The sequence below is a fragment of the Hesperophylax consimilis genome, chromosome 20, assembly GCF_061612785.1.
Source record: "Hesperophylax consimilis isolate HC1 chromosome 20, BYU_Hcon_1.0, whole genome shotgun sequence".
Taxonomy (NCBI): Eukaryota; Metazoa; Arthropoda; class Insecta; order Trichoptera; family Limnephilidae; genus Hesperophylax; species Hesperophylax consimilis.
Window position 1 is genome coordinate 17,505,371 of NC_142855.1, and position 130,788 is coordinate 17,636,158.

Here is a 130,788-nt window from a genome sequence, read left to right on the forward strand (position 1 = left end):
GGTTGAAACAAATTCCCACCTAACAGAAGCCCGCCTCTAGAATATAAATATTATCTATTTGGTTGTGTATGGACGCCACTTTCAAATGTATACCTGTAATAGGTGCTTTATTGCATATGTCCCTATTTTCCTTTACATTCTGTTTTAGCCATAATGCTCTTTTTTACAAGTCTTATTTATATACATTTCTTCCCATTGGTTCCGATAACGTCTTTACAAATGTCGTAAAACCTGACTCACAACTCTTCAAGTCATTATTTATTAATCAAATATTATTGAACACCATTGACATTTTCCATGTGTTTTTTAAACTTTCCACTGCGTATAAATGAATTGATTATTTACACCTATGCAATAGATTATGTCCTCAAACTGGATTTGAGTAATTAAAACTGTAAAGGTTTTCCAAATGGCATTCTTTTGCTTTGGTGAACTATTTCATTTGCTTTAATAAGCTTTATTCGGCTTCATTAAGTTTAACATTTGTAACGTTGTTGCCTTCCGTCCGTATTCGAATACTAATATTATTAATTCCGTTATGCTGTTATAAAATATATGTGGAATCAATTTATTATATTGTCTCTTCGTGTTTTAAAAATTCTGTTTTGAATTCATTACTTTTCCTTTCGTTTATATTTTCCAACAAGAACGATCATCGTTGACAGATCTCGCATATACCACAAACATTTTTTTATCCTTAAAAAGTCCCTCTAGACAGCATACTCAAAGAAGACAGGGAAATTAATTCCTTAAATAATTTCAAATTGCTTTCTGTTTGCGAAAAAATAACTGGCGTTACGATAAGAATAATTCGTTGTCTCTATCATACTCTGAGTGTACAGATAAAAAACTTTATAAATATGACTGCTTGGCTGTTTCCATTCATTGTAGATGTAACATCGTAGAGTGCGGTACATTATAGAGTACGGTTTTAAAAATAACTTCACTTCAAAGTATTTTTCAAAATGAGTTTCTTATCAGAAATCGCGTTCACTGTGTTAGTAATTACATCTTTAGTTTCGGGACAGCGGCAAGGTAAGAATTATAATAATATTTTTTTACTTTATAAACATACCCACTTTAAATTTTCAATTTGAATTCTGAATAATTGTTTTTTTTCTAGTTTTTCTTTTATATATTCAAACTGATTGATAATGCCTTTGAAAGGCAAAACATCTGTCACGCTGATTAATAATTACACAGAACATTTATAAATAAGCATTTTTTAAAATGAATTAAATAATACTATTGTTTATTGAGTAGATTAAATAAAAACTTTAAAATTAAAATAGAGTTCTGAAAATTAAACTTGATAACGATAAAAAGAATATAATGTGTTTTCTATTCTTCTGTGTTACATATAAATTGGAAACAAGTTATATACCTAACAACTATCCAATTTGTTGGCCATTAAAACTAAATTAGCTGGCATTGATTGTAATATACCCATTTTTACTGAAACCCGTGATTATTTAAGAGGTTTATTAATACATTTTTTACAAAAAATCAATTCGGCACAAATAATTACAACACTAAACAATAGATCTACTACATTTATTGAATACTAATTTTTCTTTCTAAAATCTGTCATTTCGACAAATTTAATGCTGTTTGTTAAATAAAAAGTCTTTAGTATTTTTTTTAATCAATACGTTTTAATTTAAAAAAAGTTTTTTTGTGTATATTTTTAACTCAATTTACTTCACAAATATTGTTCCGTAAATCCAATCTGGTAGGATTTATAATATTATGTAATAAGTATTGGATGATAGGTGACTGGAACTTTGTTATTTTGTGGAGTTGTCTGCAATGGTCACTTCCTAATTCAACAGTCAATTGTAAAATGTAAATCAATTTTTGTGTTAATTTTCCTACAATCACGCACACAGGATTTTATCTTGTTGCGGCCAAGTTTATAGAATCGAAATATGCGATGTATAATTATTGTTTAAAAATTTTAAATTCTCTGTAGGTATGAGTGAAAACCAATTTCAAAAAATTGGTTACTTAATTAGTGACCTCAATATATCGTTATTTTTTTAATACCGCACAATAGTCCCAACTGATAATCATCGTTTTTCAGTTTTCTTGAAAAATGTCGACATTTTGATTTTAGTTTATTAGGGAAAAAAACGAACACATATTTTATCAAAATAATGACATAATGTATTATTTGTATGTATTAACCATGTATGGTTGCATGAACCAATAAAGCTTCCGCATAAAATACAAAAAAAAACATAAATCCACGCGACATCAAAAATAAAATTTCGAATTAACGAATTCCCACGTAATTACGAATTTCTCGGCCGCCTCTTCAAATCTGGGTGGTATTTTAGGAGTAAATTCGTATTAATACCGTATTCGTATTCGTATTCTTTATTTTCGCGGCCGATTACCGTAGCGGCCGGTCCTTTAAATTCAGATATTCTCAATAAATTCGTAAAAATACGATATATTTCCGTATAAATCGAGAATGCAATTTCCGTCGCAGCCGACCCTTAAAATCCAGATATTTGATGTAAATTCGTAAAAATATGAAATATTTCCGCGTAAATCTAATTTTTTCGGCAGTTTTTCGTCGCAGCCGGCCTTTTAAGTTCAGATATTTGAAGTAAATTCGTAAAAATATGTCATATTTCGGCGTGCATCGGTGAAAAATATTAGCACGAATGAATTATTTTAATCCTATCAAGAAGCTGTCCGTTTCCTATTGTTTTTCCTTTGTGAGGTGCAATCTAATGACTTGTGATACACTTAAATATTTAACACACTTCTTTGTTCCTCGCGAGGCGTAGTCCGTTTCTGTACTGTTCCTGCCGCGAGGTGCAGTCCTTAATATTTGTGAGAGGAAGGTTTGTCATGATTTACTCATTAACTCTTATAATGTAGAGTGCTTGAGGCAGTACCAGTAGAGTCACCAGTTGAAGTAATTACATACCATTACACAATGCTTCTCTTTGTCTTCTTGGAAACTCTTCTATAAATGTATATTTTTGTGGTGCGCCACTGGTCTCTATACAAAATCCATGCATTGATATCTGCTAAATCCTAAATGTTACAAACTGTTGCCAGCGAGATTCTGCTTTCCCGATATATGTTTTCTCCCTCTGACCAACCAAATAAGATTACCTCTAATATGAATAACCAGGTCTCCTTTTTCTGTCACAAATTGACATATTAAATGACCGTCATCTTTTCTTAATTTTAATACATACAAATGTATTACCAAGAGAACCTCATCCGTGTGAAAATAATCTTTTAACAAAACACTAATTATCCAATAAATAAATTAGTACAGCGCCCTTGAGGTAATTTTTCACGAAAATGACGCTATATAAATTAGCCAAATATTAGAATATAAAGTGATAAATTATTTTGGGTCATTCTACCGAATGTATTAGAGCGTTTTTTCATGTTAATTATTTTTTGTATTATTAGATTAAGTGACTTTCTAAATAACTAACCAAAGTTTAAAAACTAAAGTTTAAGTTTTCATTTGCAAATCTTCAATTTTTTCCGAAATAATATATATTTTGTGGTTCGCTGGAGTCTTTTTTGTAATCAGTGATTTTTGAACCACAAAATATTGATTATTTTGGAAATTTTGAACTCAGTTATTTAGTAATGCCACAACTTAAAGCTACTTGTGCTAATAATATTTGAACGTGTTCTCTTAGACCAAGTCGGACCCCAATTGAAAACGAAAGACAATCAGATGGGTTTCAAAACAGAATGCTCCACGGACTCAGCCATATTCTGCGTAAAACGGACGCTGGAATACTACAGGAAAAGAAAAACAACAACTTACGCATGCTTTTTGGATCTTAGTAAGGCATTCGACAGAGTTTCCCACCCCCTACTATGGAAAAAACTAAAGGAAAGAGGGATACCATGGAAAGTGGTAAAAATTCTCGAATCATGGCATAGTCAACAGGAAAACCTTGTAAAGTGGAAAGACGGATTCTCAGAACCCTATTTCTTGAAAAGCGGGGTCAGACAGGGTGGATGTATGTCCCCAGTACTGTTCAACTTATACATGGACGAATTAACCCACAGATTAAACAATGCTGGAGTGGGCTGCCACATCGGAGGTCTATGTGTTCACAATATGAGCTACGCAGATGATATGGTTCTGATGGCACCGTCAATACGGGGATTAAGAATTCTCCTGAAAATCTGTGAGGAATTTGCTTACGAAACCAACATGATCTATAATGCGAAAAAAACAGCACTGTTGGTCATAAAACACGGGGAAGGCCCAAAAAACATTCCCCCAGTCTTTTTGAACGGTGAGATTCTGAAAACAGTAGAAACCACAAAATATCTAGGACATGTCATCAACAACAAGTTAACGGATGATGAAGATATTGACGGGCAGAGGCGTGTACTTAGTATAAAATGTATCATGCTCAGTAGAAGATTTCGGCTCTGTAGTCCACGAGTGAAAAGGACGCTCTTCTTAGCCTTTTGCACCACCCTGTACACATGCGAGCTCTGGGCTAATTTCAAGAAAAGAACAATGGAAAGGCTTCGGGTGCAATATAACAACGCTTACCGATTGATGTTCGGACTCCCCAGGCACTGCAGCGCCTCCTCAATGTTTACAGAAGGGCGAGTTCCAGGATTTACAGCTCTGTTAAGAACCAGGATTGCAGGACTGAGGGAAAAGATAAACCATTCCAGAAACACTATTATCATAGAATCCCGTCTGACTTCAGGATCGAGCATTGAAGACCATTGGAGAAAGATACTTGCTCCCACAATCTTAGATCCGATGGATTTCCGTGCTTCTCTGCTTTAACTTAATTTCATTTTCTATTTAATTTTTAATATTTTTTAATCTCTTTTTATTTATTTTACTTTATGTAAATATTATTTGTACTTATATCCTCTATGGGATGTGTGGGATTGCACTAACCTCCCCACATCCTGGAATAAAGAATTTATTATTATTATTATTAATAATACAGTTAATATTTAACATGAAAATCACTTTTTGACCTGCTCAGGGGAATGATTCTTTTATGAAAAACATTCGACCAATTTTCCAAATCAAAATTTTTCGATATACCAATTTTTCCAAAATAATTTTTTTCACAAAAAATAAAAAATTTCCAAGCTTCACATAATATCAAAAAAAAGATTTTCGATAATACAATTTTCCGAGATTTTTTTTCCGAAAAATAACAATTTCCCAACATGGAAAATTTGTACACATAATATCAAAAGATAAATATATTTAAAAGAATATCCCGAAATTAAATTTTCAGATTTTCCTACGAATAATTGATCTTTTAATTATTTTTTTTTCAAACTTCATACATAAATTATAATAATTCTTTTTAAAAAAATTTCCCCACCTTTTTACTGACAAATTTTTCCCGAGGAAATTTTTTCAGCAAAATAAAGGACCCAGAATCAAAAATTAAACAGAAAAAAAAGTATTCCAAGATTAAAAATTTCCAAACTTCGAATAACAAAATCAAAAAGAAAACTAAAAATAGCGTTTTCCAAAATTAAAAATAATAATTGTTCTGAAAAAACTAACTTATGAACCCAACATCATATATGTTTATTTTCCCGGTGACTTTGCTGCAAGTCATTTGAACAAGTCATCAAATTTCAATGTTTATTTTCAAGTTCTGTTATTATATCATTATTGTTACACAAAACCGAAATAATAACAGAACATTCAAAGAACTTGAAAAACGACTTTGAAATTTGATGAATCGTTTAAATTCCAAGAAACAACCCGTCCTAAGATTTGTACCAAAAACTTCAATGCCCTGACTTGAGTTGACAAGTCTGGCAAATTATGGTTATGGATTTTATTTCAAAATAAACAATTTTGGCGTAATTCTTTGATTTCTCAAGTCTTTTGGTAGTAAATTTCTTAGTTAATTGAAACTCATATGTTAGTATTTATCCGTCCAGTGGATTTAAAATGAACCAATTAACACGCATATATATTTCGTAGGCATTCACAAATGGTTTTTATTTGGTATCTATGTGATAAGTCACTTTTTGATGTTTGAAAAAAAAATTTACAAAATCATTTATGCTTCCTAGAAAATCGGAAAATTTTTCGGTAATTTAAAAAAAATGTTTTTATCTTTTTTCAATTTCAATTTTCCATGTTGTGAAATTTGTTATTTTTACAGAAAAAAATCCTGGAAAATTGTATAATCAAAAATTTTGTGAGGAAATCTTAATAAAAATGTTTATTTTTTGATATTATGTGAAGTTTTGAAATTTTACATGTTGAAATTTTTTACTTTTTGTGAAAAAATTCTTTCGGGAAAATTGGCAAATCGAAAAATTTTAATTTGGAAAATTGGTGGAAATTTTTCATAAAAGAATCATTCCCAGAGCAGGTCAAAAAGTGATTTACATTTTAAATATTTACTGTATTATCAGCAAAAGTATCTTTAAGTTGTAGCATTAGTCTGTGTAACTTACACATCGATGAAACTACAAACGATGCTAAGAGAATGCTCGCTTTTATTTTGAGAATGGGGGCAAAGTTTAAAAATGTGTTAACATTAAAACATCTATATTGCTCATTAGTACCAAGTAAATTAGAATATAATTCAACAGTATGGTCACTGTTCTACAAAGTTCATTCTCAAGACTTAGAAAAGGTACACAATAAATTCCTTCAGTACATCTATTTTAAAATGAATATTTCCATCGAATTTATAAATTATAATAACTTATGTACCGAAACCAAACTTCTCAAACTATCAGATAGAAGATTTTTAACTGGTATATTATTTTTATTCAAAATTATCAAATCTCTAATTGACAGCCTTGAATTATTGGAATTAATTTATATGAATGTACCTGCCAGAAAAAACTCAAAGCAAAGACAAGTAATGAAAAATGAAGACTCGTAAAGAAAGCTCAAATAAAAAGCTCATGTAGTGACTCCACATGCGATGTAGATTTACTGGTTTTTCTACAAGTTTCCGGGCACCGTGTACATTCATAAATATCATTATACCGACACACTTAATAATGTTATTACAGTAAAAAAAACATTTGTTTTATTCTGTATTTTTTAATCTTAATAGTTGAACCTGTGAAATTGACGGTTTCCGAAAATCTTGTATTAAGGTGAAATGCAACGTACGTTATAATATACGTATCCACAGATGGCGTTAATTTAATTATTGTATTTAAATTCACTCAAAACTCTTTCAAGAAATTCATTCAAATACAATATTGTATTTGTATGCCTCTCTTGAAAGAATTGAGAAAACAATTTATTCATATTGCGTATGTACGGGCGCAAACAAATAATTTGTTTTAATATTTAAAAGCATAACTTTCCAAAAGTGTTTTTTAATTATTTTATGAAAATACCCTTTTTGTTAGTATGTGCATTACATATTATTATTAATGTATTTTCAAAATTGGAACTGATTTGTCAAGAATTCAGACTATCCTATGATTTTTCACTGGTCTGCGCTAGTTCTGTACTATTTAGATTAATGCCTAACTAATTCATAGAATGCCTATAAGACAAGTTTGGTTTGACACTATATTGACTACAGAGATAGACAGATAGTTTATAATATGTTATTTTGCCGTGGACAGAATCTACATGTAAGTAAAAATGTTAATGTTTGTTCGAAATGTTAAATCACTGAAAGTGCTTTACCGATTGCTTTGAAATGTTAACAAAACGTTGCATTCGAATATGCGTGTTTTAATATATCTATATTATAAAGATGTCTCCTGTGACAGCTTTCTCTATCTGCACAGACAGGCTGAGCGACAGCAACGCGTGGCGGGGTACAGCGAGTAATCAAATAAAATTTGATACAAATGAGCATTATTTGCGCTCGAACCCTTCATTTAATATTCTTAGGAACTTGAGGAAAAGACAAATGGGATCCACCTCTGGTCTGGAGCCCCAAAATGCTAAAATAAACCTTGTCTTTGCGCAAAAAGGGCGGTTTCGTTTGACAGATTCTCCTATCTTAATAAACGGATTGCAATTGAGCACAGGCGTTAGGTGAGAATGCTATCCTTGTTCTACCGGTATTTCAATGGAAGATGCTCCGAATAACTAGTAGGGTGGATCGCCATTGTGTGGAATTTTTTTATTAAATAAATCAGTTTTCGCCGGGTGCGGAATAGATGCTCTAGGTACATACAATTAAGCATACAAAATATCAATTTAAAATTTTGATAACAAGTACTACTCCAAAGCAGTTGAATTATTTAAAATCTGGTAAAAAAATGTCCCTTTATAAAACAGTTTTGTGTCAATATTAATACTTTATTTTTTACTTTTACATTTTATAATGAATAAAAATTGCCGCGCCTTAAATAATAATATTAAAAAAATTTGATAATATTTTTTTTCCCGCGAAAATTTGACAAATTGCTGAGTCCACTTTCGCGCCTGGCTCGCGCACCGCGCATCTTTAGATCAACCGTCCACATCTCGTAGTACAGTTTCAAGTTTAATAGCGTTGATCTTCCAACTGACCAACAATACTTTGCTTCATCTACTTCTTCTTATGTAATAAATCCAACAGATAGTAGACTATTTGTTGTATCCAGAACATTGGATCGATACAGTATTTCTGATCTGCCATCGTCTGCGCTACATTGCAAGATATTGGATTAGTGACAACAGATAATCTAACAAACGTGATTGATCGTAATAAGATAGTGCTCGTACCAAAACTAGGACCAAGGATGGACGCAGAAAAGTTGTGATAGAAGAACATATCAGTCTTTTGAAAGAACCTGGCTCACAATACATTGGCCACATAGGCGCTAAGTTCGGTGATGCTAAAACAATAGCTCACAAATTGTTTGCATATTTTGTGGCAAAATCCATTGATTTAGCGTGTATCGTGTCTATCAGATGTGACGGAACAGCAGTTAATACTGGAACTAAGTATGGCATTATTCGACTTCTTGAAGGAAAGCTCCATCGTCCACTTCAGTGGTTGGTCTGTCAGTTACATGCTAACGAGTTAAGTTTGAGATACCTTTTCGGATACCTTGGTGGAACGACAACAGGTCCTAGAAGCTTTAACGGCCAACTAGGAAAGTTACTCAAGAACTGTGAACATCTTCCTGTGATAGAATTTCAAGCAATAAAATGCAACTTACCGGACATTACAAAATCCCGTGACGATCTTAGCACAGACCAGCTTTATTTATTGGAAATAAGCCGAGCAATCGCCGAAGGACAATGTAACGAAAACTTTGCGAAAAGAAACCCGGGTAAAATCTGTCATTCGCGTTGGTTACCAACAGCCAATACTATTCTTTGACTTTACATTTCAACCAAGAATCCGACAGAAAATATGGTGATATTGACTGAATTTGTGCTAAGAGTGTATGCTCCGATGTGGTTTAAAATAAAAACACAACCTTCGTGTGTTTAGAAACCTCCACGAAACCATAAAATTGTCTCGTTACCTTTCAGAGCATTTGAAAAAGGTGGTAGATTCTGAAATTCAACGCAATGGGTATTTTGGCCACAGCGAAAAATACTTATTAGTATTAAAATAGAAAATAAAACATTTTTTAACTTATTTCCACTTTTTTATTTTACCACTACCGGTTTCATCCTATTACTTATTAGTATGTTAAACGACGAACGAAGACAAATTAGAAGGTTGGCTCTGAGACGGATTCTAAGTATCCGAGAACGTACGTCAGGGTTCTCTCCAATAAGAGTATTTAAGCTACCTACTTTTAATTTCAACGCAGCAGACTATATTGACTTGATCTACTGGAAAAAACCATCAGAACCACCTCTTACAAAACTGATATCTAGCGACACAATATTTGATGCCATTGCAGACCACGAAATTATCGAATCCAACATTTTGTGTAAGTTCCGATTGATACCCTGTCACATGCAAGCCACAGAAAGATGCATCAAAGTGGTAACGTCATCATGCTCTGCTGTTTGCGGCCCTGAAAGACGTGAAGGGTGGATACAAAAAGAAGCTAGAATCTTGTCGTACAATGCCAGTATTCAATTCGAAGAAGGACTATAAAACACAATAACTCTTATGATTTTTGACTTTATTTTTTTAACATTGTTTGTGATTTTTTGTGTAGCAATGGTACTTTTATTGTTTCTTGATTAGTAGATAATATTATTAGTAAATGAAAAGTTATTTTTTTTAAATATTTTGTCTACTTTTATTGGGCAAAGATTAAACCCTTCTTTTTCTAGTTTCTTGCGGTTTTTTTAAATTTGAATTGACTTGGGGCAGTACTTGCACTCGAAATATCTTAATGCTGTCATAATGACTTTTAAAAGTATCCCCATAGAGCATCCATTCCACCCCGCTGCTAAGAAAAACAAAAATACACAAAATCGATCCACCCTAATAACTAGCGTTCCGACCTCGCTTCCAACATTTGTCATATGAAAACAGGTAGTTTTTACGACTCGTTGCTGAGTTTAACTGCTTAGCTGTGAATGATTTCCTACTACAAAGTTTTGTTCAAGACCCAGGTTCATTCATTCAAAGATGACATATTACCCCAGGGAAATTATTTTGTGAAATTGTCCTGTGTGGAGTTAATGTAAAAGAAAGAATTATTCGCAAAGAGATGGCCAAATAAAAAACCACCTGTAATCGTGAACTAATTATTAATGAGGGGTTATGTCCTCAACTACAAATCCAGAGGTCACGGGTTCTTCTCTTTTCTGTCACTTGTTCTCACTTGGTTCTGATATAATGTTGCAGGAGACCTGTGTGTCGTGGCTGAAACCGTTCAGCCTGGCGTCTGCACACATCTCTACAAGTGCCCCGTGGTTCTGGAAGCGGCCATTCAAGGAAAAGCAGCACAGGTGAGGTCACATGGATAGTCTTGTATAGTCCCTCTATGCTTGTCAACTTAATCCGTAAATAAAATTATCTATCAAAGTTATTATTATAGGTTTGGTATTCTTATGTAGATATTTTACAATCAAAAACACAACAGTAGGTACAAGGTCAAAATTAATGCTATGCATAAATCCTTGTCTTATAAACATTAGTAAAGGTACGGGTTCAATTCCCGTTGGCGGCATTTATTTTTACTCGGGAGATATTTTCAATTTGTATTGATATTTCAGGCGACTAATGATTGCTCAAAATTATTTGTTATCCTTTATGCTATGCATAAAATCTTCACAAAACCACAACACAGAACAATGAATATAGTAGCGAAACTATTGACAGTTATTAAAGATAAATATTTTTTAAAACTTACATTAGCAATAATCTCACAAGGAGTGATGAATAAAAATGAAAGAAAAACCTCACAAAACTCTGGAACAAAATTCCTTAAATTGGACTAACCAATAATGATAAATGTATAAAAGCATTCAATTATTGTAATTATTTGAGTAAAATCTTTATTAAAATTAAGACAAGAGAGAAAAACTGTAAAACTCTGGCTTTTATCAAGTTAACCGTTCTAATTGTTCGTCACATTACATCGTGCAAACTGGTAGAGCGTCCAAAAGCTGCTTACGAGAATACATCACCAATTATTGGGTGATGATAAAGGTGAACTGTCCAATGTTACGTCACACCTACTAGACAACAAACACTCGTTTGACAAAGACAGAGGCGAAAGTTCTCCATACCTGTAATAAAGGACAAATCATTACAAATATCCCGCCTAACTTTAAAGTGGACCCTAACTTTGTAATGAACAAACAATTAGAAGCTTATACCAAGTCTCAGCTCCTAACTCCAATGTAATACTATCACCTATATGCCAACTGGGACTTTAGACCCCTTACTAATAATGTGTTAATAAACTGTAATTGCAATAAAATCCAAATAGTATTTCCAAACTGTTTTTGAAAAGTGATGAAATACTCTATCTATTTTTTATGAGAAAAAAATTAAGTTATTACTAATAATTATATTATTTATGAATATAAAATTTGTAAATGCAAACATAAAATAAGTTTTAAAAATGGCTCACATTACGTTTTTTCTAACTAAAATTGCTGTTCACGAAATAAATTATAAAAACACGCATTTTATTAGAAAAAATAAAAATAAATTTACAGACGTTACTGTTACCTCAATTTTTTGTCATTCCATATAAAAAGTTAATGAATTTTAATTTTAAAAAAAAATAATTGCGTTCAGAACATTTCATACAGAGCGATATCCGTTAGAGCAGGTATGCTGTCAAGGCGTTTTCATTTTTGCAGTACAAATGTGAAAAATATACTTTTCAACGCATTTTTACACGTCAGAACTGTGGGTGGATTACACTTCATCCCAATGGCATAAGCTAAAAGTTGCTTACAATAGTGAATATCGCCAAGTATTCCGCCTACCGAGATACTGCAGCGCCACGGAAACGTTCCTGGAGGGACGAGTACACTCTTTCAGAGCGCTTCTCCGCCATCACATGGGAAGCTTATGGCGCAGACTACATCAATCAAGTAACAAAATCATCACTGCCATGGTTGCCTGGATGGAATCCCCTCTAATGGCCTTCTGGAGACGGGAAATGTCCAAATATCCTCCATAAATGGCTGCTTACACTCAGTTTTATGTTTATTATATAATAAAGGTGCACATTTTAATTCTTCTTTGACTAACTTCTATATTTGAATATAAAGCATGGTGTTTTCTCTTTCTAACACCGTTTAGATAATACTTGCTGACGTTGGGTTGCTCGGAGACTTTACTCTGGTTTATATATTTGCATTTATTATATGTATAAACCTTCCCGATGAAATTCTCTAAATGATAATGTAAACCATATCAAAATCCGTTGCGTAGTTTAGAAGAACAGATATATCTGGATAATAATAATAGTAATAATAATAATACTAATTAGTGAAAAAATAAGAAAATACACAGATTTAGGAAATGAAATAAAAAGAATTTGGCATTCTCAGACTATAAAAATATTACCATTCGTTATTTCGGCTACTGGCATTATACCTAGCTCTCTAATTAAAAATTTAGGCGTATTAGATCTATCAAAAAAATTATATATAAAGATGCAAAAGTCGGTCATTTTGAATACATGTAGGATAACAAAAGATTTTTTAAATATTTATGTTGAGGGATCAGTAGGATTTATAGGCCCTGTTAGAAGTTCTACCGAGCCGAACCCTCTGATATGAAAATATCTGGAGACGGTGAATTATTTTCCCATTTGAACTCTGGTGATTTGACGTGTTGTTCTTGTATTGTTTTGTATTTATTTTGCTTATATAATGCACTTACATAATGTTGATTGACTAGATGATCATTTGTGGAAAAGTGAGTGGAAGGGTTAAGTTTTTCCTTTGGGGAAGACTTAACCCGGACAACTAAATCGGAAGTTTAAAAAAAAATAAAAAATATTTATTAATATATTATTATTAATAGAAGGATTTATGCTTGCCATTCAGGATAGAGTCATTAATACTAAAAATTATAGAAAGCATATAATCAAAGATACAAATCAAATTGATGATTTATGTAGAAAATGTTTGGCTTTTCCGGAAACTATAGAACATATTATATCTGGATGTTCTATATTAGCACCGTCCGAGTATACATTTAGGCACAATCAAGTTTTAAAAATAATTCACCAAAATTTGGTAATTAAACATAACTTGATTGACTGCCGTAATATAGTACCATACTATGAATACGAACCAAATTCATTTTTAGAAAACGAATTTTATAAAATATATTATGATAAAACTATACTAACAGACCGAGCGATTAGTCATAATAGACCCGATATAGTTTTACATGACAAAATTAAAAAAATAACTTATATCATTGATGTCGCTATTCCAAATTCCTGTAACATTCAAAAATCTGTTAATGAAAAAATTAGAAAATACACAGATTTAGGAAACGAAATAAAAAGAATTTGGCATTCTCAGACTATAAAAATATTACCATTCGTTATTTCGGCTACTGGCATTATACCTATCTCTCTCATTAAAAATTTAGGCGTATTAGATCTATCAAAAAATTTATATATAAAGATGCAAAAGTCGGTCATTTTGAATACATGTAGGATAACGAAAGATTTTTTAAATATTTATGTTGAGGGATCAGTAGGATTTATAGGCCCTGTTAGAAGTACTACCGAGCCGAACCCTCTGATATGAAAATATCTGGAGACGGTGAATTTTTTTTTCCCATTTGATCTCTGGTGAGTTGACGTGTTGTTGTTCTTGTATTGTTTTGTATTTATTTTGCTTATATAATGCACTTACATAATGTTGATTGACTAGATGATCATTTGTGGAAAAGTGAGTGGAAGGGTTAAGTTTTTCCTTTGGGGAAGATTTAACCCGGACAACTAAATCGGAAGTTTAAAAAAAATATATAATATATTATTATAATATATATATATATATATATATATATATATATATATATAATATATTATTATAATAATATATTCCTAGACAGCGTATGAAATGGACGAACGATGTCAATATGTTCATTGATCGTTCATATTTTTATGTAACCAAACTAGAAACAGATATGTTGTTATATAGGAAAAAATTACATTCACTTTTCTCACAAAATTATCCGATTGCCCAAGTAAACGAACAAAGATTAGCAGACCAAAAGCGAGCAATTTTCAAAAATAATTTAATTCCTGTAGTCACATTAGAACAGATTAAAAGAGAAGTAGCAGATAGATTGCAAATGGGAAATAATTTAGAACAAATTAACACAAGTAATGTCATATCAGATACATTGAATGTAGATTGTTTGGATAATATTCTAGTCGAAATGTCCAATGATATTACAGTAGATTCAAATAACTTAGACGTTATTTATAATCTTAGGGAAATCAACATTGCAAATTTAAACTTTGTTGATGATAATGTAATAGAATTAGCTAACTTACTTCATAATAATATAAACAGATATATAGATGTAGAACCAACAGTTAGACCAAAATTACCAAAATTGCATACGTCAAAGAAATTATCTAAATTAATTTTTGAATTAAATAACATAATTTTACCAAAAATCATTTTTGACGAAATTAGTTTTTTAGATCTTCATACAATAGTATATGCTAGTGCTGTTACTGTTTGTAATAAGTTAGGAATCAAATTATCATCCTCTGATGATAGATCATATAGTTATAGTAAACCAGAATGGCAGATAAGATTAGAAAATGATGTAGTATTTTTAAGAAGTAACATAGCTAGAGTAATAGAATATAAAAATGGTAATAGAAGTAGGAAAATTTTGAGACATGTAGATGAAATAGGGAGAAAATTTGGCTATAACATAGATAGTCATAATAATGAAAATATAATCAATGATTTATTGGATTTATTAAAACAAAAATTAGGCGTAAAAGCTAGTAGATTAAAAAGATATAATTATACATATAATAAAAAAAATTATAACAGATTATTCCAGAAAAATGAAAAAATATTTTATTCCAAACTTGACGATAAACAAAATATTATTTCGAATAATAATATTCCGTTACCATCTGAATCAGATATGCGCGATTTTTTGACTAAAATTTGGAGTAAAGATATAAAACATAACGAATCAAGTCCCTGGATAGAAAATGAAGAACTCAATTTTTCACGCATTGAACAAATGAGTTTTTCTAATATATCGGTTGAATTGTTAACCGAAATTATTAAAAATACTCATAATTGGAAAGCCACGGGTTGCGATTGGATACATAATTTTTGGTACAAACGTCTAACTACTTTACATCCTCTTTTGGCAAAAAATCTTTCAAAATTTGTCAGTCAACCACAAAATTTTCCAAATTTTCTAACTAAAGGCATTAGTTATATGTTGGCCAAAAGCGAAAATATTAATAATCCCTCTCAGTACAGACCCATTACATGTTTACCGACAATATACAAAATTTTAACATCTTGCTTGACAGATTTAATATATACTCATTTAGATGAAAAAAATATTTTATCTGAACAACAAAAAGGTTGTCGCAGAAAACATATGGGATGTAAAGAACAATTAGTTATTGATTCTGTAATTCTAAAACAGATTCAAACTCGAAAACGTAATTTACATACTTGCTATATAGACTACCAAAAGGCTTTCGATAGTGTCCCGCACTCCTGGCTGATCAAAGTATTAAATATATATAAAATTAACCCCATTATTATTAGCTTTTTGGAAAATATTATGTCCTTTTGGAATACCAATTTACTTATCAATTTAAAAGGTAAGAAAATAGTAATACCGGGCATTTCAATTAAAAGAGGAATTTTTCAAGGAGACTCATTGAGTCCTCTTTGGTTTTGCTTAGCATTGAATCCTCTATCTAAAATGTTAATTAAAAGCAAGTTTGGAATAAAGATTAAGGGTAATACAAGGGAGAGTAGTACAATTTCGCATTTATTATATATGGATGACATAAAATTATTTTCGAATTCTGAACAAAATTTAGAGAAAATGATCGAGGTAGTTAAAAACTTTTCAGATGATATCAAAATGACTTTTGGTTTAGATAAATGTAGAACGATCCATATAGAGAAAGGCAAAATTGTAGATGGGGACGAGAGTATATTTAGAAATTTCCAAATTACTAGTATGAAAAGGGATGAGGTTTATAAATATTTAGGATACCCACAATCAAATAGATTAGACCATACTAGTATTAAAAATGATATTAGGATTAAATTTCAAACTAGGATCAGGAAAATTTTAAAATGCAATCTATCTGCTAAAAATTTAGTAAAAGCAATAAATACTTGGGCAATACCTCTATTAACGTACTCATTTGGCATAATTAAATGGTCTAATACAGATTTAGAAAACTTAGAAAGATTAATTAGAACTACGCTAACAAAGTTTAATTGCCATCATCCAAATTCAGCTATAGAACGAGTTAATTTACCTAGAAATTTAGGAGGTAGAGGTATAGTCAAAATAACTTCTTTGAAACATAATCAGGTAGAAATGCTAAGAACTTTTTTCGATAGGAAAGCTCATAGCTCAGAAATGCACAAAATAATTTGCAAGGCAGATAGAAATATTACACCTTTAAATTTATACGACGAGAATGCCAACATTTTTATAAATCCCAACCAGGAATTATTAGATTCCTGGACAAATAAAATTTTACACGCAAAACACTTCAATTATCTCAACCAAACGTATGTTGACAAATTTTCGTCAAACAAATGGTTGAGTATTGGAGAGTTGAGCGCAGAAATAGAAGGATTTATGCTTGCCATTCAGGATAGAGTCATTAATACTAAAAATTATAGAAAGCGTATAATCAAAGATACAAATCAAATTTATGATTTATGTAGAAAATGTTTGGCTTTTCCGGAAACTATAGAACATATTATATCGGGATGTTCTATATTAACACCGTCCGAGTATACATTTAGGCACAATCAAGTTTTAAAAATAATTCACCAAAATTTGGTAATTAAACATAACTTGATTGACTGCCGTAATATAGTACCATATTATGAATACGAACCAAATTCATTTTTAGAAAACGAGTTTTATAAAATATATTATGATAAAACTATACTAACAGACCGAGCGATTAGTCATAATAGACCCGATATAGTTTTACATGACAAAATTTAAAAAAAAAAATTATATCATTGATGTCGCTATACCAAATTCCTGTAATATTCAAAAATCTGTTAGCGAAAAAATAAGAAAATACACAGATTTAGGAAATGAAATAAAAAGAATTTGGCATTCTCAGACTATAAAAATATTACCATTCGTTATTTCGGCTACTGGCATTATACCTAGCTCTCTAATTAAAAATTTAGGCGTATTAGATCTATCAAAAAATTTATATATAAAGATGCAAAAGTCAGTCATTTTGAATACATGTAGGTTAACAAAAGATTTTTTAAATATTTATGTTGAGGGATCAGTAGGATTTATAGGCCCTGTTAGAAGTACTACCGAGCCGAACCCTCTGATATGAAAATATCTGGAGACGGTGAATTTTTTTTCCCATTTGATATCTGGTGAGTTGACGTGTTGTTGTTCTTGTATTGTTTTGTATTTATTTTACTTATATAATGCACTTACATAGTGTTGATTGACTAGCTGATCATTTGTGGAAAAGTGAGTGGAAGGGTTTAGTTTTTCCTATGGGGAAGATTTAACCCGGACAACAAAATCGGAAGCATAAAAAAAATTGAAAGTTTACACATTACAACTATACATACATTATTATGGTTTACATTGATTTGTAACTTTTATATTTAAGGTTATAAAATTAACAAAAATGAAGAACTATTTACACACATAATAATGTGAAGGTAAAAAGAAAATAAAAGTACAGTTGAGGATTCTCAAATACCACCTCACTAGGCTAGCCTGTGTTGAGGCAGAATTTTTCATGTTAGTTCCTAATACCTTAGAACATACCTATACTTGTAAAGATGTATTTGCTCAATAATATGGTGGCTTCAATAACTGCGAATTTGGGTGAATGCACCGGTGAAGGCCCTATTCTTATTTTTGATCCAAATTTTTACATTATCTTTGAAATTTTTTTGTGAATCACATTCTTTTATGCTGTCTGGAAGAATGTTGTAGAGTCTTGTCGCAAAGTATTTAAAGTTTCGGTGACCAAACGTAGTATGTGTTATCGGTATTTGTAGTAAGTTTTTGTTGTATAGCGACTTTATTTTAGCATAATAGAGATTTCTCACCTTGACAGTAAGGGAAATAAAAGAGACAAGACTGGAAGCCAGATGCCAAGCTAATACAACTACTAAAGTACAATGTGATTTGTTTTCAGATGTGCACCTCCCCGGAGAACAAGTTGATAGTGTGCTGTCCCTGGGTACCGGGGCAAGAGACGGGACTAGAAGCCAGATGCCAGACAAACACAACTAGCCCTGCAGAAGGTACCTCACTTTCATTTCATACACTTTATTCACCTTCACCTGTTGTGTTGTGTAACCCTGTGTGTCTGTTTGTTTGTAGGTGATAACTGCACGATGGTGGACACGGGGAGGGAGGGAGTGTGCAGTCGATTCGCCAACTGCCAGACAGCCAAGGAGGCCGCCAGTAAAGGCATTTTGCCACAGGTACTGTTCCCCCCTGTATCTTCCAGAATGCGACGTTTACATATTGCTCAATAAAATTTAGCCTTCAGGAGGCCCGTTCCCATAGTTCGTATTTTCAAAGTTAATGTAGCTTCCCACATTTGCAGATTCGACCCTACAATAAAACAATTCATTGGCCTGGTATTTTTATAAACATATTGCCTTGTTTGTATCATTTATGATTTAAGAATTAGTGACATTTTACTGCAAGCGGCGGCAGCTTTCAAATAGAGCTGTTCGCCTTCGATTTTATGATGACCCTAGTTAAACCATTATGCCTAAAAATATTTGCCAATACCTTTCCCACCCCTGTCCCATAGTAATAAAAACCCCAAATAAAGTTTCATCTCCCTCAAAATAATTCCTTTAAAATATTTCTATTGTTTAAATCACGTCTGTATCATTAAAAATAGTTGATTGCATTTTATTTTATGTTAAGAATGTTGTTTGCCAACGAGCGGGTGGAACATCTTTATTTTGGTAAAATGTCCTTCAGAATTTAGTTTAAATACAGATACCTCCCAGAAAAAGGACAGTATTAGAGTGTTGCTATAACTGGTAGGTACAGACGTACCTACGCAGGGGCGAGTGTTAGAGTATTCATATAACTGGTAGGTACAGACGTACCTACGCAGGAGACAGTATTAGAGTGTTGCTATAACTGGTAGGTACAGACGTACCTACGCAGGGGCGAGTGTTAGAGTATTCATATAACTGGTAGGTACAGACGTACCTACGCAGGAGACAGTATTGCAGTGTTGCTATGACGGGTAGGTACAGACGTACCTACGCAGTCAGTCGTGAGATAATTACTAGGTTTATGTAAACCTAGGGAAAACTGAAGAATAGAGGAAACTAGACCTTTATTTCTTTCAGTTTAAGTTTTAGCAGAGGAAAATAAGATCCTCTGCAATTATATTGTGAATTAATAAATTTATATGTCAAGAAGAAGTGTTTTCCTGCATTCCATCTGACGGCGTGTTCTCGTACCACGATAGCAGAAATATATGGTCCTTCGAGCCGGATCGGGAACAGCAGCATCATGGAAGCGGGACAGCACTCAAAGACGTCATCTGTCTGCGGCAGCAAGGCGGGAACCAGCAGCAGCTGGATGGAGGCTCAAATAAAAGCTTCAGCAACCAAGGTGCACATCACGAGACAAAAGGCCCGCCTACTTACGGAGATGGCTGAAGCAAAGGCTGCCGAAGCAAAGATGGCTGCAGCAATGTCAGTCTTGGAAGCAGAGGAGCAACATGCGGCGCTCGTTTTAGAAGCTGCATCAAGGACTTCGCAACGGACTCTCGAGGATAGAGTCAATGACTGGGTGGACCAGTCACATCACAGTTCATCATCAGAACTTGGAAATCACGATGAACAGCCTCTTCGAGATCAAATGGAGCAGCAACAGGAACTGCTCCATGATGGGCGGTCATCACTACAACCGCCCACAAGAACTGCACAGCAACAGCCCTTGGCAGGGCAGACTCTCCCGTCGCAAATGGAGTCTCGGGTAGAACAAGCTCATCCGCTGCAATTGGAACAGCGGTTGGAGCAGAACAAGGGTGGGCGGTACACATCACTCCCACCAAAAGGATCCTCAGAGCAGCAGCCCTTGGCAGGGCAGACTCTCCCATCGCAATTGGAGCCTCGGGCAGAGCAGACTCTTCCGCTGCACTTGGGACAGCGGTTGGAGCAGCAGCAGCAGGGCGGGCGGTACGAGCTACTCCCACCCAGAGGAACATCGCATCAGCAGCCCTCGGTAGGGCAATCTCTTCAGCTGCAGTCGACGCAGCCTCAGCAGCCAAGCAGTAGCTACTGGGAGCTGCCTACATCAGAGCAGCCATTCAACTTAGCAGAGCAACGCGACGGGCAACAGTGGCCAGAGTCGCAGGGCCGATTCCAGGGACCAACACCTGCTATAACTGAAGACCGTCTCGCGGAATCAATTGGTAAGGCAATGTCTTTATATAATACCAGGCCCAAAGTTAATGATCTTCCCACATTTAACGGCAATCCAATTGAATGGATTGCGTTCAAATCAATATACCATCATACCACAGACTTCTTAAAAGTATCTGACAGCGAAAATTTATATAGATTACAAAAAGCGTTAAAAGGAGAGGCGCGTGACGCGGTTTCTTCCCTTCTATTATCTCCTTGCAATGTCAAGGAAATAATAAATACGTTAGAAAATATTTTTGGCAACACGGATCACATCATACAAAAAACTATTGGTGAGATCCGAAATTTAAGTAAATTAGATGAGAATACCAGTTCAGACGCCATAATTCGATTTTCTTGTAAAGTAAAAAATTTAATTTCTATGTTAAAATCATTTAAAAATATCGGACATTTGCACAATCCAGATTTGTTGTCGACATTAATCGGTAAACTGCCTAGTACACTACGAACGTTGTGGCTTACAGACAAAGATAGGCGGAACACAACACAGCCAATACTCTGCTATTTATCACTTTGGCTGGAAGAAATCGTCATTAATTCACGTGACTCAGGAATAAGTTTTAATTCTAAAATCAGTAACGAAACTAAATTCGCTTCCAATAACCATTTCAAGCAGTATAGTAATAATTATCATCCACGGCAAGCTAATCAACATCAAAATAAACAAAATTTTAATAGGCCTTATGCATCCAAAAATAATCATTTCGAACGTTCGTACGATACGTCAAAAAAATTCCTTTATCACACCACTAATAATGGAAAACCACCGTGCTGTGTTTGCAAAGGAGAACACCAGATTTGGCAATGTGAGAAATTTAAAAATGTCCCAATAACGCAAAGATGGGAAATTGCTAAATATAATAATGTTTGTTATAAGTGCTTAGGGTACGGACATTCCCGTTTTAATTGTAAAGTAAATTTAAAATCACCAAACAAAAAATTTCATGATTTATTGGTTAATCACAATCGGGTGGAAACCGATGAAGTTGTCACAAACACGTGGGAAAGTAATCAAGTACTTTTAAAAATTATTCCGATTACGGTATACGGGCCACTCGGAAGCCGAGATATTCATGCGCTATTAGACGATGGGTCAACCGTCACATTGTTAGACCAAGAAGTAGCCAAACAAATCGGTTTGTCTGGACCAGTTAGTGACCTCTCATTGCATGGAGTCAATGAAATGAGCTCCAACAACGCGGATTCTATGTCAATAAATGTAAAAATAAAAGGTAAAAACGAAGTAGAATCGTACATAGCTAGTGCTCGAACCGTTCGGGATTTAAAGATACCAGCTCAAATGGCGCTATCTAATTCTTACATTGCGAGTAATAAACACTTAAAGAACGCTCCTCGCTTTGATAGGAATGTAAAACCCCAAATGTTAATTGGGCAAAACAACTGGGAATTAATTATTTCCAGAAAAATAGTTCAGGGAGATAAAAATAAAGTATCATTATCTTATACAAAGCTTGGTTGGGTCGCGCTCGGCCATATTTCAAATAAAACGGGAAATAGTGTGGAATTCAATTTTCATGTTCAGGAAAACGAAAATAGCGAATTGCATGAAATTATCAAAGAGAGTTTTAAGATAGACGAGATGGGAGTAGTGAGCCCGAAAATATGCAAAGATGATAAACGTGCATATTCCCTGTTAGAAAGTACCACAAAACGCGCTAGTCAGGGGTGTCATTGGGAGACGGGTTTGCTGTGGAAGGAAGAAGAAAGATATTTTCCTGATAGTCTTCAGGTTGCGGAAAATAGATTAAAAACTTTAGAAAAGAGAATGGACAAAGACCCTGAATTTGCGGAAGCCTACTGCAACAAAATACAACATTATTTAGATAAAAGATATGCAAAAAAATTCAATTTCAGTGGTAGGTATCCGGATAGCTCGGATAAATTTTATTTACCACATTTTGCTGTTTACAACCCAAATAAGCCAGGAAAGCTTAGGGTTGTATTTGATGCGGCGGCAAAATCAAAGGGAATTTCTTTGAATGATAGGCTTTTAACCGGGCCCGATCTATATAATTCTCTGCTAGGAATGCTTTTTAAATTTAGGCAAAATAAAATTGCATTCACCGCCGATATCCAAGAAATGTTTTTACAAATTAAAATTATTGATGAAGATACACCGTTTCAGTTGTTTTTATGGAGAGGAAAAGATCGTAAGGTAGCCCCGTCTGTATACGCTATAAATTCAATGATTTTTGGCGCAAAATCATCACCTTGTTCGGCGCAATTCGTAAAAAATAAAAACGCGGATCAATTTGTATCTCAGTTTCCCCAGGCCGTCGAAGCAATAAAAACAAAACATTACATGGACGACTATTTAGATAGTGTAAATTCAGTAGAAAGTGCGAAGAAATTAATACAAGATATTACATACATACATGCTCAAGGCGGGTTTAAAGGGGGAGGTGAATGCGAAATTACCTACTACAACTATTTAGTCATAAGATATACATTTTTACGGGATTTCTAGTTTTAATACATTACCTACTACACAATTTTTAGTCATAAGATTTACATTTTTTACGGAATTTCTAGTTTTAAGACATTACCTACTACACAATTTTTAGTCATAAGATTTACATATTTCACGGAATTTCGAGTTTTAAGAGTAGCATAAATATTTGTATTTTAGACATTTGATAAATTTAACCGGTAATTTTCGTAGACAAGCAGTAGGTACCTAATAAAGATAACAGTCGCATTCTTTGCCTATTTTGTGAAGTACCTTCACGGGAGGAGGTATGTATCTTCCAGAATGCGACGTTTACATATTGCTCAATAAAATTTAGCCTTCAGGAGGCCCGTTCCCATAGTTCGTATTTTCAAAGTTAATGTAGCTTCCCACATTTGCAGATTCGACCCTACAATAAAACAATTCATTGGCCTGGTATTTTTATAAACATATTGCCTTGTTTGTATCATTTATGATTTAAGAATTAGTGACATTTTACTGCAAGCGGCGGCAGCTTTCAAATAGAGCTGTTCGCCTTCGATTTTATGATGACCCTAGTTAAACCATTATGCCTAAAAATATTTGCCAATACCTTTCCCACCCCTGTCCCATAGTAATAAAAACCCCAAATAAAGTTTCATCTCCCTCAAAATAATTCCTTTAAAATATTTCTATTGTTTAAATCACGTCTGTATCATTAAAAATAGTTGTTTGCATTTTATTTTATGTTAAGAATGTTGTTTGCCAACGAGCGGGTGGAACATCTTTATTTTGGTAAAATGTCCTTCAGAATTTAGTTTAAATACAGATACCTCCCAGAAAAAGGACAGTATTAGAGTGTTGCTATAACTGGTAGGTACAGACGTACCTACGCAGGGGCGAGTGTTAGAGTATTCATATAACTGGTAGGTACAGACGTACCTACGCAGGAGACAGTATTAGAGTGTTGCTATAACTGGTAGGTACAGACGTACCTACGCAGGGGCGAGTGTTAGAGTATTCATATAACTGGTAGGTACAGACGTACCTACGCAGGAGACAGTATTGCAGTGTTGCTATGACGGGTAGGTACAGACGTACCTACGCAGTCAGTCGTGAGATAATTACTAGGTTTATGTAAACCTAGGGAAAACTGAAGAATAGAGGAAACTAGACCTTTATTTCTTTCAGTTTAAGTTTTAGCAGAGGAAAATAAGATCCTCTGCAATTATATTGTGAATTAATAAATTTATATGTCAAGAAGAAGTGTTTTCCTGCATTCCATCTGACGGCGTGTTCTCGTACCACGATAGCAGAAACACCCCCTTTAAGTGAATCAGACAATTACAAGTTTTTAAACTTACGGCAATTTGATTTCCTGCTATAATAAAAAATTAAACCACCAATGAACAAATTATTGTTAAAAAATTCTCTTTCTGGCCGTTTTTCCTAAAACACTTCCATAAAAACAAGGAGTGTCCGGAGACAACAACAAAAAAAATTTAATTTAAATATTGTTCCTTCAATAAACAATGGTATGATAACATATACCCAATGCAACAATTCTTAGGGTTGTAACGCTATTGATGTAGAAATCCGAAGCGATTCGGCGAGTTAGTCCCAAAGGACGGGAGATAAAACTGTCTAAAGAAAAAATATCCATCAGAAACATAGAAGTTAATTCAATAATTAATGCGAGTGGAGACTTATAATTCATAACATTATTAGTCACTGCAGCAAACCAAAATCGCTTAAATGCTGTTTTGCCTCAAATCCGAATTTGAGGGTTAAAAAAAAATATCCGAGCACCTGTTTCTTGATGCATTCCTCTCGGAGCGAGGACAGGTCCCGAGTTCGATTCTGGTACGTGAGATAATCTTTTATTTTCTGTGCCCTTTTCTCCCTCACATCTAAACAACAATATCACAAAGAAGATTAATTTTAAAAAGGTAATTTAATATAATAACAAAACTATTTTATTTTCAGACATGCGACGTAGAGGGCAACATTCAGATTATCTGCTGCCCTCTGGTGACAGCAGTTGAAGGTATAGTACCCAGAACTTAATCATCATTCATTATAAATCCAATAGGCGATGCGATGGCTCTTTGATTCCCTTGGCTCACTCATCAACACATTACCATCATTGCAAAAGGCAGCCAGTCTTCTGTATTTTTGATGACACATCTTACCGTAGACCAGAAAACATTAATCGGAATCTCGATTGCGGGTAGAATATTCATCGTCATGTTGTGTTGTATTGTTTAACCCTGGTGTATCTGTTTGTTTGAAGGGATGAATTGCACTATGAAGCACACGGAGACTGCGGGAGTGTGCAGACCATTCGCCAACTGCCAGACAGCGAAGGAGGCCGCCTTTGAAGGCATTTTTCCACAGGTACTTTTCCTCCCTTTATGTGTCTGACAATAACAACATATTTGACTTTGCGCCCCTAACATGACCTTCGTTTGCTACAGAAATGTGACTTGACTGATGACGAGTCGGAGTTGGTGTGCTGCGTGGAGGCTGCCTGTCTGCCGCTGCCGCAGAGACTTGTCTCTCAGCTACCGATTGGCTACAAGGCTGCAGAATGTGAGTTTTGTTAAACCTGACCAGAAATATTCTAAAACTATGTTGCATATCTGAAAATCTGTTAGTTTACAGTAGAGAATTATAAAATAAAATTCTCACAGTTTTGTCGTAAATACACCTAATACATAGTTTGAAATTTAACAATTAGTACTTATTGTATTTTCTCAAATTTCAAACTATGCAATAGGATGATTTACGACAAAACTGTGACATTTTTTGGTTTTTCAAAGTTTTCTTTTTATTTTATTTTATATTATAGAAACAAACACCTACATGATTTACAGAGATGAAACAATATACAGGAATAAGATATGTACATGTTGTGTACCTGTGATATGTTTCCTTGTAATGTCTGCTAAGTGGTTCTTTAAATTAATAGATTTTCAGACTAAATAATAGAGTTACTCTCAACTTTAAGTAGGGCACGTCAATTTATTATTTTGAGACCTCCTACTAAACCACACATCAGCAAAAATAATTTTATGTTTTTCCTTTAGCGCAAGTGTAAAACATAACATTCTTAATTTTTAAAATTTACTTGACTGAGGTAATGACACAAGAGGCACTATATTAATATACACATCTGCAAAATTTTTTGTTTCCTCTACAGATTGCATAGAGTTGTCGGAAACTTGGGGAGACCTGTGTCCTCTGCACACACCAGACTCCAACATAGAATATCACCTGACTCCCATGAGGACTGTCGCCGAGGCCCCGTACTCTGTAAGTTTCATAAATTAGTTAGCTTTATTTATTATATATTAATTAATTTCTTGAAATAACTAACTAGCCATCACTGCGTTTCCTGGCAGGAGTAGGCAGAGAGAATACACCGTTACAATACTCTGTCTCGCATACACTCCTTGCTTTATTCACATTCATAATTCATCTCACATACTCTTGCGTTATTCTGACTTTTGACCCGACCCGACTCAAGTAACTTCCAAGTCGTATGTTCTCCTTACACTACTTTCTCGGTTCATCCGCTCGACATGCCCAAACCGTCTAAGCGGCAAGATACCGAGTTAATAAAGAAATAATATGAAATTCCCTTGATAGAAAAAAATGCTCCAGTAATATTATTTAACATCCTGTAGGCATGAAAAAATTTGTGTTATTTCACAATGTATTCATTTAAAATAGTTTAAAATATACAGATATAGTTTATTTGCGGCACATTACAGAGTGAAAGATACTCTCAGTATCGCCCTGGTGTAAGACCAACATTCATAATTGAAACGCTGCTTGAAATGGCTTTAGCCGCGTTTGGTGACGATCTCCTCATTTTTAACACGGTCATACGTGATTATATCTGGATAGGCAGGTACTTTTCTCTCCCGCATCTCGGTCCCCTTCCCACTACCTTAAACCTCACAACACACCGCCATTTGGGATGCCATAGTGTCACTGGTTCCAGATGGTTGGTTGGGATGCCATAGTGTCACTGGTTCCAGATGGTTGGTTGGGATGCCATAGTGTCACTGGTTCCAGATGGTTGGTTGGGATGCCATAGTGTCACTGGTTCCAGATGGTTGGTTGGGATGCCATTGTGTCACTGGTTCCAGATGGTTGGTTGGGATGCCATAGTGTCACTGGTTCCAGATGGTTGGTTGGGATGCCATAGTGTCACTGGTTCCAGATGGTTGGTTGGGATGCCATTGTGTCACTGGTTCCAGATGGTTGGTTGGGATGCCATAGTGTCACTGGTTCCAGATGGTTGGTTGGGATGCCATAGTGTCACTGGTTCCAGATGGTTGGTTGGGATGCCATAGTGTCACTGGTTCCAGATGGTTGGTTGGGATGCCATTGTGTCACTGGTTCCAGATGGTTGGTTGGGATGCCATAGTGTCACTGGTTCCAGATGGTTGGTTGGGATGCCATAGTGTCACTGGTTCCAGATGGTTGGTTGGGATGCCATTGTGTCACTGGTTCCAGATGGTTGGTTGGGATGCCATTGTGTCACTGGTTCCAGATGGTTGGTTGGGATGCCATAGTGTCACTGGTTCCAGATGGTTGGTTGGGATGCCATAGTGTCACTGGTTCCAGATGGTTGGCAGTACAAAATGAACAAAGCAAATGAAAAAACGAAAATCAGCAAACATTTTGCGAGCAATTTAAAACAACACTTGCTTAGAGATTAATATGAAGATGTGTTGTGTTCCCAGGGACGTATTGGAGCAGGTCGGAGAGAAGAGATCTCCTGGTGGGGGTATGCAGTGACATTACTGAGTGACCGGTGGGTGGTGTGCTCTGCATCCGCCATTACATACATTGGGTGAGTTTATTGTTTCTTAATTTTTAAATTCAACTCTTCCTTGTTATAATGAAAATTGCAACGATGAAAATCGAAAAACAAATTGATTTGATATTTGAACGATTTAACCTTAAAGATTTAAGCGCATTTTAGATGATATTTCACAAACTCGTGGTATACACGGTGTCTGAAAACTCGTGGTATAAGTGGCGAACAAGTGGATTTACCTCACATAATTGACTTTGCGTTGCAAAGTCCTGTTTTAACTCAACCGTTTTGCAATTCATCTGTCTGTACGTTTAGTTTTGGGTTCAGAATGGTGGCCGTTTTAATGGTTCAGTAAAGATTACTTTTTTTATGTGAAATCGTTGTGTTTGACTTTTTTCAATATTATGGCGCCTACCTGCCTGAAAATATTTCAAAATAGAAATGTCATTGAGATAGTGACGTATTTGTTTAACCCATTGGCATCCGAATTGTTTGGCTAAAAAATTGTCCTTCACATCCGAATTAATTTTGTACCAAATGTTTTAAGTGCAGTGGTGTACTAAATCTTACATAACTTTTAAACTAAACATGCAAACGAAACAATCTTTTTTAATTTACTTGTGCATTGAATCAAGGTATGTAAAAAATGTATGCATTGTTTAGAAAAAAATATAATAATATGATTAAAAGAGGATATTAAAATTTTTTTTTTTGAAAAACCAATTTTTTTTCTTCATTTTTTATAATTGGAAAAGTTGTACATTAATCATACTTATTACCATTATATATATTTTTTGCCATTTGGGCTCTTTTTAGCCCACCACGCGTTTTACGAACAAGCTTGTCAATTCCCGAACCACACTCCATTTTGAAAAAAATCAATGAATCTGAAATATAACAAAATTTCAATCGTAAATACCAGGAAAAAATTGTATCAACGGAGTCCTGCCAATTACTACGAAATAAATACTTAATTATCTACAGAGCGATTGGCATTTAAAATTTTAAACCCAGATGCCAATAATGTATCCCTTTTTCGTTTTTAAGCCGACAGACATCAGACCCTCAGTCGTTTGATTTTAAGACACATCGCCGTACACACGCGTCGTTTGAGGCCAATGGGTTAATTCCTTATTTGAAAACAGTTCCCCTCAGGGCCTCTCTCCTCTTTGGGGATGCTGTGTGGGGCTTCTCTTTAGGAAAGGAAGGATGGGAAGTTCTGGGAAGGAAAAAGGTATAAGGGGAGGGTTAGAATCTGGGGGTTAGTGAGTCCAGGAATGACAGATGTATGAATCCATCCCTCCCACTGCGGTGCGAGGCAATGTTCCGAGAGAGTCCTGCTGAAGAGGTCAAAAGGTCTCCACCAACCAGTCTCTCCCGATCCGGCCTGTCATGCAGTTGGTGGGCAGACACATCTGCCGCCAAGATCCCGATAAACCTGATGAACCGGGCACCCCTGCTAAGTCACCAAACGTAGCGAACCACTTGGGGTGACCTATGGCAGAGGTGTTGGTTATGTCATAAATAGTTCTGGGGGCGGCGGTACCCGTACCCGCCTCAGTTCACCGCGTATACGACTTCTTTTCCAATTCTAAGAGCTTCGTTAGTTCAACTCTGTTCGTTAATAAGCCAGTAATTTTGCACAACGAACGACATTATTAAAGAAGATGTGTATATTGACAGTTAAACGAAGCTTATCTGATGCTATGGAGGCCTAAAATATGTTTATCGGCCGTCGGATCATTTCTTATCAATTGTTGACCATATATGACATATGGCTTTATCGACTGACCGTGCTAGACCTCCAGTAACTTTAAGAGATACAGATTGTTTTAGGAGTGTTTCCGTTGCATTAGTGATGCAAGTATTACAAGTAAGTACCGGTATTTCAATGGAAGATGCTGCCTATATTTGTACACGGTTAACATTTGTCACATGAGAAGAGGTAATTTCTAAGATTTATTTTTTAATTCTACAGCTTGGCTGTGAAATAATTTGCGGGCCTCTGTGTTTGTTCCCTCCTACGATATGGGTTTCTTCAAGAATTACACAGCATCCCCAAAGATGGCATAGGCCCTAAGTGAAATTATTTTCCCAGGGCCTAGTTTAGTAATGTTGTCGTTGTTTTTTTTTTTTTAATATTTCTTATAATTATTATTTATAATTATTAAAATATATGGTTTTTGTCAATCTTTAGCCACTAGCCAACCACTCTAGATAGCTAAATGAAAAGTCACGGACCGCCACTGGTAAACACTCATATAACTGTAATATTAATTCAAATAATGTAAACCTGACTGCTTTGTGCTTACTGCTAAACCTAATTTAAAATACCATGGTATAATATGAAGTGGAAATTACAAACAATAGAAAGGATAACAAAATCAGTATATATTTTTGATTAGAATAAGCCCGTCGTCCCACGGGTCAGTAAGCAAACGATATAGGGTCTTATAGCACTCGGTTTATGTAGATTCCTTACCGACCTGTGGGACAACGGGCTAAGAAACATATTTAATTTTAGAATTGAACCATTCATTTGTCCCTGATTCCATCTCTGGGGAGGTGCATACAAAACATCTTCCAATTAGAAATTATCCAAAAAATATTAATAAAAATAATTTTTAATTTGCCGTTTGGTTACCCTACTATATCAAATATCAAAACTTCAAAGTCCCTTTTTTATTATTCTTTATTTTGGCTTTCATCCATTAGGGGTGATCTTGGCCATACACAATTAACATTTTTCTTATTAATAAATTCAACAAATTATAGAATACACATCATAAACATAACATAAATAAACCAAACATAACACAAACATAACATAACATAACATAAACATAACATCATAAACGGTACAGAGCTGGTAACAGTAGGTTATCACAAAATTATAAAAATAGGAACCCGTGTACAATATAAGTGGGTGCTTTTCGATATTTAACCAAAATCCCTTCACTGCAAATGTATCTATAAAAGTAAAAACGTAAATGTTCTTTTGTCCAAAATTTTAAATCTCCGAAAGTTCTTCTGATTGCTTTGTAATTTTGACAGAACGTTGCATTCGAATGTGTGTGTTTTTATATACATATAGTACATAGATGTCACCTGTGACAGGTAAAACATGTTTTTTTAAACAGCGCAAGCAACACGCGCTATTGTTTCTGTATCAGCATAGACAGACTGAACCACAGCAATGCGTAAAGATAGTTATTTATAAAAAATAGCCCTTTTACAAATTAACTTGTTTTGATAATGAAAACATAAAACCATTTTCGAACAGAAATAAACTAAATATTCTTGACTGACTAACTATCCCGCGCTATAACACAACCACAGACCAACAATTTAATGAAAAATATACTCACTTATGTACCCGGCTTTGCCCGGGTTTCACATAGAATTTTTGAAATCTTTTGTAGACTGAAGCCTTCCTCTTGTTTTGAAAGTAAAGTGTGCAAAATTTCATCAATTTCAGAACAAAACTGTAGATTTACATAAAATCAAATTTTCACCACCCACCTGGTTTCCTCCCCGCGGCCGCCCGTGATCTCCAGGTGATCACTCCTTCTTATTCTGTTTATATTATATGTCTGACCATAGTAGAAAAGGAGATGAGGAGTTTGTTTCATGAAGATTTGTATTTTGGTGACAGATATAGCACCACATGACCCGACTGGTTTTAAGCCACGCATTTCGTATTTCTACCAATTTATAACACATTTCTCTTGAACAATTATTAAAAATTTTAGAGTTCCTAAAAAATATATGTTGTTTTTGAAGATAATATTTATACATTTGAGTAGAAACGGTAACTATACGAAATTCCATAGATCGAAAAAAATCTCAAGTGTTCTCCGAAAATGATTACAAACACATTTTGTTTTGTTATTTAACATTTCGTAGGTATTACAAAATTCACAGTGTATCTTTAAATGCAACTTAGGCATTTGTAGAAGGAATTTTTACTAAACGAGTCGTGTTTCATTATATATTTTAACAATTTTCTCAAATTTATTGTCTTATTTTTATAATATTAGCGCGCTCACTCTAACATTTGTACATATTTACATATCTTACTGAACACTTACTTTGGAGCCTTAAGAACTCTCTGGAACTGTTCGGAGAGTAAAGTTAGCGAGATGAGTCAGTAGTTGAACAGAATCAATTCAGATATCCACATATATTGTCGCTGTGAAATCAAATCGGCATATCTGCAAAATGCTTGTTTTTCACCAGAGCGGTTTAAAGATTTCGCATATGATATTTTCCTTTTAACGTCCGTTTGGTTCACCTCAAAGCCACCTTATGAATGAATAAAATTTAGACGAATACTGCTTATTGAACTAGTAGTTGCAAATAAATCGAAAATTGCTTAAATTAAGAGTAAAATGCAGATATGCCAGTATGGCTTTAAAATCAGTGTAATATTTGCATTTGTGTCACAGTGGCTTCTTCTTTTGGAACCTGTTTTAGGTATAAAAAAAAGATAATGTTGTCAATGAAAAAATAATTTATTGCCTCACAATTTTTTTATAAACAATTAACATAATACTGCTCTTCCCTTTGCTGGTAACTTCAAAGTTTCCCAATCGTTTATGGAAATCTGAATAAATTGACGGTATTATAACGGCGGTAACTAACTTTAGGATACCATTTTTCTTCTTCTCATCAATGGTCTCTTGGAATAAGCTTGCATCAGAACAAGATTCACGCTCCCATTGCCCCGTTTATTCCTTTTCTTCGCCTCCTCCCAGGCATGTCATCTGTAGGATGTTTTGAGTTAAAAGTTGCCGTCGTCTTTCGTTTAGATAATCTCTGTGATCGGCGATAGATTTTCCACCATCGATATAGTCCCGAGAACTTTGAGATCTATAGTAATGACTAGGAACACTTGAGTTTACAGTTTCAATTTCATTTTTTTTCAATTTTACATCATTTATTTATTAATTTTATTTTATTTATTAATTTTAACGCCCTGGTGGGCTTTTACAGTTGTGGCAAGGAGGCTTCATGCTTTGTTGGTTCACTCTTCCACGGGTTTTAGACTAGTATTCCTCACCGCAGTTTCGCATCTTTCAGTTTGCTAAGTTTTTTTTATTAAATTTGCCTATTTCAATTTATTTTTTTAACCGGGAGAAATTTTACCCGGGTCAGATATTTGGCATATGTGCCGGTTTGTTTTAGTTGAGGCTGCTATAAACGCTTTTGTTAACCTTTTACCCGCTAAAAAATTATACCTAAGCGGTTGCCCCCACGCGGCACATTTTTTGTTTATGAATTTTTTGTCGAATGTTATTTTCATATCGACCATTTTATGTAAACAAAATCATAATCTGAATTATTAACTATCATAAAATCTTCCTCCAACATCGAAGTATCAATAAACATTCACTTGAGATAAACTGAAATAAAGATAATGCCATAATTGTGTTAATATAAACACACTAAGTGATTTCAACCGAAACAAAGAATCCCTCTCATGGCCGACTGTAGCGACGTACGATGTAACATATAGGTACCTACCTACTTGTGTAGAGAAATATGAGTCCTTAGGATGGCCACTGCGCCGACGCTCTGCTTTTAGTTTATATTTCTTTTTTCACTGACTTCACTTAGTTTTTCTTTAGTTGACATTTTATTGACGTTTATGCTGTGAAATTATTATATATTGTTTTCACTGCGATAAATTTGCAATAATATGAAGGTACACTCACGACAATAGTAAAAAATATATACAAAAAGAGGGATAGAGAAGATAGAGAGAGGAAGATAGAGGGTCGCAGATAGAGGGTCGCAGAGGGCCTGGTAGGAGACAAATGTCTTGGCTGCGAAATATACGAGAGTGGACCGGCATTAGAAGTGTGGAGGAGCTATTCCGGGCAGCGCAAGACAAGGAGACATTTTCAAGAGTGATCGCCAACGTCGGGGGGACCTGATACGGCACATAAAGAAGAAGATATACAAAAATACACTTATAATTTTTAAAAAGGTTAGTAGTTTTTTTTTCGTGGTAAATACGGAAACATGGGTAAACACATAATGTCACATTACACTCTGAGCACATGTATCTTGAATATTTTTTTACTTTAGTTTTCAGTTTGGAGTTGGTACATACACGACACAGCCGACATGGGTTTGCACGTTTTGCCGTTGAGGGTATTATGTCTGGCATGTGTTTCGCTAATCCTTTGGCTGACAAACGGAGTGGATCATCAGAAAAACGTGACGTAAATTGAGATGGTTCACTGTATTTTTCTATTAATTGTCTTATAATTTTCAATTGAAAATCTGCTAATGTAGTATTTTTTCCGGTAACCTCGTTGAAGAGCGTGTGCGAATTTAATAAATAAAGATCTATTATATGGAAAACCACTTTTTTGTACCATTTTATTGACTTCCTCATGCATTTCAAACTGCTCAACATCATGTCGGTTTTGTCGACTGCGCCCATATGTAAATTGTAATCCAAGATACATTTTGGTTTAAATATTGGTTCATTTGTTTCCCTGTTAACTCTTCCTATTGGAGATGAAGAGCTGTCGTGTATAGTTGTGATCATATGAATTTCACGCTTATCTTGCCATTTTAAAGCTAACAATGGTCCACGGTGTTTTGCCTCTATTTCCCCCTTTTTTAATTTTTCGAAACTTGGCATGGTCTTTCTATTTTTGCGCACTGTTCCAAAAGCATTAGTTTTCTTGCTATGAAGAAAATCAAATAGTTTTGGGCTGCTATACCAGTTGTCGACCCAAAGATTATGTCCTTTACCTAAATAATTTTCGAGCAATGTCGTTACGACAGCTCCCGAAACGCCAAGGCACTGATTGTCTGTTATGTCCGTACCTTCACCAACGTAAATAATAAAGTCTAAAACAAAACCAGTCTTACAATCGCACATGACAAACATTTTTATTCCGAAACGGTGACGTTTAGAAGGTAAATATTGTTTAAAAGCTAACCTACCCTTAAAAAGAATCATGCTTTCGTCGATGCACAAGTTTTCTTCGGGTACCAATGTCTCTTTGAAGATTTTTCTGGTGTGATCAACTAACATTTTAATTTTATGCAATTTGTCACCAGGGATTTGTGTTCTAGAATCACAGAAGTGTAACATTCTATGTAAAATCTCGTACCGATCCCTTGGCATGGTTTTTCCAAATATGTTATTTGACATCAAAGGATCGGTAGACCAATGCTCTTCTATCGTCAGATGACGATTTCTGGTCATTAACATAGTCAAAGCAAAGTAAATATACATTTCTTTAACCGATGTCTCCACCCATCTGTTGAGGCGAGAATGTTTGGATGGTGGTCCCTTTTCAAGAACAGCCAGATAAAATTTATTAGTCTCTTCAACAATTTTCTCCATTATCTCATTATTTAAAAAATATTCAAAATATGCAACTTCTTCTGAATTATCTGAAAGTAATGTAGACGGATTAACTCCAGACAAGAAGTCATCAAATTCATAAACAATTGGTATAAAAGGACCTGTACTCCAATTGTTAACTATTTCTTCAGGAATAACATTTGATGTCTGTTCTGATGAAGTACTGGGGTGAGATGGCAAAGTCAAAGGTTCAGCAGAAGAAGTTGATGGCTGAACTGACGGCATTGAGGTATCACTTTCATATTGCTCATCAATAACAATATCTGTGTCGTCATCATTTATTTCAAAATCACTATCCGCATCTAACATTGTTTCATATATTTCAATATCAGATAGGCCACGTTTCGACATTTTGAGGGTTGTTAAAAAAAGTTTTTTTAAATTCATACGCAACAGGAACGTAATACAAAACACAAACACAAAACAAAATATTTTTAAATCGAATTAGTCACTTTAAAATAATTATGTACACAACAAAATAAAAAAAAAAAATTCAAAGTGGATATCGACGCACAAGTCTTATTACGATTGATACGGGGTTCACGCCAGAGACACTAGCTTCTTTTCGCGCGTGTTTCAAAACTGTGACTGACGGCAATCGCCGGGCTCTCGGTTTTATTAATTTTATAAGATAAACAATGAAGTAGTATATACAAATTCTCAGAGATGTCGCAACACAAATGAATATTCTTATTTTTAAAATAAATTTCGAACGAATACGGTATACATGTGCTTGGAAAACGAAGTCGAAACTTGAAAATGACTAAAGTCAGCCGCCGCGTGGTGCGAACGATTTGAAGAAATGACTAAAGTCAGCCGCCGCGGGGAAAAGATTAAGTGCAAATCGGATTATCAGCCAATAAGTCATTCAATAAGTCATATCTGGGTAATAATAAAAATGTACTATTGTGAGATAATTCAGTTTTACTTACATGATGGACGCATTTCCCCCTTGAAAGTTTTGAAGCAACTGGCGTATTGCTGAATAGGTCTGTCTTCTGCTAAAAAAAATGGCGATTCCCGCGTAAATGCATACCGGCCCAACGCCATCTGACAGGTTTTTATTTAACTATACGACATGCCGGTTTGACATAAGAATAGAAGGGAAAAAAATAAATTTTTCGACACCAATAACTCAAAAGCTCCATTTTTGCACATATACCGGTTTGATTTAACAGCGACGATATATTTAGTATTTAAGAAGTTGCTTTTAAACAGCATCTTTGTTGCCGCTAGTCCGAGGCAGTAATTTTATTTTCCCCTCCATGTTTACAAATTATACACTACAGTGCATAGCTACACTAAATTCTGCTTAATAATATGTGTGTACCGACTTATATTAATGCAATTTATTTTAAGACGTTTTGAAATTAACGATTTTGTAATGTTTTTAAAAGAATAAAAAATTGAATTGAATTGAATCAGCGGTTTTCCTTTGAAATATAAAACCATAACAAATATATTATGGTGGCGAATCTCAGATGACGTAGTGATTGTATTAGACAATTAGACCTACTTAAGATGCACATGGCAATGTTAATATAACCTGCACTTCTTTTGTTTCAGTTCAGAGAAGGTCAAGTTCGTCGGATTGGGGGGGAATTTTACACCTCAGTACAACCCTGACGATATATACGGTGTGATAAAAACACACTCCCACCCACTATACAACAGGACTTACTCTGTAGTGTATAACGACATCGCCCTTCTGCAGCTTGACAGACAGTAAGCTTTTCATAATTATACAAAACATTGGAATAATTTTAGTAAAAAAAAAATATATATATATATTCATGGGTGCGACCGGACTTTGTATTAAAGACCATTTGCTATTCTGGCGTTTACTCTAGCAACTGAGCTATCTCCTGAACCTTCAGACCTGCCGTATTTCTGCATTCCATTTTATAAACATTTAAGTGTTTAAGTATTATTTTATCAACATTACAAATCTGACGGCCACCGTGGTCGAGTGGTAAGACTCTCGACTAGCAATCCGAAGGTCGCAGGTTCAAATAGTAAATCTTATTTTAGTATTTTTGCGGCACTTTCCAGAGTAGAAGATACTCTCAGTATCGCTCTGGTGTTCACCATTCATTGCTTGAGATGGCTTTAGCCGTATTTGGTGACCAGATCTGAATAGCCAAGTACTTTCCAACCTTCCTCTTCCCCATCTCATTTCCCTCCCTACTGTCTTCAGCCCCACAACATACACCAACTATTGGAGATACAATGGTCTCATTGGCTTGGGAGCAGTTGGGACTCTTGTGCGGTATTCACATTTTATTTCATTTTTCATCAGGTTGGTCTCATCTGCTAAAATGGTGTACAATTAGGTTGTCATTAGGTAATTGACTTGCTTTTAGTTTGTCATTAAAATAATAGTGGTGATACAAAAGACAATGGCATCTCCACACTGACCTACAAACAAGGGTTAGTTCAAGCAACGCCGGTTCCTTATTACTTATTAGCAGGAATAGTTCCACCTGTATAGTGCCACCTCAGTGTAGGTCGACCAACAAACACTCCTATGTCCTGTCCTATCTTCCATTCTTGCTACATGCCCTGCTAGCGGAACAGGCCCACTGTTGCTTCACATGGTCTGATGCTCTGTAGGGAACTCGCGCGCATACAAGGGTTAGTTCAAGCAACGCCGGTTCCTTATAACTTATTAGCAGGAATAGTTCCACCTGTATAGTGCCACCTCAGTGTAGGTCGACCAACAAACACTCCTATGTCCTGTCCTATCTTCCATTCTTGCTACATGCCCTGCTAGCGGAACAGGCCCACTGTTGCTTCACATGGTCTGATGCTCTGTAGGGAACTCGCGCGCATACAAGGGTTAGTTCAAGCAACGCCGGTTCCTTATAACTTATTAGCAGGAATAGTTCCACCTGTATAGTGCCACCTCAGTGTAGGTCGACCAACAAACACTCCTATGTCCTGTCCTATCTTCCATTCTTGCTACATGCCCTGCTAGCGGAACAGGCCCACTGTTGCTTCACATGGTCTGATGCTCTGTAGGGAACTCGCGCGCATACAAGGGTTAGTTCAAGCAACGCCGGTTCCTTATAACTTATTAGCAGGAATAGTTCCACCTGTATAGTGCCACCTCAGTGTAGGTCGACCAACAAACACTCCTATGTCCTGTCCTATCTTCCATTCTTGCTACATGCCCTGCTAGCGGAACAGGCCCACTGTTGCTTCACATGGTCTGATGCTCTGTAGGGAACTCGCGCGCATACAAGGGTTAGTTCAAGCAACGCCGGTTCCTTATAACTTATAAGCAGGAATAGTTCCACCTGTATAGTGCCACCTCAGTGTAGGTCGACCAACAAACACTCCTATGTCCTGTCCTATCTTCCATTCTTGCTACATGCCCTGCTAGCGGAACAGGCCCACTGTTGCTTCACATGGTCTGATGCTCTGTAGGGAACTCGCGCGCATACAAGGGTTAGTTCAAGCAACGCCGGTTCCTTATAACTTATTAGCAGGAATAGTTCCACCTGTATAGTGCCACCTCAGTGTAGGTCGACCAACAAACACTCCTATGTCCTGTCCTATCTTCCATTCTTGCTACATGCCCTGCTAGCGGAACAGGCCCACTGTTGCTTCACATGGTCTGATGCTCTGTAGGGAACTCGCGCGCATACAAGGGTTAGTTCAAGCAACGCCGGTTCCTTATAACTTATTAGCAGGAATAGTTCCACCTGTATAGTGCCACCTCAGTGTAGGTCGACCAACAAACACTCCTATGTCCTGTCCTATCTTCCATTCTTGCTACATGCCCTGCTAGCGGAACAGGCCCACTGTTGCTTCACATGGTCTGATGCTCTGTAGGGAACTCGCGCGCATACAAGGGTTAGTTCAAGCAACGCCGGTTCCTTATAACTTATTAGCAGGAATAGTTCCACCTGTATAGTGCCACCTCAGTGTAGGTCGACCAACAAACACTCCTATGTCCTGTCCTATCTTCCATTCTTGCTACATGCCCTGCTAGCGGAACAGGCCCACTGTTGCTTCACATGGTCTGATGCTCTGTAGGGAACTCGCGCGCATACAAGGGTTAGTTCAAGCAACGCCGGTTCCTTATAACTTATTAGCAGGAATAGTTCCACCTGTATAGTGCCACCTCAGTGTAGGTCGACCAACAAACACTCCTATGTCCTGTCCTATCTTCCATTCTTGCTACATGCCCTGCTAGCGGAACAGGCCCACTGTTGCTTCACATGGTCTGATGCTCTGTAGGGAACTCGCGCGCATACAAGGGTTAGTTCAAGCAACGCCGGTTCCTTATAACTTATTAGCAGGAATAGTTCCACCTGTATAGTGCCACCTCAGTGTAGGTCGACCAACAAACACTCCTATGTCCTGTCCTATCTTCCATTCTTGCTACATGCCCTGCTAGCCGAACAGGCCCACTGTTGCTTCACATGGTCTGATGCTCTGTAGGGAACTCGCGCGCATAGAGTCACGTGGGGTAACCGTGCGCAATTTTTATATTGGGATTTTTGTATTAAAAAGCTTTAGGTATTTTACTCAATTTTTTTGTTTATTAATATGATTGATTATTAAGGCATCTCAAACAACCATAAAAACCTCATATGGTTCATAAATTAAACAGTTATATAAAAAAGTTTACATGCATGTCGATTGCGTACACTTACCCCGTGTGCGGGGTAAGTATACGCATACCGTAGGGTAAGTGTTCGCACCGTGAAGAGTTGCCCCCCATTGCAATTATCATACTTAAATTGCCCCTTATCGTAGTCTGTGCAGTTCTCATGCCACCATGCTTTACACACAATACATTCTATCCAACCTTCTGTTTTTTATTTTTTATATTAACTCCACACAGGAGGCCCTGAAGAAAATAATTTCCCTCAGGGCCTATGTCATCTTTGGGGATGCTGTGTGGAGGGTCTTATTGTGGACAGGAAGGAGTGAACATGGGTCTTGAAGAGTCCCATGTTGTAGGAGGGAGGATGGGTTGGTGAATCTTGATATTTCTCCTTGCGTTGTGGGCAAAAATAGTCCTTAGAAGCCTGTTTTTGTGCTCTCTTTAAACAGTTATGCACGCTGGAATCTCCCGCCTTACGCTTTGTGGTGTGACTTTCTTGAAAAGAGGTGGTCGTCCGATTTCCATGGTTTTAAATATTGGTTTTCGGACGATTTTTGCATCTGCATCTATCTGCTTCTGTTGAAGTTTCTTTTTATAGGGACTTGAGGTAATTATTTCAGACTTGCAAGCATTTTTCAGTTTGCGTGAAACCGCCAAACTTGAACAACGTTAAACCCAATAGCTCTCGCAATACTTGTGGGAGTAGTCTGTCTTAAAGCTAAAACAGGGTTACATTTTAGAAATCCATACACCCAATCCTTGCCAGCCGTTTTTGTAATGTTGTCAAATCTGTTCTCAATCTTGTTGATTTCAGCGTACTCGTAAACAATTTTTCTCATTGTCTGCATAGTCAGGCCGTAGAACATTTCGTCAGTTTTTTTACAATTATCAACGATTTCGGCCTGAAAATAAATGAATAATTATCAGATCAATAGTTTCACAAAAATTGACATCTGCACGATAAATTGAGTTTCTATTAATCTAAAAATCTACCTCTTTATCTGGTGTAAATGTCAAACGATATCTCCCCATTGAAGTTGTTATTAATTTTAGTTTTAGGCGTTTACGCAGAGTGGCTTCACTGATCCCGACAATATCTGCAGCAGCCCGCTGACTCTTCCTCTCTTTCATAAGCTTTTTTGCAGTTTCAATCTGCTCTGGAGTGCAAACTGACCTCTCCGGGTGCTTTCTCACGTACACACGCGGCATATTTCACTGTAAAAAAATAACGAGAGTTGAAATATTATGCTATAAAATTAATTTTATCTATCGGGGTAAGTGTTCGCACTCATCCAACTGCGAACGCTTACCCCAGCACACTTACCCCATCACACCAAAATTCGATAAACTTAAAAAATCAGATTAGTGGTTATCTTTATTAGAATTATCACTTTGCACCCGTCTAACTAACAATATTTCACTAAAAAATATCATAGACCACGTCGCTCTGACACAGCTGGTTACACAATAGCACACATCGGTAACAGAGATGAAAAATTTAAGAAAAGCATGAAAAAAAGTAATTTACCTACCAGTTTTTATTGACAAATCAGCATCCACTGTAAACATGTTCCGCTTCGGAGCGATCCAGAACGCTAATGAATTAAGGAACGCGCGGGCGCTTAACAGGCACAATCTTGTCGGAAACATCACTGCGAACACTTTCACTCCGCGTACGGTTACCCCACGTGACTCTACAAGGGTTAGTTCAAGCAACGCCGGTTCCTTATAACTTATTAGCAGGAATAGTTCCACCTGTATAGTGCCACCTCAGTGTAGGTCGACCAACAAACACTCCTATGTCCTGTCCTATCTTCCATTCTTGCTACATGCCCTGCTAGCGGAACAGGCCCACTGTTGCTTCACATGGTCTGATGCTCTGTAGGGAACTCGCGCGCATACAAGGGTTAGTTCAAGCAACGCCGGTTCCTTATAACTTATTAGCAGGAATAGTTCCACCTGTATAGTGCCACCTCAGTGTAGGTCGACCAACAAACACTCCTATGTCCTGTCCTATCTTCCATTCTTGCTACATGCCCTGCTAGCGGAACAGGCCCACTGTTGCTTCACATGGTCTGATGCTCTGTAGGGAACTCGCGCGCATACAAGGGTTAGTTCAAGCAACGCCGGTTCCTTATAACTTATTAGCAGGAATAGTTCCACCTGTATAGTGCCACCTCAGTGTAGGTCGACCAACAAACACTCCTATGTCCTGTCCTATCTTCCATTCTTGCTACATGCCCTGCTAGCGGAACAGGCCCACTGTTGCTTCACATGGTCTGATGCTCTGTAGGGAACTCGCGCGCATACAAGGGTTAGTTCAAGCAACGCCGGTTCCTTATAACTTATTAGCAGGAATAGTTCCACCTGTATAGTGCCACCTCAGTGTAGGTCGACCAACAAACACTCCTATGTCCTGTCCTATCTTCCATTCTTGCTACATGCCCTGCTAGCGGAACAGGCCCACTGTTGCTTCACATGGTCTGATGCTCTGTAGGGAACTCGCGCGCATACAAGGGTTAGTTCAAGCAACGCCGGTTCCTTATAACTTATTAGCAGGAATAGTTCCACCTGTATAGTGCCACCTCAGTGTAGGTCGACCAACAAACACTCCTATGTCCTGTCCTATCTTCCATTCTTGCTACATGCCCTGCTAGCGGAACAGGCCCACTGTTGCTTCACATGGTCTGATGCTCTGTAGGGAACTCGCGCGCATACAAGGGTTAGTTCAAGCAACGCCGGTTCCTTATAACTTATTAGCAGGAATAGTTCCACCTGTATAGTGCCACCTCAGTGTAGGTCGACCAACAAACACTCCTATGTCCTGTCCTATCTTCCATTCTTGCTACATGCCCTGCTAGCGGAACAGGCCCACTGTTGCTTCACATGGTCTGATGCTCTGTAGGGAACTCGCGCGCATACAAGGGTTAGTTCAAGCAACGCCGGTTCCTTATAACTTATTAGCAGGAATAGTTCCACCTGTATAGTGCCACCTCAGTGTAGGTCGACCAACAAACACTCCTATGTCCTGTCCTATCTTCCATTCTTGCTACATGCCCTGCTAGCGGAACAGGCCCACTGTTGCTTCACATGGTCTGATGCTCTGTAGGGAACTCGCGCGCATACAAGGGTTAGTTCAAGCAACGCCGGTTCCTTATAACTTATTAGCAGGAATAGTTCCACCTGTATAGTGCCACCTCAGTGTAGGTCGACCAACAAACACTCCTATGTCCTGTCCTATCTTCCATTCTTGCTACATGCCCTGCTAGCGGAACAGGCCCACTGTTGCTTCACATGGTCTGATGCTCTGTAGGGAACTCGCGCGCATACAAGGGTTAGTTCAAGCAACGCCGGTTCCTTATAACTTATTAGCAGGAATAGTTCCACCTGTATAGTGCCACCTCAGTGTAGGTCGACCAACAAACACTCCTATGTCCTGTCCTATCTTCCATTCTTGCTACATGCCCTGCTAGCGGAACAGGCCCACTGTTGCTTCACATGGTCTGATGCTCTGTAGGGAACTCGCGCGCATACAAGGGTTAGTTCAAGCAACGCCGGTTCCTTATAACTTATTAGCAGGAATAGTTCCACCTGTATAGTGCCACCTCAGTGTAGGTCGACCAACAAACACTCCTATGTCCTGTCCTATCTTCCATTCTTGCTACATGCCCTGCTAGCGGAACAGGCCCACTGTTGCTTCACATGGTCTGATGCTCTGTAGGGAACTCGCGCGCATACAAGGGTTAGTTCAAGCAACGCCGGTTCCTTATAACTTATTAGCAGGAATAGTTCCACCTGTATAGTGCCACCTCAGTGTAGGTCGACCAACAAACACTCCTATGTCCTGTCCTATCTTCCATTCTTGCTACATGCCCTGCTAGCGGAACAGGCCCACTGTTGCTTCACATGGTCTGATGCTCTGTAGGGAACTCGCGCGCATACAAGGGTTAGTTCAAGCAACGCCGGTTCCTTATAACTTATTAGCAGGAATAGTTCCACCTGTATAGTGCCACCTCAGTGTAGGTCGACCAACAAACACTCCTATGTCCTGTCCTATCTTCCATTCTTGCTACATGCCCTGCTAGCGGAACAGGCCCACTGTTGCTTCACATGGTCTGATGCTCTGTAGGGAACTCGCGCGCATACAAGGGTTAGTTCAAGCAACGCCGGTTCCTTATAACTTATTAGCAGGAATAGTTCCACCTGTATAGTGCCACCTCAGTGTAGGTCGACCAACAAACACTCCTATGTCCTGTCCTATCTTCCATTCTTGCTACATGCCCTGCTAGCGGAACAGGCCCACTGTTGCTTCACATGGTCTGATGCTCTGTAGGGAACTCGCGCGCATACAAGGGTTAGTTCAAGCAACGCCGGTTCCTTATAACTTATTAGCAGGAATAGTTCCACCTGTATAGTGCCACCTCAGTGTAGGTCGACCAACAAACACTCCTATGTCCTGTCCTATCTTCCATTCTTGCTACATGCCCTGCTAGCGGAACAGGCCCACTGTTGCTTCACATGGTCTGATGCTCTGTAGGGAACTCGCGCGCATACAAGGGTTAGTTCAAGCAACGCCGGTTCCTTATAACTTATTAGCAGGAATAGTTCCACCTGTATAGTGCCACCTCAGTGTAGGTCGACCAACAAACACTCCTATGTCCTGTCCTATCTTCCATTCTTGCTACATGCCCTGCTAGCGGAACAGGCCCACTGTTGCTTCACATGGTCTGATGCTCTGTAGGGAACTCGCGCGCATACAAGGGTTAGTTCAAGCAACGCCGGTTCCTTATAACTTATTAGCAGGAATAGTTCCACCTGTATAGTGCCACCTCAGTGTAGGTCGACCAACAAACACTCCTATGTCCTGTCCTATCTTCCATTCTTGCTACATGCCCTGCTAGCGGAACAGGCCCACTGTTGCTTCACATGGTCTGATGCTCTGTAGGGAACTCGCGCGCATACAAGGGTTAGTTCAAGCAACGCCGGTTCCTTATAACTTATTAGCAGGAATAGTTCCACCTGTATAGTGCCACCTCAGTGTAGGTCGACCAACAAACACTCCTATGTCCTGTCCTATCTTCCATTCTTGCTACATGCCCTGCTAGCGGAACAGGCCCACTGTTGCTTCACATGGTCTGATGCTCTGTAGGGAACTCGCGCGCATACAAGGGTTAGTTCAAGCAACGCCGGTTCCTTATAACTTATTAGCAGGAATAGTTCCACCTGTATAGTGCCACCTCAGTGTAGGTCGACCAACAAACACTCCTATGTCCTGTCCTATCTTCCATTCTTGCTACATGCCCTGCTAGCGGAACAGGCCCACTGTTGCTTCACATGGTCCGATGCCCTGTAGGGAACTCGCGCGCATACAAGGGTGGACTACAGCAAACTGTGCAACACACTAAACACTTTAATATAGAAAGATACCTAGCGCAGACCCGAAAAAATTACAGTTAGTCTGAATTGTCGAAAAATCAGTTCCAATTTCGAAAATAATGACACTTAAATTCAAAATCAAAGTTCTGGATACGATTTGAGAATTTTACGGCCAAAATTATTGTAGTGATTTATTTTTGGGGTATTATGCCATGTTGCGCTACCTCCTTCTTTATACAACGTTTCGGACAGCATTATAGTGTCCATCATCAGGACAGATGTGTAATCAAATATGAAATTACATGTTTATTTGTAATTACTGTAATGCTGTCCAAAGTGGGCTAAATAAAGAGGTAGCGCAATATGGCATAACACCCCAAAAATAAATCACCATCAAAGTTCTGGAGTTCATTGAACCAGAGCTACGGACACAACAAAACGGAGTCACAACCGACATTAGAACCCATTTGTAATTATTATTACAATATTTCCATTATTTCCTATGTCAAATAACACGTGACAGGGTCTCACGAGTGTCATGCGTTATGGGTCATGCGTCATGCGTTATGCGTTATGCGTCATGCCGGAATATCGGCATACTGCACCTAAAGGGTTAAGGAATATTATTGCATTGCACTACCACTTCACAGTTTTACAGAAATAAATTATATCCATTTCAGGGTAACATTTACAAGCAGTATAATCCCAGTCTGTCTCCACACTGGCACAACTCTTCCTGACAGTGGCTTCCTCCTCACTTCGTGGGATGGCTCACGCACCACACCTCCCCACAAGGTTAGAACACATTTCTCTGCCTTCAGAATGACTGATGATGTGATAACTATATTTATGGACAGCTGTGGCTGGTACTAAATGTACATTTATTTAAATAGATATCTAACCATCACGCCGTCTCCCCGCAGGGGTAGGCAGAGAGGATGGACCGCCACACAACTCTGTTTTAACACACACTCCTCGCTTCATGCACATTCATACATAGGTTCTGTTAATCTGATTCTTGAGATGACTCAAGTACTTGCCATGTCTACCTTGGGAGTCCCAGATCTCTTCTACTATCCACTTGCGCGTCTTATATTCTCCTATTTCTACCACTCTCAAGAGGAGCAAATATACTAAATAATATTTAATTTTATTCAAATAAAATGTTAATTAAAGCACACACTTAGAAGTATCTGGTTTAAATCCTAGTGGTAAATTTCACAATAAATTTATTAAAAGTAATTTACATATATATTTGTGGCACGTTCCAGAGTCGAAGATACTCTCAGTATCGCCCTGTTGAAAGATCTCATTCGGATCGAATGTATCTTGAAATGGCTGTAGTCGTGTTTGGTGACCAGATCTAATTAGTCAGGTACTTCCCCACCTTCCTCTTTCCCATCTCCTTCCCCTCCTCTTTTACACAACTGAGGATGTCATAGTCCCACTGATTCTAGACGGTTGGGAGCAGTTGTAACACTTGTGCAGTATTTACATTAAAAAACACATTTCTTCAAAACCTCACTTCACATTGTAACACTATACGGATTGTTCTCATTGGATAAAACAATTAGTTGGTACGTTTTTCAACATTTCAGACGACAATGCAGAGAGTATCTCAGGAGGAGTGCTCTAGAACATTACCCGCTGACAGCTCTAGACACCCTGTCGGCGTAAAACATGACCTGGAGATTTGCAGCCGCCCAGTCAACACAGCTGGAGCATGTCCGGTATGTAACGCTGGGATGTATTGTAAAACAAGCTCGTTATAATACTGATGTACTTATTATTTAATATTTTGATAATTAAACATTGATATAACAAGAATTTTATAAATAACAAAGAGTAGTCCCGCTGCCTGCCCCATGACAGCTTGTCTACAGGTCTACCATTTTTCTTTAATTTAATAAACATAACACATAATCATTTTGTATATAAAAATTAGTTTTAACTTCACAATAATGTTTAAATTATGTATTGCAAGATTCAATTACTTAGGACGGGTTGTTTCATAGAATTTGAACAATTCATCAAATTTCAAAGTTCATTTTTAATTGTTAAAATTCCGCGAAACAACCCGTCCTTATTCTTCTTCTGATTACTCACTTCTATCAGAATGTATCTACTATTAAGGAGAAATTACTTCCTTTATCATGTTCCCACTATTAGTTATTCCTCCCGTGGATTATCATTTGGGTAACTTTCTTCATATTATGAAAGACGTGAGTCCATATTTATAAATTTCTGAATTCCTCTAAGTATCTGGTTGGTAAATCTTGAATCTCGAATTGAAATAAAACAATTGCTGAGTTCATTTTGAAATAATCCGAGTCAGTCACAATGACATCCATAGTGTAAAAATGGCGAGATGAACACTTTTAAAGCACTTCCCGGTAAGATACCGGGAAAACAGGTATAGGGCGCTAGTCCATATAAAACTTCTCATCCACACTTAGTTAGCAGGAGCTCACATCAGAAACATCTAGCGACATTCTAGTTCCATGCAGGTCTGTAAAAGACAAGATACATATATAGTATACATCCTCGGCGCCATCGGTTAGTCTCCAAGGAGTCTAGTCCATCTACAGGAAACACTGGTGTTCTGTTCCTGCTGTTTCCCTCTAGTTCCTGGTGCTGGTGCCAAGGGCTGTCCTGACAGGTGTTCTGGCCAGCGAAGCCGTCCCAGGTTTAAGCATATAGTAAACATCTTTGGAGCTATCGGTTAGTCTCCAAGGAGTCTAGTCCATCTACATTAAACACTGGTGTTCTGTTCCTGCTGTTTCCCTCTAGTTCCTGGTGCTGGTGCCAAGGGCTGTCCTGACAGGTGTTCTGGCCAGCGAAGCCGTCCCAGGTTTAAGCATATAGCTCTTCATACAGCAGGTTTAGTTCAAGGAAGGAAGATAGCTGACATTCATTATTGGCGTGCGTCATAGAATAAACAAGTCTGACCATTCTTTGCTTCATTCATTATCATATACCAGGTTGAGACAGAGCGCGTGCTAAATGGGCTTGAACCAAAATAAACCAAGTCAGTGGTATTAGTTGGTCAGTTCTATTTAAATCTGCATGGAAGGAATTTCGAGTACTTATTATCTATTCAGTGGCGTGCGTAAATAAGTTAAAAATTAATTGTTATTTTTACTTCACGGAATTATTTAACTTTATTACATTTCCAGCACGTTCCGGAGTTGTAGATACTCTCAGTATCACCCTGGTGGAAGGCCACCATTCAAATCGAAAAGTTGCTCTATGATTGTACTTAACAAATCTTAAGTTTTCATAGGAAATTTTGGTTTTTATTTAATAAGAGATAAATGGAAACATACTTTTTGGACGTAAGGTCTTTGGTTCACAGAACTACTAGGATTAGGTTAGGTTAGGTTAGGTTAGGTTAGGTTAGGTTAGGTTAGGTTAGGTTAGGTTAGGTTAGGTTAGGTTAGGTTAGGTTAGGTTAGGTTAGGTTAGGTTAGGTTAGGTTAGGTTAGGTTAGGTTAGGTTAGTTTAGGTTCGGTTAGGTTAGGTTTAGTTAAGTTTAGTTTAGTTTAGTTAGGTTAGGTTAGGTTTAGTTTACCATTTCCATTTACCATAAATGTAAACACTGACTACCTACCACTGATTTATTAATTAATAATCTGCCGTTTGGAGTGTGTTCACCTATTGCTTTATTTGTTCTCAGAACTGGCACTGGGGCGCCCCGCTGACGGTACCCAACAGCCCCAGGGTGGGCTGCACACACCTGTTGGTGGGGTTGACATCCTTCTATACATCTTCACCCTGTACACTCACCAACACGCGGATATCTACCTACATCCCCTGGATAGAGGGTATTGTGTGGCCTGAAAGCGATATTGTTGTCTAGGACCTTGTTTTAGACAATTTTTAAATATATTTTTGCCGCCCTGTCCCCCCACTTCTTGCCCTCTCTCTGCCCCACCCCCTGCCGACGAGCATGACTTGTATACACGGTGTTTGGAAACTTGTAGTACAAGCGGCAAACTGGCGGATCTACATCACATAGAAAACCCAAAAGACTCTGGTTTTGTTGGATCTGAGCATTTCAATTTTTTTTAACATTTTTTCTTTTAAATACTTTTTTTGCCGGGCTGACGTTTTGACACATTTTAAAATACAATAAACGGCTGATGTTAACCCCTCAACTACCAATTTAAAAAATATATAAATTCCAAGCTCGGACTCGATTTACTCGAAAATGAAAACTCACATAATAAAAAATACTTATGTGATATGTTTATTAGTTTCCGTTTTGTACTATGAGTTTCCAGACAACATGTATAACAAAAATCCCACACAGGCAAGGCCAGTGGGTAGGCATACTTGGGATTAGTTAAAGGTACTTAAACATGACTTATTGTGGAATGTAGGTACATACCTATATTATTTCTATAAACAGGAGATTTTTATGTTTTAATAATATCAAAATCAGTTGTATTTTTTAAATTAAACACGTTTTCTGAAGAAAAACATATTTTTGTAAAATTGTTTCTTACTAAACATAAATACAAAAATTATGCGCTTAAAATTTTTCTTACTCTTACTTCTATCTGAATAATAAAGAGTAAAATGAAAATTTTATCGACCGTATTCTGTTACTTTAATAAAAACCAGTTTACTGAAGTTATATAACAAATCTGAGGTCAATCGGCCAACTGGTTATTGAGAAATCGTAGTTGCCAATTTGTATTTGTGCGTGTAAAATGGATGTACCATTGGGTGAGATTAAAAAGAAGTAATTGATAGTTAGCAGCTAATCAGCCAACCCAGGGCCAAGAACAACTTGTTCCTCTCTCTTGGAAATTGGATTATAGTCAGTTTGGCATTCTGTCCTTCAGTTCTTGTTACTTGTTCTTGTACCTTCTCACTACTTGTCAGTACTCATACTTCCCTCTATTCTATTACTTTCTAGACAACAATACCGCATTAAGTAAGGTGGGGATGATGGGTAGATACTGCGTGCAAATGAATCATGAATATGTTTTAGTGTTTTGTGAACACCTCACTAGGAGAACAACATCATATGCTGAGGTGTTCACATGTCTTATTTTTTTTTTTTTTTTTTTTTTTTTTTTTTTAATAAAAAATGTATTACAAAAAACATGGTAAGTAACACATTATTCCCAATGAGTTGAGATAAAACTCATTACGGGAAGTACAGACACATAAAATACATTTTACAAGGATATTACACTTTTAAAAAAATACAACATATTGAAAAGGAAAAGAAAAATAAATAAAAAAGGAAAAATACTTTGTTAAGAATAGAGATTTTAGAAATACTGAGAGACATCTATACACATGAAACATAGTAAACCAACATATGAAAGCGAGCGAAAATTCACTGGTTTAAAAACATTTTCAGGAAATAATCTTTAAGCGTTTTAACTAATATTTTTTTGTTAGTTACTGATTGCTTTATTTCATTAGGTAATGCATTGTATTGTCTATATGCAATATATTGTAATGAGTTAATACCAAATTTTGTTGTGTGGGTAGACGATGCTAGGTGTATTAGATTTTGGGACCGTGTTTTGTGCTGGTGTATGTCTGAATTAAATGCTGGTTTGATGTTAGTGTGTGAGGATCTATGTATGATTTGTAATATTGTACAAGTGATATTGTATTTAGGTAGAACCGTAAAAGGAAGTATGTTTGTCTTTAAATATATATCTTTGATATGTATATCCCACGGTAGACGGTAGATATTCCTTATTGCTCGATTTTGAATCACTTGTATTTCTGATATTTGTTTTTTAGTAATAGTGCCCCAGATACTAACTAAATAACTCAGATGGGAGTGAATCATCGCATAGTATGTGGCCCTTAGTAGAGATGTAGAGAGAAGACCTTGGAGTCGGTACAGTACGCCGGTTATTGGGGATATTTTAGATTTCACATGCTCAACATGGGAATTCCACGAAAGTTTAGAGTCTATTAATAGCCCTAAATATTTCGTGACTTCTATATTTTGGAGCTTCTCAGTTCCAAGTGTGATATTCATTGGCACATAATCCTTATTACCGAAAGTTAGGTAGTGCGTTTTTTTTATATTGAGGCTCAATTTATTAATACGCAGCCAATTAGCTAGAATTGAGACATCTACATTCATTTGAGACTCCAGGTCACTCAGGCTTGTACTGTGATAATAGATTACAGTGTCATCCGCATAAAGTTGGAGGTTTCCAGAGATACCACATTTAGTTATGTCATTGACATATAGCAAGAAAAGCAGAGGCCCAAGAATTGATCCCTGTGGCACTCCACATGTGATTTTACCTAAGCCACTCGAGACACCTTTGACTTCAACAAGACAAAATCTATCATCTAAGTAGCTTCGGAGGAGATTTAGGGGCTTCCCAACAATTCCCAAATATTCCAATTTCTTTAAGAGTATTTGTTAATGTTAATGTTAATGAAATGCAATTTAAATGCCTGAGTTATGTTTGGTGTTATTAATATTATGTATTGTAAATGTTTTTGGTTTTGTTTAATGTTAATAAATTATTTTTTTTTATTTGTACGTCTTTTTTTTTCATTCATATTTTTTTTCCAACTTTAGTGTTGGTGTATTCTGTATTACCGATATTGTCGATAAAAGCCTTTACGATCAATGATGGTTGAAGGTAGACAAATTAACGAAAGAAATAAAAGTTTACTTGGAAAAGTTAAGCCAGAAAACAAGAGCAAAATGCGCAAATACATAAAAATTATTGATAAAATAAAAGCACCTGAATTCGGCGGTCACCTCTGGTGTGGAGCCCTAACAAGCCCCTTGACTTTGTGCTGAAACTGACGATGCGTTTTCCTTTCTTAACAAACGGATTTGCAATGTTTAGAGCACAAACGTCAGGTAGGGATGATCATGATAAAACATGTGGAGATTGGAAAAGAAAGCAATAATGAGGATTAAGAAAGGGATGCCTAGACAGTTAGGATTAACAAAAAAAAAATTACAGAAGAATACCTTATAAATGGGACTACATTAACAGAGATGTGATTTGGCTTATATAAAAATGGCTTGACTCTAACTTATTAACTTTAAATATAGATAAAGTAAATTCATAACCTTCAGCATAAACTCGAGAGGCCAAACCCCAAAAACATCTACCTTAAAATACATTCCTGTCACTCAGCGAGCACACCATGCAATTGTACTCCAATCACACTAACGGAAAATATCAAATATCTTGATATATACTTCGACCTTTATTTTAAATGGGACAGACATATAGAGTCGGTTAAAGGAAAACTAAACTAATTGATTTACTTTTTCAAAAACATGAAAAATATACTAAACATATTTGATATAAAGAATATATACCTCGCAATAGCACAATCCATAATGGAATACGGCATTATTGCCCGGGGCTATTCCAGTAAAAAATACATAGACACACCAGAAAACCTTAATAAAAGTAATAGTTAAAGTACCAATACTAACACCCACTTTAACCATATTCAAACAATTCCCAGTGTTGAAGATTCAAAAATTATATTCAAAACAAATTCTAACTTTCCTTTACAAGAACCTAAACACATTTAAAACTTCACAAATTTCTCGCAATACTAGAACAAGACATGCACACCAACTACTAATACCAAAAACCAACACATCCTTTGGACAAAAACACTACAGATTCCAGGCTATAAAACTATACAATTCACCTCCAACACAATATAAAACTTCTTATCTTACAGAATACTAAAAAAACATATGGAACTGGCTACAATCCTTTTAATATTTAATTTTATTATATTTCACATTTGTTTTTGTCAAAACTATGTAAAACTCGATTTTATATTATAATTTTTATTGTTTCTCTGTGTAACTAATCTCCACTGTATTGTTTAGTATTATATAACTTTACAATTGAAAAAGTCTTCCACAACACAGGTGAACTCCTAGAGTGGAGGACAATATACTATAAAAGTCCTCCACAACACAGGTGAACTCCTAGCTTGGAGGACAATATACTATACCTTTGTAATACTAATATCTTTGAAAATGTACATTGGATGATGCATTTAGAATGTTATTTCAACCGCCGCGTTAGGGATGTAGTAATGCCCCTGTGTTATGGCGGGTGAAGTTTACAAATTGAAGATTTTCATAATATACATAATAGTTAGTAAATTATGCAATTCCGACTTACTTCATATTTTATGTGACAAATAATAAGTAAATAATTAATTAAACTTTGATAAATATTATATTTAATGTGAATGAAGTCAATTGAGGAATGTGAGAGATGTGTGGATGGAGATTAAGGGATTAAAGTGTAGAATGTTTGGGTGTTGTAATTGAAATGTATTGCTGATGTAGAAGGAGTTATTTGTGAATTGAAAGTATGAAGTTGAGTTGAGGTTTTTAGGAAATCGGGGAGAAGGTTGAAGGTTTTGGGAGCTAGGTGGGTGAATTGTCTTTGTGCTGATGTAGTATGATATTTGGGTACATTGTAGTGTATTTGCTTATATTTCTGGTTGTGTCATTATGTTGTAAGAGTTTTTTTATTGTATTTTTGTATTGATTTTAAATGGAGTTGACATAGGTATATTTGAGACATTATACTCAATAAAATTTCGAATTGCTTGTTGATAACACATATTACCATTTTTGGTGCTTTTTGCAGAGGATCAATAATAGTTTGAGTACAGCAACCCCAAATGATGACACCATATATGCTAATATGGATAGGCAGATAGCATAGTATACCTACTGATTTAAGTGTTGTAGGAGTAAGGATATTTCTACGAGTTGGAAACACATAAGAAAGCTTGCGAATGCTGGGAGTTGGTTATGTACTGATCCCAACGTAGATGTTGATCAATCAAGACCCCCAGATATTTTATGTTGGTGACTTGTGCCAAGTTTGGGCAATTACAGGAAGAATCAGGTCTTGGAGTTTCTCAGGAGTGAATTATTATATTATTATTGTTAGCAGGTTGGGTAGCAGCGGACAGACTGGAAGTTTTAAATTTAAAAATTGAATTGTTATTTTTAACAACTTGTGGAATAACTTTCCTAAGTTCGGACTTATTTGAATTCTCCAAACAAATCATAGATACTGATTAGTATTGTGTAAGTGGAATAGAGCAAGTGGATGGGGTTCTTTGTTTTATATTTTCATCCTGCCTGTCTTGGACATAGTATTATGTAGTGAGATTTTGTATGAATGGCATTGAAGCCAAATCTAGGTTGTTTGTTACACATTCCCAAATCAAAGTTGGCTTGACATCACACAGTGTAAAAACGATACGTTTGGTGACTTAGCAGGGGTGCCCGGGCTCATGGAGGGTTGTGCGTTCTGGATCACACTGATGAATGGGTCAGCCTAGTTGAATACTAAATGTTGTTTTATTAATTTAAAACCAGGAATATTTCTGTGTCATTTATGAAAATGAGATGTAGTATATGCAGTTCTACTATAAAAGGTAAACAAAGTGTTTTTATTTAATTTAATGGTGTTACTAAGGTTAGGTAAAGAGATGCAACTCGGTAAAAAAAACTTAAATATTTAGAAAATAAAATTGGTATAAATAGGTATTCATCAAAATTAAAAATTAATTATGGGAATATAAGTATAATCTGATTACTATAACACGAAGGCCACTTTTGTCTAAATATTGACGTAAATAAACTAACGTGAAGTTGACAACACGCCGATAATGTTAAATGCTAATGAGTAATGCCACGCTAAAAACATCGTCACCAATATAATTCGTCAAATCTTCTTGCAAAAAATTTACAATCCGGCAGGATCAGTCCCCTCCTCAAAATAGCTAGTACGATGTTGAAGCGTCGTTTTAGGGAATATTTATGAGTAGGGCCGTAGATATATTTATTTTCAAATGTATTGACTTAATATTTAATATACGTAATAAGTATGCAAAGACATTTCAAGAAATAAAGGAAGTGAGAAATTAACTTTATATCTCCTAATAGAGAATTGTGATAAAAATTATTCATCTAAATGTTACAGATTTTAAATTTAATGTGTTTTTGTTGCTGTAAATGCTTAATTTTTTCCTAATTTTTAGTCGAATTACACATTTTTTGTCGAAATCATAAAAATATATTTTTTCAATTCATAAACGTTTCCACTTCCTTAGTAATTCCTCTTTTGGTTTGCGAAGGATTACCACGCACAAGTTTCATCATGAAAAAGATTTACGGCAAATAAATTACTTTGCGAACTCCATATATTATACTTTTGCATCAAATATGCACTCACTCATTCAAGGCTTCGTTCGGCCAATAGTGTTATACGAAAGAACTCACACAATCACAGACCAAGTTTTACTCCCCACACGATGCAATCTCTGAGAACAGGAATTGCATAGAAAATTAGTGCGAGAAGACTACATTAAATGGAGCATGGGGTCTAGTATTGTATTTATTGGCTACTTACTAGGTCAGGGCTGCCTGACCAGATCTGAATAGCCAGGTACTTTCCTCTTCCCCATATCCTTCCCCTCCCCGCTACCTTCATCCGCAGAACATAACCCAATTGTGGACGCCATAGCCTCACTGGCTCCAGATGGCTGGGAGTTGAGACTCTTGTGCGGCATTCAAATGTTAACTGAAAACAATACAAATAACTCCTCGATTTTTTATATATATACTTTTTTATGTGGATACATCACAAGAGTCCCGAGTGCTCCCAACCGCCTGGAGCCAATTGTGAAATAATACAATGCCATATCTACTTTGTTACTTTTATCTATGGTTAAAACCATGTAGGTGCCTGCCTAACACAAAAGTTAAAATGTGTACCGGAACAGGGAAGATAGGCCATTAATCATTGTTAGTTTGTGTGTAGTGTCGCCAACATCATATAACCTTACAATGCCCTACATCTACACTCCTACATAGTCACCAAACGTACAACCCGTGCAGTATGGTCTAAGCTCGATGACAGTTGGCACGCTTCCATGCCATATCCGCTTTGTTTCTATTATCTATGGCTAAAACCATGTAGGTACCTACCTAACACACAAGTTAAAATGTGTACCGGAACAGGGAAGATAGGCCATTGATTGTTGTTAGTTTGTGTGTAGTGTCGCCAACATCATATAACCTATCAATGCCTTGCATCTTCACTCCTACATAGTCACCAAACGTACAACCCGTGCAGTATGGTCTAAGCTCGATGACAGTTGGCACGCTTCCATGCCATATCCGCTTTGTTTCTATTATCTACGGCTAAAACCATGTAGGTACCTACCTAACACATAAGTTAAAATGTGTACCGGAACAGGGAAGATAGGCCATTGATTGTTGTTAGTTTGTGCGTAGTGTCGCCAACATCATATAACCTATCAATGCCCTGCATCTACACTCCTACATAGTCACCAAACGTACAACCCGTGCAGTATGGTCTAAGCTCGATGACAGTTGGCACGCTTCCATGCCATATCCGCTTTGTTTCTATTATCTATGGGTAAAAGTTTGTTGGTATCTATAAAAAAGCTAAAATTAACAATAAGTATTAAAAATGTTTTTTTTCGAGATGGATGAAATTTTTCACTCTTATCTTTCGAAAAACTCGACGAAAAAGTTTCATAAAGTATTTGACTTGAAAACGAAACATTACTTTATCATAATGTACCAAATTCACAGCGCGTAAATATCTACATATTTGATATTATTATTTGTGCCATCTGGCGTCAAAAATATTAATAATTACACATTATTCCAATGGAAGTTTCCTACTTACCATAAGGTCGAAAGTATGCTATATGTACACGAAACACCTCTCTGTGAAAAGCATTGTTTGAGACCACGACGGGAAATTATATATAACGCATACATTGAGGACTGTCTTCAAACCATCGTCTGTACAGAATAAAAATATGTCTTCAAAGTATGCTCTAGATGTATGTATCGATATATATTTTAAACGGTACATCATAGACGTATATAGCTGTGAGGGGGTAGTTTTTAAGGGTTGATTAAACAAAATGGCATTAAAAAAAGTGTATATAATGTGGCTCAAAGTATGCTTTATACAAATATATATATATATATATATATAATATAATATAAATTACAAACAATACAAACAAAATGAACCTTTGTCTGTCCAACTGGGAAGGATTCCAGTTTCAGGACAGCCAAATTGTGTATTTAGTACCTACATAATATTCTTACAATGCAATGGCGATGCTGCCAAAACAAATTTTGAGAACATTGTTGATTGCATTCGAAGTGACAGGATGGTTTCTTTATCCTTGAAAGAATCGCAAAGATATAATTTATTTCCAGGGTCAATTTGGATAACATTAATAATTGCATTCAGAACAGATGAATGGTCAAATTTCAATCGATTATCTTCTTGCTTTTATATGTCAAATGGAGAAGGTTATATTATTGCTTTACTATTATCTATTTATATTCTTCACAATATTTTTTTTACATAAAATATGTTTGTAAAATGGCAATCCAAACGCCCTCGATTTAACAGGCCACGACAACCTTTCAAACGCTCTATATTTTGTTAACAATACAGCCATTTTTTTATTTTGTTAACTTTCTAATTCAAAGGCCTCATACATTATTTATTTATTTCTATACATACATTACAGTGTGTATGATATCCTAGGTGTCGTATGATATCATGTTACTGCTGCAACTACCTAACGCCCTCTCTTGCCGTGCCTACATAAGTACTACAGCAATCTTTTAACTTATACTCACAAATCTCAAGTATTAATGCAATAAACCATTATTTCATTGGCTAAAAACAACAAAACGCCGTACTGAAGGTGCTCAAGAGTAAACGGTTTATCCTCGAATCGGTCTCGAACTGGATATCTGGCTCCTTCATATTTATATTATGTCTCTACTTTAAATTCTCGATTTGACAAGTTTATCAATCACAACCCTAACCATCTAAATTAAAGGTTTTTTATTATAGTTTACTCCTGTAGAAGAGGACATCGCCCACGGAACATGTAGATTGTTTATGTCAATATTAAGTTATGTGAAAAACTCTTTCACACAACAAGAAAAGTTGTTTTATTTTAAAAGTTGTTTAACTATGATGATATTTTTCTTACAATAGATATTAGTCCTATCATGCATTTAAGCAGTTGTTTTTAAATTTCCTTTGTAATGAAAGAACATCACCATGATGTACAATTTCTCCCCTGACAAATTTCTTGAATCTGTCAATATTTTTTAAAATAAATAAAGAGACGAATTTATCAAAGCAAGCAATGCAGTGTAGTGAAGCAATACAAATTTACAAACCTTCTTAGCAGGGAAAGAAGCTGGAATTAAACAAATCACAAAGAATGAAGTCGAAAAAACTATTTCTTTTCCAAAATGAAATGTTTGTTTTGAATATTGAACTTAATCACAACCAATGCAATGAAATATCTCTTTAAAATACTTATCCTACCTCTCAAATACCTAGTAAATCTGTCTATAACTGAAAGCGTTTTACCCAATACTAATTAAATTTTATTCCAATATTTAAACAAGGATGTAAAAATGGCATTAACAACTACTTACAAATAAGCCTACTCAATACGTTTTCCAACAAAATATTTTTTGAAAATACTAAAAAAACAGCTATCATTGCAGTTGAAATTCGGCTTGATTAAAACCTGTTAAATAAAATAAAATCCTTTTTTGTTTTAAAACCACGATATTAATTAATTTAAGAACCGACCGGTTTCGCTTTACTTAAGCATCATCAGGGTACAAATTAATACTGTATTACACTGTATTACAGTATTAATTTGTACCTATAAAGTGCGGTCTTCATAAAATGCGATCTGAAAAAAAATGCGGTCTACATAAAATTCTTTTATTAAATGCGGTCTCTATAAAATGCGGTCTACATAAAATGAGGTCTGTATTATTTACGAACAATATAAAATACGGTCTTTATTAAAAGTGGTCTTCACAAAATGCGGTCTGTATAAAATGCGGTCTGCATAAAATGCGGTCTTCATAAAATGTGGTCTCTCTAAATTGCAGTCTATATAAAATGCGGTCTACATTCAATGCGGTATTTATAAAATGCAGTCTATATAAAATGCGATCTGTATAAAATGCGGTCTACATGAAATACGGTCTCTCTATAATGTGGTCAACATAAAATGTGGTCTGTATAAAATTCGGTCGGAATAAAATGCGGTCTCTCTTAAATGCAGTCTTCATAAAATGCGGTCTACATTAAATGAGGTCGTCATCAAATGCGGTCTCTCAAAAATGTGGTCTACATAAAATGCGGTCTATATAAAATGCGGTATTTATAAATTTGGTATACATTAAATGCGATCTGTAAAGAATGTGGTCTACATAAAATGCGTGTATTAAATGCGGTCTTTATAAATTGCGGTCTACATAAAATGCGATCTGTTTAAAATGCGATCTACGTAAAATGCGTGTATAAAATGCGGTCTCTATAAAATGCGGTCTTCATAAAATGCGGTCTATATTAAATACGATCTGTATAAAATGCGGTCTGAATAAAATGAGTTCTATATAAAATGCGGTCAATATTAAATGCGATATGTATAAAATGCGGTCTACATAGAAAGCGGTCACTCTTAAATGCGGTCTACATAAAATGCGGTCTACATAAATGCGGTATTTATAAAATGCAGTCTTAATAAAATGCGATCCGTATAAAATGCTGTCTACATAAAATGCGGTCTCTCTTAAATGTGGTCTAGATAAAATGCGGTCTGTATAAAATGCGGTCTGAATAAAATGCGGTCTCTCTTAAATGCGGTCTACATTAAATGCGGTCTACATATAATGCGGTCGACATAAAATGCAGTCGACATAAAATGCGGCCTTTCTTAAATGTGTTCTACATAAAATGCGGTCTATATAAAATGCGGTATTTATAAAATTCGGTATACATTAAATGCGATCTGAATAAAATGCGGCCTGTATAAAATGCGGTCTTAATTAAATGCGGAATTTATAAAATGCGGTCTACATAAAATGAAGGACTCTCTAAAATGCGGTCTGTATAAAATGCGGTCTGAATAAAATGCGATCTCTCTTAAATGCGTTCTACATAAAATGCGGTCTACATATAATGCTGCCTGTATAAAATGCGGTCTTAACAAAATGCGGAATTTATAAAATGCGGTCTACATAAAATGCGGTCTCTCTAAAATGCGGTCTTTTAATTATCAGTTCAGTTTCAGTTTATCTGTGCTAAACACTATTCATAGTTGCTCCGGTAATTTTTAACAAAATTCACGGAAATAACTCGTTTTTTTATCAAATTTTTACTTTAAATAGCAAATAATAGGTGAGGAATTATCATCGAGCGTTATCTCGGTAAGTTCTACACCCAATACAGGGCTGTAGCCCTTTTAAAATCTTAATTTTTTCTATCTTCAGACCCTATATTATTGTTACTTGACTACCCACTGACAGACGCGACCACAGAAAAACTTTTTGGATCTGACCATAGAAAAGACTTTTTTCTATGGTCTATTTCCATAGAGGAATAATAAAACAGACCTTACAAATCAAAGAGACATCTCTATCTTTCCCAGAGACGAAAAAAAAAAACAAAAATAATTTTTGCACAATATTTGCACAAAACTCGAGCACCTCACAAATTGCGCAAATATGTCAGATTCGGACGACTCGGATAGCGAGATGGCTCCCCAGGGGTGCACCATTCGTGACTTTGCCTTTTTGAGGAGCGAAAATGATGCTTTGAGGAAGGCTCTACAGGAGCAGAAAGACCTCTCTCCACGTTCTTTGGCTCTTATTAATAGCTTATCTGTACGTGAACCCGCGCCCACACACGGCTCTCGAGATAAACCTTCCTCTCCGTACAGTAGCATTCACGGAAGTCGACTCTTGGAACAAAATCCCACTACATTAGCTGACGCAGCCAAGGATGGCAACACGCAGATCATTGCCTCAACCTCAGCAGAGGTAAGTATCCCGGCCCCGCAACCCAAACCAACTAGCTCTCCCAATCAGGAGAATAGGAAACGACCTAGGATCACAGACTCCTTAGTTATAGACACTTCGAGTATCAACACCCATGAATCACTATCATCTATCTGGACACTTATGGACACCATTTTTACTACTCTGACAACAGGTAAGAACAAGATGAACAAAGACGAACGATCAATAATTACCCGATCCATGGACGATATTAAAAAAAATCATATCCAGCATGGCTGTATCTCATGCATCGGCGGTGGCACGTGCGGCAGCTCTATCTGAAATACTAGAGCCCCAAAAAGGATTATCTGATAAGGTCGACTTGTTAATAAAACAAACAGCTGCTCCCGCAACTTCTGAGACAATCCTGAGCAGAAAATCTTACGCGAGTGCCGCTACTTCTGGTCCCATGTCCAAAACTATTAATGTGGATGGTATCCAGCGATCACTGCCTCCCTTAAAACCAACCGTGTTATTTTACCCAACAATCCCTGAAGGTAAGACCTCAGAAGATACGCAAAAGAAACTTACAGAGCTCCTAAACCCCAAAAAAGATGGGTTCCAGGTTGTTCGTACTAGGAAAATAAAGGGTGGTGGCGTGGCTCTCCAAACAAGCAGTCCAGGAGGTATAAGTAATATCAAAAAAGCTGAATCAAAGTTAACTGAGCAAGGCATTAAAATCATCAGCCCCCAGGGACGCTTACCAAAGATAGTGATTTATGATGTACCAAAGGGAGATGCCTCCGGAGATGCCGCCCTATTTGAGGAAATTTTTGCCAACAATATTACAGGTAATTGTAACCTAAATAAGGACGACTATTTGCGCACTATGCGCAGAGTCGCACTCTTTGGAAAAAGAGACACATCCACGATGAATATGATCATAACATGTCATCCAGAGGCCAGGAAAGTCCTTATTGATGGTGGCTTGTGCTTCCTGGGCTGGAACGCGTGCAGAGTACGAGATTATTTAGGAGCAACAAGGTGCTTTAAGTGCCATCAATATGGACATATAAGTAAAGTATGTACTCAGGTTCACATCACATGCCGTCACTGTTCTGTTACCGGACATGATTTCGAAGACTGTCCAAAAAAGGCTCAAGCTGCAGTATGTGCAACCTGCACTAAGTTTAATAAGCGCGCGGATCACGTGACCGGTGACAGAGCATGCCCGGCATACAAAGCCGCCATCGAAGCACAAGTACGAATGACGGATTATGGACAGTAATTCTCCCCTTATAATAGGTCAGATTAACCTGCAGAGGTCCCGGGTGGCCACGATCGAGACGCTGCGGGTCATGACTGACCTGCACATCGACATAATGCTTATCCAGGAGCAGTACACATGGCAAGGTAAAACGCCAGTAAGTCATCCGGGTGCGGTTCTCGAAGTCGGCAGCTCACCTGGGGCGGGTGTTCTGATTAATTCTTCGATGGTCAGCCCCCTCCTTCTGGTTGGGCTGTCAAACGAGTTCCAAACCTGTGTCTCATTTAACTTCGGTAAAACTGAAATCATTCTGATATCGGTATACTTTAAATACGGAAACCCGGTCGGACCACATATCTTGTGCTTGACGCGCGCCCTAAATGCGCTTAAAGGTCGTAACATAGTTATAGGAGGAGACTTTAATGCTCGCTCGCCATTGTGGTTTGATAACTGTGACTACCGGACGGAACGATCAGACGCCGTCGAAGACCTTATTGCGGCGCAAGGTCTAACTTTAATTAATGAGCCAGGAAAACTTTTTTCCTTTTCTAACCACTCTGGTGAGAGCAATATTGATCTAACTCTCTGCTCTGGATCAGTTGCGAACAAGATATCAATGTGGACCGTGCACGATTGCGCAATTGCCTCTGATCATAGACTAATTACTTTTAAAGTGGGTGTCAAGAAGACCGAAGCTCCAAGATCCTCCTGGAACTTCAAAACCACTCAGGCGAATTGGGATAACTTTGGGGAGGCGCTACGAGATACTTTACGGGGATTCCGCGAAGTAGCGTCTAGAGATCCAGATAATTTGGGGAATTTTTTTAACGCGGCCGTAGTATCAGCCGCAGAATCATCCTTGGGAAGATCAAACCCGAGGAGGATTTTAAGGACGCCGTGGTGGTCGAGTGAGCTGACTTCGCTGAAGGGTGCCTACAAAAGAGCCTACAGGGCCCTGGGAAACTCGAGACGGGTCGGATGTACGCCGGAGGAGACGTCCACCCTCATGGTTCGTCTCAGATGTGCTCGTAGTGCCTTTAAATCGGCCGTCTTTAAGGCGAAACGAGCGGCATGGCATAATTGGGTTAAAGAAGTGGGAAACGCCAACCCGTGGGATATCCACAGCGCCCTTGAAAAAACGGGAAAAGGTTCTGACCGGTATTTAACCAGTATTACATCCAATATTGACGGCAGGGATGTTGAGAGTGTAGACGTGGCTTCTACGCTCAGGACACTTCTGGGCAAGTTAGTCCCTTTAGACTCTGTAATAGGGGAAAGCGACCATCACAAACAGATTAGAAATCTGTCACGGCTTCCGCCCAGGAACCTCGCCCAGGAGGATAATTTGTTACATATAACTGTTGCTGAGGTTGACGCTATTATTAAGGGTTTGGATCCAAAGAAGGCACCAGGCTTCGACAGACTTAATGGCATAATAGTGAAGAATGTATGGATCTACGCCAAGGAGGAGCTCTTCCAGGTGTTGGACACGTGCATGAGAAGGGGAGTTTTCCCCACAGTATGGAAGAAAGGCGTGCTCCGTGTCATTCCAAAAGGGAATGATAAGCCCCGGATAGATGTCAAGGCGTACCGGCCCATCACCTTGCTGCCTGTATTTGGAAAAATACTCGAAAAACTGATTAGATGCCAACTGCGGAAAACTTTGTCACCACCCAGCGATCGACAATTTGGCTTCGTCCCCGGTATGTCTACGGAGCACGCAATTTTATATGCGCTTGAATGGGTGAAGGCTTGCCCTAAGAGGTATGTGATTGGGGTCTTCTTAGACATCACTGGTGCTTTCGATCATGCGTGGTGGCCGATGATACTCTCTAAACTAAAATCGCGTAATTGTTCTCCAAGGTTATTCAAGATAACCGCAGATTATTTCAACAACCGTTCTATAATTCTGTCGTACGGGGATGTCACTATTGAACGGGAGGTAAATATGGGTTGTCCCCAGGGTTCGGTTCTTGCTTCAGATTACTGGAACATTTTGTTTGACGACTCCTCCAGGTTGCCCTTGCCTGAGGGATGTATCTCGGTCGATTACGCTGATGACAAATTGTTTTTGGTCTCGGGGAACAGCAGAAAAGAAGTAGAGTGCAAAGCTGAAGAAGGTTTAAGTGCAATTTTAGAATGGGGTAAGAGAAATCGTTTGACCTTCGCTCCCCAAAAGACCATGGGTCTCCTGATGAAGGGCTCCCTCAATAGAGGGAGAAATCCCTGCATCAAAATGGGAGATTCAAACATCAAATTTGCGGAAACCACTAGGTATTTAGGCGTTCTCTTGGATCGATCGTCCTCTTTCTTGGCACATGTCAAGAGTGTATCAAGCAGGGCCCAAGCCCTCTTCTTGAAACTGAGAAGGATCTCAACTGCCGAGTGGGGATTGCGTTCTCCAGCGCTTCGCCTTCTATACAGAAGGGTGTATGTGTCGCAAGTCACCTATGCAGCTTCTGTGTGGGAGCACCGCCTGAATAATGTACTGATCCAGTCGGCACTCAAGAGGGGCCAGCGAATCCCCCTGTTGGCACTCTCTGGTGCCTATAGAACAGTTGCCTCGGACGCTTTGCCAGTTTTGGCCGGCATATTGCCAATTGATTTAGAAATTAGGGAGGTGCTAACAAAGAAGAAGCTTATCAGAGGAAGACCTGCTACTCACCTAGGTGTTAACTTAATGCCAGGCGGATCTGTGTCTCTCCCTGCTCTTCTTAGAGAGATGCATGAAATAACGCTGAGTGAATGGCAAGCGCGATGGGACAGGTCAAATTCGGGAAGATGGACTTACTCATTCTTCCCGTCTGTTAAACTCAGAATGGAAGGGGCATATTTAAACCTGGATCACCATGTGACCCAACTTTTCTCCGGGCATGGGGAATTCAGGGGGAGACTTCACAGTCTCGCCCTGTCCCCCCATCCAAACGGCGCATGTGGCAATACTGACCAGACTGCCGAGCATATTCTGTGGCATTGTGAGATTTTGACGGATGCAAGAGAGGAAATGTTGGAAGGTCAAAAGATGAAGTAATTATAAATTACACAATAACTCCCATAATGCAAACTGCACAGTGCTTGAGCAAGTAGAAGTCAGTTGACCAGTTGAAGTAATTATAAAAAGGTATGTACATTTTATTAAATGTAAAATGTTGTAAGATAAGCGGCAAGCACCAGATTTTATTTTTCTAGACGATGAAATAGTAACTTCCCGACGAATCCCTCTAGAAACATTAGAGATTTTATTAATGTATTCATAAGAGTCCGATTCGAGCCGCGGTCAACAGTGGTTGTGTGTATCTTACTATTGCTAAGTAGGGTGTATCGATTTTTAACTTTTTTTTTGTTTTAAAATTCCAAGTTGAGAAAAAGTTGCTACTAGGTACCACAACTTACCACAAAAAGTTTTGGATTTTTAAAAAAATGTTTAGGTCTCCCGCACAAGGCTTAAAGTTTTAATTTTTTTCAAAAAATATAAAAAAAAATTAAAATTAAAAAAAAAAAATCGTAACTTTTGTGTTCTGAACTCATTTTATGCCTTCTGTAAGAAAATTAAAATTAATTCCGGTAGTTTAAACTTAAAAAAAAAACATGGTTCATATATGTACACAAAATTACAAAATTTCATCAAAATTAACAAACTTTAGGGCTTGTGCGGGAGACCTAAAATCCATTTTTTATAAAAAAAAATCGTTTCTTACTTATTTTTATGCCCTAATATTACTGTTTTTTAACATAGAATAAACACAAAAGTTACGATTTTATTTAAAAAAAATTGGATATTTTTTGAAAAAAATTAAAACTTTAGGCATTGTGCGGGAGACCTAAACATTTTTTTAAAAATCCAAAACTTTTTGTGGTAAGTTGTGGTACCTAGTAGCAACTTTTTCTCAACTTGGAATTTGAAAACAAAAAAAAAGTTAAAAATCGATACACCCTATTGCTAAGTGCCGTTCGCCCGTTCCTGCGCTGCGTACAGATAAGAGATTATTGTTACATTTTATTTAATATTGTTTATCGTTTACCTATTTGTTTGCATTCCTGCTTACGGCTAATCCGTTTTTGTTTGTACAGTCAATGAAATAGACTGCGTATTATTTTTTCAGTTTAATTTTTAAAAGTTAAGTTTTTTTTATATAATGGAGGAAGATGAAGATAGACCTCCCGACCCAGGGTCGATATTGGATTTTTCTGATTCGGAATCTAATACGAGCCAGGTTTCTATTACGCTCCCATCTCGTAAACTACGACCATCGCATAGCCTTCATATTCCATCGAAAGTTAAATCTATACCACCGATTCAACAAACCTCGACCCCTAACGACCTTAACACCAATAGTAACATCCAACCAAGTACTTTAACTAGCGATAATGCCAAAAGTACTGAATTACTTTATCCTGCTTCAGCTTCCGGTCCATTTACCGTTAATGTTCAGAGAACTGAACAGGGAAAACTTATTCATCCTTTAGATTTTGGAAAATTCGTATTTGACTCAAAAAATAATAACCTTGGTATTGTTAACGGTTCAATTAAACCGGAAGGGCGATATAAATTATCTATCGAGTTTAACACTGCCGCTTCCGCAAATGGATTTGTAAAAAAAATTGACTCGCTCTCAAATCATAAATATAAATCGTTCATCCCTACATTTAACCTTTCGAGAATGGGTCTTGTGCGAGGAATTCCCGCGGAGATCCCAGAGGCTGAAATTGTTGATGCTTTGAATAATTCTCACGGAACCCCGAAAGTATTAAAAGTACGTCGACTGAACTACAAGTATTCTACTGACGGAAACACGATCTGGAAACCTTCCCAGTCTGTTGTTGTTACATTTGAGGGACAATCCCTACCGTCTCGTGTGTTAATTTACTATACCTCGCTTCCCGTCGAAGTTTATAAATTTCCAACAATTCAATGTTTCAACTGCTGCCGGTTCGGACATTCGAAATCCGTATGCCGCTCCCCCCCACGTTGTTACTATTGCGGAGAAGGTCACTCATTTGATCAATGTCCGAAATCTTCCAATGATCCCATTTGCATTAACTGTTCGGGTGCACATACTGCGGTCAGTCTAACCACCTTTTTAAATTCAACGTCATCTTCTCACAGAGAAACCATTCTCAAGCCAGTCAAACCCAACCCAAAATATACACCTTTCCTTGATAAAAAACAATTGAATAATATTTTGGCCAGCCCGAATGGGAATGCCAAATCCCAGACGCCCAATGGGTGTGCCATTAATGGTAATACTTCCCCTCCTGCTCTCTCCGAAATAATGAATAATAATTCTTTTATACAAACTTTAATAACCCTTTTAATTACTATCCTTACAAACAACAATACTGTACCGTCCAACGCTGCCGATTACATTAAATCTTTATTATCTTGCCTCCCCAATGGCTTCGAAACTGAACAAAATCCTTCAGTGGAACAGTAGAAGCCTCGTCGCTAACAAATCTGACCTAATTCAATTACTCGACGAACACGACGTTTCAGTAGCCGCCATTTCTGAAACGTGGTTAAAACCCTCCTTTCACTTAAGAATTCCAGGTTATTATTGTCTCAGACACGACAGAACGGATGGTAAAGGCGGCTCGGCTCTGATAATCCATAATTCTATCCCTTTTAAAGAAATTAATATTCATACTCCCTCCGACGATATCCAGATAATAGCTGCTGTCTTATCTGATATCACAATATTGTCAATATATATTCCTCCCTCTACGAATTTTATTGAAAATGAATGGGCACCAATCTTAACCCAGATTTGTTCCCCTTATATGATCCTTGGAGATTTTAATGCACATTCCCCTTCTTGGGGTAGCGAAATAACAAATCGTTCTGGCCGCAATCTTTTAGATTTTATTGATACCCATAATCTATGTTTTTTAAATGTCGGATCTCCAACCAGATTCACCCCCCCTCATCAACGGAAAAGTGCTGTTGATATATCTCTTTGTTCGTATTCGTTAGCATCTAAATGCTCTTGGGACATCCTAAACGATCCCCTCTCTAGTGATCATTTCCCAATTATAATCCGTTTCCACCATCAATTTAACACTTATTCCCCCCCAGTTAAAAATAATCTCAAATTTAGAACGAAAGATGCGAATTGGAGCACTTTCTCTTCTGAACTAGATAACCTTATTAATTTAACAAAATCGTCCCCGGGAGACATCAGAATGCAATGTGAGACGTTTCCTTCTATGGTTATAAATGCAGCAGAAAAATCCATCCCGAAACGCAATGCGAACATTAAAATAAAACACTCTACTCCGTGGTGGGACGAGGAATGCACTCGCTCCGTCAACTCTCGAAAAATAGCAATTTCCTCTTTTCGTAAGTGTATGTCACTAGAAAATTTTTTATCAGTTAAAAAAGCCCAGGCAGAAACCAAACGAATTTTGAAAAATAAGAAGCGCGCTGGATGGCGGAAGTTCTGTGAGAACCTGTCTCCGGAAACTCCCCAGTCTTCAGTTTAGTCTAGCTTAAAAAAATTTGGATCATCGTATTCTCCGCCAAGAATCAAACATATATCAGAAGAAATTCTTATAGGATTCGCGGATAAAATAGCCCCCCCATCAGTTGCCGGATGTGAAGAAATACCTTCTATTAAGCCGTATCCATCTCACTCTAACTGGCTAGATGCTCCTTTCTCCATTGATGAGATGAAACGAGTGATAAAAGCCCATTCTGACTCTGCTCCGGGTCCCGATGGAATATTTTATAGTTTCATTAAATCATTTTCTGATATGGCGGTTGAATATTTCTTATCTCTTATTAATAATATGTTTGAAACAGGACTAATTCCGGATGTTTGGAAAACTCAAAAAATCATTCCCATTTTAAAACCTGGAAAAAATCCATCTGAAATTTCGTCTTATCGGCCTATTGCCCTTTCATCATGTTTGATGAAAGTAGCGGAGCGTTTGATAAAAAACAGACTAGAGTGGTTTGTTGAAAGTCAGGATATTATCTCACCAAATCATTATGGTTTTCGGAAAAAGAAATCTACAATGGATAATTTAAGTTTGTTCACAACTGATATCCGAGTTTCTCAATCCCTAAATTCTTATACATTGGCCACATTCCTTGACCTTTCATCAGCTTACGATGATGTTTTACTGAATGTTTTGAAAGAAAAACTAATTAAAAAACAAATCCCCCCGAAATTAGTCCAATTTATTATTAATTTGCTCACAGATAGGTCTATTATTATTGAGTCTTCCTCTAAATGCTTAAAGCGCTAACTATGGAGAGGTTTACCCCAGGGTTCTGTTATCAGTCCTCTGTTGTTTAATATTTATATAAGCGACCTAGACTCGGTAATTCCTTTTTCTATCAAGCGACTTTACTTTGCGGATGATATCCTTATATATTTGTTACATAAAAATATCATTCTTGCAGCTAAGGAAATGAATTTGGCTTTACAATATATTAAAAGCTGGTTGTCAATAAATGGGATGAATCTGGCGGCATCTAAAACAAGGGTCGTGGCTTTCACGCGCAAAAGAAAAATTCCCCACTTCTCAATCTCTTTTGATAATGTGCCTCTACAAACCGCTACTCAAATCAAATTTCTTGGTCTTCTTTTGAACCATAAACTTTCCTGGCTTCCACACATTCAGATAATTTCTACAAAGTGTGAAAAGGGACTTAATATGATGCGAGCAGTTTCCAGAGTATGGTGGGGATCTCATCCTACCACTCTTAAATTAATGTATAATTCCCTAGTTCGGAGCCACTTGGATTACGGCACATTCCTTTTTGACCCCCTCCCTAAATATTTAGATAAGAAAATGGAAAGAATTCAATCAAAAGCCCTCAAAATGATTATTGGAGCTATGAAGTCTTCTCCAATTAATGCGCTTCAGGTGGAATGTGGGGAGCCTCCATTATATTTCAGAAGGCAATTCCTTGCCAATAAATATATTTTCAAGGCTTTATCGTTATCACATCATCCTATAAAACAAAGTCTTAATCTGCTAAGTGTTAATTTGAAGTCTAACAAAAGATTTAATGAAAAAAAATGTTTTCCTCTCCTAATTAAAAGTTTTCATCTCTATAATTCTCTGTCATCTTCCCTCCAATATCTTCAAGAAGTTCCCAATCTCCCTATATACAATATTCCATTTAAGGCAATCACTTTTATGCCGAACACAATAACATCAGACTTTCGGAAGAATATTTTATCTTCCCCAAATAAATTTCATAATGTGGATGACTGTTTTAAAAGCATTGTGGCTTCAAAATTCCCTGGATTTTCCATCCTTTACACTGATGGTTCCAAATTTGAAAATAAAAGATGTGGAGCATCGATATATAGTCCAGAATTCAACATCAATCTCACTTATAAATTACCGAAAGAAGTTTCCATATTTACAGCTGAATGCTTTGCAATTGAACAAGCGCTAAATCAAATCCAGGTTCTCAACATTCATCGAGCCTTACTATGTACTGATTCGCTAAGTGCTCTAACTAAAATTATGTCAAATATTCTATGTTATCCGGAAGACAATATTATATGTAAAATAAAAAATCTTCTCAATTCTCTAAGTGAATCTGGGTTTGAGACGATATTGGCCTGGGTCCCTGCCCATTTGGGTATAGAGGGTAATGAGATGGCCGATTCTCTCGCCAAATCTGGTTCAGATTCCGGAACTATCCCACTAAATTTTAGAATCCCTATCTCCGATGTCTTCCCGATTCTTAAATTCAACATGACTCGTGCCTGGGAAGAAAATTGGGCAGTCTCCAAAATAAGAACTGGATCTTTCTATGCTGGAATTCAAAACCATATCCCTGCTAAGCCATGGTTTCACGGTAAAAAACTGTCAAAACGATTCATTTCATGTATTTCGAGAATGAGAATTGGTCATTGTTTAATTGCATCCCACTTGGCTAGAATTAGAGTTTTGGATGATCCGGTCTGCCAGTGCGGTGTGGAAGAGGAAACCCTCGACCACGTTTTCTTTAACTGTAAAAATCATTCATCTTTCAAGAACATATACCGCCGTCTTATTAAAATCACACACCAGTCCCCCCTTAACATTTCATACCTTTTATCTCTTAACAATTCTCGTGTTCATACAGCTTTATGTAAGTTTATTAACCTGAATGAATTCAACATTTAATTTGTTTTAGCGATCTAAATGAGTCCAATGTTTAATTTGTTTTATTATTCTCCCAATAGATTAACCGAATTTTTTTATCCACTTTAACTGTTACCGGCACAAAGCACTCTTTTCAGGGTGAAATGCCTAAAACCAAAAAAAAAAAATGTATTCATAAGAATTAATTAAAATATACCGCTCGGAAATTTCCAATTTCTATACCGCTAAAGGAAACACCGCCGTAAGTACTTTAATATTGCAACGCACGTAACTGTATTCGTGTGCAGGTGCTGAAGTACTTACACCGTTACAGTTCAGGATCGGCCAGAGCTTAAGCCGGAAAGGTCGTGTTTTCCCGGCCCGAATGTACGGTGATTTCTTTTGCGTATTTATTTATTTAATCAAACGATTACTTTTAAATCTGTTAGTGAAAATTTCTGTTTTTTATAATTTGACTTCTTCCACAATTAATTAAAGGTTTTTTGTATGTTTCACCAATACAAAAGAATAAATTATTTTTTAGAAATGATTTGTACTTTAAATGTGCACAGTGGTCAAGTTCCAGAGAAAATTGGACATTGATAAAAAAATATGAAAACAGTTTATTTTGTAGAAACTTTCAAATTCGTTTCTTTATTTCAATAGTTAAATATTACCTTAAATATTGTGATTGTTGTTTGTAATTGTCACGCCTAAAAATGATTATAAATTAGAACTTTTTTTTCAAAAAAAAAGTATTTCAAATATAATTATTATAAATAATGTAGGTACATATTAACTTTTTACATACAAATTATATTATTTGGCTTTCAGTCATGCCAATTTTCGGGCACTGAAAAATTGGAAGTGATTGTGATGAATTCACACATGCCATAAATACCTATCTATAGCTGATATAATATTTTAACAAAAAAATGCTTCACTTTAAATTGCAAGATGATTTTTCAAGAATTCACAGGTTCTGCCCTAGTATAAGATATTACACAAAGTGATAGGTATAAAATTTTAGATATTCGAAAGTTTTTTTAAGTAAATATGGGAAAGCAGAACACAAAAGTAGTTTTATCCCGAACAAAATTACGGCACCAAGGAAAATGCTTAACGGGTTGGAGAAGGTACTACTGAAATACACAAATATATAATTAGATTTTTGGGATAAGTTTCCTACAGAGCATAATTGTACAATGTCAGTCTAAATAATTTTATAAATACACATATATACGTAGGTATATACATATATGCGCAGTCGAAAAACTTGAATTGAGCAATTCGAATTTGGAGTATAAGAAGTAGATTAATTTTGGTTTCCGGTGACATGTTTTTATTTTAAACGAAATGCAGTTTTTACACCAAATAGGAAAGCTAAGGAATTGCTGGTGAAAGTAAAGTAAGCGTTTCATTTGTAAAAATATTATATTTTTCTATTTTTATACTGTTCCGTATGTGGAACGCATAATTTTGATATCAAAATAACAATATAAATTTGTACCTATTAACTTCCACCTATGTATTGTAAGTTCCTCCCGTCCTACGGTGAGTATTGTAACTCATCGGGATTGCTTTAGCAAGAAATAATAAATAAAAAGTCATTAATAATTAAAAACGAGCGATTTTTTTTAGCTTTCATTGGCTCCTATTAAAAGTGTCTACCAAATAAATATACATTTATTAACCAACAAAGGATTTGCGATTTTTAATTTTTTGGGATCCCTTACAATTTTTTTCAGTGTACGTAGATACCATGAATTTCCAAACACCATGCAAATAAGTAATGCTAACAATAACTATTATTATTACTATCGTACGGAAATTTATATTCATAAAACTTGTCCGTGTGAAATCAAACCATGTCACACTGTGCAATATTTGGTCCGGCGCGGCGAGCAAATGAAACATGATACGAAATGGTTCGGTATATGGCTCCACCCACTTAAAACGCGTTCACGCCCATAAATGATGTCTAATTTCGCCTTAAGAGGAAGTTACAAGCCAAAAATGCGTATATTCTTCGTAAACCTTATATTGTAAGTAATTGGCACTAAAATCGCTTGACAAACAGAGTCTAGAATCGTTCGATTTCAAGCACAAAACTGGTTTTTATTTATTTTGTAAATAATTTTATAAGAAAGCAAAAAAGTTAATCAAGCGAAACTGTCACATATAATATTGGCAATAATATTGTATTTTTTTAAAGTTGTTTCCTTTATGCGTTCATACATTTCTATTGAAAAAATAAATTTTAGTAGTTTGCATTTATATTTTTTATTAAGTTATTTGTTTTTTTATTTGTATTCTACTCGAGCGAAACGACAGGAAAACCTTCAATTTATCTAAAGCGTATTTTTTGGTATTCATAATGTACACCAATTCGTTATAAAGATTAATCCAAATAGTGATTTGGCACTAAGCTTTGCCTTGAATGCTGCACATCATCTTGGAAAAACTTCTGTGTACGAGTGTATATTTATTTGAGTTAATGGGGGGCGGGCAAGCCTGGGTGCGCCACTGCTGCTGAGAGGACCGAGTCATGGCCGAGAACCGACATTTGAACTGAACGAATATAATATGCCCGTGTGTATAGATAAGTACATATAATATATGTTTGTTAACAAGGCGTATTTACAATTTGTTGTTATGAAATCATTTAGTTTGACAAATATTATTAATATTTCCTCTCGACGTTTGTATCCGAAAGATAACAACAAACTAAAAAATAATATTATTTAAGCGTAGCACTTTGAGCGATAACATAATTTAAACAATAATAAATATTTTATGTCTACATCTCTCAGTATCGCCCTGGTGGGAGACTAAATGGCCTTAGCCGTGTTTGGTAACTAGATCTCCATCTCCCTCCCCCACTCTTCAGTACCCCGCCACGCGTTGCTGCAGCTCGATCTGTCTGTGTAGATAGAGAAACAATAGCGCGTGTTGCTTTTACGTCCAACAGATGGAATTGTTATTAAAAAAGCACATTCTCACCTGTCACATGTGACATCTATATAATATGCGTATTTGAATGTCAAAATTTCAAAGCAATCGGAGAAGAACTTTCAGAGATTTAAGATTTTCAATAAACGAACATTTACATTTTTATTTACATAGATAATGTTTACGCGCACGATAAAAAAAGTTATTTAAGAATCTCAGGGCCAGTAGTTTCGGAAAAAAATCACGTGTGCGAAAGTAATCACATCGTCAATCGACACAAATTTCCATAAATTGGGTTGTTTCATCGTCCGTCAAGAGAAAATTCAACGAAATATTCATGAAAATGTGATCACCCGAAATCGGACAGTCACAATCTAACAGCTTGTATGTACTACGATGTACCGATTACTGGTGATAACGACCCGACTATTTTGGCAAATAACGCAAATAAAACCCAACGATTAAAGTTTATGAAGTTAACGGTTTTGTGAGAAGAAGTTTAGATAAATTTTCCACAAATAATATTGTCGAAATTCGTTTTTATATCGTTTGGTCAAAAACTGGTAAAAACATTGAAAAAGTACAAGTTTGTTGCTCTTGTCGACTAAACATAACAAACTATTGCCGACCGTAAAAATGTGTATTTTTTCATAATTTAACAAACTTCCTTCATGTGATTGACATTTTCGATCAAGTGAGCCAGATACTTATGTCGGGCCATGTCAATAGTCGGAATAACAGAAGAGTATGTACGAGACGATGTATGAGTATGAATGAGGCAAGGAATGTGTGCCAAGAACGACTTGTTTGGTAGTCAGTCCTCTCTGCCTACCCCTTCGGAAACGGCGGGATGGTTTTATACTATAAAAACAATCCATAAAATGTCTTCCAACGATATTATGGTAAAACGTTTGTGGGCAAGTCTACCTAATAAACATTTGAATACATAATATATAGTGTGCAAGGGATGTTCAGGATATGCGGTCTCTTTCTACATGATTTCCTACACTGGCTTTGAGTCACAGAAAGAGTTCAGCTTATAAATACAGAATAAAGCACTGAACGGACTGGCGCACAGTGGGCTGAAAATCGCCTTTCATAGACATAGAGACTTGAATTTTGAAGGGTATTTTTTTGGCTAGAAATGGATTCTGCTGATCATTACTATGCTATAAAATTTCGTATGAAGCAATTGCGTGTTTGTACAGGAGTTATCATTTTTTTAAGAAAAATTTGTAAGGCACTGACATTAAAAATGAGGCTATCTCTGGAATCATAAGGTTGGCCATTATATCCTTACACACAGATATACCACTATTTATTTGACATTATTTGTATGCTTTTGTGGCGCAACTTGCGCTTTTTTTTATATCTTCAAAGTTGAAAAAATACTTTTTTATGTTGATGATTCATTTTAATGCTTTACATATGAGTATGCTTTGTCTAGTTTACAATATTTTATTGACACTATAAACCAAAACAGTCTAAGAAATAACAAAAGTTTTTTTACCAATGTGGCGATATATCTACTATTCATCGTAGGTATTTAATTGTAACTTTTAATTGTATTGGATTGTATGATTAAAAAACAGTTGTACACACACATTTGATTTGTATTAAAAAAAATCATCAATAATAAAATCAGTACTTAAATAACAAATTTTAAATACTGAATAAGTAGAAAAAAGGAACAAATACAATATTTAAGAATCAATAAACAATAAAAGTTAAACTTATTTTAAACTTCTTCGTCACCATCAGAATCTACTTCAGAATCAGGCTCTACAATTGACATTACATGGACTCTATCGGAGCTTCCTGATCCTGAAGTTTATATAAATCCATTAAGAAAACCCTAACATTTAGATAAAAGATTCTGAACCCCACATAATAACTCACTGAATTAGTGTCTTTGCAAATCGGTTTAACCGGTAATAAATTCTATTTAGATACTATTGACATTTAAAATCCTATAATCGTCTGATTGTTGCCTAACCACAGTTTGAGAATGACCTTACAAGTCGAAACAGCTGTTACTAAAATACAACATAATATACTTGCAGAACTTGAAAATAACTTATTATTATTGAATTTAATTTTAGTTAAATTTATCAAAAATAAATGGAGTTCTACGAATTAATCTAAATAAAATAAATAAAAAACTAATTTTTGTGATTTCATAAACTGTTTTGGCTTGCAGTTTAAATAAAATATTGTAAACTAAACACAGCATACTCATATGTAAAGCATTTAAGCATTAAAATGAATCATCATCATAAAAAAGTTTTTTCTTCAACTTTGAGGATCTAAAAAAAAGCGCAAGTTGCGCCAAAAAAATACAAATAAATAGTTGTATATCTGTGTGTAAGGATATAATGGCCAACCTTATGATTCCAGAGATAGCCTCATTTTTAATGTCAGTGCCATACAAATTTTTCATAAAAAAATGATAACTCCTTCATTTGTACACGCAATTGCTTCATACGAAACTTTATAGCATAGTAATGATCAGCAGAATCCATTTCTAGCCAAAAAAAAGACCCTTGAAAATTCAAGTCTCTATGTCCACGAAAGGCGCTTTTCAGCCCACTGTGCGGCACCGTCATACTAAGCTGATATCTGTGTGAGGGACAATCGTACCGCTAAGCACTGGAGAAACTATACCATCGGTGGCCCGTGGCAAATTCATTGGATGGGGCAGTAAAAATACTTAAGAATTTACCCGACACCATTACTAATATTGTGTGCATTTTTATTTTCAAAAGTATATAATTATGTAAGTATCATGAAAAAACAATTTAGTCTTTACAAGATATTTATTAATAAAATTCTTTTCTCCGAGCTTTCTGTTCCGCTAAAGTATCAATAATGTCATCAAAGTTTAAAGATCGGGCTATTGAATTTTCAATAGACAGAATAGCCAAGTTAGGTAGCCTGTTTTGTCCCATTGACTTTCTTAAATATGTTTTTATTGGTTTTAGTTTCGAAAATGACCTTTCGACACTAGCTGTAGTCACAGGAATTGTAACAAATAACATTAATGCACTACATACTTCAGGAAAGCTGCACGACATAAAATTATTCTTTATTATTGATAAATTAGCAAGTTCTCTAATACAAAAAGCCTTTTCTATTTCGTCTCTGAAGGTGGACCGAAAACTGAAAATTTCCCTGGTAAATGATTCAGATATCGTCACCTTAAAGCAATAGTGGGATATCTTCGAAAAATACACTTTTGAGATAAGTATGCAGTTCGATGTAAAATTTAGAGCTCTACATGATGCATTACTGGGATATTTTGTAAAAAAAAAATGCCAGTGTTACAAGTAAAATCTCAGTATTGAAATGTTCGGTCACTCAGAGCAACACTGGGATATTGAGGTTGTCCCACTGTTGCTTTCAAAAGGTCGTTTAAAATACTGAAATAAATTCATTGTCTCACTGTTGCTCTATAGTTTTCAACAAGTTGGGTGATCTTCGAAGAGAAACATAAAGAAACTGAAGGTGAATGCTGGTCAGGAGTATGTAGCAAAGTCAGGAAAGGTACGCAGAGCAAAACAAATTAAGCCTCTACTGTGTACTAATTGTAAATACCTACAAATGTTCTGAATCTGTTTTGGAAGTTGATCGATTAAAATATTAAAATATTTATGATTCCATGAATGCTAGCTAATAGTGGTTATTATTTTGAGAGAGATGGACATAACATACGTGTACCTATGTAAATTTTTTTTATGGCAACCTTAGATATAAGCAATAATACCATAAGCACTGCATTAAAAAAGAAAACAGACAGCTTCCTGCGAAAGGATGATTTAGTTGATGGTGTTATGAATCACATCAACAGCTTTAGTAGAGTGGAATCGCACTATTGTCGTGCAGGATCAGCTCGGGTCTCCAAATATCCAAAAGATGTACAATTTGTACAAATAGAAGTGTGTCTCGGTAGGTAATCTCTATGTTACACTCTACATACAGGAAAATATTCAATACCGAATTCAATATATATTTTTTTAAACCAAAAAAGAACCTTTGCGCATTTTGTGTATATTACAACTATAGCACTGCAAATGAGAAATTAGAAAAAATAATAATATTCTGAACACATTCAGAGTGTAAAGCTATCTCGACAAGAAAAAGATAAAAACATTACCACGACCACTGATGATACTGTAGTTGCCATTTATGACTTTCAAGCTGTTGTGCCGTTGCCGAATGGCAATATATCTATTTTTTTATAAGAGTAAGTTAAACGTTTATAACTTCTGTATTTACAATACCAAAACACAACAGGGCCATTGTTACATGCGGCATGAGGGTGTAGCTAAAAGAGGCGCAATTGAAATGTCTACCTGCGTGTACACATTTTTAAAAGACCTTTGCCAAGGGAAACGGGAAGTGATCTTTTATTCTGATAATTGTGTGGCACAGAATAAAAACAATTTTTTATGTTCCATGTACATGCATGCACTGTGAACACTTGATATTCAAATCATTACCCTTAAATATCTAATTGTTGGGCACTCAGAAAACGAAGGAGACTCCATTCATTATTGCATCGACAGAGAAAAGGTCAGGGTTTTAAAACAAGGCCTACTATATATTCCAACGGAGTAAGCGATGGTCATAAAGTGTTCCAAGAAGAACGAACCTCGTTATAAGTTAACAGAAATGGAAACAAGGGACTTCATTGACTGGAAGAAGGTATGTGAGAAGACTGGAAAAAATTTCTCAATAAACATGGACAAAAATACATGTATTTGGAATAAAGTTAAGATTTTACAGATCACTAAAGATGAACCGTCAGTTATCAAATACAAAAGCACCTACACCGAGGATCCATTTAATCTGAGTATTAATGTGAGAGAGCGACTAAAGAATGTTCGGAATGTGAATAGTATAATTCTAGGACCAGCTTATACAGTTCCACCTACAATTCCACCCAATAAAAATCGTGATTTCTTATTTCTTTGCCAAAGTGGTGTTTTACCAAAAAAACCTCATAATTTTTTTGAATTAATTAATACTGCCAATACAGACCGCGATGTACAAGAAGAAAATAACGATGAAGGTTCATTGTAGGTTTCCAGGGAATCAACACATATTTGTTTTATTTTTTTTGTTCTTAATATTATCTGTAAAAAAATTTACATACTTTTTATTCTAAAGGTTTTCTGTTATTTTTGATACATATTTTTATTCTTAAGGTTTTCTGTTATTTTTGTTACATACGCTTCTCATAAATAAATTTATTAGCACAAATATTTTTTTTTTCATTTTTATTCCACCTTTCTCCCATACAATTGTTGTATTGACAAACTATAGGAGTGAGTGGGTGTGTACTGCTGAAAATGTATTTATGATTATAAACAATATGGAAAAACATGCAGAAATAAAAATTATTAATTATTTTAAGCAATAATTATTAGTCTGAAACAGTCGTCCACATTGAAAAAATCTCACGAGAAACAATTATTAATTCATTTATCCATCTTAACTCGTAATATTATTACTATGCTACACTGAGATAATTTGAGATGATTACCAAACACTCCACGCAACAGTGAGATATTTCCAGATTTACGTATACTTTGTCGAAATTAGTATGAAAAAAATAATTATTTTTCTATTATTACAATTTTATGTTGATGTTAAATAATTTACCTCTCTTATACAATATCATTAATCTGCAAGATTAGTTAATTTGATGCTGCTAGAGCTCACGCAAACCTAAAAGTCCCATTATCTCAGAACAGCATTTTTTAAGATATCCCACTATTGCTTTAAGGTGACGATATGTCTTTTTTATATATATCAACAAATTCTAGAGCTTTTTTAAAGAGATCAGTGTCATTTAAATTTTGCAAAGTGGCAAAGTTACAAAACACTGAAATTGGAAACAATTTCATTCATTGGAAGGAAACGCGATTTCAGTTGATTAATAATGATGTCCAATACTCGATAGGTACAATATGGTCACTTTAAACAACCTTTCCGGATCCTGGAGACGCTCATCTTCGCAAAGTTAAAAGTAAAAGTCCGACAGCGCCACGAGAAACGTACTTTCTTGCTTATCAAAATGCGGGAATATCCCGAGCGTCTGTAGCTCCCCCTCGCCGCCAAACTGAAGCGACAACCAAACGATGCGTCCTAAAATTGAACTACTTCCTTTTCTTACTAAATCTTAATAATTTATTTGACTTTGTACCTATATGGCCTTTAGTTGATTTTATGTACTTACATAAAATTTATAATTTTGACTAAATTTTGTCAAAAATGTTAGGTTACTTCTGGCATTTTGCCAGCCCTGCCACCCCATACGCCACTGCCGCGCGCGGTATATTGCTATGATGTTTAAAATAATCTTGTTTGGAAGTGTCATTGAGCCAAGCACACATTCAAAATGGTTTGTTTTTATTGACTTCTGTTGAAATGTGAGTTCATCTCGAACGTACAACAATATACCTCCACCCGATTTTTTACTTCGGCAATAGTTGTAACATTTAAATCCAGGAATATTATACAGACAGACTAGCTCTGATGTTATAGCCGTTTACATAACATTAACGCATGAATATGTTTCCAACAAGAATTTAAGTAGACATTCAGAGTATTCCAGTATTTATAAATCGATCTAATATTCAACTGAACAATATTAATATTTTGCATACTATAGTTAATGTGAACATTTAGCCAATCCTGGAAATCATAAGTATTATCGAATTCTACCTCATCATCTTCTTCAACATAATTAGACGCCATAGTCGATCGTAGCAAGGTCCTTTTTCAGTGCAGCTTTGTAGGCCGGGCAGTTGTCCTTGTCTCCAGTCGAGTGCGTAGTGGGCTTTCCAAATCTAGTGCACGTAGCGCAGACTGGTTTGGCAGCGGCATTATTCGTTGGTGTGGTTCTCTTCAGCACAGTGTCCACATCTAAGAGTGTCTCTGCAGTACTTATATGAGTGTCCTATCATTTGGCACTTAGTACATACGGTTAGTCCAATAAAGTCTCTGACACGTCACACAGTCCAGTTGACGAACACCTTCTCCTGTTCCACCAGCAGTTTTCGTATTGTAGCGGGCATCTTATTACATAAACCCGATGACAGGTGGTTCCAGAGCGAGCGCCGGCCAGGTGACTCAGCTTGCAGGTTGATATTATTCCTTCGATGTCGTGTACATTGGGTTTACCCGTGAGGGCGATCCTTAAGAATTCAACGTCCGTAAGGTCCCTCGGTACATTAAAACATATTAGCCTCGGGAGTCGCTTGGTGGGAAGTCGAGCCTTAAGTGTGCCTGAGTTTTCAAAACACGGTGCGTTTAACAACTTTTCTTGCTCACTTGCGGTAGCTGTGTTAAGAAGGACACCTTTATTTCTGATCTTACGAACTCCGATGTTGTGATGTCATACTTTGATAACTTAATACTCTGACGGGGAGTGTCGTTTATAGGAAGTGATTATAAAGGGCCAGTTGTTTCACAGAATTTTAACAATACATCAAATTTAATTTTCAAGTTTCGTGAAAGTCCTATTCAACTTCTTTAAGAAACTTTTATAAAACTTGAAATAATTAATTTTCCATAGAAGAAGTTTTCCTTACAAAAAAATCACCTTTTTACCTGAAAGTTTGTTGCCTGTTGTATGCTGATGATGCGGTGCTGATTGCTAACAGTATGGAAGATCTACAGTCTCTCGTGTCTAGGATGAACGAAGTATGTATGAAGAATGAGTTAATGATGAATGTAAGTAAGTCTAAAGTCATGGTGTTTGAAAGAGAGAGTACGAAAACAGTGTGCAATATAGCTGTGAATGAGGAATACTTGGAGCAGGTGGATGAGTTTGTGTATTAAGGAAGTATGTTCTAGAGAGATGGGAAGGCTGACAGAGATATTGAAAGAAGGATAAATGCAGGTAACACCATTAATTGAGGACTGAACGCAGTTGGCGCTAACGAAAAATTATCCGAAGAAGCGAAGCTAGCAGTCCACAATGGAGTGCTGGTACCTACCCTGATGTATTGCATCGAGCATGGAACTGGCAGAGGAAGGATGAAAGTAGACTGAATGCTGTAGAAATGAGATCCCTGAGGTGTATGTGTGCTAAAACCATTGTCGATTGTGTGAGAAATGTGGAGATTAGCAAAGAAAGGCTGATGTAAGTATAATGAGTAAGATTAAGAAAGGGACGCTTAGATGTTTGGGCATGTAGAGCAAATGAGCTAAGAAAGAAGTGTAAGGAGAATATATGATAGCAAATGGAATAGCAGAAGTCGGGGACGCCTAAGGAAGATATGGCACGACCAAATGAATCAAATACTTGAGTCAGGCCATTTCAAGAGTCGGAATAATAGAAGAGTATGTATGAATGTGAGTGAGGCAAGGAGTGTGTGTCAAGACCGAGTTGTTTGGCGGTCCGTCCTTTCCTACCTAACCTACCGCTGCGGAGAAAAGTCGAGATGGTTAGTTAGTTACTAGACACACTTTATATTTACAACGAACGCTCAAAGAAAAGAGTGTAATATATGACGTGGAAGTGAATGGCAGAAAAATTCGAGTACGCCCGAAGAAGACTTGGCACAATCAAGAAAATTAAATACTAGAGTGGGGCCATGACAAGAGTCAGAATACCACAAATGATGTGAATGAAGGAAGGACAGAATTGTATTATGGGAAAACATAAATAAATTAATAATTGATGGTGATGTGATATTAGGCTGTGTCCACAAACACTACACAATGTCTTTGTGCAGTCAGCAAAAAGCAAGACAATGGAGTCATCGGTCAAAGTTGTTGATGCCTCAGCAAAAATCCTTACAAGGGCCGGAAGAGTCAGCTAAAAACAAGCACGATCCAGTCCATAGTTCAAACTGTATACTGACTGTTCCCACAGTTTGCCAATGCGTTTCCAAACAGACAATATTATAAAATAATTTTTATAGAGTTATGGGAATGCTTTTTTTTTAAACGTCAGGAATGTCTTCATTAATAAAGATCTACGTGGTTCTTTGCCAATCACTGTTAGAATATGGTATTATCGGATAGGGCAAGGCAAATGAAAATATTCTAAAAACCACTAATTAAAAACCAAAAGCCATAATGAAAATTATACTGAAAGTCCCTGTAAGAACTACACTGACGAAATCTTTACCCTTAAGGCGAAGCTTAATGCTAAATCACTATTTTGATTAATCTTTATAACGAATTGGTGCACATTATGAATACCAAAAAATATGATTTAGATAAATTGAAGGTTTTCCTATCGTTTTGCTTGAGTGGAATACAAATAAAAATATAAATTACTCAATAAAAAATATAAATGTAAACGACTAAAAAATGTGTGAATGCGTAATGGAAACAACTTTAAAAGAATACAGTATTATAGCTAAGATTATCTGTGACAGTTTCACTTGATTAACTTTTTTGCTTTCTTATAAAATTATTTACAAAATAAATAAAAACCAGTTTTGTGCTTGAAATCGAACGTTTCTAGACTCCGCTTGCAAGCGATTTTAATGCATATTACCTACAATTTAAGGTATACCAAGAATACACACATTTTGGCTTGTAGCTTCCTCTTAAATAAAAAGCTGGATGAAAACATATGGAGATCAGAAATAGAAAATATACTGATACCCAGAGCCAGCCTTGTGCAGAAGCAAATGGGGCAGTCCTATTCAATACTATATATACTATTTAAGCAATACTTATTAGAAAAGTGTTTGAGTGATGCTTTGACGTACCTCTTGAATGCCAACGTATCCTTAAGGACATGTTTCATTGTATGCGACGACTATGGTTTAAGCTACTCTCGGATCATGCGGTTGCGGGGAATTCAAACTAGTTTGATCTGACCGAGATGTTGTTTGACTGTGACTGTTACTGTGACACCCAGCCCAGCACTTATTGAATGACAATCATATTGTACCTTATGGGAAATGTGTACAGTGTTTATATTTGGGATTGCCTTATAACGTGAAAACCATCCTAAGGTCCCACCAGCATGAAGCGCTTTTGCTGTCACCAAATATTAAAATACATTTCGTGGCCAAAGGGTTGTGGCGCCAAGTGATGTATATAATCAAAAAATATACAATCCGTTGCTTGTTAGTGAGCTTTTGTCATCGAGCAGGGAGATGGGTCAGAAAAGATCATCGAAATTAACTCCGCGCGACCAAAAAATCAACGCAACTCCGCAACGAAAAGGATTACATGAGTTATTTGTGCGTCGTCGTGTAGATCTTAAGGTGCTCTAAAAATTAAGCTCAGCAGAAAAACATGAATTATACCCAATGACAAACGAAATATGTTCTTATGAAAAAAAAGTATTCTACCCATTTTTTTCACAATCTTAAACTCTTTATGAAAAAAATTGTCTGTTCATTTCAAAATTTGTTCTTATTAGTGCTAGGAGTGTTAAGAGAGTGGTTTTAATGGCAGAAGTCCCGTCTCTGCATCGGAATGTATCTCATTAAACAGTCAAATTAAAGTCTATATGATGAAATTTTTTAACAGTAACGTTGTGGTTTATATTAATGAATGGTGGAAGAAGTCGGAGATGCCCGATAGCAATAGCGAAGCGATGCGGGGTCCGCTAGTAATACATAATAAGGTCTGCAATGTATCGAGTGCTCACTGACCGGTAGTAAATGCTTCCCTTATACTGGTACGCCAGCAGATTCTGTTCCTCAGCATTACGACAGCAGTTAACAAACCGCATCCAGTTGGCGCTGGAGAGGTTTTGTCCATCAACATATTCTACGCCGCCTTTGGTATGGTGTATCTGCAGACAAGAATTTAATTAAAATTCATTTTAATAGGGATAACTTATTAAATCTAAAGATTTTAGGGATAACTTATTAAATTTAGAAAGACAACCAAATTTTTTTGAAAAACTACCCGTACAACTGAACACACAGCTTGTAATTCAATGGCTCTCTTACGGAATCAGTTTTCAGGCAGCCTTATCTCCAGATATGGCCATATTCACTGACTTCTTTCTGTCCCGAGTATAAGTTGACAAGCCAGACAGCCTTGATCAGTCTTCCATTAATGAAGTTATGTATACAAATCAGACAAGCAATAAAGTAGGCACCAAAATAACATTATCTTTATTGGAAATGTGTTTTTTTTCTTGTTTAAAAGTTTGACGTATGCAATAAATGTTAATTTTTAGTATAATATTCAAGATGTAAAGGCGATGTCCTGAGGCAAATATTATTTGAATTTCATTTGGTTTTCTCGATTGAATATGTCTGAATGAAGTGGAATCTTGGAAGAAAAAATTAACCCACTGTTTGACATCCGATTGAGTCGAAACTTGGCAGATAGATTCATTGTCGATGACAATGTATTATATCAACTTTTTGTGGCACTCAAGAACACACACGCACAGTATTTATGCATATTCCGTATGTACAGGCACAAACAAACTATGAATATTTATATTTTAGCAGAACTTGCAAAAAGTGTTTTTTTCTAAAATAATTACAGTAGGCGCAATATATGAATGTTTATTAATAATATTAAGTCGATAGTTAGTTGGTCATAAGTACCTGCCACAAGTATTGGCTGTTCGGGTTGGGCTTTTTGTAGATTTGGCCTTTGTAGGGACCTGCCCGCAGGCCTGCTGGCAGGTCCTCCGCTGCCCAGGCTCCGCGCCCCGCTCCCGGGATCCCCGAGGGCCTCAGCGCCACGTGCGTGGGACAGCCCAGCTCCGCGGTCCCCGTCTTGTCGTCTGGAATAACCAGCAGCGGGCCGTGCAGCGGCCAGAATGTTTTTTTTTTATTTTTTATTTTTATTTTTTTTTTAGTAATTTGTACATTTAAGTTTACAAATGACTAATTAATTATTACATACAAATATACTATGTTTTTTTTTTCTTGCTTGATGTGGCTCCTACACAACATCTTGAACTTTTCAATTGGGGCAGACTTAAGGTTTTCCGGCAGCGCGTTATAGTATTTCATCCCTTTATATAATATAGTATTCTGGGTATTCGCTTTGTCCTTCTTTGGTAGCCTAATTTGATTGTACGTCCTAGTTTTATGTTTGTGTATGTCCTTGTTGTATACAATTTTATTCGAAAAATATTTGGGTAGCAGGTTGTTTACAATTTTGTGTAAAAATATCATCGTGTTCAAGGTCAACATCTGTTTCACCGTTAGCCAATTTAGTTCGTTTAACATTTTATTTACTTTTGAATACCTATTTCGTCTGAGTATTGTTCTCATTGCCCTATTTTGGAGAATTTGAAATTTATTTTGCTCTCGGTCGTTACACAGGAAAAGGATAGTTGAGCAGTAATTAAAATGTGGAGCAATAATGGAGTTATAAATGGTGATTGCAGTTTTTTCGGACAGTTTTTGGCGAATTCTTCCCAAAAAAGATATTTTTTTACCAATTTTCTTTTGGGTATATTCCGCATGTTTGTTGAAGTTCAGTTTGGAATCTATTATAACTCCCAAGTATTTTATATTGGTAACATTTTCAATAATTTCACCATCAATTTTGATTTTGCTTTCACTGGATGTCTTCTTATAACCAATTACCATACATTTTGTTTTTTTTTGTATTTAATTTAAGCTTATTTATTTTTAGCCATCTTGATACATTATCTAGTTCATTATTTAAAATATGTATTAGTTCTTCATAGTTTTCTCCAATTATATATATAAGTGTATCATCGGCAAATAGTCGTACTTTGCATTTTGAAAATATTTTCACCATGTCATTAATATAGAGTATGAACAATAGAGGTCCAAGGACTGATCCCTGTGGTACTCCTAATTTATTTTCCATTGGTTTTGAAAATTGATTATTAATTTTTGTTACCTACAGGTAACGAATACATTCGGTCTTTCAAATACTCTTTTATTAATTTAATGGCTAGAGTTGAGAAACCAATTTCTTTAAGCTTTCTTATCAATATTTCTCGATCTATGGTTTCGAATGCCCTTTGAAAATCCAAGAATATTGCTAAGATAAATTTATTACTATTCATTCCTTCTTTCCATTCTTCAACGATTACATTTAACGCTGTTTCACAAGAATTATTACATCTGAATCCCGATTGTTCTTGGTATAAAATATTGTGTTCATCTAAGTATTGCAATATTTGTTCTTTTATTATCACTTCAAGTATCTGTTCATATTTCGGTAAGGTATTTATTGGTCGAAATTCTTCACATTTTCTGGTATTTTTAACCTTTGGGACCGGTATAATGGTAGACAGTTTCCATGACTGTGGAAATTTTCCCTCTTCAATTGTCTGATTAATAATATTTAATAGAGTAGATCCAATTACTGGAAAAGCATCTTTTATCAGACTCATAGTCAATCCATCTGAACTATTTTTTGATTTAATTTTGTTTAAAATGTTAAATAAATATTCTGCAGTTATTTTTCTGAAGACCAATAATTCTTTGTTTGAGTTGTTATTATCATTTGTGGGGTTGAAAACAATGTTGGGTATTAATTTGTTAATTTGAGTGATGCTTTCTATAAATTATTTATTAAAGCTATTAGCCATGTTTTCTTCGTTTATATCTTTTGGGAAGTTTACTATTTTTATGTCGTTTTTGTTATCGCCATGTACTAATTCTTTAATGCTTTTCCAAATTTTTTTGGGATCCCCTTCTTCCGAGTTTATTTTATTTTTTATGTACTCATTATGCGTTCTTTTTATGTCTTTAGAGTATTTATTTCTCATTTTTTTGTAGTTATTCCAATCCATAGTACTATTAGTAAGGAGTGCTCTCTTGTAAAATGTATCTCTATCGTGCTGCATTGTGCGTAGTTCTTTTGTGAACCATTTATTATTGTTTCCTTTACTTATCTTCTGTTCTGGAACTACTTCATCAATGGATTTTTTAATGTTTAATATCATCTGGTCAGCTTTTTTGTTATATTCCATTTGATTTATTTCATTCCAATCAATAGTCTCTAAGGTCTGAATGAAGAGTTCTTTATTGTATCTTTTGTAATTTTTAAATGTTATTACTTGTGTTTCTTTAATGGAGTTGTAGTTTTCTCTGTCATTTAATAGAATTTGAATCATATTATGGTCGGTAATTTTAGGTTTATCTAATACATTAACACATAGGTTAAATTTATTTGAGATAACCAGATCAATCAATGTTTTAGAGGTATTAGTAATTCGTGTGAAATCTTTAACTAATTGTTTCATACCTGCAGTTTGAATAATAGATTTCAGTTTATTTGTGTATATGTCTGCATTTGCTTTAACATTTATATTAAAATCTCCAACTATGATATTAATATTTTCATCTTGCAAATTTTCTATGCTCCATCTTTGAAAATATGTTAAGAAGTCGCATTTACTTGTGTTTGGTGATCTATAAATAACAGTGTATACACCTTTCTTGATTCCTGATTTAATGCTGATGGCTAAAATCCAACAATTTTTTTCATATTGGTGATTTGATTTCACTTCATATGGAACTTTATTACTTAAGAGAATCATCACTCCTCCTGTATGTCTGCTATGCGAGTCACAACGGATGGTATTATAATGATCAAATATAATTTCACTATCTTGGATATCTTCAGTCACATGTGTTTCACTCATCATAAGCATAAAAGGTTTCTTCTCTTCTAAAAGTATATTGACCTCTTCGTAATGAGCTATGATGCTTTGTATGTTCAAGTATATAATTTCATATTTCTCGTAACTTTTGTTTATAAAAAAGAAATTCTGCTCATTTTTGCTTCTAGTTTTCTTTTATAAATTGGGCATTCCTTACTCATGGCTGAGTGACTACAATTTAGTTTCAGTCCTAATCTTTTACTCGTCATTATACAATTGATGCACTGAATATCCTCATCCATGCAATCTTTTACGTCATGATTTTTTGCGCATTTTGGACAAGATTTTAGGTTTCTGCAATCTATAGCCTTGTGGTTGAACCCATTACATTTAAAACATCTCATGATATTTAAATTGTCAAAGACCCTGCATCTGTCCCATCCAATGTTTATTTTTTCTGTATTTAACATTCTGTCGTAAGTCTTTCCGTCTACGTCGGCATATATAGTAAAAGTTGTTTGATTTCTTTGGTTTTTTAGTTCTTTCATATATGTCACCTTTATTTTTGAGTTTTGTTCACAGATGGTCTCATTTTGAGTTTTTATTTTTCTCTCTATTTCTTCAAAACTGTATTTTTCAGATAAACCAATAATTTTGACGGATGGGTTTTTTGTTTGAGGAATCTTTACCTCATATTTATCTCCCAGTTTGGCTATCACCTCATCATGAACCTTATTAATATCTGTGGCATTTTTAAATTCTACTATAACCCCTCCATCCTTAAAATTTCTCATGCCGGTAACTCCAAAATTTGCTGGGTCAATATTGTCTTTTATTTCACTCTTTGTTTCATTATTTTCCTGATCCTTCTTTTTGGTTTTATGATAACAACTGGTTCGTGTTTTTTTTACCTTTTCTGCATATGTTTCAGGTAAGATTATTTTTTTAATATCATGTTTAATGTTTTCTAAATTACTGATATATTTTCTGTCACTGTTGATTATATTTTCTTGTAATCTGATGATTTTGTCTTGTAATGAAAGATTTTCTGATTTAATTGCATCTTCTAACTTCGTTATTATGAGTTCTATAGTATTTTTTGTTTTTTGATCCTTGACTGTTTGAATTTTTGAAACTTCATTTTTAAGTTCATCTAGATAGTTCGCTACCGTCATCGTAGTATTTTTGTTTGTACGGTTTTGCAGAATTAAATCGGACGTACTGTGCACATTTCTCACTAGATGGCGTTATACGTTGAAAGTTAGCGAGTTGGTCGTCTTATTATAATTTAATAAAAAATAATAACAATTGCTTTCACTGAGAAGCGAACTCAGCTCCTTGAGAACTCTGACCGCTACCGGAACGGGCAACGCTATCGACGTTATTCTCCAGGCCACGGCCCACTTATCAGCGAGCGTGATAATGTTCGTATATTAAGTGCTACCAGTTTTTAAACAGACAGGTATGGTATTCTGTTAGTTATTTTGCGACAATAACTAGCATTAATCACTGCACAGATTTTAATCATAGCACAAAAAAAATATTGATACGGGCGGAAAGCCCGTAAAAAACTGCACCTGGTGGCGCTTAAGGGGTTGTGGGATTATGGAATTTAACCGATATATGGAAAGATAATTGCGGAGCAAGATTAGTATGCGCTCTTACCACGGAGGCAAGAACTGAACTCGAAAAGAATGTCAGGAAGCATCTTGAGCACACCCTACACAACAAGTAGACAGCTTACACAATTAGTTAACACATTCAGTACACCCTACAACAAGTAGTTAACAAACTCAGTAAACACCATACATAAGTAGTTAATAAAATAAGTAAAAAAAAACTCCACACAGCAGGCCCTGAAAGAAATAATTTCCCTCAAGGTCTGCCATCTTTGGGGAAGCTGTGTGGAGTATCTATTGAGGAAAATAAGGAGTGAACTTGGGTCTCAATGAGACCCAGGTTATAGGAAAAAGGAAACACAGAAGCCGGCAAATCATTCGACAAGCATGAATCGTAGAAGCGACCCTTTCGAATGTGACAAATGTCAACCGACGAAGGGATCGATAAAACTATTTCCTCGGAATAAATTTTATTGAAATGCCGGTAGAACAACGACAGCATTCCCGCCTCTTTCTGTTAAGACAGGGAATCTATCAAACGGACTGCCTGTTTCTGTTAAGACAGGGAATCTATCAAATGGATTGCCTGTTTCTGTTAAGACTGGGAATCTATCAAACGGAGTGCCTATTTCTGTTAAGACAGGGAATCTATCAAACGGACTGCCTATTTCTTTTAAGACAGGGAATCTATCAAAAGGACTGCCTATTTCTGTTAAGACAGGGAATCTATCAAACCGACTGCCTGTTTCTGTTAAGATAGGGAATCTATCAAATGGACTGCCTGTTTCTGTTAAGACAGGGAATCTATCAAATGGATTGCCTATTTCTGTTAAGACAGGGAATCTATCAAACGGACTGGCTATTTCTTTTAAGACAGGGAATCTATCAAAAGGACTGCCTATTTCTGTTAAGACAGGGAATCTATCAAACCGACTGCCTGTTTCTGTTAAGATAGGGAATCTATCAAACGGACTGCCTGTTTCTGTTAAGACAGGGAATCTATCAAAAGGACTGCCTGTTTCTGTTAAGACAGGGAATCTATCAAACGGACTGCCTGTTTCTGTTAAGACAGGGAATCTATCAAATGGATTGCCTGTTTCTGTTAAGACTGGGAATCTATCAAACAGAGTGCCTATTTCTGTTAAGACAGGGAATCTATCAAACGGACTGGCTATTTCTTTTAAGACAGGGAATCTATCAAAAGGACTGCCTATTTCTGTTAAGACAGGGAATCTATCAAACCGACTGCCTGTTTCTGTTAAGATAGGGAATCTATCAAATGGACTGCCTGTTTCTGTTAAGACAGGGAATCTATCAAATGGATTGCCTATTTCTGTTAAGACAGGGAATCTATCAAACGGACTGGCTATTTCTTTTAAGACAGGGAATCTATCAAAAGACTGCCTATTTCTGTTAAGACAGGGAATCTATCAAACCGACTGCCTGTTTCTGTTAAGATAGGGAATCTATCAAACGGACTGCCTGTTTCTGTTAAGACAGGGAATCTATCAAACGGACTGGCTGTTTCTGTTAAGACATGGAATCTATCAAACGGACTGCCTGTTTCTATTAAGACAGGGAATCTATCAAATGGATTGCCTGTTTCTGTTAAGACTGGGAATCTATCAAACGGAGTGCCTATTTCTGTTAAGACAGGGAATCTATCAAACGGACTGGCTATTTCTTTTAAGACAGGGAATCTATCAAAAGGACTGCCTATTTCTGTTAAGACAGGGAATCTATCAAACCGACTGCCTGTTTCTGTTAAGATAGGGAATCTATCAAATGGACTGCCTGTTTCTGTTAAGACAGGGAATCTATCAAATGGATTGCCTATTTCTGTTAAGACAGGGAATCTATCAAACGGACTGGCTATTTCTTTTAAGACAGGGAATCTATCAAAAGGACTGCCTATTTCTGTTAAGACAGGGAATCTATCAAACCGACTGCCTGTTTCTGTTAAGATAGGGAATCTATCAAACGGACTGCCTGTTTCTGTTAAGACAGGGAATCTATCAAACGGACTGGCTGTTTCTGTTAAGACAGGGAATCTATCAAACGGACTGCCTGTTTCTATTAAGACAGGGAATCTATCAAATGGATTGCCTGTTTCTGTTAAGACTGGGAATCTATCAAATGGATTGCCTGTTTCTGTTAAGACTGGGAATCTATCAAACGGAGTGCCTATTTCTGTTAAGACAGGGAATCTATCAAACGGACTGGCTATTTCTTTTAAGACAGGGAATCTATCAAACCGACTGCCTGTTTCTGTTAAGACAGGGAATCTATCAAACGGACTGCCTGTTTCTGTTAAGACAGGGAATCTATCAAACGGACTGCCTGTTTCTGTTAAGACAGGGAGTCTATCAAACGGACTCCTCGTTTCTGCCCAAACTCGAAGGATTGTTTTAGATGTTTTGCAGTTCCAATATATTTATTTATTTATTGTAAGAAACAAACAGCAATTTTATACAGGATAAGTTATACAAGAGGTTAAATATGAGGTAAGCCAAAATAGTTTCTTATGCTAATGTTGGTTAATGTGATATAATACAAAATTGTAATTGGTTATAACCATTACCTGAAAATGGAATTAACAAAAAATAAAAAATAAGAATCATATTAATATATTATAAGGAAGAAGAAATAGGAAAGGGCAAGAGGCAGAGGAAGATGGGATGGGGACAGGAGACGCTCATGTTATACCTTTTCTATAACTGTGCATTGATTTAATTAACATTTGTGGTCGTACGCTTGACTTCGTTTCGGTATTTCACAAGAGTATTATTAAGAATATCGATATTGTTAAATTGCGTGTTATATTGCGCGCATATACGGGGGATTGGAGAATTTTTTCTAAGGTTGGTTCTGCACGCGGGCAAATGAAAAAAATGGTTTTGTCTGGTTGGCCTTGTAGGTATGTGAATTGTTAAATAATTTACGAGTTCAGGAGAGTCCAGGCCGTTATTCAGAATTTTGTATAAAAATATTTGATCAGATATTAATCTACGTGTTTGAAGTGGAGTAAAGTTGTGAAATTTTAAGGATTCGGTGTTATTTGCAAAGAGTAATTTAAATTTATAATTTATGTATTTAAAAAATTTGTTTTGCACACTTTCGATTCTGTCAATATGGCATTGGTAGAACGGTGCCCAAATTAGTGTGCAGTATTCTAAGTGGGGGCGGATATACGTGGTGTAAAGGGAATACATAGTTTTAATATTGCGAAAAGGTATAGATATGCGAATTATAAATCCCAACATTTTATTGGCTTTGTTGATTACTTCGTTAATGTGTTTGATAAAATTTAGTTTTACATCCAGTACTACCCCAAGGTCACGGATTGATTCTATTTCATTGATATGTGTATCATGAAAGTTATAATTAAAATAAATTTTATTTTTGTTGCGCGTAAAAGATAATTTGTTGCACTTAGAAATGTTTATGATTAATTTGTTTAATTTACAGTATGCAAAAAGACGATTTAGGTCTTCTTGAAGTTTTATGCAGTCATTGATAGATTTGACTACTAAGTAAATTTTTTTGTCATCTGCATATGCAAGGTAGTTAGCATGTAAAAAACATTTATAAATATCAAATATATATACATTAAACAGTAATGGTCCCAGATGGGAACCCTGCGGTACGCCAGAGGGCACAGTTAAGAAACTAGACTTAGTTCCCTCAACTGATACGCACTGTAGTCTTTTCTGCAGATATGAAGTTAGCCACCTAAGTAAGTTGCCATGGATTCCTAATTGGTGTAATTTTTTAACGAGGATAGAGTGGTTAACTTTATCGAAAGCTTTCGAGTAATCTGTGTAGATAACATCAACTTGGTGTCCATTATCCATATTGCTTGTTAAGTATTCAGTAAAGTTGACTAAGTTTGTTATTACTGACCTTTTTTGTAAAAAACCATGTTGTTGATTTTGTATGCTGCGGACAATAGTTATATAAATTTGATCGTACACAATACGCTCAAAGAGTTTACTAAGTACTGTGAGTATTAAGATTGGGCGATAGTTTGCAATGTTACTTTTTGAACCAGTTTTATGGATGGGGATTATAATGGCTTCTTTGAATTTTGTAGGAAATATTCCTTTTTTTAAAGACATGTTAAATAAGTTAGTTAAAGGAAATGCAAGATTTTTGGATTTTTTCAATATATACACATACAAAGCATACACACACACTCACAACACACTTACAGGTGTATGCGTCGTCATCTTGCTCTTGGAGTTCCATGTAGTTCACCCTCTTCCCGGGTTTTCTCCTCAGGCGCCTCTTCTTGATGTACACTGGAAGCATACAACCGATTACATTCAGCATCGTATAGCGTTCGGAATTGGATCACTAACAATAACATTCCTTACGCAGATGGCGATAAGGTTGAAACTGAATTTTCCACATTATACAATAAATCCGTACTCGAAAAAGGGTTCGTAAGTAGGATATTTTGCAATTTAAAGCAGTTTTTATAGGCCTGACATTTTATTTATTTCTTGGCTTTTTAGACTAAAAAATGCTTGATTATTTTAAAGGCCAAAATGTGTTCTACTCGAAGTATTTAAACAACTTAAGGATCTTTAATATTTCTAAGAGATCAAATGTTCAAATCAAAAACACATCATTTTGCATTACTTCACATTGCATCATCTATATAGCTTGTTATGTAAAAAACTTGTTATGTAAAAGCCCACCAGGGCGTTGAAATTAATAAATAAATCTAAACCAAACCAAAGATAATAGAAGAGCACGGATTATCAAAGTTAATGTTGTGTAAGTATAAACAAAGTGCATAGATGCGATTTGCAGCAGTATGGGTGAACAATATGTTTCAAAGCCCATCTCTATTTTTCTAATATCTGTGCATGTTAACCTTACACTCGATATCTGACATGTCTATCTACCGTAAAGTTGGTACTAATACTTATACTGTTCAATTCACTTATGGTCGTGGTCCAGCAAGTTCCCATATCACTTGTAGTCGTTACTCACCAGGCTCGCTGTCATGTCCAGTATCTAAATCCTCCTCCAACGCTCGCACCACCTTATCCATCAACGCCTTCCTCCGAGCGGATCTGCAAGGTGGGTAACAAAAATATCTTAGAAAGACAAACATTCCCGGGCTACATATAACTAGACAATATTTGAAAATCTCCTACTACCATCAGAGTAAACGGAAAATAAGTAACCATCACAGGGGTAGGCAGAGAGGACGGACCGCCAGACAACTAAGTAACCATCACAGGGGTAGGCAGAGAGGGAGGACCGCCAGACAACTAAGTAACCATCACAGGGGTAGGCAGAGAAGACGGACCGCCAGACAACTAAGTAACCATCACAGGGGGAAGGCAGAGAAGATGGACCGCCAGACAACTAAGTAACCATCACAGGGGTAGGCAGAGAGGACGGACCGCCAGACAACTAAGTAACCATCACAGGGGTAGGCAGAGAGGGCGGACCGCCAGACAACTAAGTAACCATCACAGGGGTAGGCAGAGAAGATGGACCGCCAGACAACTAAGTAACCATCACAGGGGTAGGCAGAGAGGACGGACCGCCAGACAACTAAGTAACCATCACAGGGGTAGGCAGAGAGGACGGACCGCCAGACAACTAAGTAACCATCACAGGGGTAGGCAGAGAGGGCGGACCGCCAGACAACTAAGTAACCATCACAGGGGTAGGCAGAGAGGACGGACCGCCAGACAACTAAATAACCATCACAGGGGTAGGCAGAGAGGACGGACCGCCAGACAACTAAGTAACCATCACAGGGGTAGGCAGAGAGGGCGGACCGCCAGACAACTAAGTAACCATCACAGGGGTAGGCAGAGAGAACGGACCGCCAGACAACTAAGTAACCATCACAGGGGTAGGCAGAGAGGACGGACCGCCAGACAACTAAGTAACCATCACAGGGGTAGGCAGAGAAGACGGACCGCCAGACAACTAAGTAACCATCACAGGAGTAGGCAGAGAGGACGGACCGCCAGACAACTAAGTAACCATCACAGGGGTAGGCAGAGAAGACGGACCGCCAGACAACTAAGTAACCATCACAGGGGTAGGCAGAGAGGACGGACCGCCAGACAACTAAGTAACCATCACAGGGGTAGGCAGAGAGGGCGGACCGCCAGACAACTAAGTAACCATCACAGGGGTAGGCAGAGAAGACGGACCGCCAGACAACTAAGTAACCATCACAGGGGTAGGCAGAGAGGACGGACCGCCAGACAACTAAGTAACCATCACAGGGGTAGGCAGAGAGGACGGACCGCCAGACAACTAAGTAACCATCACAGGGGTAGGCAGAGAGGGCGGACCGCCAGACAACTAAGTAACCATCACAGGGGTAGGCAGAGAGGACGGACCGCCAGACAACTAAATAACCATCACAGGGGTAGGCAGAGAGGACGGACCGCCAGACAACTAAGTAACCATCACAGGGGTAGGCAGAGAGGGCGGACCGCCAGACAACTAAGTAACCATCACAGGGGTAGGCAGAGAGAACGGACCGCCAAACAACTAAGTAACTATCACAGGGGTAGGCAGAGAGGACGGACCGCCAGACAACTAAGTAACCATCACAGGGGTAGGCAGAGAGGGCGGACCGCCAGACAACTAAGTAACCATCACAGGGGTAGGCAGAGAGGACGGACCGCCAGACAACTAAGTAACCATCACAGGGGTAGGCAGAGAGGACGGACCGCCAGACAACTAAGTAACCATCACAGGGGTAGGCAGAGAGGACGGACCGCCAGACAACTAAGTATCCATCACAGGGGTAGGCAGAGAGGGCGGACCGCCAGACAACTAAGTAACCATCACAGGGGTAGGCAGAGAGGACGGACCGCCAGACAACTAAATAACCATCACAGGGGTAGGCAGAGAGGACGGACCGCCAGACAACTAAGTAACCATCACAGGGGTAGGCAGAGAGGGCGGACCGCCAGACAACTAAGTAACCATCACAGGGGTAGGCAGAGAGGACGGACCGCCAGACAACTAAGTAACCATCACAGGGGTAGGCAGAGAGGACGGACCGCCAGACAACTAAGTAACCATCACAGGGGTAGGCAGAGGGGACGGACCGCCACACAACTAAGTAACCATCACAGGGGTAGGCAGAAAGGACGGACCGCCACACAACTAAGTAACCATCACAGGGGTAGGCAGAGAGGACGGACCGCCACACAACTAAGTAACCATCACAGGGGTAGGCAGAGAGGACGGACCGCCACACAACTAAGTAACCATCACAGGGGTAGGCAGAGAGGACGGACCGCCAGACAACTAAGTAACCATCACAGGGGTAGGCAGAGAGGACGGACCGCCAGACAACTAAGTAACCATCACAGGGGTAGGCAGAGAGGACGGACCGCCACACAACTAAGTAACCATCACAGGGGTAGGCAGAGAGGACGGACCGCCAGACAACTAAGTAACCATCACAGGGGTAGGCAGAGAGGACGGACCGCCAGACAGCTAAGTAACCATCACAGGGGTAGGCAGAGAGGACGGACCGCCACATAACTAAGTAACCATCACAGGGGTAGGCAGAGAGGACGGACCGCCAGACAACTAAGTAACCATCACAGGGGAAGGCAGAGAGGATGGACCGCCACACAACTAAGTAACCATCACAGGGGTAGGCAGAGAGGACGGACCGCCACACAACTAAGTAACCATCACAGGGGTAGGCAGAGAGGACGGACCGCCACACAACTAAGTAACCATCACAGGGGTAGGCAGAGAGGACGGACCGCCAGACAACTAAGTAACCATCACAAGGGTAGGCAGAGAGGACGGACCGCCAGACAACTAAGTAACCATCACAGGGGTAGGCAGAGAGGACGGACCGCCAGACAAATAAGTAACCATCACAGGGGTAGGCAGAGAGGACGGACCGCCAGACAACTAAGTAACCATCACAGGGGTAGGCAGAGAAGACGGACCGCCAGACAACTAAGTAACCATCACAGGGGTAGGCAGAGAAGACGGACCGCCAGACAACTAAGTAACCATCACAGGGGTAGGCAGAGAGGGCGGACCGCCAGACAACTAAGTAACCATCACAGGGGTAGGCAGAGAAGACGGACCGCCAGACAAGTAAGTAACCATCACAGGGGTAGGCAGAGAGGGCGGACCGCCAGACAACTAAGTAACCATCACAGGGGTAGGCAGAGAGGACGGACCGCCAGACAACTAAGTAACCATCACAGGGGTAGGCAGAGAAGACGGACCGCCAGACAACTAAGTAACCATCACAGGGGTAGGCTGAGAAGACGGACCGCCAGACAACTAAGTAACCATCACAGGGGTAGGCAGAGAGGACGGACCGCCAGACAACTAAGTAACCATCACAGGGGCAGGCAGAGAAGACGGACCGCCAGACAACTAAGTAACCATCACAGGGGTAGGCAGAGAAGACGGACCGCCAGACAACTAAGTAACCATCACATGGGTAGGCAGAGAGGACGGACCGCCAGACAACTAAGTAACCATCACAGGGGTAGGCAGAGAGGGCGGACCGACAGACAACTAAGTAACCATCACAGGGGTAGGCAGAGAGGACGGACCGCCAGACAACTAAGTAACCATCACAGGGGTAGGCAGAGAGGACGGACCGCCAGACAACTAAGTAACCATCACAGGGGTAGGCAGAGAGGACGGACCGCCACACAACTAAGTAACCATCACAGGGGTAGGCAGAGAGGACGGACCGCCAGACAACTAAGTAACCATCACAGGGGTAGGCAGAGGGGACGGACCGCCACACAACTAAGTAACCATCACAGGGGTAGGCAGAGAGGACGGACCGCCAGACAACTAAGTAACCATCACAGGGGTAGGCAGAGAGGACGGACCGCCAGACAACTAAGTAACCATCACAGGGGTAGGCAGAGAGGACGGACCGCCACATAACTAAGTAACCATCACAGGGGTTGGCAGAGAGGACGGACCGCCAGACAACTAAGTAACCATCACAGGGGTAGGCAGAGAGGACGGACCGCCAGACAACTAAGTAACCATCACAGGGGTAGGCAGAGAGGACGGACCGCCACATAACTAAGTAACCATCACAGGGGTAGGCAGAGAGGACGGACTGCCAGACAACTAAGTAACCATCACAGGGGTAGGCAGAGAGGACGGACCGCCACACAACTAAGAAACCATCACAGGGGTAGGCAGAGAGGACGGACCGCCACACAACTAAATAACCATCACAGGGGTAGGCAGAGAGGACGAACCGCCACACAACTAAGTAACCATCACAGGGGTAGGCAGAGAGGACGGACCGCCACACAACTAAGTAACCATCACAGGGGTAGGCAGAGAGGACGGACCGCCACACAACTAAGTAACCATCACAGGGGTAGGCAGAGAGGACGGACCGCCAGACAACTAAGTAACCATCACAAGGGTAGGCAGAGAGGACGGACCGCCAGACAACTAAGTAACCATCACAGGGGTAGGCAGAGAGGACGGACCGCCAGACAAATAAGTAACCATCACAGGGGTAGGCAGAGAGGACGGACCGCCAGACAACTAAGTAACCATCACAGGGGTAGGCAGAGAAGACGGACCGCCAGACAACTAAGTAACCATCACAGGGGTAGGCAGAGAAGACGGACCGCCAGACAACTAAGTAACCATCACAGGGGTAGGCAGAGAGGGCGGACCGCCAGACAACTAAGTAACCATCACAGGGGTAGGCAGAGAAGACGGACCGCCAGACAAGTAAGTAACCATCACAGGGGTAGGCAGAGAGGGCGGACCGCCAGACAACTAAGTAACCATCACAGGGGTAGGCAGAGAGGACGGACCGCCAGACAACTAAGTAACCATCACAGGGGTAGGCAGAGAGGGCGGACCGCCAGACAACTAAGTAACCATCACAGGGGTAGGCAGAGAAGACGGACCGCCAGACAACTAAGTAACCATCACAGGGGTAGGCAGAGAGGACGGACCGCCAGACAACTAAGTAACCATCACAGGGGTAGGCAGACAGGGCGGACCGCCAGACAACTAAGTAACCATCACAGGGGTAGGCAGGGAGGACGGACCGCCAGACAACTAAGTAACCATCACAAGGGTAGGCAGAGAGGACGGACCGCCAGACAACTAAGTAACCATCACAGGGGTAGGCAGAGAGGACGGACCGCCAGACAACTAAGTAACCATCACAGGGGTAGGCAGAGAGGACGGACCGCCAGACAAATAAGTAACCATCACAGGGGTAGGCAGAGAGGACGGACCGCCAGACAACTAAGTAACCATCACAGGGGTAGGCAGAGAAGACGGACCGCCAGACAACTAAGTAACCATCACAGGGGTAGGCAGAGAAGACGGACCGCCAGACAACTAAGTAACCATCACAGGGGTAGGCAGAGAGGGCGGACCGCCAGACAACTTAGTAACCATCACAGGGGTAGGCTGAGAAGACGGACCGCCAGACAACTAAGTAACTATCACAGGGGTAGGCAGAGAGGACGGACCGCCAGACAACTAAGTAACCATCACAGGGGTAGGCAGAGAAGACGGACCGCCAGACAACTAAGTAACCATCACAGGGGTAGGCAGAGAAGACGGACCGCCAGACAACTAAGTAACCATCACATGGGTAGGCAGAGAGGACGGACCGCCAGACAACTAAGTAACCATCACAGGGGTAGGCAGAGAGGGCGGACCGCCAGACAACTAAGTAACCATCACAGGGGTAGGCAGAGAGGACGGACCGCCAGACAACTAAGTAACCATCACAGGGGTAGGCAGAGAGGACGGACCGCCAGACAACTAAGTAACCATCACAGGGGTAGGCAGAGAGGACGGACCGCCACACAACTAAGTAACCATCACAGGGGTAGGCAGAGAGGACGGACCGCCACACAACTAAGTAACCATCACAGGGGTAGGCAGAGAGGACGGACCGCCAGACAACTAAGTAACCATCACAGGGGTAGGCAGAGAGGACGGACCGCCAGACAACTAAGTAACCATCACAGGGGTAGGCAGAGAGGACGGACCGCCAGACAACTAAGTAACCATCACAGGGGTAGGCAGAGAGGGCGGACCGCCAGACAACTAAGTAACCATCACAGGGGTAGGCAGAGAGGACGGACCGCCAGACAACTAAGTAACCATCACAGGGGTAGGCAGAGAGGACGGACCGCCAGACAACTAAGTAACCATCACAGGGGTAGGCAGAGGGGACGGACCGCCACACAACTAAGTAACCATCACAGGGGTAGGCAGAGAGGACGGACCGCCAGACAACTAAGTAACCATCACAGGGGTAGGCAGAGAGGACGGACCGCCAGACAACTAAGTTACCATCACAGGGGTAGGCAGAGAGGACGGACCGCCACATAACTAAGTAACCATCACAGGGGTTGGCAGAGAGGACGGACCGCCAGACAACTAAGTAACCATCACAGGGGTAGGCAGAGAGGACGGACCGCCAGACAACTAAGTAACCATCACAGGGGTAGGCAGAGAGGACGGACCGCCACATAACTAAGTAACCATCACAGGGGTAGGCAGAGAGGACGGACTGCCAGACAACTAAGTAACCATCACAGGGGTAGGCAGAGAGGACGGACCGCCACACAACTAAGAAACCATCACAGGGGTAGGCAGAGAGGACGGACCGCCACACAACTAAATAACCATCACAGGGGTAGGCAGAGAGGACGGACCGCCACACAACTAAGTAACCATCACAGGGGTAGGCAGAGAGGACGGACCGCCAGACAACTAAGTAACCATCACAAGGGTAGGCAGAGAGGACGGACCGCCAGACAACTAAGTAACCATCACAGGGGTAGGCAGAGAGGACGGACCGCCACACAACTAAGTAACCATCACAGGGGTAGGCAGAGAGGACGGACCGCCACACAACTAAGTAACCATCACAGGGGTAGGCAGAGAGGTCGGACCGCCACACAACTAAGTAACCATCACAGGGGTAGGCAGAGAGGACGGACCGCCACACAACTAAGTAACCATCACAGGGGTAGGCAGAGAGGACGGGACTGCAAGCAAATAAGTAACCATCACAGGGGTAGGCAAAGAGGACGGACCGCCAGACAACTAAGTAACCATCACAGGGGTAGGCAGAGAAGACGGACCGCCAGACAACTAAGTAACCATCACAGGGGTAGGCAGAGAAGACGGACCGCCAGACAACTAAGTAACCATCACAGGGGTAGGCAGAGAGGGCGGACCGCCAGACAACTAAGTAACCATCACAGGGGTAGGCAGAGAGGGCGGACCGCCAGACAACTAAGTAACCATCACAGGGGTAGGCAGAGAAGACGGACCGCCAGACAACTAAGTAACCATCACAGGGGTAGGCAGAGAGGACGGACCGCCAGACAACTCGGTCGTGGCACGCACTCCTTACCTCATTCGCATTCATACATACTCTTTTATTATTCTGACTCTCGACATGGCCCGACTCAAGTATCTGATTCACTTGATCGTGCCACGTCTTCCTCGGGCGTCCTTGACTTCTGCTACCGTTACATTACACTCTTTCTTCGCTCATTCGCTCTACATGCCCAAACCATCTAAGCGTACCTTTCTTAATCTTAATCATTACACAATTATATAAACACCATGTATGAACTCATCGATTATAACGAACGTTATGTTTAACCTTAACGCGAAACTTTTATATGTAAAAAAAAAAACAAAATGGTGCCGAACTGCCACTATTTTATGACGATGTTAGGTACGTTTTAATTTCTGCAAATTCATCCCATCATTAGTAAATGAACAGAAAACAGACCTTCTTGTTCTTTAGTCTTATTCGCATTCGGGCCTTCTGCTGTTGTACCGTGAACTCCGGTGTCTTCAGCTTTGCGGCTACAAAAGTTCATATTTTAATAAAATTTCATGTATAGTATTACATATTATAAATACATCATTTTATTTATTTATTATATATTTTTATTGTAATACCTTGCTCCTTGGCCTCGAGATCGGCCTTGAACTTCTCATAGCGAATGATGAAATCTGGTTTTTCAATTTTTCCTGTGGATAAAGTGAATGAGTAGTGAACAATTAAACAATTAAAGATAGAGAAGAGGGAGTCGGTATGGGTTTTAAAATGAAGTCCCCGCATTCCGAATTATAACATATGTCCCTAAAACAATTCTGTGATAATAAAAATGAAATGTACCCTCATATGAGAGAATAAAGCAATCGTCCCTTTCGGATGTGCAGCTTTGTCGCCCTGATCTACGCCTCCAGTCTCGTGAAGCCGTTGGAAAATCTGTTTAGTAGCTGAGCAACAAACATCACACTGTCGCATCCCTGATTGCAGTAGTGCCACCACTTTAGCGGCTTCGTCAGCAGTGGTGTCCATTTTAAGTACTTGTTAATTATTCACATGTGTCCTCTTCAACGTTTGGATAGAGAATGACCTACAAGAGGTTAAATGTATTTTCAATTGATATCAATTCGAATCGACGCCCAGTGTATTTGTTTTCATTACAAGTACCCATGTAGAAGTAATATAAATATATCGTCGGTAAGTGGCTTTAGCACAGTTTGATAACGCTTTCAGAAGGCAAAACAGCTACGCGTTACAGTCACTCGTAATAACTAACTGTTTTTTATAAATTTAATAATAATTTTATTGACTATATAAAAGAAAAACAAAAAATCAAAATGTAGTTCTACAAAATAAACTTGATAATAATTAAAACAATATTTTTTCAAATCACTCAGGATGGATTTCTACATTCTGTTTTGGGTTCTGTGAATGTTCTTTACAATTTCTGTTATTATTTCATTATAGGCCAGTTACTTGACAGAACTGAAATAATAACAGAACTTGAAAAGAACTTTCACAGAACTGTTCATATTCTCTGAAATACCCCGTCGTAAGTCTTATTTCGAAAATCTCTTTATGACAGAACAATCAGCAAAAAGTTTGATAGAATGCTGTAAAGTGTGTTAATTTCCACTTCTACCATTTGTATTTATTCATTTGCGAAAACAAAAGTGAATTTCAAACAGTTGTATTTAAAAATGATGATACTTATAAAAATAACATATATTGAAATATGCTTAATAAACAATTCACCTCATTATAAATAATAATTGCATGAGTATTATGTTTTTATTCAAATGAGAAAATGCTAATTTTACAAAAAAAAACAATGAAAATACTGCTTATTATAAATATGCACAAAATCGCTGAGAGCTAACATCTAAGAAAGTCAAATTACAAAGCACAATACAAAATTTGTATGCATAAAAATAACAAACGGAATAAAAAATATAGCATTTAAGAATCACCGAATGAGATATACAAAACTAATTTTATTAATTGACTAACTAACCGTCGCTGACGAACTAGCAAGGAAAGGGGCGAAAGCATCGCTTGTTGGATCCGAGTCGGCCGTAGGAATAATAACATATTGATAGGTGGGTCAAATCCCAGCACCGCAAAGAATGGGAGAGGGCACCTGGAATGAGACAATCCAAAGTACCAGACCCTAGACGAACCAAGAAACTACTCGATATGGACAGAGCACTCGCTGAGGGAACTGGTAGGACTACTAACGGGACACTGCCATCTCAGGAGACACATGCAGATGTTGGGAGTGGAAAACACCAACAGATGCAGGAAATGTGAAGAGGATGAAGAGACTCCAATTCACCTATGGTGCCAATGTCCTGCCCTGGTGGGAACTAGGTGCAGATACCTGGGGAGACATACAGTAGAACCAGAAGACATAGCCACATACCAAAAGGATTGAGGTAAAATGGGAGATAGCACAATGGGCCTATAAAAAAAAAACTAAACAATTCTCCACCGGGGTAGGCAGAGTGGACGGACTGCCAAATAACTTGGTCTTGCAACACACTTCTTGCTTCATTCACATTCATGCATACCCTTTTATTAATCTGACTCTTGACATGGCCCGACTCAAGTGTTGACATAATCCTTTCTTCATCCATCACTAATACTAATTAGGTTGTCAATAGGAAAAAAATTCAGAAAATAACTTTTGGCACACTTTTAGGCACAGATTGTGGAATTTACACTCCGTTTCAGCTTAGCTACTGTAAACATTGATCTTATACTGAAATTTTGATAAAAAATTAAGTTATATAGTATAGAACATGGGTAGGGTAATGTGATGTGGTAAGGGCTAAGAGGTAGTCTCTCCACCCGCCTCACAGCATCCCCAAATGTGGAAATAATATCCCTAAGGGCTCCGGTGTGGAAAATAGTAAAAAAGAGAGAAAAGCAACAAGTTACCTTGTTCGTAGAGCACGTACATGCATTTTGCACCGTGCCTGATCTCTTCTCTCATTCGCTCACGTCTACATTTTCGGGTGCCATTTTATCTCAACAATAGAAGCGTACAATTAAATAACAAACTTCGCCACATCACTCTTAATTAAAGGTATTATTATATAGTTAAATGGTTTAATACACAGTAACAGTACGCGAAAGAGAAGTTGAGTTCCTACCTTTAGTGATTAGTGATTAAAGAATACGAATCATAGATGAAATCGTTTTTCTCTTATATAGAAAAGCCATAGATGTACAGAAGCAACATATTTAACATTGCTATTCCTTCCAAGCGACACAACAAATCATTTTGTGTATTTGATTGTATATTAAATTAATACAAAATCACCGTCAAGATAATACCTACTTGCTAAAGTTTTCATATAAAACAGTTTTACCAACACATTTACCAATATATATGACCGCTGTACATTAGAACAGGAGCTATTGGTTCATCATATGAATTTTCAGAACAAATTTATTCAACACATGATAATTCCTCACATGACAATTCAACACTGTCATCGCTCGTCGTATCCATAAATCAACTATCTATCGCATCACAGATTCAGAACAATGCAAACTCAGAATAGTACATCTTCATCACACGGGATTCAGCACACTTTTTGCAGTGTTACCAATAAACACGCGTCAAAACTTGCCTTCCATTATATGGCTGTTCAACCTTGTCAAAACAATAGTCAATAAATATTTATAACGTGCCTACTTTCTTATAACATTTTCGTGAAAATGGCAAAATTCACATTCATTTTGCGTAAAATTCGCATTATCAAAGATCTTATAATTATTATCCTGAATACCAACATCATTGGAAGGGGAGAGGGGGGAGGTTTCGATGTAGGCGGAGAAGTATGGCGTTCGGTGGCTGAGTTGACATTGCGTTTGGGTCTCACCCTGGCGTAGTGGGTTCAATTCCTCGGCTATAAGTCCTACACCACAACATAAGCAACATTTTCCGCTTACTATGGTGGGGTGGTAGGTAGCAGGAGATTTTCAAATTTGTATGTTCTCTTAGAAATTTACTATCCTCTTTTAACCGGTTGTGTGCCAACCTTTCCTTATCTGTGGTGTGGATTTACTACACATTGCTTTTAATAACTCTATAAATATAATAAATCAGGGTTCAGATTTTAGGTATTCCTCCGTTATACATTTATGCACTGAATTAAAAAATAATATTTTACATAGTTTTCAAATTCAATTAAAAATCAGAGATTTTTGTTAAAAATCGGAAACAAATACACCAATACAATCAAACTTGTGATACTGCTAGGCGAAGAGTGTGCGAGGAAATGACACGCTATTGGTGTCCCGCTTTAGTTCGCTACGCGGGAACACGAGAAATCCACACGTCCGCAGATGTATTTAGACCATCGATAGCTGTGTGTGTGCCAGCCGCCAGCCTATAGTTTATTTATGGTCGGAAGCGGACCGTCGTTAGATAAGGACTTCTCGCACGTTTTTTTAGCATCTGCCGATGGTTTTTTCATGTTTTCAGCAATTAAATTACAATTATTATCACTTTTGATATAAAATATAATAAACATAAGCGATTAGCTATGAATATTCATATTTTTTCCGATATTAAATCGTTAATTATTTTGAGATGTGTATTGACTACACAGCACCGGAACGCGTGGATTTTTGTAGCACAGTAAGGGGAAGGTTATGCGCGTTTACGCGCTCTAGGTAGTCGTGCTCACAAGGCCGGCTATACAAAATGAGCGCGTTAACACCAGTGGCGTAGCTAGGTAACCAAGGGCCCTGGGGTAAATTCAAATAAAAATATGAAATATACAAACACTTTAAAAATGCTAAGCTACTTAAGCTCTTTTTTGTGCACTGCAGACTGCAGGGCAGGTAATAAAAATATTAAACAGTAACAACATAATTTACAATTAATACTTGGTGTAGGTTTGGATAATAAAACGAAATAGAAAAGATTCAAGGGTTTATTATATAAAGGTCGGGCCTACCAACTGACTAAATAACAATTATATTTACAATGTTTTCCTAGCTTTAGTTTTCGCAAAAGTATCAATGACTTCGTTTAAATCCAGGCTTGATGCGGTTTTGTTTTCGATTGCTATTAGCGATAAATGTCGGAGTCGAGTTTGGCCCATCTTATTTCTTAAATATTTTTTATTATTTTTAATTTGCTAAATGACCTTTCAGCTGCTGCAGAAGTGACAGGAATTGTAAAGAATAATAACATTGCTGTAAATTTTCCGATCTGGTTATTACTGCAAACCTTACAACAATGCTTAGCTGATTTACCTTCGATATGTCCTGTGTCGTATCCATTATGATGGCAAAAAACGGTGACGCTCTAATTTGTTCTAGTAGATGGGTTTCGAGTTTGGTCCTCAAGCTCTCAATCATTTCATTTTGAATTGTTGCACTCAGATATCTTGTAGATCCTAAAAACATAAATAAACACAATTTCAATAAAGTCAAGTCAAGTTAAACAGTTAATAATTATAAACAAAATAAAACGATAAAAAACATTGAAATAATTATTATTACCTTTGGGCACAATACAAAACTTGCCGCAAAATGTGATCATATCGGGCGACAATCTCTACAAAGGACAGAAAATTTTCGTGGTATCCTTCCTGACTTAAGTCTTCTTGATGTCCTCTCAAAGTCAAATAACTCTTTGCTAGGGTAAGTATGATATCGCATAACCTTTGAAGAACCATTTTCCAAAATGATGCTTCTTTGCGAATTTCATTTTCAAGTTCCTTGTCGATAGTATAAGTATCGTTTTTTTTCAAAATTCATACACAGCATATACTTCCGAATGGCCACTCGAACAACTGTGTTGTTTAATTCTTTCTGATAATTGCTTCCAATCTCGAATTCCCGTACACCAATCATTATTCCTTTGTGAAGCAAATAACCAGCAGGGTTGACAATAGGCAGCGTCTAGTATTTTGGAATAACACAACCAAAAACGATTAACTGGCCCATATTTAGAAAAGTAGTACGATTTTGAAAAACACCTATTGTTCTGGTTGATGTCTGTTGGAAAAGGTCCTGAAGGCTGTAAAGGCCCCATATCAAGAATTTGACGATTTTCGTTATCACTTAATATTTTGTTCGTGAAGTTTCCCAAGTCATAAGAAGATTTGAGGTCTGTGGTTCCTCCAAACCCTCCGCTCTTATGTGTGTCATGAAAACATCATCAACGTTCGCATGATCAGCGGCGGAGGTATCTCCAACTGCAATAATTGTCGAATCTTCTTCAGTAGGCTTCTCAACCAACACTGCAGTTACCACATTATTTGAGTCACTATCAATAGAAATATTTTGGCCTGATGTACTTGCAGAAGACTGACTAAAAAACTTGTCAATTTTGGGCAATTTTTGTTTACTATCTTCTCTTTCTTGGCGTTGTTTGCGTTTAAATGCACCACTGGGTTTCTTCTTTTTATCCATATTGTAATACGCTACAAGTGTCCATAAATAAACCACTCTCTAGATCGATATCTTCGGGCTTTTTGTATGGCCTCATTTTGTCACCCCCTTAACCACAGACGACCACAGATAAAACGGTCGTATGGTCCAGACAGGTAAATATATTGTGGACCATAAATAAATCTCAAGGCCATTTAAAAAAGTGCAAACATAGACAATATGACTGCACCCAGCTAACATCGTTCATTCACTAGCCCAAAAAAATTATATTTTAAAAATAAAAATATTAGAATGCAGTTAAAGGAAAATAAAAAAAAACCCACAGCTATGCACACATAAAAATACTTTTTATTTTCAAAAAGACAATGGACAGTAATACAAAACAGGGTCAGTACAACCGATGTATTGAGCATTGATTTATCATTGAAGTAGAAGATAATACTAATATATCTAAACAAAACATGAAACAGAAAAAGACACAGAAAAATAAAAAGTAACAGTCTCAACTAGGAATCGAACCCAGTCTTACTGCAATAACTTAATAGGATTTAATTTGACCTTGCACAAAAATACAAGAATATATACACAAAATACATATTCAACAAATTTAAGTGTTAATTATTATTGCCACAGCACTAGAAGTTATTCAAATTCTCCTGCAAGGGTTTCATATAATTTCCACAGCTTTGTCGTCAGCAAACATCATGGAAAATGCTGGTTAAATCTGAATACTTACATGATGCAATTCTGGAGAGGTTTAAATGACCTTGTTTGATGTAATCGTGGCTTTTTTTAGCAGTTTTAGCATCCTAATACGTGGTATAGTATCGCGTCGGAATACGGTTGGGTCTGAAAAGGAAAATTAATTAAATTATTAGCCAATGAAGTACATTCAGGAATTAGGAACATTGTATCAAAGAACGAAAGGTTAGTACCTGTATTTAACAACGGGTTCGGGTCCTTCTTTCAGTTGGTGGAGATAGACAGGATATTATATGATGACTGGAAGATGAAGCGTTGCCAAGCATTCTTTTTTAATCCCAAAAGTACCGTATTTTTGCTTTCAATTACGAAATGACACCCACAAACAAACGTATTTCTTGCTGCTTCTTGCTAGCACCGGATTATCGAATCCGTCTGAGCAACCTTTACCACAACACGGAATTAATTTATCACCTTGAAGAATTCTAGCACGTAACATTATTTTTAGTTGGGTTAGACGATTTTCAAAATTCAAAATAAATATTTTTAGTTTTTAGCGTAAATACGCTAAAAACTTCAACTGACTTCGACTTCCGAAATGGCGTCTTGGAAATTACCGTAAATTTTTATCGCAGCATAACACATGCTTAGCTTCTCTTTCTGTTACACAAGTCGCTATGGTAGAGAGCGAGAGATCAAACTACAATTTTTGCTCTGAGCCAATGAGATCTGAGCTTTCAGCCACAACAGCTTTGTCTATAAGAATTTGGGTATTGAATAACTCCTCCCATCAGGGTTACAAGGTCAGACGGGAGTTGTACGCCCCTGCAAGTGTCGTTGGGGAATGACGCACATATCACTATCCGTCAAATTGACAAAACTGCCAACCTACAGAAAGAATTTAGGGGAATTCCCTAGGCATAACTTTTGAATTTCTCTCAACTGAGTTGTCATGATTAAAGTTGCAACCTGTCATATTTATTTTGAAAATGGGAGAAATTTCCAAAAGTTCAGTTCGATCGAAATTTCTGGTAAGAATTCGAGGGCCCCCTGAGCTTTAGGGCCCCGAGGCACTGCCCCGCGTAGCCCCTGGGTAGCTACGCCGCTGGTTAACACGCTGTTCTATATAACGATTTTGCTTATCAAACTCAAGTAATTTGAAACATCTAAAATATGGAACCCACGGTGACATCTATTGGGATGGTGAAGAAATAATTATAATATTACATATTATATCGACTTTAGAGTCATCTAAATGAAGCTTCTTTTGACGTTCAATATGTGTCACTAATGCAGGGTTTCTACTTATATTAGAGGGACTCTCTGCACACGGGGCGACCGTGTTTCGTGATTGCTTGGCGTATATTTCTCCATTGGAATATTATTTTTATAGTTGATTATTTCGTTTTTGTGCTTTAATAATTATTTTTACTTGTGCAAGGAAGTATATGTTTTAGTGTACAAATTGTGTTCTCTGTTTTTTTACGAATTTGGAGATTTTATACGTTTTTTGCGAGAAGTATTTTACAAAGTGTACTCTATTTGAGTGACAAGAATTTTTTTTACACCCATTGTAAAGTGTGTTATTTTTTCCGGTCGACGATGGAAGATGGACAAAGTGATAATACCTGGTGATGACCAACTGCTTGAAGATTTCATGGCCATACTGCTGAATCGGATGACAGTGATCTTCATTTAGAAATTAGTGAGGAAGAACAAGATGTCCCTTCCATCATTGACGAATAGAGACCAGTTTTTGAATGGTGATTTTGTTCCCAAAATAAATTCGTTCATCGATTCGAGATCAGGAGCAAACTTAGAAAAAGGTTGGAAACAGAGAAGCAGATTTCACTAGCACAGTTTCAGTTGGAGGTGATTCGGCAACTTATCAGTGAACATAAACGTGATGTGCCCTCAGCGCATCAAGGAAAAATAAGGCGGAATTGCCATCACGACTCACAGAAAGGCATTTCATGGAAAAAATCCCACCAACTGAGAAAAAAGCTACACCAATGGCGAGATGTGTTTATCCAAGAAAAAAAGAAAAGAATCAAGGTATCGGTGTAAACAGTGCAAAGTAACTCTCTGCATTGAACCTTGTGTTGAGGAGTACCACACGGCAGAAGCCTATTCATTTTATCGTGATGTTAAAAGTATATAACTTTGATTAAAATAATTATTAATTTTCTGTTTATTTAAAATATTTTTATTCGAGTAAAATTAAAAAATTGTGACAACCCTGGACATTTTGTGAAAATTTTGATGCGTTTTTCTTGGTGAATAGCGACACAAACGACATACAGTGTACATATTTGGTAAGTCTTCAATTTATATTTTTAATATATTTCAGAAAAGGATTATTTTATTATTTTTTTTTTGCTAAAAAATTCGCGGCCTGTCAGTACATCCAAGCAAAATACCTTCCGGCATTTAAAGGGTAAAACACAAAGAAGGACCAATAAAATATTCCACCAGCCTTTTCTAACGGTGAGCTTCTACAAAATATTGAAGGCACATCATCACCAATATGTTGACGGATGATGACGACATCAACAGGCAGAGGCGAGCACTGACCATAAAGGGTAATATAGGTAGTTAGTAGAACATTTGGTCTATGCAGTCCGCAGGTGAAAAGAACGCTTTTCAGCTTTTAGTACTATATTGTATAGTTGCGAGCTGTGGGACAACTTCAAAAAGAGAACCGTGTTCGGGTGCAATACAACAATGCATACCACACTTGTCTTCAATGTTCACGGAAGGGCGACTTCCCGCAGCTCTTTTGCAGCTCTAATAAGGTGGCAGGACTGGATCAACAACTCCACATATCACTCCTTCATCATCATTGAATCCCGTATGACTCCCGTATGAATCGGGCATCGAGGAGTGTTGGAGAAAGATGTTGGCCCCCCATAAGTAAAACCCCCTCGATCCGCTCTAATAAAAACCAAGGTGGTTGAATATTTATTCTCGTATTCTTTTCATTTTTGATTTTGTTTGATTTTTAATCTTATTTATAAACGTGTTCTCACAAATCCCTGTATGTTATAACTATGTACTTATACTCTCTATGGATTGTGTGGGATTGCACTTACCTCTCCACATTCTGGAATAAATAATTTATTTATATTATTAATGTATTTTATCAAATCATTTGATAAATAATGTTGGAATAATGCTATATGAATATTTTTAAGAAATTCGTGCCTCAAAAATCATATAAGATACATAACGAGATTTATTAAAATTCTAGCAATGTGTTCTTTCTCCGTGCTTATCAAGAGATTTTATATTTATATTAGTTGCCTACAAATATAGTATAAATTGCCGGCGGTTCCGCGAACCACTAGTGAAGCGTAGAACCCTGCTTGGTCGACAGAGATACCTATCAGAGCCGCTATCAATAACAACCCTTACGTAGATGGCGATAAGGTTTAAATTCCCGCTTAACACCATCCACCTGTTTTGATTTATGCAAGAAAAAAACATGGCCAAAAAGTGCGTTTAATTTTATTTTGTGGATATTCAGGCATAAATATTTAATTTTTTTTCGATCATTTTATAAATAACTTAATTTGCCACATTATACAATAAAATCATAACCGAAAATGGGTTCGTAAGTAGGAGATTTTGAACTTTAAAGCAGTTTTCATAGGCCTTTATACTATTTTTTTCTGGGCTAATAAAAAGACTTATCTAAAAAATACTCGATTATTTCAAAGGCCAAGATGTATTCTACTCGCAGTATTTAATTAAAGCATTTGAAACATTTCTAGGCGACCAAATTTTCAAACCAAAAACACATGATTTTGAATTACTATAATTAACTTTTGAATTAAGTATACAAATCTCAAGTACGTCTAACAATTGAATATAGGAGCCACCTCTGGGCTGGAACTCCACAAAAATGAGTTTCCGATACCAACATCGCGACGTAGTGTTAGTACAAGAAACCCGTTTTTTATAAAATATAAACCGTACATTCTTTTGTAGCAAAAATAATGATTTAAATTCTTATGAAGCGAGCCCACTAAAACGTTTCGTAAATGTGAATAAGAAAGCTCTGAAAACAAGGTTGATTGAAATGTTGAATAAATTATTTCAATAATTAGAATTTACAAGATTAATCAAGAACTCAAACCCAACAAGTTAATAAGTATCACGAAAGATAAAAGTTAGCGCAGAATTACCAAAGATGGCGGTAGTATTTAATGCTAAAACAAATTAATTCCGCAAAACTACAAACAAATAATACGAAGAATTTAAAACAAAAGCACGGTTTAAACCACAAAATGAGACTAAATTACAACCATAAGATCCTCTTAAACGAAGTGGTAATAAACACGTGATTAAAGTTATGATACTTATGATTCACTATTTAATGTTTAATTTTAAGTTGTAAACTGAAATACAAATTCCATAGTTTCATAACTTTCAAAAGGCGTGAATTGAGACCCAATATATCCTTAATTTAAGATAGAAAACAAATCCCACCAATTAAACGTTACGGAGCATTGAAAATTTAAAAGTTAACAATGGAGAAATTAAAATTTTTAAATGCAAAATTAAAAATTCAAAAATAATTTTATGAAAACAAATATAAAATAATTATTTCGTAATTAGTTATCATATTATTAATTTGATAATTAATTATATATAAAGATGCAAAAGTCGGTCATTTTAAATACATTTAGGATAACGAAAGATTTTTAAAATATTTATGTTGAGGGATCAGTAGGATTTATAGGCCCTGTTAGAAGTTCTACCGAGCCGAACCCTCTGATATGAAAATATCTGGAGTCGGTGAATTATTTTCCCATTTGATCTATGGTGAGTTGACGTGTTGTTCTTGTATTGTTTTGTATTTATTATGCTTATATAATGCACTTGCATAATGTTGATTGACTAGATGATCATTTGTGGAAAAGTGTGTGGAAGGGTTTAGTTTTTCCTGTGGGGAAGATTTAACCCGGACATAAAATCGGAAGTTTGTAAAAATGAATAATAATTCCAAGAAGAATCTCAAATAATAAAGTACCTTATAAATTTATTATTCACTTCAAAATATAAACACGGAAATCGATTTGAAACCTTTACTATTGCGCAGTTGAAAATTATTAATCATGAAGTCGCACTTCAGACACGAATGGAATCCAATGAACCCTCATTACAAGATGGATTACAAAACCCGTGACAATACAATGAAATACAATAGTGAAGTCAACAATGTGAATGATCAAAACTCAAAAGTTTGAATACGAAATTTGATCAGAAAAGAAAAAAAAAATCTACTCGGATAAATATTGTTTAAAATAATAGTAAATATGTCGTGAATTTATTTAAAAAAATCTTTATTCTGAGATGGTAAAATACAACAATGAGATTAAAAATTTTATAAAATTATTGCAAGATTAAATACTTTTGTAAATAACGAAAATTAATGTACAAATTTCGAGTAATAGTTCCCAAATAAATCCTCCTAAAGAGTTGGACAACAATAGACGAAAAATGTAACATTCGATTGAGTTTAATACAAAGTTGAAATAGAAAGATTTAATTTGGAGAGATTTTCAATATATATATATTTTTTAAATTATATAAAACAATGTCAAAACGTCGTTATTAATTCCAATATATCCTCTTAAAGAGATGGAAGTCAAAACACAACATGATTTAAAGTAGAAAATTGTTCTATTGTCAAGACATTAACGATAAGAAAAATTCCCTTTCAATAATGAATATAAAAAATAAAAATTAATGGTGTCGAAACACATCAGCAATTCCATATGTGGTCACAATAACCCGTCAATCAAAGTGATCAAAACGGAATTACAACAAAAACCTTAAGTCAACTCACATTTAAGAGAAAAAATAGAAAATCTCCAAAACGATAATCTCCACGGAGCAGTTAAGATTTTAAAATAATTTAAATTTACAAAATTTAAAAAAATACAAGAGCAAATCCTCGCATAAAAGTATGTAATTACTGAAAAGTAATGAGCTGAATATAATTACGACGCGCATATTGTGTGTACCTATCGCGTACTATGCATTTTATAAGCAAAATGATGAGTCACCTTATAATTCCGTAATACGTAATGTCGCTGCGCCGAAATACAATAATACATACCTAATAGCAAGCATTATGTGCAACTTACCTCGCGGCGAAAGCAAATGCCTCAACGCTTGCAACGAGTATTAATTGTTATTGTCATGCCGTATTAATGTAGCATCGGCGGAGAAAATATAGAGCGGCCCATGACATAAACGCATTTAGCAGCGGATATTATCGAACTGCTTCTCGTCTTACACATCGGGAATAGGTGAACATGGATACCTAGAAATTTAATAGAACATGGTGAACCCATTAATCACGGAGTAGCAAGCTAAATAAGAATTTATCACAGGAGAAGCGAGATCCGCTACAATCCCGGAGTACCATCGGACATAAAATTTTGGTAAAATAAAATTAATTAAAATTAAAAAAAATTTAAAACAATTTTTTAAAAGAAATAGCCAGGTGATGTCACAAACCAGGAAAGATACACTCCAGTCGACATAAAAAGATTAAATCGCTAAAACCGGCCAGATACCAATGTCATACACAAAAAAAAATGTCAACCCTCAAATGCTAACACAATTAACAATATGAAAAAAACCGTCCGGGATAACCACGTAGAGGCGCCATTGTAACAATTAAAACAGTATTGGCAGGTTTTATTAGATAATAGTAATATCGCCTGCGTCATTCAAAAACCACATGTACGTACAATTCTCAACCGATTTTTGGGCAGTTGTAACATGAATGGAAAATCAACAAGGGGTTTGCTACGATAATGAAATAAAAGAGAAAAGAAATTCAACTTTCTAGACCCTTCTGGCGAGTGCGCGTAATGTACTTCGCCAAACTAAAATATTATTGTCGTAGGTAATTCGTATTGTTTACCTTGTAGGTAGCTCGTATTGTTTACCTTGTAGGTAGCTCGTATTATTTACCTTTAGCGAGACAATCTAGATGAATTTACGATCGCTACATATCAATTGTAACTAACCTCGCACAACGTTTTATCTGCATAAACAGCTTTTAAATGTTTGACAGTCATGCAGTTTGGTTTAACTATAGTTTCCCTGGGCATTAAATTCATTTCCTATCTGTTTCATATTATTACTTAATACACTGATATTTTTTCATTTATTGATACATCAGAATAACTATGAAAAAGTGTGATTTGGTAATGTGAGTCTCACTGGGTGCTCAACCCGTGATGAGACCCCATTTCATTATTAATATTATGTATTTGTAAATTTTATACAATATTTTATACCTGATAATAAAGAAATTTTGTTTTTAACTGTCTTCTAAAAATGTTAATGCCAGTTACAGGTTTGTGCTGATTATGCAACATCCCAAACTGTACGTGAGGGTATAGTCTGTTCAAAGGCCAGACTTGGCGGACCTTAGCGGCCACAGTGGCCAATTTTGATGATTTGGCGCGACATCGCTCTCTGCGTTCGACCATTTGGCATCATTGATGTTTTTTTTAAGTATTAATAAGAAATACCACTTATTTTTTGGTAATTCTTATTAGTTGAATCTTTCTTTGAAATATCGGAGTCAAATAATGGATTCTGAAAAAATGGACGAAAATTAAGTACAATCATTTCTTAAAAATGCAATTACTGGAGTGGCTGGCTAAAGTTGGTATTGATTATTTTTTTCCGTGTACAAAAAAGACACTGCAATAATATCCTATTAAAATTAGCGTGAAGACTCGTGAAGATTTTTATTCCTACTCCACTAAAGGCAAAAAATTGGAAAAAAAATTGGAGAAAAAAGGTATACTTTGAACCAAGGCAACAGTTTTAATTTATGAAAAAAAAATTCAGTTATTTAAATAAAGCACGTATCTTAAAAAATATCTTAACTGATTTTTAAAAATACTTTTTTGTATAATAAGTTCACAAACAACGTGATTTCGCACGCCTTCTAACTCGCCTAGATACAGCAGCATAGTTGCGCGCCCGAATATCAGTGTACCCCTGTTCTGCGACTAATTACATAATAATTGAGTTTCAGATGGTAATTTAAATTGACAGTGAATAATAGTGAATAACTTAAATTTTATTCTAAGAGTACTCAGAAATAAATATTACATACAGTTGATCTTTCTTTGACATATCAGATTCAAATATTGGATTCTGAAAAAATATGGACGAAAATTAATTACAATCATTTCTTAAAAATGCAATTACTGGAGTGGCTGGCTAAAATTGGTGGTGATTATTTTTTTCCGTGTACAAAAAAGACACAGCAATAATATCCTATTAAAATTAGCGTGAAGACTCGTGAAGATTTTTATTCCTACTCCATTAAAGGCAAAAAAATGGAAAATAAATTGGAAAAAAAAGGTAAACTTTGAACCAAGGCAACAGTTATAATTTATGAAAAAAAAAATTTTTTTCAGTTATTTAAATAAAGCACGTATCTTAAAGAATATCTCAAGTAATTTTTAAAATACTTTTTTGTAAAATAAGTACACAAAAAACCTGATTTCGCACGCCTTCAAACTCGCCTAGATAAAGCAGCATAGTTGCGCGCCCGAACATCTCAGTTCTGTGCGTAATTACCGAGTAAGTAAGCTTCGGATATTATTTTCAATGGTTTTTATAATGTCAGTGATTAATTGAGAACACATTGGTAAAAAAAAATTCATTTCGGGAACATGCCGATCTGGGGTCAATGTCGCGCCAGCGCTCAAATTTAAGCCACTGTGCACAGTGGCCAATTTTGATGATTTGGCGCGACATCGGTCTCGGCGTTCGACCATTTGGCATCATTGATGTTTTTTTTAAGTATTAATAAGAAATACCACTTATTTTTTGTTAATTCTTATTAGTTGAAATGTTGATAATGATTTTAATGCTTTTATAAAAAGTAACGTGTAACTTGGGCGCTAAGTTTGTATTTTATAGATTATAATTCTTTAAGAAAACAGATAATAAAAATACAGTGAACAATTTTGTACATTATAATTCTTTAAAAAAACAGATAATAACATTTTTAAATAATTATTTCGTAGATTATAATTCTTTATAAAACAGATAATAAAAATACAATGAAAACTAAATAATTTTATGAATTGGTAATTCTTTGAAAAAAAACAGATAAATTATATATTGAAAACTAAATATTTATTACATAATTTAACATAAATACAAAATGTTATTTCCAGTAGTAACCCTATGTTTATAATTATTTGGGTAAACTGTTTGGGTGATTAACGTTAACTTACTATCATTGAAATCTCTTATGACACCGAACCTGATAAAAATTGAAGGAGAAACCCAAACATTAGGCACAACATTATTAATTGATGTACTTAGCAATAATACTTAGGATTTTCCAGACAGTGGGGAATAACAGTTTAATAATGAGGGTAATTAGTGTAATTCACCCTATACTAATATTTTAACTCCCGCTAATAATGTGTAAAAGTAAATTGAATGCATTTACGAAAATGTTATAGTCGCCACGTACTTAAAGATATAATTGAAATTTAATGACATATGCAAAATAATAATATAACAGAAAAACACAAAGTAGCTAAATAGAACGGTTCAGTAATGCACGTACCTTAAATAATATTTGCATATAATAAAACAAGTAATAAATAATAGGTTAAACCGAAAATACAGTAAATATTAAGACCTAATTATCAGTGTCCGAAAAATCTCCCGTGTTAAAAGATGTTTCAATATTAGGTTGCGAAGTTTTTAATAAATCTCTGACTTCCTTTGAGAGTGATGATGACTGTTTTCTACTTATCTTTCTTATACTTGATATAAACGGATCAGATGTCATCATCAGTCTGTAAAGCAGGTCTTCATTTGTTTTAATTCGGGAGATTTTTCGCGTATAGTGTTGTCTGTAAGCTCGATAATCTTTATGTCTAGCCTCTTGCACATCTTCTGATAATTGCCCAATGGGCAAAATCATTCTGTTAATAGCTTCCGCCCCATGTATTAAAATTTTATGAATACTGGCTGGCATATAAAACCATTTGTACAAAGTTATATATAATTTTGCCGTTTGTAGAGCGTATTCTCCAAATGCGACCGTATTTATTACATAGCCGCTTGAAATTGCATCTAATATTACAGAAAACCTTTGTATAAGAGTTTTGTCGATGCCTGTTATTTCTGCAGACTTTTCCGGATCTGCGAAAAACCTGCGGGAAGTGTTGCCATCATTTGTTGTTCCTGATCCTTGCTTAGGAATATCAACCAAAAGACCCATTTCTGTACGAAACCTGTCGACAATTTTTTGTTTTCTGACCTGGAACAACATCTTTTCTTCACCAGTTCCTCGAACCTGCCATTTCTTTACATCTAACCTATACGATATGTGCAGAAGGCATTCAAAAAATCTTATTCTAGCATGCAGAGTTGATAATCCAAAATAGAATGCGTCTTCTTTGCAAGGTCTTGCCATGACCCCTGCCAAATCGTTCATGGTTTTTGGAGAAGCCCCACATATGTAGCACACTGCTGCTGAAGTATTATTCATTAATGAATTACAAACTTTCCCATCCACCATTGTTTTTATAAGCACGTGGTTAACGAGGAACTCATTAAGCCCAACAGTTAATTTTGTAGGCCTAAGTTCTGATATTTGCCGTTCCACGTAAGCGAATTCTTCTCTCGTGGTCTCTGCAGTTTCATGAGTAAATCGGAATCTTACAGGCCGGCAAAATTTTGTGGAGGATGATCGAGGGTTTTGCCATAGCACGGTTTTATTTCCAGTGGAAATTTCTTCGATATGTAATTGAAGAGGAACCACGGATGTCATCAAAATATCAGCGTCAGAGCACTTGTCCGCCCCATCTTCGTAAAATTTTTGTTTATATAAACTATGACCACCACTTCCATCACTTCCCCACTTATAAATAATTTTTAAATCGTGAAAATTCTTGTCGAATTTCTCTGATAACTCTTGCCTTAAAACTTCGTCGTTAGCTTGAGCGATACGCTTTGTCGTGTGATCAAGAAGTTCTTGAAGATTCACTTCTGCCGATGTTTCTGTAACCACAACTTTATTGGGATAGCATTTTTTTTTTCAATAATTATTTTATAGTAAGGAGGATACAACGTATTATTTCTACCTTTAGCACCCTTCTGAAGTTCAACATACTGGTGCTTGGTTAGGTTTAGATCCGCTATAAGTGCAAGTGCTTCCTCCGGTGTGTACGATTTAATTTTTTTTTGTGATTTTAAATTGAAAGCACTTCTCAGTCGCTTTATTGTCTTTGGTGTGCTCATTATCGCTTGTTTAACCACTTGAGCCAGAGTCCGTCTTCCTGACGAATTCAAACTCATTGATGCTGCATAAGACAGCTGCTGTGCACCGAACTGACGCACTAATGGTTTCACTCTTCTTTGTTTATGTCTTGTCGTGATGGAGGCGAACGGCTTAGGTGATGGGGTTCTTGATGATCCTTCTGATTCATTAGAATCTGGAGTGTGGAAATCCGCGTCAAGCCAATCGGAAAATTTGATTAAAAAGCGTTTGGCAACATAATGACTCAATTTCCACCGCGTCGATAAATTCATGGCAAAGACATTAATTCTTTTAAGAAAAACTTCACGTACATCACATTCACAGAAAATTCCCACTTTTTCACAAACATACTTATTTAATAGTGTAATCATTGCTTGAGATGGTCTTGCAATAGAGAACCCCTCCTCCCGGATGATGTCAAACAGTTCCCTTCGTGATATAGCGCGGCTTTCTGAAAAGATAAATAAATGTAATTGAGGTTGATTGTCTTTGATAAATAATTTACATGTTTTTCCATTATATATTCGGTAAAAACTATTTTGATTATGACTTCTACTGATGAAACAGTTAAAAAGTCTTAAAGGTTTACCTAATGAAATATAAACTGCATTAAAATAAGGCTTTATAACTTTGAGCAAGTATTTAAATATTAACAATAATATACATTTTAAATAACTTACCTTGAAGAACATTATCCATGGTTAAATTTTCACTTTGATTCAACGACAAACACATTTAGAACTTAACTCGGCACACCTTCAAATACAACTAAATAAAAGAGGGAAATTCCCTCTTTTATATCTGTTTTCTGCAACTAAATGCAAATATATAAATAAACCAACGTAATTACGTTCTGGATGTAAATAACAGCAATATTTTTAGTGGTTAATTAATTGCAAAATATTACATTAAGTTGATCTTTCTTTCACATAAAGGAGTCAAATATTGGATTCTGAAAAAAAAATTGACGAAAATTAAGTACAATCATTTCTTAAAAATGCAATTACTGGAGTGGCTGGCTAAAATTGGCGGTTATTTTTTTTTTCCGTGTACAAAAAAGACACAGCAATAATATCCTATTAAAATTAGCGTGAAAACTCGTGAAGATTTTTATTCCTACTCCATTAAATGCAAAAAATTGGAAAAAAATTGACAAAAAAAGGTAAACTTTGAACTAGTCAACAGTTATAATTTCAGAAAAAAAAATTTTTTCAGTCATTTAAATAAAGCACGTATCTTAAAGAATATCTTAAGTGATTTTAAAAAATACTTTTTTTGTAAAATAAGTACACAAACAACCTGATTTCGCACGCCTTCAAACTCGGCTAGATACAGCAGCATAGTTGCGCGCCCGAATATCAGTATACCCCTGTTCTGCGACTAATTACATAATAATTGAGTTGTAGGTATTAATTTAAATTGACAGTGAATAATTGTGAACAACTTGAATTTTATTCTAACGGTACGCAGAACTAAATATTACATACAGTTGATCCTTCTTTGACATATCGGAGTCAAATATTGGATTCTGAAAAAAAATTGACTAAAATTAAGTACAATCATTTCTTAAAAATGCAATTACTGGAGTGGCTGGCTAAAGTTGGTGATGATTTTTTTTTCCGTGTACAAAAAAGACACAGCAATAATATCCTATTAAAATTAACGTGAAGACTTGTGAAGATTTTTATTCCTACTCAATTAAAGGCAAAAAATTGGAAAAGAATAAAAGGTAAAATTTGAACCAAGGAAACAGTTATAATTTTTGAAAAAAAAAATTTTTCAGTTATTTAAATAAACCACGTATCTTAAAGAATATTTTAAGCGATTTTTAAAAATGCTTTTTTTGTACAACAAGTTCACAAACAACCTGATTTCCACGCCTTCAAACTCGCCTAGATACAGCAGCATAGTTGCGCGCCCTAATTTCAGTATACCCCTGTTCTGCAACTAATTACATAATAATTGAGTTTCAGATATTAATTTAAATTAAAAGTGAATAATTGTGAATAACTTAAATTTTATTCTAACGGTACGCAGAACTAAATATTACATACAGTTGATCCTTCTTTGACATATCGGAGTCAAATATTGGATTCTGAAAAAAAATTGACTAAAATTAAGTACAATCATTTCTTAAAAATGCAATTACTGGAGTGGCTGGCTAAAGTTGGTGGTGATTTTTTTTCCGTATACTAAAAAGACACAGCAATAATATCCTATTAAAATTAGCGTGAAGACTCGTGAAGATTTTTATTCCTACTCCATTAAAGGCAAAAAATGGAAAAAAAAATTGACAAAAAAAAGGTAAGCTTTGAACCAAGGCAACAGTTATAATTTATGAAAAAAAGATATTTTTTCAGTCATTTAAATAAAGCACGTATCTTAAAGAATATCTTAAGTGATTTAAAAAAAATCTTTTATTGTAAAATAAGTACACAAACAACCCGATTTCGCACGCCTTCAAACTCGCCTAGATACAGCAGCATAGTTGCGCGCCCGAACATCTCAGTTCTGTGCGTAATTACCGAGTAAGTAAGCTTCGGATGTTATTTTCAATTGTTTTTTTAATGTCAGTGATTAATTGAGAATACATTAGTAAAAAAAAAAATCATTTCGGGAACATGCCGATCTGGGGTCAATGTCGCGCCAGCGCTCAAATTTAAGCCACTGTGCGCCCCCCCCAACTCCAACAAACTTCAATTTCTCAATGAAATATCTTCCATTCTGTCTAATATAAGACCCAGAGAAAATATTGTACTCATAGGATATGTTAACCTAGACCTTTTAAATTAACCCACTTATCTTATATTATTATGTCCTATGAAAATATAACGTCTGATAATTATTTAACCAAATGCATTTGTAACGTAACTAGGGAAGCGGTTCTAGCAGGAAAAGTTACTTGTTCCTGTTTAGACCACATATTTGTACGTTTTAATAGCGGATGTCAACAAAGCAATACTCTTTCTTCATGTGTATGTAATAATATTAACATAGCGGATCATTTTTTAACTGCAGTCAATATTAAATATATTGAAAGGAAAAAAGTCGTAGAACACGGGGAAAAATATCGTTTTTATCCCAAAAGAAAATTGACAAAAATATTTATAATTTTAAGTGGCATACCTTGCTTGGGGAACAAGATTGCAATATGTTATACACTAAAATTAAAAATAATTTTCAGGATTTGTATGAACAAAGTAAAATCTTTATGTATTATAAACCCAAAAAAAGACCCCTCGCAATAAAATCTTGGATAACTTCTGATATATTAGAAAACATAAAAAAAAAAGATTTACTGTACAGAAGGTGGAAAAATACTCCTACGAATAAATTCTTTGAATTCGAATATAAAACTTAAAGAAATAAGGTTACAAAAGAAATCATTAAATGTAAGTCTTCCTTTTTTAACAATAAATTTAAAAATTATTTCGGAAATACCAAAAAAACTTGGGATGAAGTAAATTAAATAATAGGACGCAAGTCTAAAAGTAGTTGTGACGAAATAATCTCAAAATATATGTTAAACACGCATAATGAAGAAACCGTAGCAAATAATTTTGTTGAATATTTTACGAGCAGTGTTAGCTCTATGATACTTAAATGTGATTATATAGCTTCGACCGTCAGACTCCAGATGAACTTAAAAGTAGTATCATTAGACCGATTTAAAAAGGCGGCAAACATACAGATGTACAAAATTATAGGCCAATTAGCATTTTGCCAGCCCTAAAAAAAATACTTTAAAAATACATTTCTACGAAACTTAACAAATATTTAGAATCCTTCTCTTTGCTAGATCCCAACCAGTATGGTTTTCAAAAGAAAAAAAGTACGGAAATGTTGCTTCAGGAATTTTAAAATCACGTAAATCATGAATTAAATTTTAAAAAACATGTGTTGGTTTTATTCATAGATAACTCAAAGGCGTTTGATACCATTGATAAAAATAAACTTTTAGAAACAATGGATGCGATAGGAATACGAGGAAAGCTACTAGTTTTGTTAAAAAAATTATTGTCGGATCGACAAATAACAGTAAAAATTCTAAAAAATATTTAGCAAAAGAAAATATATTTCAACAGGTGTTGCACAGGGGTCAATTTTAGGGCCAACCCTGTATATTATATACGTCTCAATTATGAGTAAATTATTTTCTTTCGTTAAACATTTTGTGTACGCAGACGATACGGCACTCGTAATATCACACGAGGATTTGATTACTGCAATGTACCTTATGCAGCTTGATTTTATTGCTCTCCTAAAATGGTCTCATGACGCGGGTCTCATAATAAATGCCAAAAAAACTAAAATTATGCTCATAAGATCACCACACGCGAGATACAATTTAATCCCTTCGTTATATACACATACTTTTGACTGCTTACATTGATATGTTGCACAGCCCTGTTCATGTGAAACCATTGATTTTGTCAAAAATTATGTATATTTGGGTGTTACTATTGACTGCTACATGAAATGGGATGTACACATTACTAATGTTTGTAAACGTCTACGGTCTATTGTGGGTAGAATTTATAAAATAAAATATTTTGTGCCTATAAGTACTTTAAAATTACATATTTGTAATAAGCATTTACTTTGTGGCTCGTCATAATTTACAATAAAAGATATAAATTTGTTTTAGACCACTTTAATTTTAATTGTACTCTACCGGTTTCGGAAGCACCCTTCCTTCGTCAGGAGAATATTGAAACTAACCTATGACACAAAATATTGACAGATATATACACAAAAATATAATTTTAATTAAACTTTGTAAAAAGTGGCGATTTGGTAATTTTAACGGGAGACCCCACTAGTAAATTTCAAACAGATGTAAAAAAATTCAATAAAAGCGTGTAAAAGTCCCGAATCTTCAAATATGATTATCCTAATCAAAATAAATTTTTACAATCTAATCATAAAAAAAATCCCGAAGTTGTATGGGTTCTTGAAGATACATAAGAACAATAAACCAATTAGGCCCGTGACTGCATGTTGTGCTTCCAAGAACTTCATAATAGCGTCTCATGTAACAAATGTTTTCAATAATACAAATGTGTTTTCCCCTAAATATACTATTAGGAACTCATTTGAGTTGATAGGACTTGGTTATCCCTAATAATGCTAAATTAATTTCTTTTGATGTCGTTAATTTGTTTCCAAATGTTCCAACAACTGATTGTAAAGAAATCATTACAGATATTCTAAATTCCTCTAATTTGGATAAAGATTTGATTGAAGACCTATCTCGTCTATTAAATATGTGCCTTAACCAAAACTATTTCCAATATAACAACAGTGTCTACCAACAGAATCAAGGGTTACCCATGGGTAGTCCAACGAGTCCCCTGTTAGCAGACATTTTTTTGAATAACCTAGAAAATAAGATTTTTAATTGTAAATCGGAACTTTTAAACAATGTTCTTACCTGGAAGAGTTACGTTGACGATATCTTTTGTATTTGGACTGGGACAGAGCGGCAACTAACTAAATACCTTCTTCTTATAAATTCATTACATAAAAATATCCAATTCACTTTAGAGATAGGCAGTAATGCATCGATTATTTTTTTAGATTTAACGCTACTTCAGTAAATAATAAAATAGATTTTAACATTTATCGTAAATCCACATACACGGATACAACCATACATAGCACGTCAAACCATCCGGTAACACATAAACATTTTGCCTATCATTCGATGGTACACCGACTAGTAAAAATCCCCTTATCATCTGTTAATTTCACAATTGAACTATCTAAAATTAAACAAGTTGCTCTTAATAATGGTTACTCCACACACTTAATTGATAAAATCCTGAATAAGAAACTTAAGCTCATTTCAACTAATAATTTTTTATTTGGTACAACCGAAACTAATAATAAAATCACAAATCCCTTTCAATGGCGTAGAATCTTATATATTATATCCAATTTTTCTTCAGTTAGTACAAAAAAATTACCTTCCCACATCAAACCCGCGTTCTATACTGATAACACCTTAGGTAAATTATTAAAAAACACTAAAGATAAATTGAGCCACTCAGGCATTTACCAACTATGTTGCAATGACTGTCTATCATTCTACATAGGTAAGACAACCAGAAATATAAATATTAGAATCACGGAACATTTAAGATGTTTAAATAATAATAATTTTTCAGAGTTTGCCAATCATCTTCTTTCCACCAATCATACTTTTAATAAGGACTCAGGGGTTAAAATTCTTCACCGTAATAATAAAAGCAAAAGATTAGATAACTTAGAAGCTCTTGAAATCAAAAAATTCCTAAATAATAACGCTAGTATATTGAATAACCAAATTAATTTATCGTTTAGTCCCATTCTAGATATATTTCCAGTAAGCCGCTCTGTTCCAGTAAACCGCTCTGTTATTGCCGGAATTCCCCCAATTACCCGTCCCCCTTTGTTAACCTCCCACTCAAACACCTAAATTATATTTTTGTGTATATATCTGTCAATATTTTGTGTCATAGGTTAGTTTTAATATTCTCCTGAGGAAGGAAGGGTGCTTCCGAAACCGGTAGAGTACAATTAAAATTAAAGTGGTCTAAAACAAATTTATATCTTTTATTGTACTTTAAAATTAATCTACCTATCTCTGGCTGAATCCACAATCCGTTATAGAATCACTTCTTGGGGACATTCTTGTAAAACTAATATAAGTTATATCCAAACAGTACAAAACTCCCTTACAAAATTGTTAATCCATAAATATACCAATGCACACAGAAGTGACACTAAATTAATATACAAGTCTCTGAATGTTTTACCTGTCAGAGGATTATTGTTTTATAATATTGTAAGTCAACATCTTATATTGTCTGATTCCTTATATAGGGAAAGAGTTTTCCATAAACATAATACAAGATTCACCCAAAATGAAGGATTGGTGGTCCCGAAATGTACCAATAAATACGGTGAAAGAACCCTAAACTTTATTGTACCCAGAATATTTAATAAACTACCAATGACAATTAAAAGTATAAACGTTTTTACAGCTAAAGTCAAATATAATCTAAGGAAATGGCTATTAGATACTGAAGATTTATATTGATGCCATACTGAAGACCTTGTTTTCCTAATTGGAATTCACATTCTAAGGAAATGGAAAATCGTTATAAATTTGTATTACCTTATGTATATTAAAACCATAAAAGTACTTGTTGATTATATTCATTTGTTCATATTAAATTCATTTGTGCTTGTTTGTTATATGAGGCTTATACTGCTTTTTACATATTTATATTTATACAATTCTGTAATTCAACCAACTTATCTTTATTGTTAATTTATCATCAACATTATACATACCTACATACTGTTTACCATTGTACCATGTTATTGCAAAAATGTTGTCATTATGTACCTGCTGACAAACTACATAAGTAGTTTAGCAGGTTTTGAATGTTAATAAATATTTTTTTTTATTTATTTACGCTCTAATGGGCTTTTACAAAAGTAGTTAACAAGTAATACAGTTGTGTTACATAATTTACAATAAATTATGATTTTTGGTTAAATTAAGGTAAATTCAAATTAATAGTGTGGATTAAATATGTATTAAGGAACATATAAATATAAAAACAAAAGTGTATTCACTACAGAGTTGTGAATTCATACATCTCAGTAAAATGATTAAAAAGATTTCGTTTTATAACTAACACGGAATCTTTAAGCATGTCTACAATATTCCAAAAATTTATTGCCAAAATGATGTAGTCTATTTTATCAATATATGTACATAATATTCTTACAATGGAATGGCGATGCTGTCAAAACAAATTTTGAGAACATTGTTGATTGCATTCGAAGTGACAGGATGGTTTCTTTATCCTTGAAAGAATCGCAAAGATGTAATTTATTACCAGGGTCAATTTGGATAACATTAGTAATTGCATTCAGAACAGATGAATGGTTTCTTTCGGGACATCACAAGTCTGAGATTCTTTCCAGGGCATTTTGGAGAACATTTACAATTGTATAGTTAGAATTTCCACATTTATAAATCAGTACAAGACATATATGTTATGTGAAGTTTGAAAACTTTCTGTTCTTGTTTTTTTTTCCGAAAAGTTTCTTGTATGTAAAATAGTGTAAAAGTTTTTAAACCTGAGAAATTATGGTAAGAAAAAGTTATGAAAATTTTACTTTTGATTTAGTTTTCAAACAGCGTCCCCGATCATTCCTTTTGAAGATAACAGAGGGCACCACTTCCATTTACAACAATCCTAAGCTGTACAGGCATTGTGATTATAATATTATCAGAAGTTAAAATTTCGTCAGTGCTAGTTTTTTCATTGGCTTTTTGGGTTTTAATGAGTGATTTTAGGATATTGTCATTTGCCCTGCCCCATCCGATAATACCGTATTCTAACAGCGATCGGTAATGAGCCATGTAGATCTTAATCTAAGTCTTTTTTAGTGAGGACATTCCTGATGCTCTTGAACAATTAACTTAGTCTTAAAATTTTTATTATTAAAATAGTAATATGCTCATCTTAAATTTTTATCAGATTTTAAACCTAGATAAGTTATATGGTCAACATTTTCCAATGAGGGACAATATTAATTCTGATTATTGACACATTATTGCTTTCTTTGCCAATCTCCCATTTTCCACACGATCATCCCTACCTGATGCCTGTGCTCTAAACATTATAATCCATTTGTTTAGAGAGGGAAATCTATCAAACGCACCGTCAGTTTCTGCACAAAGTCAAGGGGTTTATTGGGGCTCCACACCAGAGGTGTCCGGCGGATTCCACAACGGGAATGTATAGGGTCAGCAGTTGTGTACTGTCTGCATTACCTAAGGGCCCTGTTCTGAGAGGGTAACTTGACTCTGGCTTGGATGGAGTCCCCGTGCCTGAACTGGTCATGGGACCTTTA

The 130,788-nt window shown here is 36.6% G+C and overlaps 1 protein-coding gene across 1 annotated transcript; it reads left to right on the forward strand.

The window, feature by feature from the left end:
* The first annotated feature begins 899 nt into the window (after window positions 1-899).
* Window positions 900-50,748, forward strand: LOC149414226 (serine protease snk-like). The gene is made up of 13 exons (XM_089644351.1): window positions 900-1,035; window positions 10,740-10,843; window positions 18,760-18,868; window positions 18,948-19,051; window positions 25,467-25,527; window positions 25,774-25,877; window positions 25,958-26,072; window positions 26,683-26,795; window positions 28,238-28,347; window positions 37,274-37,432; window positions 46,382-46,496; window positions 47,300-47,431; window positions 49,378-50,748. The coding sequence occupies exons 1-13, from the start codon at window positions 966-968 to the stop codon at window positions 49,558-49,560; spliced, it is 1,479 nt and encodes a 492-aa protein (XP_089500477.1). The 5' UTR covers window positions 900-965; the 3' UTR covers window positions 49,561-50,748.
* Window positions 50,749-130,788: the final 80,040 nt, after the last annotated feature.

Coding starts and splice junctions, on each gene's coding strand:
- LOC149414226 (XM_089644351.1), top strand. CDS start 966: ATGAGTTTCTTATCAGAAATCGCGTTCACTGTGTTAGTAATTACATCT. Junction 26,073..26,682: donor TGGCTACAAGGCTGCAGAAT/GTGAGTTTTGTT, acceptor TTTCCTCTACAG/ATTGCATAGAGTTGTCGGAA. Junction 26,796..28,237: donor TCGCCGAGGCCCCGTACTCT/GTAAGTTTCATA, acceptor TTGTGTTCCCAG/GGACGTATTGGAGCAGGTCG.